This window comes from Mytilus galloprovincialis, chromosome 5 (assembly GCF_965363235.1).
Source record: "Mytilus galloprovincialis chromosome 5, xbMytGall1.hap1.1, whole genome shotgun sequence".
Lineage (NCBI taxonomy): Eukaryota > Metazoa > Mollusca > Bivalvia > Mytilida > Mytilidae > Mytilus > Mytilus galloprovincialis.
Window position 1 is genome coordinate 2,081,144 of NC_134842.1, and position 144,179 is coordinate 2,225,322.

Genomic DNA, 144,179 nt, shown 5'->3' on the forward strand with positions numbered 1-144,179 from the left:
TCGGTTTAACCCAAAGCTCATCCATTTGGAAAGGTTTCTCTTAATATTTCGAATTATTCTATTTATCTTTTTCTTCCCCATGTTTAGGGGCTGACACTTTGTTAGTCCAACCCTTAGCAGTTTAAAGATTCCTCTTATGTACCCCTCTGAGCCTCAGTGCTGTGAGTAAAACCTCTGTTTTCTCTACTGTTTTTGCTTGTTCTTGTTTATTTTTACAGTCTTTGATGTAATGCCCTTCTTCATTGCAATTAAAACATCTTGTGGTTCCCTTTCTCTCTGTTTTCTTCGTTATACTGTTGATTTTTCTTTACCTATAATCTTGGTTAACATTAGGTTTGTTAATTAAGTTATCTCCCCTAATGACTTAGATGTGGAGTCTTTCATCCCTCTTTCAAATTGTGTAAGTCTCTCCTCAGTTACATATCTTTTCTCACCAAATTTCCTTATTTCAATATCATCTTCACCTTCATCTAAACCAACAGTCTCTTGCATACTAAGCTGATGCATGTTTCTTCTCTATTCCCTCTTTTATATGTTTCATATAAAGTCACCTGGTGAATAGCTTCAGTCATACTGGTAATCCTCTTTGTCAGTAATTCTATGGCAATGCTCTGGTCAGTTAATCTTCTTAATATGTACTCTACCCTCAAGGTACTGTGAGTGACTGCGTCAATAGTAGAAAATGACCGTCTGACTATTATTTCTACTCTGGATGCATACTCTTCAATATTCTCTTTGCCTTGTTTTCGTAATGTGTGCAACTTCTGTCTTTACGTTTCTGGTTATCCATGGTCCCCAAATCTATTCGACATATCTGCGTATAGTCCAAAGAAAGATCTTTTGGTCTCCGGAGAGAGGTTGGAAGCATAAACCATTGCCTCATCTTTAAGTGCTGTTTCTTATTCAATGTCTTTAGTATCAGTAACCATATATAGATCTCTACAATTAGCTCGAACTGCATAAAATAGGGATTCCAAGGATCTCTGCCGTTGTAAAATGGCATTATGTTTCTTCTCCAATTATCTAGTTTGGAGTTTTCAGAATTATGATGCTGTTGATGTGGTCTGCTATTATGTTGCATAGGTATCTAGTTTGGTACTGATGAATGGTTTGAATACTGCAAGTTGTCTGGACGTTGCTGGATTTCAGGCCTGGTTGTACTTGTATAAGAATAGTTTAGACGCTGCTGGATCTCAGTTATTGCTGTATTTGCGTAGGCGTATGATTATTGTTGCTGGGTCTCTGACAATGATGTATCAGTGAAGCAATATGTTGAACGTGGCTGGGTGTCTGCCAAAATTGTATTATTATAGTAGTAGGTTTGAAGTTGCTGGTTCTCTGGCAATGTTATCCTACTACAGGAGTTTGTTGAACGTTGCTGGGTCTCTGCATATATAACAAAAGAAGATGTGGTATGATTGCCAATGAGACAACTATCCACAAAAGACCAAAATGACACACATTAACATCTATAGATCACCGTACGGCCTTCAACAATGAGCAAAGCCCATACAGCAAAGTCAGCTATAAAAGGACCCGATAAGGCAATGTAAAACAATTCAAACGAGAAAACTTACGGCCTTTTTTACGTAAAAAAATTAACGAAAAACAAATATGTAACACATAAACAAACGACAACCACTGAATTTACAGACTCCTTACTATTTTGGCTACTGCTAACGGGGTCAGATTTAGTCTGAGTGAAATGTTTAGCATTGTTCATGTTGTTGTTAATCTGAAGGTTTTCATTTCTTAATACCATTAGTTCTTGTCTCATCTTTATCATTTCTTCTTCACTCTCACATGATTTGTCTCCTGTTATAGTTGCTACAGCACTATAACTCTTACTTTGAGTTGGGTAAAAGAATGGTTGTGTGCTAACTTCATTTTGAATATTATTCACAGTACTATTAAATGGCCTGGGGCTTGAATTTATCTCCCCCTGGTTTAAACTTATAGCCTGGATTGAGGCTAAATAATTATGAAAAGTGAAATCCCAAAATGAGCAAGTATCAATCTTTGTAGATGCAACATACCAAGTGGGAATGATGGGACTAGCTAATGTGGTAATTCCTCTACTAAGAGAATTGAAACCCTGTGGTAAACGTGATCTGTCTCTTAAATCATGCATTGTATTTTTTTTTTGCGAAAGGAAATCAAGAATTTCAATCTACTAATCAACTTGGATTAAACTTTATCTTCTATTTTTTCAGAATTATTCAACTTAGATTACTTTTTATTCTTGTTGAACCTTGAAAAAGAATTTCATTTGTCTTACTTTAATTTAAAAACACCTTTTAAATTATGAATCTATCCTTACTTTGTAAAATAGACTATATAGATAACAAATATACATGTATCTACAACTAAGATTTATATGTATCCTTGTTGAAAAAAGAAGCTTTTTATTGTAGACTATTTAATTTACAACTGGACTCTTTTACAAAATTTAGATTTATCCTTGTTAAACATAGACTTCTTGATTTCAACTCAACTTGGATTAAAATGTATCCTGGTTAAATACGGAATTCACCTCTTATATTGATTAGAATATATCTTTGTTGAATTTCCCTCAACTATTTTATTTCATTTTTTGATATATTCAATTTTAAATTATAGCCTTTTAAACATGGATTATAAAATTGAGAAAGGAATGTGTCAAAGCGACAATAATCCGACCATAGAGCAGACAACAGCCGAAGGCCACCAATGGGTCTTCAATGTAGCGAGAATTCCCGCACCCGTCGGTGTCCTTCAGCTGGCCACTAAACAATATATATACTAGTACAGTGATAATGGACGTCATACTAAACTCCGAATTATACACAAGAAACTAAAATTAAAAAGCATACAAGACTAATAAAAGCCAGAGGCTTCTGCGTTGGGACAGGCGCAAAATTGCGGAGGGGTTAACTAAACATGTTTATATCTCAAACCTCCCCGATATATCTAGCCAATGTAGAAAAGTAAACGCATAACAATACGCATATTAAAATTCAGTTCAAGAGAAGTCCGAGTCTGATGTCAAAAGATGTAACAAAAGAAAATAAATAAAATGACAATAATACATAAATAACAACATAATACTAGCAGTTAACTGACATGCCAGCTCCAGACCTCAATTAAACTGATTGAAAGATAATGTCTTCATCATATGAATATCAGGCACAATCCCTCCCGTTAGGGTTTTAGTATCATACTATCATAAAATAAATGAGAAGAACATAACCCGTGTCATGCCAACAACTGTTTTTTTTTTTAAATAAATGTGTTTAGTTCAGATGCAAAGACCCTACAAGTGATTCAATATTAAAGCCAAAATATACAATCGTTAATGTAATGACCTGACAACAGTATCGTAACTATATCCCTTCTTGATTAGTCTGTTTAAAGGTTTTCTAAGCTTTTGGGGTGAATACTGACTTTTTGTGCTTTGTAAAGAATATTACCATAATGAATTGGATGTGAAATACCTGAGCGTATCAGATGTCTGCATGTTCAGTTATATTTACGAATTATTTCCTTATACCGGTGATACAATTTAGTAACTGTTTGACCAGTTTATCCTTGTTGTTATAGATTTTTGATTACTATATTATTCCTTCTCAACTTGGATTAGAATTTATCCTTGTTGATATAGATTTTGACTAACTATCTCATCTCTCTTTAACTTGGATTAAAAGTTATCCTTGTTGATATATTTTAAACTCAACAAATATTTTCCATCAACTTTGATCAGAATTCATCCTGGCTGAATTTAAAAATTACTTAAATATATACTATAGGTTGCACTTTGTCAATACAACTGTTTCTCAAACCACGCCTCTTTTCGAGAGACTTACAATATTCATAGAAAATTTATTTTGTTTACATACTGGTTCCCAGTTATCATCTCTGTGTTCCATCTCATAGAGAAATAACATATTACCAGTAAATAAACATGTGTATTTGTTTACATTGAAATCTGTGGTAACCTTTTATTCGAGGTAGGGGTAGTTAAGAAAATTAGTATTATTTTAAAATTTGAGAAGTTCAGGGTATTCAAACTTTGAAAATATGCCGCACAGCCCTATATTTTGACCGTCGAAAAAAATGTAGTGCATATGAACTTTCAATTCGAGGATAAGATTTTATTCAAAACTTCATAGTAAAAGTGGTACAGTTTTAACCGTAAAAGGAGTTCCTATGGAAAATTGCATTGTCAATATTAACAGGAATGCAACATATAAGCTAATTTATATGGGGATGAAGTCTCCTTTTACAGAAGAAAATTCAATAATATAAAAAAAATATGGAGAAAATTTCCAGAATTTTTCATTGTACTTATGAACTCAAAATCGTTCAAAATCTTTTTTGTCGTGTTTTTGAATTTCAGCATCTTCGCAGAAATCTACAGCCGTTTCCGGTATTGTTTGCATGAGACCTTGAATAGAATGTATTAATATCAGTCTAAGAAAGGAACTTAATAATAATTCATCTTAAAAATTGTTTGTTATAAAAAAAAATCTTACCTGATGACAGCGTTTCTTTGTTTACATTGAATATGACGTCATAACTTAGATATTGTCACAACTAAAATACCTAATAACAGAACCAAAATCGGCAACGTTACGGTATTTCCGTTTCTCTTTTACACATGTTTGATTTTTTTAAAAATCATACATTAGTCCCCATTCACAGGTAACGCCTGCCTCATATTAGTCACCAACTGTACTACTCTATTTCTATCAGCTTTTGTTGAAGTGTCTTTTTTTATATTTATATGTCCATTTGTTTTGTATGTGTAACCAAATATCATATAATATGAACAGTAACAATTTAATTACTTATCAATTGCGAGCCTAATAAATTATTCACGTAGATTCTTTAAATGTTCTTAAAAACAAAAACTAAATTCGCTGCCACCCGTGTAAAGAGTTTTGTCAATCTTTAATTTCAAATAATATCGTTGGTTTCTAGATAATACATAATTAAACAGCTATTTTTAAAAAGTATCAAAAATTATTATTATCAATAATAATAAATACAAGTAAATAAAATACAATATTTTGAAACGTTTGAATGTAATTTCGTGTATGAGATATTACCTTTTCGATTCTTTTAAGATCAGTTCAAATTCGTTTTGCTATAAGAATAATCCGGTTGTAATAGGTATCAGCTCGCCTTATCCTTGCGTGTAAGAATATAGTTCGTTACCGGTCAAGGTTTATCATGTCGCCGATTTAAAGCATGTAAATACGAGTAACTAAAGAAATATCAGGATCATAAAAAGTTAGAAAACAAAGATGTTCGCCACATTCAAACGCCATATGTTAGCGGAATTTCGTAACGATAATTCGGCAACTGTCAATATTTTGCCGGGAACGACGTAACAACGTTTACAAAAAGGTGCTGCCGCGATATTTAACGTTCACAACAGATTTTTGATAAAATTAATTTTCTTGGTAATTTGATATAGGAAGATCTTGTATGAGTGTCAATGAGGCTACTCTCCATCCAAGTCACAATTAGTAAAAGTAAACCATTATAGGTCAATGTACGGTCCTCAACACGGAGCCTATGGGCCCTATAAATTACTAGTGTAAAACCATTCAAACGGGAAAACCAACGGTCTTATATATATGAAACACGACTGTCCCTCTGATATCTTTTGTCCCTCTTCTATATGAAACACGAGAAACGAGAAACACTTATGAACCACAAACGACAACCACTGAACATCAGATTCCTTTGTATGCTTTGATTCTTCAGATCGTTGTTATGCTGTATTGTTAAATCAAGGTGTCAGGTTCAAAGAGCATCATTTTAATTCCCGCTACCTGTTGTATGTGTCTAAAGCAAGTTACGTGCTAGTACATCAGTGAGTGTAGTTGTGTTTTGTCGCTGTCTATCATGTTTGTATTTTGTTTTGTTTATTGATTTAACCAGTTACCTTTCCGTTGCATTTCTAGTTTGCATTGTTTTACATATTTTCAGACTGTGCCTTCTTGTATAACTTACAACAAAATTATTTTCATTTACCTGACTATAACATTATTGTAAATGGCGGATTTTTATTCAAGATTAATGGGTTTTTTTTATTGTTGACATTTCACAGCGGCAGAATACTGTTAATTTAATTATTCATCCTTTTTGTTATCAATTTTGTATGAAAAATACAATTTATTCGATCACAATATGTTCATTTGTGTTAAATTCATTTTTTGTTGAGTTTCGATATTTCAATTGATTTTTTATAAAGTGTCTTTCTATGTTGATATGATACACTATTGTTTCAGATAGGGGTGCATGATTAATACCATTGATACGTTTAAACTTTCTGCAATTGTTTGCACCTGTCAAGAGATAGGAATATGGTGTTCAATAGTTACCGTTTGATGATGCGGTTCATACGTTTTTCTCGGGTTTTTTTTTATATAAGTAAGACCCTTGGTTTTCCCGTTTGAATGATTTTACACTAAAACCCGTATTGAAGACCGTACTTTTGACCTGAAATTGTCTACTTTTGTAAATTGTGACTTGTTTATGATACACATCTTTTGATTGTGCTTAATAAAGGCAACAGTAGTATACCGCTGTTCAAAACTCATAAATCCATGGACAAAAAACAAAATCGGGGTAACAAACTAAAACCGAGGGAAACGCATTAAATATAAGAGAAGAACAACGACACAACACCGAAATGCAACACACACAGAAACGGACCAAGCAACAGACAAAACACCAAGAGAATAACAAATATAACAGCAAAACCAAATACGTGAATTTGGGATAGACAAGTACCGTGCCACGTCTTAATTATCTCAATATCTCAAAAATAAGAGAAAACACAAGCGACTCAACGTTAAAATGCAACACACACAGAAACGAACAATATTATAACAATGGCCATCTTCCTGACTTGGTACAGAACACTTTTAAATGTCATATATAGGTATAGGAAGATGTGGTATGAGTGATAATCAGACAAATCTCCACCAAAGTAACAATTTATAAAAGTAAACCAGTCGGAATTTGATGTTGGGAATCCAGTTTTGATTGTTTTGTGCATTTTATTGACATATGTTGTTTTTTTCCATATTTGTTTCTGTTCGTATGATTTACGATTTGGAGTGGCTTTCCCGCAACAAATGATCAGGCAATGAATTCAGTATATATGATTAGTTGTAAACTATGCGGTATGGGCTTTGCTAATTGTTGATGCCGTATGGTGACCTATAGTTGTAAATTTCTGTGTTAAATTAGGGTCTTGTGGATAGTTGTCTCATTGGCATGCACACCACATCTTCTTTTTTTTTATATAAAAGAAATAATGTAGAATCATCACCAGGTTAGCTATAGCCAATCAAGCTCTTGGTAGCCTCTAGTATGTTTCTTCTTATAAAATAGTGTTTGAACAAAACAAATATCCAATAATGACTTAAGGGTGTATTCTTCTGACGATTCAGTCTCGTTGAAATCTCGTTCTGGAATTATTTGCAAAATATGTTATACAAGTGGAAAATGTCAATAAATTAAATAAATATTATAATCAATTAAACTCTGTGAAAAAATATGTCTTTAAAATCAGTAGTGTTTGAGTAATTAATTTTTCCATTTTTTTTACAAATAAATGCAGTCTATTTGGCCAAAAAAAATTGTGAACATAGATGAGGGGTACAAACAATGATTTTACCAGAATCATGAACATCTCATTTCTCTTCTGTCTTTCGAATTACATAGTTATGTATTTTTTCAATCATTTATAGTAAGAAACTTGAGATCATATGCATTTTGTTCTTAAACGGAGAAAAATTACAAATTTACAAAATTGACAGCATGGTAAATTTGCAACAAAAAAGCATCAAAATATGACAAAACTTTCTCATATATTTTTTTTTTTTTTAACAACATAATCAAATATTTATTTCAAATATTGGCTTGTTATAATATCCTTCAGGAGTCCAAGCTCCTCCTGATGTTCCCTGTTACAATCCACTAATCACTCAGGGTAGTGAATAGTTGTAAAATACATATTACATTTGTATATCAAATATATATTAAATAATATCACTTAGTATGACTATTCATATGTTTTCTAATAGTTGCTAAAAATTACTTTTAATTTTCAAACTACTCTTATATTGAACTCATTGAGACAAATTGAGAAAACATTGACATTTTTCTTTTTTTGATCAGATATGTAATAGGCTTTGAAAATTGAAAAACCAACAATTGTTAAAAAATAGTTAAAGGCAAAATATTCTTCGTCAGAAGTTTTATATCCAAATACCAAGTGTCTTAGTTTTATCTTAAACATTATTTTACTGTTCTTTAAAACTTCATCTATTTTATTCCAAAAAAGTTTTAAATACGGACACAATATAAAGAAGTGATCATAATCCTCTTCTTGTGTACAAAAATTACAAGAGCTATTGGTTACAATTTTCCACCTGCATAACAGTTTCTTTGTAGGTAGAATATGTTGTAGTAATTTCCATCTAAAAATTTTAAGTTTATTTTCTTTTAAATATCTGAATAAAAAATTGTTTAAATTGTTTTGATATAACACATCATCTATATTAAATATACGCCGCCATTTTTTGGGTCCAATAGCTGGTTCAATTTTTTTATTTATAAGAGACTTGTATAAAAGTTTATGCGATAGTGATTCTTATTTTATAGGTTTTTATAGGTTAACCTTCCAATATTAATTGGTTTCTTTTTATATTAACAATACTTTTTACAGAGTTTTCCGATTTTAAAATTACTGCCCAATCTTTTGGTATTGATCTCTTTACTAAATTAATTTCAGCTATCCAGTTTGATTTTTTTTTTTTTTGGTTTATTTAAAATGATGTCTTGAGAAATACAGCCTTTTTCATCTATGATATCATTTACATAAATAAGATCGTTTTTTGTTTTTTTTTTTTTTTAAATATAGCTTTATTTTCAAATTTAATAAATTTATTGTTCCATAATGTTTGTTTTCTTATATCTGTAAATGTAACTGGTTTTTTTGTAAGACCTCCACCAGTTAATTTCCAAGATTTTATGATATCCTTATAAAAATCTAGAATGTGTTCAATGCTTTCGTCTGGCTTATCCCCACTGTTTGTCTGAAACACCAACCAATTTGACCCAAAATTATAAAAATAGTGCTGAGGTATAAGTTTCCAACCTCCTTCACAATCATATACTAACCTTTTTACCCAACTAGCTTTTAAAGCAGTGAAATAACTCCTTATATCTATCATATCCAATCCCCCCTTTTCATATGGACCAATAATTGAATATCTTTTTACTTTATCTGGTTTATTATCCCAAACAAATTTAAAACAACTTTTTTCTATTTCTTTTAAGTATTTCTCTGGAACTATGCAGGCAGATCCCACAAAAGTAAAAATGGGCACAATTAGTGTTTTGATTATCAAATTTTTTCCCAAAATAGTAAGATATCTTTTTTGCCAAGAACAAAATAATTTATTCATCTTTTCTATTTTATTTTCCCAATTTAATTTTTCACATTCCTCTCTACAATGCCCAAAGTATATGACCAGAGTTTTAACTGGTCCATTACTCCAGTTGATTCCCTCAATTTTGTCTTTACAAGATTTAAGCTTTCCTACCCATAACCCTTCTGTTTTATTTCTATTTAATTTCAATCCTGAATAAGAACCAAATATTTCAATTTCGTTCATAGCTACTTATACGTCATATTTAGAACAACAAAATAAAGTAGTATCATCTGCTAGTTGCGAATTTTTTATACTATGACTTTTGCAATCTAATTTGATTTTTATACCTTTCAAATCAGTATTGCTTCTTAGTCTTGAAGCCATAATTTCCACAGATAAAACAAATAATAAAGCAGATAAAGGACATCCTTGGCAAATACCCCTCGTGTTTTTAAAGACATCAGATATCCAACCATTATTCATAACACATGTTTGAATATCGCTATATAAAGTCTTAACCCATCTTATAAAAGAATCATTAAATCCAAAATGTTTTAAAACTGAAAACATAAAATTCCATTCTAGAGAGTCAAACGCTTTAGAAAAATCAACAAAGACTATAGCCCCCTCAATTTTGTATAAATCAGTAAAATCAATGATATCTTGTATCTGTCTTAGATTAAAACAATAAATCTATTCTTTACATATCCAGTCTGGTCTTCTTTAACAAGTTTTGGTAAGATTTTTTTCAATCGTTGTGCTAGAGCATACGAAAGAAGTTTCATGTCTATATTTAAAAGAGAAATAGGACGGTTATTATTTAGTGACAATGGATCACCTTTTTTAAATAATAGTGTTAATACACTTGTACGCTGTGAGTATGTAAGTGTTTGATCTTTATATCCACTATTTAGAATATTTACTACTATGAACTTTAATTTATCCCAAAATTTTCTATAAAATTCAACAGTTAAACCGTCTAATCCAGGAGATTTATTAAGCTTCATTTTATAAATAGCTTCTGAGCATTCTTCTATTGTAACATCCCCATCGCAGAGTGATTTATCATTTTCATCCATTTCTTTCTCTAGTTTTGTCTCAAATATATAATTATCACTTGATGTTTTATCTGGGCTGTGCGTCGAGTATAACTGTGTATAGTACTCTTTAATATTACATAATATATCACTTTGATCCGTTAAAATCTCATCATTTTCCCCTTTTAATTTATTAATTGATTTGTTTACCTGTCTCTGTTTTTCTAAACCTAAAAAGTAAGAGTTATTTTTTCCCCCAAATTCAACCCATTTTTCTCGTGATCTTATTTGAGCCCCTTTAGCCTTTTGTTCATAAATTTTAATAATATTATTTTCAAGTTCTTTAATATCTTTATCTAAAAAGTTATTCTCAATTTCCTGCTCATCTCTAATTTTCAATTTTATTTCTAATTTTTTTTCAAGAGGACGTAAGTTTTCTCTTGTAAATTTGGCTTTAGATTTACAATAAGTTATAGTTGCCTCCCTTACCTTTACTTTAAATATATCCCATGCTAAACCAAGATTTTTTAAATTACGATTACCCTTAAAGCATCTTTCCAGTTCTTTATCAATTAATTTTATGTAGTCATTATCTTCTAATATAGAATTATTTATTTTCCAGTACCCCCTTCCCTTTTCTGATGCACCAGTTCTAAATCTCATAAAAACACTTTTTTTAATTTTGCAACATTCTACTAGTGGTATGAAGTCTGAACCTATTAGAATCATATCAATCCTACTTGCCTGAGATTTGTCTTTTCTCCGCCAAGTATATTGTTGTTTATTCTTATTTGAATATCTCCAAATGTCTGTTAAGTTATTTATTTTAATTAAATATTTTAAACTATTTACTGATTGGATATTTTTAACTTCTGAACTAGTACTTTTTCTGTCTATCGCTTTCATCGTATCATTGAAATCCCCCCCCCCCCCCCCCCCCCCCAATTATTGTAATTCCTATCCCTTGTTCTTTTAATATATTATTTACTTTTTTGAAAAATATATTTCTATTACTTTTACAATTGGGTGCATATATACACATTAGTGTAAACACGCTTTCATCAATTTCTACATTTAAAAGAACTAATCGTCCATCTACATCGTTATGTTTAATTATCATCTTATAATTCAGTGACTTTTTAATGAGAATAGCCACACCCTTACTAGATGTCGTTCCGTGACTGCAAAATATATCATATTCTGAGTTATTTCTAATTTCTGTTTCTATGTTTTCATCAAAGTGATAATAATAATAATAAATTCTTTATTTAACGAAGGTAACTCATTTAACATACAATTGTTAATCTTACACAAGGCCTTCACACATTTAAATGAATAATTCATATAACAATCAATGCATATAGAACAAAAACAAATAAATATGTACACAATTACAAATATATATATATATATATATATATACACAAGCATGAAAACAGACTGTAGAACTAGCATGGCAAGAATGTCCTAAAAAAAGTTTGTCTACTCATTTTGTTTTATGATAAAGAGATTAGCACATTTCATCTTAAAGCTTTCTATATGTCTTAAATCCTTTATATCATTTGGCAAATTATTCCAAATGATTAGACCAGAATATTGAAAAGTCTTTTTGAAGTATTCAGACTTTGGCCTTGGTACATGAAGATGTCCAGATGTTGTTGACCTAAGAGAATAACTATATAGATCACTGCACGCAGTAAATTTACTTGTAAGATAATCTGGCGCAAGTCCATTCATACATTTAAACATTAAAATGGCTTGAAAATATTTTATCCGTGTAAAAATTGTCAATCAATTAAGTTCCTTGAACATTGATATTGATGGATAATCAAAAGGCTTATTCAAAATTAATCTTCCTGTGCGCTTTTTTAGTTTATGAATCCGCTCAATGTTACAATTTGCGGTAAAACCCCATATGGTGCAACAATAATCTATTATTGGTAATATATAACTATTATCATAAAGGATAAGACCTTTGCAAGGTAAATATCGTTTTAATCTTTTTAGCAGGTATAATCTGCTTGAAAATATATCACATACTTTATCTGTATGAATTGACCATGATAGATTTTTATAGTGAGTTTCTTGTAAAAAATAAATAGAACTATTTTGACATTTAATCCATTCAATTACTCTGTCTCTTTTAGATTTATTTTTAGTACCATTTACATTTAAACTACTTATTAATAAGTTTATTAAAAATTTAGAAGCCATTTCTAAGTATAATTTCATTTTTTTGTATTATTTCCTCACATAACTGTACATGCCTACAAACAGTTCTTTTAAAACACATGCGTATAACAATCATACAGAAATCAACAATGTTTATACGACTTTGCCCCCCGCAGAGCTATAGAAAAACTGTACATTAATGGGTGTTACACGGACTCTTTTTATATGATACACGGACTCTTTTTAGTTGTTACACGGACACTTTTTATGAATAGAATCGCTCGTGCATGATCAGTGAGTTCATGGGCACTTTAACTTTCAATTAGATTTGAACTTTTTGTTTCACCGACTTATTTCCGGTCTTTTTATTGAACAAAATAATAACGTTAGCATCCATATCTTTTTTCAAACATTTCCAGTAAAATACTATTCATATCATATACACTAAGGGACATTTAACTTCAAAAAAGGGGGGTATGGTATTCTCCTAAAAAAGATATTTTGATCCCAAATTTTATGAGAAATAATTTATTATGGTCAAGCAGATGACAAATTAATGTTTTGCATGATAACTGATTTTCCGAATACCGTAAAAAGTGCTAATTTAAACCAAAAAAAATTGAGTGATGGCGTTGAAAAGTAAATAGTTAATACACTCAACTAAGAAAAAATGTTTCTTCAAGATATAGATATGAATAGTATTTTGGACAATTCTGAAAGTAAAGAAATGATGGTACTGACGTGTATATTTCAATAAAAATAAGACAGGAAATAAGTAAATTCAAATCTTACCAAAAGATAAAATCCCTATCAACTCACCAATGCACGATTGATCCTATAAACAAAAAGTGTGCATGTAATTCACGTCCAAATAAGCAGCAAATCTAGAAGAAACTCATTCAACTTTTGTCATCCATTTTGGGCGGTAAGCTGCGATTGGATCATAATGTAACACGTGTTAATTCCCGATCAACACTTGCAGATCTAGAGACGAGCATGAATTTAAAAAAATTAAAGTATGTGCCTAATGTGTAAATGTATTTATATTTAAACAAGTGAAATGGAGAATGTAGACAAATTTAAGATATAAAGAATGTGTGTAAACTTCGCCGTTTTTAAAGTCTATAGCTGTTTCGTTGACTATGTTTACTAAAGAAGTAATCTGTTTGAAAGAAATAGATATTTTACATGTATCTAATAGGAAGTATAAAGGAATATTTGATAGTGTATTTCGTGGATTTATTACATGTACAATATTCAAATATGTTTCGAAAATATATTTTGTTAAGGTTCATGTGGACCCTATGGCTAAAATGGCCGTATTTTCACCTCAAAATTTACTCTGAGTACAGACAAACCTGCGCTCACTTTAATTTTTACCTGTGGGGAAGTTCTCAATCCTGTTTCCCAACTTAGTTTATTTTGGCACCTTCTGGAGGAATGAAAAAAAGTGCACAGCAAAATCCTGGTAAGTTTTTATTTTTCTAAAACATTAAACATACTTAAAATTCATTTATCTAGGGCATGCTATGCCTGAATTTTTTTACAGATGCGCAGGTTTGTCTGTACTCAAGAGTAAATTTTGAAGGGAAAATACGGCCGTTTTAGCCATAGGGTCCACATGAACCTTAATAAGGCCTTTAAGGTCCGTGTAGATCTGCGTCCATTTGTTTTCCGTTTTGAAATATCAAAAACAAAAAACAAAAAACGAAAGTGTTTTTATTTTTAGTTTTTGATTTCACGAAACAAAAAACGAAAAACAAAAGTATTTTCTTTTTTCATTTTTGATTTCACAAAAACAAAAAACGAAAAACGAAAGTGTATTTATTTTATCTTTCCAACACTGTTTAATTGTAATTCAAAAAATGACAATGTTGTCATTTGTCATTCATTTAAAGGTCGTTAAAGTATACATGCACAGCGGTTGTCAGATCAATACTACTTAAATCGAAGATAATGTCGACGGATGCAAAAGTCTTTAGCAATCGGAACAATATGGGTGCGTGAACTTTATTACTTTTAAGTTTAGAAAGGTCGATCTAAGATTATTAGAATTGAAGACCAAGATCCATCAGCCAGTATTTTTATACGAACTACGAGGACGATAATGTATTTTGCTTGATCAAATTTTCAAATTTCCGCAATTTCACAATTCAAACTGGGATATTAAAGCCTTCAATTGGTTTGCTATAAGAAGCCTATAAGGTATTACTTTTGCTTATTTGTAAAGACTATAAGGTGACATTAACTAGAGGCCGTTGATGGGGGGTTATGGAATTGAGAATAGTGGACAAAAAATATAAATAATAGAGACAATGGACCAAGAAATAAATAAAATAGCTAGAATAATGGTGTTAAAATGTAATGATAAGAGAATAATTGTCAAAAAGTATAAAAATAGAGAAATATGGCCTAAAATATCAAAGAATACAGAAATTAAGAACCCCGAATCCAGACCATCATACTAGTTGCCTTTATGAACGTGGGTTTTTCTCAGGGAGATTGTTATTGGTTACATGTATCATACGGTTTCTCTTTATTTCTATGTCTATTAATTAAGAAGCGTGCTTTCATTATTTGCCAACATTTTACATATCACATTATAAAAAAAGACTTAGTCTTATTTTGCAAACTACCATAAATTTCCGGTAATTGTTCTGCATAGACCACACCACATTGGAGTCCCTGTAAAAAAAATTCGTGGGCCTCAGTTACCCACCCAACCCCATCATTACATAAAAGTTAATAAACAAATGTCTACGGAAATTTACTTGCCCACCATACTTTGAATACATAAAATAAACCTTTTGTCCAGTCACATTTAAGCGAAATCCACTTAGAATGTTTTGTAAAAACTGTTTTGTGTGGCAAAAAAAAAAGTTAAAGCACGAGTGCAACTTTTTTTTCTTTTAATGCAGAATTATTATTACTTTTCATGAACTATTTGACAGGATGCCGATAATAAGGAAAGCAATTTCACCCAATAGTGCAATTTTGCCATCATTAACAAAAATCATAATTATTTACGATTCTATAAACACTCAGTGTTGACTATTTAAAACGTAACACAGCAACTATTTGATTTTCTGGGGGGGGGGGGGGCTATGTTTTTTTTTGGAAAAAAAAGTTTGTTTCCAGTTTTTGGAAAAAAAATAATTTGTTTAAAATTGTTTGTATCACCCTCAGCTGCTACTATATGTAATGCTAAAATTGAAAGAAAAAATTTGTTTTCGACTCGTCGCGAAAAAAATAGATTGTTTTGTCCAGAAAAAAAACCATAGCCCCAGTAATTATAAATATTGAATGCTTCTTTTTGTAACTTCATAGGGTTGTAAAAGCGTTGACCATGCGCACATTTTTAGAATGAAGCGCTTCCGAGTTTCATACAAAATGTCTTTCGGTCAACGCTTTACACCTCAATGAAGTAACAAAAAAAGCATTCAATTCTTAAATGAACCAGAAATGAAATTTCAAAATTCATTGAATAATGTCTGTGACTGCTTAATTATATTTTAAAAAACTGATGATATAGTGGTTATATATTAATAAAAACATTTGAAGTACGTTTGAGTCTTATGCAATATTTGTGTTTATATATTTGAAAACTGACTGCTACCGACTGGCTGCTTGAGCTTGGTCTCACAAACTCCGCATTTTCATTACAGCCGATTAAATTGAGTTTGTAGACAAAGGTAATATCTTTGGATCGCTTGTTTGTTGGCTGAACTATGAAGTAACTAGGTAAGGTATACCACCCTCCTGTAGAAGGAGCCTAGTCCTACAGACAGATTGATTTGTTATCTTTCGAACTAGTCTACTCTTAAAGGAGGGTAGTATACCTAACCTAATAATACACGCAAGCTCACCAAGGATATACTACTTTTGTCTACACACTCAATGCAATCGGCTGTAACTTCTTTACATTACAGGTTGCAATACCTTGCCAAATCATTGGGTTCCAATAAACGTTTGGAAAATTAAGTCAATGTCCTTTCCCATAGGGTTATATGCAGAACAATTACCGGAAATCTATTATGGAAACTTGCAAAAACAATATCAAAATCGAAATCTAAGTGAACAATGAAGTTACTCACATTAAAAAAGGTTGAGACATTGAAGGCCAGATATATTTTTTTTCATTCTTGCGTGTCTTATTATAATCATACGGTAATTTTAGAGTTTACAAAGAAATTTAATATAATAAAACAAAAATTAATGTCGAGTTTAATTGGTGAAATTAACACTACAATACAAATAAAGGATTCTCAAATGATCATGACTTTTGCTTGTAGTAAAATGATCAATCAATCAATCAATCAATCAATCAATCGATCAATCAATAAAATTGAGAATGAAAATAAAAAGTGTGTCAAAGAAACAACAGTCAGCCTAAACAAAGCGCACAGCCGAAGGCCACCAATGAGTCTTTAACAAAACGAGAAAATCCCGCAACCAGAGTATATACTAGTAATGTGAAAATGGACGTCACACTTAACTTAGATAAAAAAAAAAACATAAAAAAACTAACAAAGATCAGAGTCTACTGTCTTGGGACTGGCGCAAAAATACGGCGGGGCTGAACATGCTTTGTTAGATCTCAACCCTCCCGCTATACAACTATATCTGTCTCATGTAGAATAAACAAACACACAACAATATGCAGAGAGAAACTCAGTTTAAAAGAAATCCGAGTCCGATGACAAAATAGTAAACAAAAGAAACTACACAAAATGAATATGATTCATAAATTAACAAAGAACTACTAGCAGTAAATGACATGCCAGCTCCAGACCCCAATCAAACATATCGAAAGAATATATAGATATAAGAAGATGCGGTATGAGTGCCAATTAGACAACTTTCCATCCAAGTCACAGTGTGTAGAAGGAAACTATTATATGTTAAAGTACCCTCTTCAAAACGAATCCTTGGCTCACACCGAATAGCAAGTTATAAGGATCCCCCAAAATGACTAGTGTAAAACCATTCAAACGGGAAAACCAAAGGTCTAAACTCTATATATAACTAGCGTCGCTCACCTTGGTCTATGTGTTTTGGTGATGGTGATGTGTTCGTAGATCTTACTTTACTAAACATTTTTGATGCTTACAATTATCTCTATCTATAATGAACTTAGTCTAGTAGTTTCATTGGAAAATATTTTGTAAAAATGTACAAATTTATAAAAATTGTTAAAAATTTACTATAAAGGGCAATAACTCCTTAAGGGGTCAATTGACCATTTTGGTCATGTTGACTTATTGGTAGGTCTTACTTTGCTGTACATTATTGTTGTTTTCAGTTTATCTCTATCTATAATAATATTCAAGAAAATAATCAATAGCTGCAAAATTTTCTTAAAATTACCAATTCAGGGGCAGCAACATAACAACAAGTTGTCTGATTCATCTGAAAATTTCAGGACAGATAGATAATGACCTAATAAACAATTTAACCCCATGTCAGATTTGCTCTTTATGCTTTGGTTTCTGAGATATAAGCTAAAATCTTCATTTTACTCCTATGTTCTATTTTTATCCATGGCGACCATCTTGGTTATTTGGCCAGGTCACCGGACTCATTTGTTATACTAGATACCCCAATGATGATGGTGGCTAAGTTTGGTTGTATTTTGCTCAGTAGTTTCAGAGGAGAATATTTTTGTAAAAGTTACGACGACGGACGACGGACGCCAAGATATGAGAAAAGCTCACTTGACACTTCGGGCCAGGTGAGCGAAAAACGAGAAGCGAGAACGACATCAACAAACGACAACTACTGTTTTTTGTGTGATTTTTTTATAACTTGACCAAATATTTCATGATTTTTTATTATCCAGGACTGTATTTTTGATTAATAATTGATTACCAAGTTTAATAAAAGCATATGTGTGTATAGCAAACATATTAACTTTGGCTTGAAAGACGTCTATTTAATTGTTTTCGACTCGCTTTGCTCGGAAAAATTGACAAGAATAAAATCCTAAGACTGAACGCGTTCGTTCAACAATCTTATTTAAATTAATATATATATATATTAATTTTCTCATACACATAAGTATAACGAAATCAGAGATTTACCTTTTAATTAGATTAGTTCGTCTAATTTAAAAATGTAGTATTATCTTTAGTAAAGAGGTAGGGACAATTTGTCGGCAATTTGTTTCATTCGATAAGATAGGTAAATCATGTTTTAAATAATCCGATAGATGCTATTTATAGTACATAAAAATACGTCACATCTTTTATTTTCATACCTTGAACAGGTATTCCTACAAAAACAAGGCCATGACTATTGATTTTTTAATATTGATTTTATTTTATTATTAACATCCTTTATGCAAGGTGTCATACCATGTAACTTCTCAAGGAGCCAAATAATATCGAACTAATTCAAATCGTGATTTTCTCATTCTGAATATGTATATCTGTTACACAGTATTTGTCCTGGTCTTTTAAGGTTTTATCGTCTATAAGATTAGACAAGAAAATACATGTACATGTATATATTTTAACCGGAGAACATCTTACATCAGTTGGTCATAGATCACCCTGTACATGTGTTACTACTTCATGTTGTATTGCCTTTTCTGTAACTTTAACAAATCGGCCCTTCGTTGTGATACAGATGCAACAGCTTCTTGATGTTTTACCTACAATCACGATTTGTAGTGTAATTGATTTGTTCTGTTATGTTGTTTTATTTTTCTGATGAGTTATGTACCCGTGTATAGACGGTGGTAAAAATTTCAGTACTAGTATCTTTACAGTTTGTGATTTGGCGACAAAATTATTGTTGACTGCATTTGTTACATATAATACCATGTTCAAAAAAGGTTTCGACGAAATGTGTTTTGTTGTTATGAAAATTGTATACAATGGCCTTATTTTAAGTTATGTGTATATTAAACCCGCAACATGTAGGCTTAATTACTAGTAAATATAGTCTGATGTTAGTAATTTTTGTCCCCAGACTAATTTACCTAGGAATTAAAGTCCATGTCATTAATATTGCTAGGTAAAAATGTCCATGTCCTTTTTTTTTTTTTTAAATCTGAAACATATAATTCATTTACATAATTAACATTTTTTTAAGAGCTGTGTTTTTATATTTTTGATAAAATGTAAGTAACCAGACTAACTTTCCTAGGAAATCATGTCCGTGGTATTAATATTAATAGGGCAAAACATCCATGTTTTTTATAATTTAAATTAAAGGTTATTTTTAACCAAACTAACTTTTTCAAGTACCTTTTTTGTATTTTGATTTTGTTAAAGAGTTATGTAATAATATATGAAAAAAATATGTTCCCAGATTAATTTTCCTAGGATATCATGTCCATGCGATAATTATTACTAGATAAAACATCCATTTCATTTAATTTCAAAGGTTTATTTACATAAATGGTTTTAATATTGTTTTAGAGTTATGTATTAATATTTTTTAAAGTTATGTCCCCAGACAAATTTTCCTAGGAAATCATGTTTGTCATTATTATTCCTAGATAAAGACACCCATATCAATTAGTTGTAAAGGTTGATTAACATGGCTTGTGTTGTTTTAATATTGTTTTAGAATTGTGTATTGATATTATGAAGACAAAAAATTATTTCCCCAGACTAATATTTCTAGGAAATCATGTCCATATTCTTATTAATCCTAGGTAGAAACGTCCAGGTTTGTTATTTTTTAGTGTTGTCTTAATATTGTTATAGATTTATGTATTTAGATTTAAAATAAAATATTTCCTAAGACTAATTTTCCTAGGAAATTTGGTCCACTTTCTTGATGTTAATTGGAATTTATTATCAAAACTTTCAATTCTTAACTAAGATGGGGTTGTATATTCAATAGTTTTCATCATAATATAAAAAAGATGTGGTAAAATTGTTTCTAATAGAGATTTTTGTTTTTTTAAGTTGTATTTATTCATAGTCAATCTATTGCATTGTATTTATCCATTTATCCGGTAAAAAGTGTTCATTTCCTTTTGCTTCCAGAATCTAACTTGGTAACGGACATTTTTTTCTAGGTAAACAAGTCCATGATCATAATTTTATTAGAAAAACATGTATTAGGACAAATTTTCCTAGGAAAATAAATGCCAGACTTATTTTACTAGCTATGGACTTATTTTCCTAGGAGAATTTGTCCTAGGACTTTTATTCCTAGTAAAATTATGGCCATGGACTTAAATACCTAGGAAAAAATGTCTGGCGGACAAATTTTCCTACCGGACCAAATTTACTGTTACACAGGCACCTACTTCAGTTTGACGGCAGTTGTCCCTTGGATATATGTAAAAACGTAAACACATGAATAGAAAGTAATTCAACAGTATGGACAGTCATAGGATTGCACACAAAAGGCGATACATTGTTTTTTCTTTGATACACGTAAAATTATTTACTAGTACACTAACTGAATAGTCAAAATGAACCAAAATGACTCTATGAATCAGGCAAACAACCGCAAAAATATGATAGAAACTTTAAAATTTAATATAACAACACAAAAAAATGCAAAAGTTCTGAGCGAGGTTCGAACCTTTCTTCAAAACCGTCATGTATTAGTAGTTCTGTGCTGTACTGGTGTAGCTACGGCGATTCTTATCATTATGACTCTTATTTAGAAGCTATATTGGTACAATTTATCGATGTTACAATTTTTTCTTTAAAAAGTTGTTTTTTATGTAATAAGGACACACTAAACCAATTTCATTTTTGAAGTAAAAAGTAGTATGAATAACAACAGTCATAAAAAGCATAACTTTTCTTGGGTTTGAAATGTCCTTCTTGGGGGATTCCCTGTTTTTTCCACATAAAAACACCCGAAAATCCGGATATTGGACTTAATTCATCCTTTTTTAGGGTTAAATTAACTATTGATCACACATTTCATACTATATGTTAATCGAGATATTGATCAAAAAGCATTTTTATTTTTGGTTTTTATAGGAAATTTTACTCTGTTGGCACTTTTTGAAATTGGTCCTTCTGTGAAAAAAATCCTCGGCATATTGGTCCTACCTCTTTACTGACTTCTTTAATAAAGGATTTGAATAAGAATGTGTCCATACCACATAAATGCCCTACTCGCACTATCATTTTCCATGTCTAGTGGGTCAGAACTCTATATTTGGCATTAAAATTAAAAAGATCATATGATATAGAATATGTGTACCGAGTTTCAAAAAAATATATATCTGTACATTAACTTCACTTTCAAGTATAGAGATGTGATTTTTTTTCTGAGACAAGTGCTTGTGACAATCCAAAAGAACTTGCAGTCATTCGATGTTCAGTACTTCAGTACTTTGATTGTTTGAAAACGAGGTAAAAATACCCTGCCACATTCGGTATGTGATTTTGTTAGACCTTTTTTCTTCTGTTTTGTATCGATCTCATACGTTAAGCCCTTTTCCACTGATTTGTATAGTTTGTTCTTATGCTGTGCTGTAACTGTCACGGCTGTTTACAAGCATGTTAAACGCCACAATATATTGCATGTGCCTGCTCCAACTCAGGAGCATGTTGTTCAGTGGTTTTCGTTTTTTGATGTCTTTTATATGTGTTAAAATAGGCCGTTATTTTTCTCAATTGAAATGTTTCATATTTTTCAATTCATGGACTATTGTAGCCGACAATACCGTATGTTTTTTCTCATTGTTGAAGATTATATGGTGGCCTATATATAATTGCTTGCATCCACTACATTTGAACTTTGTGGGATAGTTGACTCATTTGCATTTATACCAAATCTCCTTATTGAAAGTTGTGGGGTGTGTGTATTTCTTTGGAAAATTTCAATGTTTTTCTCCTAGGTCACCCAGTTTGAATAGAATATTTTGACAATTTGCTGTGCTTCTTGGATTTGAGTTAAGAGCTCACGGCCTGTTGGTGGGTAGTTGATGACTATATGGTAAGCTCTGAATGTCTTTTTGAGCATTGCATACGGTGATTTGGTGATGTCTTCATGCCATGCATTGTCCCATTACTTTATATAGACAGCTTATCAGTCAACCTGATCTATCAAAGTAGCTCTCCTCGCCTTTTGTATAGTCAGATCGACGAAAAACAAGATATAAACTGACTTAGCTTGGTATATACCTTTATATTTAATGTACTCATAACGATATAAAAAAGAAGATGTGGTATGATTTTCAATGAAACATCTCTCCACAAGAGACCAAAATAACACAGAAATTATCAACTATAGGTCATCGTACGGCCTTCAACAATGAGAAAAGCCACTACCGCATAGTCCGATATAAAAGGCCCCGAAATGACAATGTAAAACAATTCAAACAAGAAAACTAACGGCCTAATTTATGCACAAAAATTGAACGAAAAACAAAAATGTAACACATAAACAAACGAAAACCACTGAATTACAGGCTCCTGACTTGGGACAGGCACATACATTATGAATGTGGCGGGGTTAAACATGTTAGCGGGATCCCAAATTCAAGTCAAATTGATATTTTAAAACAACATAAAAGTAAAAAAGTGTAAAAAAAATAAATATTTTAATAAATGATGAAAATATTATTGTGTTTGTGAGTGGAAATTTACTTAAAATTGTAGAAATATTCAAAAGTACCTCTCGCGTTTTAGTTCTGTGGCTACGTTAACGGAACACCAATTAAGTAATCGATCTTCATGACTATGGCTTTAATATTTAATGGTATAAACTATCATGTTATGCTTGTCGTAGACTCAAAAAGACTTCAAGTTGGAATAGATCTACGAAGACTAAAGAACGTTCATTTGTGGTTTAGCAATTGTACATGCCCACGACACCTATGTCCAGATATTGTTCGGAAGATGTTTTGAGAAGTTACGATGCGACATGTTAAAATTAAACTATTACAGTATATTACAGAACACAAAACTGGCTATCTTTGCTGTAAATACAAGTTAAAAACCGGGCATGGTTTACATAAAAGCTAAAAATCCCAATCCCACGGCATCAAATAATTAAAAAAAAAACATATGACCTTTAACATTAGAGGGCTAAACTAGCATTGAGCCGTGTCCAGGTCCGAAATAGAAAATAAAGAGATGTGGAGTAAATGAACACGGGACAAAATCGCACACAATATATAGAAAAAATACAAATTATTAATGAACAGTGCATTTATTCCTGTTCTTCATCTTGAAAGGAGCTGGAGGGTCTTCAACGAGGAACTAGACCATTGATCCTCATTATACAAAAGTAACATAGGTTAGTGCATCGAACTATACAAAAACATATTAAGTTCCTGGTTCGATCCACGTTCCGGGGAGAAAATTTCCAATCCACTATTAATAAATATGTTTAAACTAACAATAGCCACACACTTGACTTCGTGGATTACATTATTTTTTTCATCATCCTACATATGTCTTTTGATATTGTTCATACATGTAAATACTAAAATTCTTACACTGTATCTATATATTTTTGCTTCGAGACCAGAACATAATAAAATAGATAAATTAAAACTTGCGCTTTAGATTAAGAAAGGGTCTGAAAGATTTTGTATCATTTTTTCCAGTTCTTCAGTGGTCCTTGAGCCCTTCACTCGCCAACAAATATATAGTTTGCTTTATTTGTAAAAGAGGCTAGTTACGCTTCATTATTATCATCTTAGATTAACCTTTCCAAACTTAAAAGTAAACATCATGCATCCTTATTGTCTAGATTGCTATAGACTTTTGCATCCGTCGACATTATCTTCGATTAAAGTAGTATTGATCATGTATACTTTAACGACCTTTAAATGAATGACAAATGACAACATTGTCATTTTTTGAATGACAATTAAACAGTGTTGGAAAGATAAAGTAAATACACTTATGTTTTTTTTTTGTTTTTTGTTTTTGTGAAATCAAAAATAAAAAATGAAAACACTTTCATTTTTTGATTTTAGTTTTTGAGAAATCAAAATTGAAAAATGAAAACACTTTTGTTTTTCGTTTTTTGTTTTGTGAAATCAAAATCGAAAAACGAAAACACTTTTGTTTTTCATTTTGGTTTTTAAGAAATCAAAAACGAAAAATGAAAACACTTTCGTTTTTTGTTTTTTTGTTTTTGATATTTCCAAACGAAAAACGATTGGACGCAGATATACACGGACCTTTAAAAAGAAGGTTTTGAGTTTGCATTTACATGAGTTGCATTTATGACAAATGGTCAATCAACAACATCAACACATTGGAGTAAACTCTTTTAAAGAGCTGAAAGTTTTTTAACATTTTCATTTTATTTATTATTTTTTTTTTATATATATATATATATATATATATATATATATATAAAAGATCATTGTACTGAAAAATATTTACATTAAAATATTTTACATTGTCTATATGACTACAGTTATTAAGCTTTGGCCTTCTTGTGCCATTATTACCAGTAGTCCTGTCATGTAATTTCTCTGGCGGTGTAGGTGGGGTATGGTGCTGAGACAGGTTCCTTCGTTGACTTTGTGGTGTGTTCATAAATTTCTCTATATATGATTGTGTTATGTCAGAATTGCTGGAATTTGTCTCATTCCCACTAGACTTTTCATTTCCTTGTTTTGTAGGATTTGGCTTATTTATCTTGTTTGGATTAGCATCTGTTGTTTTTGAATTTCTGCCTTTTGGTTTATTTGTCATATTTGTCTTTGATTTCAGCTTCTCAGCCTGTTCAGTTGACTGAGGATCATTTATAGATTCATCAGTGGTCACTTTTTGTTCTTCAATATTGCTCACTACTTGGAATGCATTTGGACAATCCATCATCTTGTGACCTGGTAATTATTACATTTTCTGCACACCCAATCGTTTGGACAATCATACACAAAATGACCAACCTGTAAGCATTTATAGCATGGTTTTGTATTACCATTACTGTTAGATTCAGGCTGCCCACTATGCATGACTATGGCCATGTATTTAGATATAGGAAGATGTGGTGTGAGTGCCAATGAGACAACTCTCCATCCAGGTAACAATTTAAAAAGTAAACCACTATAGGTTAAAGTACGGCCTTCAACACGGAGCCTTGGCTCACACCGAACAACAAGCTATAAAGGGCCCCACAATTACTAGTGTAAAACCATTCAAACGGGAAAACCAACGGTCTAATCTATATAAACAAAACGAGAAACGAGAAACACGTATCTATTACATTAACAAACGACAACTACTGTACATCAGATTATTTGCCTATTTGCAAACTTCTGGCTATGGGTTTGTCGAACAGCTTTCTTCTTATTATTCTATCTCCAGTTTGGCAGTTAGTGACTTTGCCTTTAACCCGTAATCTTTTTATATGTAGACCCTGTATGTCACATCCTTGTAGTGTAAGGGCTCTGTGTATTTGCCCATCATCAGCGGAAATCGGCACATTTTTTACTATAATTCTGATGGTATCTGGTTGAAAATTGCCTGGATTTCGGGTATTTTGAGAGTGCAGGGGAACTTGCCTGCCACGCAAGTTCATTCCTGTCACTAACAGAGACAGTTTGTCTTCCTCGTTATCCATGTAAATGCGCCACATATCACGGATTCTCTGAATACCTTTTATCCGTTCAGCTGGAATTTTTGTATCAATGGCGTTGTATATTGTCAGCCATACGGGTCTTGGTGGTTTAATAGAACCAAAAACATCTGTATCTGTCAGAAATATAGGTTTAATATAATCACTGGGATCACTTGATTCACCTGTAACATTATCAGCTCCAACTGCTTTGTTTTGGTTTGTGTTTGTGTTTGTATTTGATAGTACCTCGGAATAGGACGCCATATTTGTTTTGTTTTGATTTGAAATGTCCACCTCGGGGTCAAATAACTCTCCTTGCATACCTTGCATATCTTCTAGAAGACGTTTAAAACGAGCTTTTGACATTTGTTTACATATTTCAATTTCAGGTTCCATCGTAAAGTTTAACCTTACAAAAATTATATTTTTTCTGGAGCGGTATCTCACTAAGCCTTAGCAATAAAGGGACATCACTCTATCTTATATTTCTCATATTAACACCTACCTATAGTTTTTTTTAAGTTAAATTTCTTCAAATTGGTTAACTTCATCTTTATTTAAAGTATAAAAAATGTTAAATAGTGGAACTGTCATTTTTTTCACAATAATAACCCAAAAATGCTAAAAAAACTGATGAAAAACGGGAAAATCATCAAAACTGAGTACTTTCAAAGGGCTGTAGCGAAAAAGAAAGTGCACCACCATATGATTTTTTCGTCATCAATTATCTTTTAACAGTCATATAAACTCAAACAATCAGGTTAAGAACAAAATTTTAATTCTAGAAATTTTTGGCTCCTCAGAGGTGTACATCCTTAACGATCATATGCCACCTTTATTTAGTAAGTAATTATTTTTCTTCTATATTTTTGTAGAATACATTGACTTCTGGCTTGACTGTATTCACTGTGTTCGTGATGGTATTCCTGAAAGTAGTGTCAAAGAACTACGACCATATGTTATAGTGGTTGTCACTGGTATTGATCATGTTACAGATGAAGAGGTATGCTTTGATTGTTTATCTTTCGGAAACATTTGTATATTGTGAGGGGATTATTACTATTTGCTTTTTTCGTAAATGGTTGCCCATTTTATAACCAGTACTAAATTTCCTGCCAGGAACGTCGTAAACGTTATCATACAATAACTTTACATTGTAGATGGCATATTTCTTATCATTGCAAAGTATCTAACTATAAACCAGCATTGCAGGACCTTGATTTAGAAAAATACCTAAAAAAAATCTAAAAGGACTGTCCCCCCTCACCTTATAATTACAGCCCCTCTGGCTATGCTATTACTTCGGATTTAAACATTATTCAACAAGACAATCTCCGACATGTGATTTCTTATGGTTCTTAGTTTAGAGACCAAAAAACATCAATTGGAACCATAAATTCAAAATATCGATTCCCTAGGGGACCGTGCTATAGCTTGGGGGAAACGGAAAGAAGTCGAGTTGAAACATTTGTCAGAATGGGTCAAAGCAATCAGGAGTTTGAAAAAAACGTCCCATTCAAAATTTGAAAATCTGATCGACCAGAGTCTGTTTTCATTGAAATAGAGTCTGTGAAATATTTATCATCTCTTCATGATGATTAGGTCATTTTTTAAATAATATTGTCTTTGTATGCAAATTGCATTACTACATTTGACGAATCATGAGTCCTTCATGGTTTCATTGGACATTACGTTGAGCAACAAATCAGAGTACTCACCTTGTTTGTATAAGATATCTAAGCTTTGCAAAATTCCATGGCGTATTGTCGGCTCATCTGCATGTTTAACTAAAGAATTGTTCATTAGATTGACTAATATTCAATCGCAGGGAAAGAGGCTCCTCAGAAATACTGTGCAAATGTTTACTTGCGTAGTGGTATTAACCATATGTGAATTCTTGAAAACAAATCTAGAGAACTTCTGAATAAATTTAAATCTTGGTCTTTTTCTGAAATAAATTCTATCAAAACTTTTGATATCTCTACCCTGTATACCACCATTCCCTATGTGAAATTGAAAAATCGTCGAAAAATAGTCCACAATGCTTTTTAACAATTATGCCATTCGCTTTGAATTTCTTACTTTGAGATACCACAATGCATATTTTGTCAATCGTGAACAAAAGGGAAAATATGTTTAACACGCCGCATTTTTGCGCCTGTCCCAAGTCAGGAGCCTCTGGCCTTTGTTAGTCTTTATTTCAATTTTATTTCAATTTTAGTTTCTTGTGTACAAATTGGAAATTAGTATGGCGTTCATTATCACTGAACAAGTATATATTTGTTTAGGGGCCAGTTGAAGGACCCCCCCCCCCCCCCGTGCGGGTATTTATGGCTATATTGAAGACCTGTTGATGACCTTCTGCTATTGTTTTTTCTATGGTTGGGTTGTTGTCTCTTTGACACATTCCCCATTTCCATTCTCAATTTTATAAAAGGTAAACATGATGTGAATTCTCCTTTATATGACGTGAATTCTTCTTTACATGATGTGAATTCTTCTTTACATGATGTGAAAACTTCATTACATGATGTGGTTTTATCCTTACATGATGTGAAAACTTCATTACATGATGTGGATTCCTCTTTACATAATGTGAAAACTTCATTACCTGATGTGGTTGTTTAATGACCTAATCTGAAAGTTTTATTACATGATGCGAAAATTTCTTTACGTTATGTTAAAAAATCTTTTATTTCGTATTTCTATTACATTATGTCAAAATATATATATCGTAATGCACATGGGTATTGCGAGGTACGAAACACATATGACGTTATGTGAACACTTCATTACATCAAAACATCTTTATAAGAACACGGGACCTCTCGGACGTTATTACGCAGGCGTAAAAGGGTATACGATAAATGGGATGAGCTAAAAATATAGGACATAATTTTGCTAGATTTTATATAGAAATCAAATGACCCTCCTATTTTTTTTATGAAATTCTATATCAGAATTCATTGTGGCTTGATAACTGAATATTGATTTAGGGTAATGGTATGTTCTACATATTTTATTAAATGTGCTATTGGAAATCATATATTAACATGATTAATGGCTTATTGTGGTATTTAAAGAAGTACTTGGGTGAGGTTTTGGAAATATGTGTCATTGGATCCTTGAATTTTTTCCAAAGCTATAGGGTAAAATATTTTGCCCCATAACACCGATTTTTATTTTCATAAAAAATCTTCAATAGCTAATTTTGAGATCCAATTAATACCAATGCAAATGTAAGGTAAAAGTCCAAGTCAGCCTTTTCCCGCCATTTTTTAAAACTGAAATATCTTTAAAAGGAGCTCCATGACCTATCAATATTTTTTTAGTTATTTTGTTCCTTAGATGATGCTCTTTCAACTTATAGTATCAATTTTAATTTCTGGATTGTTTAAAATTTCAACTAAGTACATCTTTAAATGCATTTAAAGAGAGCTGAATATAAAATTTCTGTAAATTATGAGTGATGCTATACATTAAGAACTTATATAAGCATGGCCGTGTCATATTTAAATTTTTCTTTTTAAGTGTTAGTAATTGTTTTTATATATTTATAGAAGTTTAGGAACCTAATTCAAATGATTTTTTTTTTATGAAAATAGTACTTTTTAGAGGCAATGTTGGCAAACCCCTTTCAAAAAAAAACGAAAATTCTTCTCCTATATCATGTATATCCAGAAGTTATACGGTACATGTACAATTGTCTCATATACGTTACTTTGTTACATGTCTTAATTTATCTAAACTTAAAAAAATAAATCCATAAAAAATGGCTAAGAACTGACACACAAACGTAAAAAGTGTGGACAAAGACCAGCATGTGTAGTATCCAGCATTCTGAGAGTATGGCATGGTAATACATAGTACCCTGCCAGTTAAAATTTCTTTTTTCTCAAACAGAAAATTTGAAATTGATGTGTAAATTGTAATGTTAAAAGTAGATACCAAATATCAAATCAATATAACGTTATTTAGACAAGCATGACTAAAACATGTGCAGAACATTGATTAATTGTGTAATTTTTCTAGGTCTAAGGATCCTATGAATTTGCAAAATATCATCAAATCAAAACTAAATTTAAACTTGATCTTTAACCCGTAATTGTAAAACTATAAACCAAATTTCAAATCTAAACCTGTAAGTTAATGACAAAAAAAAATTGGGAAAATTTATTTCTTGTATGATTTTTCTAAGTTCGAGAACCATAACTTTGCAGAATAATCATCAGACCGGAACACAATTCGCACTTGATCTGTAACTTGTCATGGTTTTACTAATAATTTTTATGCCAAATTTTAAGTCAATATCTTTAAAAAAAAATAAAAAAATGTGGAAACCAATTATCTGAGTGATTTTTTCTATGTCCAAGGGCCATAACTCTGCAAAAAATACTGAATCCGGAACAAAATAAGAACATGATCTGTAACTTGTCATTGTTATATTACATACTAAATACATTGTATCAAATCAATATCTTCAAGCATGGCGAACAACAGTGCCATATCTCTTGCGCGTAAAAGACATCCTTGTAGATTTCGAAAACGAGTAGGCTAATGCCCCTACAAGGCAGCACTCGCATTCGCAAAGTGGAAAGGGATTCATAAAAATTGCAAAACGTGTTTCCCAATCCACTATAAATAAATATTTTTAAAACTAAAAAATGCGGAAAGCTAATTTTCCGGACGGACGTTCTGACAGACGAACAAAGTGCAAACCTAAAGTTCCTTTTAACTTCCTTGCAATTGGTAAGGGACTCACACAAGTTTAGTATATAATACTGAGGTTTCCTAAAATATAAACTTTATAATAGTGTAATAAATGTGCCTAGTTAATTCCTCTTACTTTTGGATAAATTAATTATTTGTTGATTAAATGTTTATTTTAAGTTTAAGTTATAGTTATTGACCAAGCAAGTCGGTATATGCCATTTAATCTACACAGCACGAGATGACCCAATAACCCAAATGACGTAGGACCGATTTGATTGGCCAATAACTGTTTTAACACAGGACGCACTCAATTTACGTGAACGTTTTAGAAATGTGGACGTTATTCCGCAATCCACTGATCCTAGGAAAGTTTCTTATAGGGAAGATACGACTTTGGTAAGTTTAAAATCAATATTTTTTTTATATTTAGACTCATTCTAAAATTGCGATTTAATAGTTTATTTATGTTTATCGTTTCCGTTAAATTTATTCCCAATTTTTATTTAATTGGTGACGATTAAGACTTTGACAAATTGTGTACTTTCAAATTGGTGTATGAAAAGAAAAATAACTGCAAGGGTTATTAAGTTTAAATTAGATTAATTGCTTTTGAATTGCTTTCCCTCAATGATATGCTTAGAGATTGATTGAATGATTGTTGGTTGCTTAAAGTCCAGTGGCAAATATTTAATGCATATTCAGGACGAGAAAAAGTTCACAATAAATACAATAGGTAGGTTGATACAATAGAGGCCATCTGGGATGGTCGGTGAAATTTGGACTGTCACTGGAAAATGAGGGTATATTAGATAGGGACAGAAATTTTGCCTTTCAACAGGCCACCTACGGACCCCTCAAAGAGTTGTTGCAAGGGTTCTTAGCGTGCAAAGAGCGTGGCACTCTCCTTACACGAGGCATCGGATTTAACGTCCCCTTCTGACCGGACGTGACTGCGAACTTGATACATCCCGCACAGCCATACGGACGCCCCACTTCGGCAAGCGTTTTACTGTCGGTCGGGAGAAGACCAAGTGACATTATTTCTATCCCCAGTCACCCTTGGGAAAATAAGAACCGAGGAAGATGTTATATTATCTAAATTTTAAATGTTAAATAAACAGAAAATACATTTCTCTTTTAAAACCTTTTACCCCCCCCCCCCCCCCCAGATTTCCTTTTGCATTTACTGTATTACTTTTTAAGACACGTCCATATAACTGAAGTCTTATTGATCTCCAGCTAACCAGCTAATCCCCGTTTTGAAACTTACTTAAATATGATCCTCATTAAATTCGATCCAAAATAGTCCTTTTATAGGAATAGCTATCCAAAAAGTCGTTATAATTCCATTGAGTCTGAAACTAATCCAAATCAGATTTCTTTTATTCGGATATTCTTAGATACATTTCTTTTTTGGCAGAAATCACCAAATTGTTTTAACTATCTTTTTTACTTTAAAACACTGATTTAGATTTACGTTGTACACAAAATATAATAAAATAGTTTCTGTCATAGACAAAAAAAAAAGGAATGAGAAACCTTTCGTTTTCCTATTTTGAAACTACGATGTTTGTACGAAGTTCAACTTTGTCGTAATTTCAAGGCAGATGGCGGATTCGGGGGTGGGGGCGAACAGGTCTTTAACCCTTGGATTGGACAAAGTATCGTGTTTTAGCTTAAAATCGTCAATTTTGTCTTTAGTCTCCTTACACTCGGTGATATTTTTTTAATTTGATAGAATAACGCCCCTTTTAATATCTAGGAACCGCCCCTTAAGATAAAAATAGATTTGAACTGTGCAGTATATCTGAGGTAGTTAATGCACACCTTTGCTGTGCATTATCCAGATTATAACACAGTAAGAACAAAGAATAAACGTAAGGATTGTTAATTGAACTGTTTTAGTATTTACTTTTGATGTTTCTGTAATGTTTTATGAATATTAATTAGGGCCCCGCCTAAGGCGGGTCGTCCTATAGTGACCAGTCTGTCCGTCCGTCTGTCCGTCCGTCTGTCCGTCCGTAACACTTTAGTGTCCGCTCTATATCTTGAGAACCGTTATGATTTCAAAGTTTATACTTGACATCCGTTTTAACCAAAACCAGAGGGTGTGTCATGATGTATGTACAACTTCCTAGTTCAAAGGTCAAGATCAAAAACTTTAGTTTCAGTTGACAACCCTGTGTCCTTTGGTGAAGACCGTGTCCGCTCTATATCTTGAGAACCCTTATGATTTCAAAGTTTATACTTGACATCCATTTTAACCAACACCAGAGGATGTGTCATGATGTATGTACAACTTCCTTAGTCAAAGGTCAAGGTCAAAAACTTTGGTTTCAGTTGACAACCCTGTGTCCTTTGGTGAAGATCGTGTCCGCTCCATATCTAGATAACCGTTATGATTATATACTTAATACTTAACATGATTATTAACCAACACCAGAGGGTGTGTCATGATGTATGTACAACTTCCTAGGTCAAAGGTCAAGGTCAAAAACTTTGGTTTCAGTTGACAACCCCGTGTCCTGTCCATATCTAGATAACCGTTATGATTTTATACTTAATACTTAACATGATTATTAACCAACACCAACGGGTGTGTCATGATGTATGTACAACTTCCTAGGTCAAAGGTCAAGGTCAAAAACTTTGGTTTCAGTTAACAACCCCGTGTCCTGTGGTGAAGACCATGTCCGCTCCATATCTAGATAACCGTTATGATTTCAAAGTTTATACTTGACATCCATTTTAACCACCACCAGAGGGCGTGTCATGATGTATGTACAACTTCCTAGGTCAAAGGTCAACGTCAAAAAAACTTTGGTTTCAGTTGACAACCCTGTGTCTTTTGGTGAAGATCGTGTCCGCTCCATATCTAGATAACCGTTATGATTTTATACTTAATACTTAACATGATTATTAGAGGGTGTGTCATGATGTATGTACAATTTCCTAGGTCAAAGGTCAAGGTAAAAAAATCCATATATCCAGAAGTCACCTTAGAGTAGTCAACAATGAGTTCACATCATGCAGTCATATCACTATTATACTATGAAAGTAAGTTGAGAATATTTATCAGTTTTAACTTAAAATCTTAGATTAAAATCACACGTGAAACTATGTAATAACTTCAAATAATGCTTCATATCAGATTATCCATACAACTTATTTACCCCACGTTATTGACAGCGGGGCCCACAGAGATTGCTCCCATCTCAATGATATCTAGTTTATTCAATGTGTCTTCAGTACCTTTTCTGTTAAAGTTATCCGGTTTAATGACAATATAAGGATTTTAATTGTTTTTCAGTCGGAGTTGGCCTTGTACAGGCCTCCATATACTCTCCGGACTGTATCAGTCCACTTGAGTTTAGAGTTAGTCACCACTTCGGTGCAGTTCGCTGGAGTTAGTCACCTCTTCTTGGTGCAAGTTCACTACTTAAAACACAACGCGAAGCCAATTTACTTTACTACTAAAGACTTACTCTGGGAACACTTTATTTTTCATTTTACATTTGAAGTTACTCTATTTTTGAACTTCATTTAAGAAAGTTTTTTTTTACTCTCGTTTATCCGCAATTATTGTACATTTGTGACTAAGCATAGTTTCATTTGATTAATTGTCTGTTGTTCAGCCATAATCTGATATCAGGTGTCCCGATGGTCGAATAAGGACACAATACTGGCAACTGCACTTCCCTAGAGTTATCGTCACCGACCCCCCCCCCCCCCCCCCATTACAATAGCACTACCATAAAAATACACCACGTAGAACGATTCTATAAAGTTTTAAACCCTTGCATGGCCTAATTACAATTAAATCCTATATATTTTGAACAAGCCTATGGACTGTCCAAAAACACGTTTATAGTGAATAAAGAGTCACAGATTTGAGTTATGGAGCACCAGAATACCGAAAACGGCCAAACCTAATAATACAAAAAACACAAAGCTTTTGAACCCTTAAATGGTCTCATTTAACATTTTACATGACGTATACTTATAAGGTGACGTTCACATCAGGTAATGCAGTTCTAGTATCACGTACTGCAATATTCAATTCATACACTAAAGCATTCGCATCATATACAAGGGTTTTTATTTTAACAGCACATAAGGAAAGTTTCGCATCATGTAATGAGACAGCCACATCACGTAAAGACGTTTTCACATCATGTAAACAAGTTTTCACATAATGTAATAAAGTTTTCACATAATGTAATGAAGTTTGCACATCATGTAATGTAATGAAGTGTTCACATCATGTAATGTAATGAAGTGTTCACATCATGTAATGAAGAATTCACATCATGCAATGAAGAGTTCACATCATGTAAAGAAGAATTCACATCATGTAATGAAGAAGTCACATCCTGTAATGAAGAATTCACATTATGTAATGAATAATTCACATCATATAAAGAAGAATTCACATCATGTAAGCAAGATTTGCATCATGTCATAGTAGTTTCTTCTTATAAGGCAGTGATGGCGTTCCATACATATCTCAGAGGGTGATAGCTCCGATTGATATCCCTCGAAAAAGCAGTGACAAACGTGGAATGTGTTATTTATATAATGATACATACTAGAACAATAACATTAAAGGGGCACTATCTACGAGATATATAAAAAATCTATTGTTTGATTTCTTTTCTGTTCAATCAACAATGAAAGTGAAATAGTGAAATTACAATTCGCTTTTTGCAGCCAAAAAGGTTCAATTTTGTCAAATTACGCGAAGAAACATTGATAATTAGTTATTCACTTACAACTGATTGAGTCGACCTCTTTAAATCCGTATTCATGTGAACTTCAATTTAACCCCTAGCTAGAAATTGATAACGTATGCATTGTACGTGTACTGGTTATTTAAAAAGAATGTCAACAATTAAAGTGAAACTACGGTAAATCATTTGATTACTAATTCGGTGCACATAAAATCATTCTTATACGGTTAAAAACAATGAGAAACATCTATTTTTAATCCAATCAAACAGACCTATCAAAATCCAATTGCACGGGATATGAGTTATGTCCCCCTGGACTGTATGGACATGTCTGTTTGGCATCTCTTAAAAAATGATATTTAAGATGTCTTCAGGAGTGGTTGGTTGCTCTATTATGAACAGTGTATGGTAAACTTATTTAACAGACCTAATGGAACATAAAAGAAGGGTAACAAAGCCGCAACAAAAAAGAAAACGTGTTCAAAGTAAAACTGATTGTGGTGCGTTTGATTCCTCCGCTAAGACTGTATTGATAGCATTAGAAACATATGTGCTTTATCTCTGGAAATTCGAGAACCAATCGAAATAGCATCTGCCTTTAAGATGGGAAAGAAATTCGTGAGCAAGTCGACTCGGAATGTCCGTAAGCCGCGCCCCATAATTGTCAAATTTATAAAACGTCAACAAAGGGACACTGTACGTCAAAACTCTCGCAAATTAAAAGAGTCAACCATTTCAATTTTTGAACAATTTCCGAAAGCTATACATGAAAAACGCAAACTATTATTTCCTGTGTATAAAAAAGCAAAGGAGGCAGGTAAACGAGTTTCGTTTAATAAAGATAAACTTTTTATTGATGGTGAGCAGACTGTTGTTAAATCAAACGAGCTAGTCAAAATTACACGTCGTGATCAGTCAGGTGATAGAATGTCGGATACAGCGTCGGGTCCAGGGTTTTCAGTGGCCGAAAAAACACCGAGCGGTTCAAGTATAAAACCTAGTAAATCTTCAGTGAGTAATGGCTCGTCTAGTGGATCTCGCTTTGAAGTGTTAGCAGATATGCACACAGGTACAGACTAGGACACATCGAGACGCATCTCCTTTATTAACTTTTTGTATTGGAACATTAATGGTGGTTTACATGATAAACTTAATGAGCCAAATTTTTTATCTTACATTAAAACATATGATATTGTTATTTTGTCTGAGAGTTGGATTGATAAGTCATTTGATGATATTGTAGATGGTTATATTTGTAAGCCAGTCCCATTACTAAAAAGTAAATATAAACAAGGTGGTGGACTATATTTGTTTATAAAAAAATGTTTTGCAAAGTATGTTGAAGTAGTTGATATTCAGAACGATACAATTATATGGCTCAAGGTTTCAAAGGATATATCAACTTGTGGGTTTGAATATTTTATTGGATGTGTGTATTTGCCTCCTGCCTATTCAAATTATTATAAGATGTATAATTGTGATTTATTCTATGATTTGTTAAATTCTGTTGAAAAATATTCATCAGAAACGTCAAGAGTATTTTTACTAGGTGATATGAATGCAAGAACTGCTATAGTTAATGATTTTATAATAAATGACAATGTATAGGACCCAATTTTTGATAGTTTCAACCATATTTTGGGGTATTTAAGTGACACAAATCTACCAGTAAGAAGAAATCCAGATCAAAGTACTAATGAGTTTGGATTAAAATTGTTAAATCTGTGTAGAAGCACTGGTCTACGTATTTTGAACGGTCGGCATAAGGATGGCTTAGCTAATGACTATACATTTTGTGGTTCCCGGGGAATGAGTGTTGTAGACTACTTCTTGGCTCAATATGACTTTTTACACATTATAGACCAGTTTATTGTTTGTAACTTCACTTCTTTTAGTGACCTTTACATGTTCGCTTGCGGTGCATATTGAACGATTCACAAGAGCCTAAGCGTAACAGTGGTACGTCAAACAACTCATATGATAGTTACCGATGGAAGGAAGAGATAAAAGATCAGTGTTATGAGTCTTTAACTTTAAACAGTGGTTCACTTAGCCAGATAGTATTTTCTGATATTGAAAAATCTCAAGATGGTATTGACAATTATGTTGAATCGTTTACTTCCAATTTGATGAACATTATTTCACCATTCTTTTGTAATTCACATAGTTCAAATAATATTTGTGACCGTACCCGTAGTAAGACGACCCGATATAAAGATGACAAACCATGGTTTAACTACGAGTGCAAAAGACTTCGATCTATCTATACTAGTTCTTTGTATACATTTAATAGAGACAAAAATGTTGAAAATCATCAAATATTAATTATGTCTAAAAGACAATACAAGCGTTTAGAAAATAAACTAAAACGAAAATATAAGCGTCAAGAGGGTGATATGATAGCTACATTGCGTAAAAGCGACCCAAAGAAATATTATAAACTTTTTCAAAAGAAGAGAGCCAAAAATTCTGATGTGTCACTTTCTGAATTCTTTGAACATTTTAGAAATTTGGTCACAAATGATGGTATTAATGTGACAGTCGAAACTCTAGAGACCGTTTCCGACACAACATATGATGAACTTGATCAAATTATTACACAAGATGAAATTTTGAAGTGTATTTCTAACCTAAAACGTAGTAAAAGTCATGGTATTGATGGTACATTTAACGAGTTATTCATTGAATTTAAGGATATTCTGCTACCGTTCCTAGAGGAAATATTCAACAAGATATTAGCATCAGGACATTCTCGAAATCTTGGGCACTCGCAGTGTTAATTCCTGTTTTTAAAAAAGGCGACTCGTCCGATCCATCGAACTATCGTGGAATCAGTTTAGTCAGTAATTTAGCGAAACTATTTACATCTATTATAAATTCAAGACTAATTAAATGGTCTGAGAATAATGATATTATTACAGATGCGCAATTTGGATTTCGCCCGGGTAGCAGCACTGTTGATGCAATTTATTCTTTGTTGACACTCGTTCAGAAAGCACTTTTCAAGAAAAAACGTTTATATTGCTGTTTCGTTGACTACAAACAGGCATTTGACTCCGTAACCAGACTTAACTTATGGTTGAAGCTATCAAGAGTTGGTATAACAGGCAAATTACTTTCTGTTTTAAAATCAATGTATTCTACAGTAAAAGTATGTGTGAAAGTTGATGGTTTTTATTCTGAGCAGTTTACAAGTTCAGTTGGTCTTATGCAAGGGGAAGTTCTTTCTCCTATACTTTTTTCGTTATATGTAAATGACTTTGAATTGGAATTTCTACGTAATAGTAATATACCATATGAAGTGCAAGACTTGTCATTATTTTTACTTATGTATGCTGATGATATGATTTTATTTTCTGATTCAGTTATTGGCTTGCAAGATATGTTAGACACATTATTATTATATACTTGTAAATGGGGTTTGACTGTAAACATTGCCAAAACAAAAATTATGGTATTTAGAAACGGAGGTTTTGTAAAAGACGAAGAAATTTGGTATTATGATGGCAATGCTATTGACATAGTGGATGAATTTTGTTACCTTGGTGTACTGTTAAATTTTAACGGTAAATTTGTTAAAGCTCAAAAACATTTAGCTGAGCAAAGTAGAAAAGCTGTTTTTGTTTTAAAGTCGAAGGTTTCGTCATTGTATTTGAATGTTTTTACATATTTGAATTTATTTGATACTTACATTAGCAGTATTTTATGTTATGGTTGTGAAATATGGGGCTTCCATAAAGCTCCAAATATTGAAAAAATACAACTTGATTTTTGCAAAAACATATTAGGTGTCAAACAATGTACAACACATGTTATGGGTTTTTTTTGAATTGGGTAGATATCCTTTGATATATTTTAGAATGTACAACATAGTGAAGTACTGGTTCAAATTATTATCCACAAGCAATTGTATTCTTAAAAACTGCTACAGGCAACAACTGTATAATTTCTGTAATATTAGAAGCAGTTGGATTTATCAACTACAACAATTATTATTTAACATGGGTTTAAATGAGATCTGGTATAACCAAGACAATTTGATTATTGATACAAATTTATTATTATTTGTAAAAACAAGGATATATGATCAAGCAAAACAGACTTTGAATGATCAACTGAACGTTTCATCTAAGTGTAATGTTATAAATATATTGTCAATAATGTATGTTTACAGAATTATCTAACTAAACATATGAATTTTAGAGTGTATTTAACTCGCCTTAGATTGTCATCTCATAATTTGTTTGTTGAAGTAGGCCGTTATCATGGAGTAAATAGGTTAGATAGAAAATGTACTCTTTGTAATTTGAATATCACTGAAGATGAATTCCATTTTGTTTTACAATGTGAAAGCTATAGAGACTTAAGGAGACAGTTTATTAAACCTTATTATTAAAGACATCCATCGTCGTTCAAATTAGTGCAACTTCTCAGCACTGAAAATGTAAAAGATTTGCGTAATTTGTGTAAATTCTTGTTTAATGCACATAATCATAGGACCAAACTGTTATTGGTCAATACTTGATATTTATTTGCTTCTCTGATGTATTATGTTATGTTGTGTTATAGAAATGTATTTGTATTTATTGCACTGATAAGCATAATGTGCTTAAAGTAATAAAGAATTGAATTGAATTGTGTTGGTTTAATCTATTCAGATTATTATTTATGTTGACATCGCTTATATGGTAATCTGAGGTAAAATCGATAGTTAATTAGATGGCATCTGGACTAAAATACACACGAAACTAACCTATATTTTATCTACCCCATGCTCTGTAAACTGTTTATTTTAGACTTTTGATAGTTTGGATAAATGTTTTACATTGTTATAAATCAAATATGAGAATTTGAGTCAAATCGGTGACCATGAATTTGACAACTAGTGCCCCTTTAAATTCAGATTTTTGAATTCCAAAATTAGAATCTTTTTCATTTTATAAACGAGTGGGTTTAACTCTACATATAACTCATTTACAACTGACCAAATGTCTGTCTAGAACAAGAACTTCGTGTTATATATATTGGATGTTTTAAATCTTTCAGTAATCATTGACCAGATCTTATGATCACAGCAATAATACCTCTTCCACCAAAAAGCCATTTAAACAGCTTGTTACACAACTTCTAATTGAATAATTAAGGTCCTTCAGAATACACAAAAAGAAATATTCATTTCTGTTTTGATTTTGTAACTATACTTTACTACGTGACTTTTAGGTTGAAAATAATAGATGTTGTCTTCTCAGTGCATTAAATATTTCATCCGTTTTTCTAGGTTTTTTTTATAAAAACTATTCTTGCCAAACTTCAACGAATAAACATGTGATGAATTATCTGTGGAATCAAGTAAGGTAATGCTGAGTATATCGATTAACACGTGTAAAGATGAAATATTTTGGCAAGGCTGATCATAATTCTTAAATTAAAATAGTATGTATTTCATTACAACAAACACTTTTATTTATGTCATTCGTCATTCCTTTACACCTTTAAATGAATCCTAAAACCCTCGAAAACACTTTCATATTTCTTAGTTTTATAATTGCCAGTCAAAATTATATATAATAAATAGTAATAAAACAGTAGATAAGAACCACGGTTAGAGTTTTTTTGAAAAATAAGAGATATTAATTCTCAGTCATGCAGTTAATTCACGATTGATATAGTGTCCCGCACGGATTTCGGTTTTCGAGAAAATCGGTTCATTTTTTTTTTCGAGTAATAAAACATGCGATAATGTCAATTAACTTCAATTTAGTAATTATTATAGATTAAGAATACCCGTCTTAATTTAAATACTTTATATGTTTCGAGCAGCAAAGAAGCAAATTTGCCTTTGTATTTAACAAAACTAATCTGTGTTAAATAATGTCCGTTTTTTTTCTCTCGATATCAGCGGTTTATTGAGGAAATAATGATTAAAAATAAAAAATAACCTCTTTCTAGTGTGTAACTGTAATTTAGTGTAGGACAATATTATATGTTCCCAATAAATCACCAAAACATATTACTACAGTAATCAAAATCATCCTTTTTAATACAATGAAAACACTTGTTCGAAAAACGTTCTACTACAATTTTTCAGTGTTAGGGTAGAAATTACTGGATCCTTAATAAAAACGATCTTTCGAGCATAGTGTAGGGGACTCATTATCTTTACAAATGCATTTCATATGCTACCTATGATTTAACAGTTAGTTATATTTTTTAAGGTAGACCAATGTTGTTGTTTTTTAAACTAGATGCTCTGAAGAACCTGTGTTGTTCACCTTGGTCCATGTGCATATCTGACAAGGGACACTCTCATGGTATACGATAATAGACTTCATGTAAAACATTTACATTTTGTTTTTCTGATACTACTGATCTTTAAATCTGTTTAGTTTTGCTCAAAAACACAAAATAGGGGAAAGAAGTCCTTAGTTATGGGCAATCAAAGAAAATTTAAAATGTATTGTGTTTCAATTCATATAAGGTATAACGACAATTCGTAGATCTCATCATTCTGAATAGTTGTGCTCCTTTCGGATTTTCTCTATTTATACTGGTTCACAAAATAATAGACAAAACTTGCATGTCTGCTATTTAAGTTGGTAAGCCGGGTCGGGTCGTTGGACTTAATTTTTCAAACTAGATTCCCTAATGATAATTTAGGCAAATTTATATACTTTTCGCAGTAGTTTCAAAGAAGAAGATATATGTAAAAGAGGGGCAGGGGGACAGTCAAACTCATAGATCGAAAAAAAAAACTGACAACCCCATCGTTAAAAAAGACAATTAATAGTACTATTGTGGTTTAAAATTGTGCTTTAAATTGTTATTGTTCAATTTATAAATATATGATATAGATTATTGATGCTCTAAATTATGTAAGTAGATTTGATATAACTTTTGGACAAACTATGTTGTAAACTATCCATCTAACTATTCCTAATACATTTATAGATTATTGGTATCAATATCATGTTATTAAGAATGGAAACTGAGTTCCTCAATTCCACAAAGACTGTTATATAATTTATTAGTCAGTACAAGTTAAAGATAAACAAATTTATAACAATTTCTATCACAATGAAAATCTAATAATGTATTCTTGGACAAATAGCAGATGCGACATAAGGTTAATTAGTTTCTTGATAATCAAGTATTGTACACACATAAGATTAATACTAATTAAACAATTATCGTAAACATCTCGTTGTTTTGGCAATACTTCAAAGTTCTATTAGTAGTGGTCAAGACATCAAAGATAATTTGATAATCAGTAATTACAATAAAGTCTATAAAAGCCTAGGTTTACAATTTGTGTTCAATTCGAACACTTATTGTATTCTAGATTTTCCGGTTGTCGATTCCGGCCTGTCTCTACAGCGACAGCAATGCCATAAACCATATTAGGCATTGTCCACGGCTAGTTTTCCCCAACATGTAAAGACTAAACATCAGCTCTCACAGATGTAGTTCGTCTGTCGAGAGTCCGAAGATCAAACATTAATAAGCAGACCATGCTATATTACAATAATACCAATAACATTATAACCACCATTACAATAAATGGTGGCGGACCTTAAAAGCTGACACCGGACATCTTTTGGAGATGAGAAAAAGAATACACGAAACCACGCAACATGCTCAAAAGTGAGATACGTTGTTTTGGAATATATACAGTTGGACACCACTATTTAACCTTTGGACAATATCTTTTTGATTCTAATCAGTGAAGACTTTATTGTGACATTAATAGAGATACATGATAATGATAGTAACAATTTATATGATACCAAAGAACATCATTAGCGCTATGGAACGTAATAATGTATTATTGTCAAAGGCACCAAGCACAGTTATCATCATTTGTGACACTTTGACGATTAAGTTGTATAGTTGTGTATTTCTGTTATAACATTTATTGTCATCAACTGTGAGTAAAACAAGAATGGACACATTTAATTTATATAAAATATAAATTTTTGTTCAGAATTTTTGGCTATGAAACAAACTTCATTTTCATATTCATTAATCGTATATTGTTTCATAATTTTAAATTTGAAAGCAATAATTAAAACTAAAATTTTAAATAAATAAAAAATCTAAATTATTTTGATAAAATGTTGTAAAGTTTAATCATAAAAACCATTTAACATTGAATAACTTTGCAGAATGATAATAATTCAAGCACGCATTCGTTTGCTGTTCAAACGGTTGTCAATTATTAATTTGCCTAACATCATTTCTAAGTTAGTACAAAAGACACAACCTATAAAACTTAAGACTAAGCAACAAGAACCCCACCAAATATTGGGGATGATCTCAGTTACTCCGGAAGGGTAAACAGATCCTGCTCCACATATTTAACCTGTCGTTTTGTTCATGTTATTATAAACGCGGTAAATAGTCTAATGAGATAGAGCACATTCATGAAAAGGGGAGGGGATTGTAGTTATGACATTAGGAACATATCCGATATCATCTACATGTATGATACAGTTATTCCAAAAACGGTCAGCCCACTCGCAATGGCGTCCGTAAATTTTGCGTAGGGATGATTTCAGCTGCTGGAATATTGCTACATAGAAATGGAAAGTTCACAAGTTATTCCAAGTGAATTAAATATAAACCAAATATTTTGGGAATCAGCGCGTAGCAAGCTATCATATGACGCTGTTAATGATATTTGCTTAACTGGAAGTTATTTCCCTTATTGCAAACTTAAGTATATGAACACAATTTTTTTTTGAATCAGTATGAAGATACCTGTGTTTAAACGACAACAGTAATTTGAGTAACTCCAAATTTTTTTATTGCGAGTAATTTTTGTTTCGCATACTATTAGTTAAAGTATGTGTTATCGTACAGATTATACGTTAAATGTTTAACTTTCAAACAAACTGATTTCTTTGTTATCTCCCCAAACACTGGTTTTTTGTGTGTGTGCATCTGTTTTAAAAAAGTGCAAGAAATCGACAAATTGATTTTTCTAAATGACTTGTTTAATCCTCAGAATGGTTTGTTCAATTTAAACCGAAGCGATATGGAGTCTTCATGTGAGAATTTTGTCCCCTTTTGTTGTTGACATAAGTGATTTATGAATATAACTCATGAACCGTTAGTAATAGACTCACAGGGTATCTTCAATTGAGATCCTTGGTCCTAATCAACAAATATTAGGTCAAGTTTATATTCTGAATTTTGATTTTTGCTTATTCTCACTTCTTTTCATTAATCGCACAAGATACCCAAAACATGTTACTATTAAATTGTGATAGGCGATAATATATTATCGAGCTACTCAAAAGAATATTGGGTTTTTCCACCTGTCCGTGGAAAGACCTACTGATTTTGTTCTGATTATTATAATTTTTTTTTCTTCCCTCAATTTTTGTCTTGCGGAGTAATGCTGTTTTATAAGATGTCGCTTACATATTTGGAATATGGTAACATACAGTGTATACGCTTTTGAAACTGACAACCGCTCAACCGAACACTTAATTTTGTAAGAGTTATCTCCACAAACACTGTTTGTTTCATGTGTCCACTTCCTTCACAACCATTAAAGATTACGACAAATTTGTTTAACCAAATTGCTCGTTATATCTTCAGAATGAGGATGATCATTCGAACCGAAGCAATACGGAGATTTTATATGAGACTTATTTCCCATTATGCATTTAATATAAGTGACTTGCATTTGAAAATGAAAAACCAAAAGTTATGGAGACCTAAGGTCTTTGGATTTGAGGACCTTTGTCCACAACAAAATCGGTCAAGGTCTAATTCTCAATTTTGACTTTGGCTTATTTTCACTTCTTTTTATAAACCGTACAATGAATCAACAACATTTGTTATTAAATTGTCATTTGCGACATGTAGTAACTCGGGAAATTAGTTGAAAGTAGTTAAGACAATATAAGAACAACTATGCATATAGTGATACAACTAATTTCCTTTACATATTAAAGACCTAGGTCTTTTTAATTTAAAATCTATAGTTTATAACTTTGAAATTGAGGTCAAGGTTATAGGAAGATTTGACATTCTAGATTTTGACTTTTGTTTAAATTTATATTTATACATCATTAAACCATAGGACTTTGAGCAATAGGTAACACGCCCAATGGTTATAAAAAAAACGAAAGAGACCTTCTGTAATCCGGAAGTGGCCCAATTTAACATTTTCAAATTTTAGCGGAGAATATTACAATGGCAATAATTGTTTGATTCAGTTGAATCCACAAATTATCATAACAACACACTTACTGACATTAAAAAAAAATCATATTTAAAGTTCATATTGCAAGCAGGTGCCGAACATGTAGTTTCAGACATCACAACCCAAATTACTCCGACAGTAAGTCATTGTTGTATTTAATGTTGCCTACAGGTATTTTTATAAAATGCATAAGCAAATTTTCCAATATACAACTTGCAATCCAATGTTTGCAATCGCTGAACACTGGCTATGAAATTGCAAGAAAGAAATATAAAATTAGAAAGCAACGTCATCCAAGGGAACTTGTGTGCTAATCAGTGTTTCTGAAAACATCAAAACAACATCATGGTAAATGGAATGATGAATTACCATCTTATTTCTAGACAGTATACCATTATACTAGTAACACAATCGGTAGAAAATCGAAATTTGATACTATTAGTATCACATCCTACCATTATATCATCGTATTATTAAGATATTAAAATGCCAAAGCGTGAACTCTGTGCTTAGTTCAAGTGCATAAGTAGTGAGTTTGGTACCAAATAAAATTGAGAATGGAAGACTTGAAACTTGATATCTACTTTTCCTCTTCTTAGCTTAGGACAAGATTGGACAATTGAGAGAAAGAATATTTGAAAGCAAATACATGCTGGTTGTTGCCAATGATACACCAAAAAAAATATTTCACTATTTAATTCACTGGAAATCAAATCTATGGTAGATACTCATTACATACATATGCATACACATTACTAAAGTAATAGATCATAAATACTATAATTAAGACAAATGTGCATTTATTTTCAGGAAGTGACAAAAGAATACACCAAACAATTTCGTAATACTTTTGGAAATCTAGATAAGGTACGTCACAAAAAAGGCCAAATCCACTTTATTTCTAATACAAAATCTCCTGAAGATGTTTTTAAAGATTTGCGAAACCACATTTCAAATATCGCACAGGAGATGCAGTATTTTGCTGAGATCCTTCCTTCTAGGTGGGTCAAATTAGAAAATGCACTAGCGGTTTTAAAACAATTAAAGAAAGAGGGAAATCTGGGATATTGTGAAAAATTGGCAAATATTGAAAAAATAAGTCAGAAGATTAACATGGAGAAAGACGACCTTATTCTTTTTCTCAATCATCAGCACAAAATTGGGAACATAATATTTTTTGAGGATAAACGGGATTATATAATTTTAGAGCCATCTTGGTTAGTTGATTGTTTTAGATGCTTAGTGTGTGATGATTACAAAAAAGCTTGTAGTGTTGATGAATTGTATAAGCTCAAACGTAGCGGTGAATTATCAGACCTGTTGATTGATGACCTTTTTAGAAAGGTTCCCGAGTTAATGTTTAAAGAACATAAACAACATATACTTGAGGTGATGGAAAAATTTGACATTATAGTAAAACCTAAATCAATAAACTTGTACTATATGCCATGCATGATTGAAAATTCTTCTTCTCTAAAAGACATTCAGAAAGCATTTAATGTTCAAGACTCAAACTGTACACCATGGTTAGTACTGGAATTCAAATTTCTTCCAATAGCATATGCTAATAGCATTATGTTCAATTACATAAGAGAAAAAATAGTCTGCACAGAAATTAGGGATGGACGTCCAGGCATATTTGCAGGAAAGGCAGTTGTATATTTGGATGATTCCGAAAGCAGTAAGTTAGCTATTTGTATTTCGCGGAATGCTATATCCTTACAGATATGGAAATATGACAATAAAGATGTAGACAATGATACAAAAATAGAAATAATTGACAAACTTTGCAATACAATTGAAGAGTCAGAGACCAAACTTAACCATCAATTACAGTACAACATTAAATCAAAATGCAGTACCGGAGATTACTGCCGCAGCAATGGTAGAATTAGCTATGAAGAATTAAAAAAACAAAGCAAACAATACTTCTGTAAAGAGCATCAGAAACCTCACAACAAGACAGACATGGAGAAAACCTGGCTAAAACATGCTGCAGCTGTGAGTATTGAGTCACTGTTTTTGTTAAGTCTGTTTTTAAGGAATATTTGAAATATCTTTAATAACAGATGTCAGATAGAATCTCTGAAATGATGAAGCAGTAAGAAAGTTTTTGGCTATCATATTGTATACTGACAGAATATATGCTGTCTGTAGCTCTTATCGTCAGTGCAACAATCTCATCTTTCAAAAAGGAGAAAATGTTATAGAGTTAATATAATCAAGAAGATGTAGTATGATTGCCAATCAAACAACTCTCCCTAAGAGACCAACATGACATAGAAATTTACAACTGTAGGTCACCGTACGACCTTCAACAATAATCAAAGCCCATACCACATAGTCAGCTATAAAAGGCCCCGATATGACAATGTTACATAATTCAAATGAGAAAAACAACGTATGTACAAAAAGTGAACGAAAAACAAATATGTTCCATACAAAAAATCGACAACCACTGAATTATAGACTCCTGACTTCGGACAGGCACATACATACAGAATGTGGCAGAAATTAACCTGTTTGCGGCATCCCAACCCTCCGCCTAACATGGGACGGTGGTATTACAGTACCACATATGAACGAACTATAACAATCAGTTATAAAAGGCTTAACTCATCAGATGTACAAACATACAAGTGGCTGTGGCCTTGTACTTGTATATTATAACAGGTACAGATCTGAGAGTACTCACAGTTAACTGACAGCTAGTTCAAGGCCAGTAACAACTAATACAAACGGTCTGTTGTTTGGTGAGAGTTAATTATTTGTGTTGAAGGCCGAACTTTGACCTAAATTTGTTAACATTTTACACATTGTGACTTGCATTGAGAGTTGTTTCATTGGCACTCATAACATATCTTCTTATTTATAATAACGACGTTCATTTCTAATCTTCTTTAATTGTTTCCCCACTCCAACAATTAATTGCTTAATCAAGAAATCATTTTGTTTTACCATCGTATAGAATTGAGAATGAAATCAGGAAATATGTCAAAGAGACAACAGCCCAACCAAACAACAGGAACAGCCATGGCAACAAATTGAGTCTTCGACATCGGGAGAATATATCGCACCTGGAGGCGGGCAGCTGTCCCCTCAACAAAAATGTATACTAGTTCATTGAAATAAACGCCACACTGAACTTCGAACCAAATTAAAAAAACAAAACACACACACGAGACAACAAAGGCAAGAGGTTCCTCAGTTGGTACTGGCGCATAAATGCGGCGGTGTTAAACATGTTAACTTTGAATTTTTGGAAAACTAAGGATGTTATCCCAGGAATATATTACCTTAGCTTTTTTGAATTTCGGTTTCTCAATGCTCTTTAACTTTGTACTTGTTTGGTTTTGCGACTATTTTGATCTAGCGTATTAGTTATAACCCGGGTACTTTTGATAACTACTACGTCTATACATATAGCCCATGTGGAATATACAAGCGTACAGCAATACGCACAGTATATTTCAGTTCAAACGAAATATTAGTCCGATGTTAAAATATGTAATAGAAGAAACTTAGCAACATAAAAATGATAAAAAAAAATGACTACATGCAGGCACTGACATAACTACTCCAGACCTAAATTAAACTGATCGAATGAGTTTGTCTCAATCTTATAAATGTAAGAAGTAAAATCACAAAAATACTTACCTCCATGAAAATTTAGAACGGACAGTCCATAATCAATTGACAAAATTAAAAGCTCAAACACACCAAACAAATATCGACAACAACTTTCATATTCCTGACTTTGTACAGGCATTTTCCAATGTAGAAAATTGTGGATTAAACCTGGTTTTATAGCTAGCTTAACCTCTCACAATTCCATTTTATTGACAGGGATGTGTGTACAAAAACAAACAGACATATGTCAAACATAGGGTACAACAGTCAACATTCTGTAATTATCGTAATCGCTATGCAAACAAACAACTATGTACTTAAGTAAACAAAACTGTATAATAGCACAATAAGATAATGACGGGATGAACAAGTGCAGAGCCACGTCGTATGTGACAAAGAAACACAGAAAGGCATATAGACAAAACGTATTATTAAAAATGAAATAAAGGACAAAATATCCTTTAAAATTTATGTTTTCCTATAATATCATATTGTTGCTGTTATTGCTAAATATGAGTGAAGTGGCGTTTTCTGTTCACAAAACCTTGAATTTTTCGAAAAACTAAGGATTTTCTTACCCCAGGAGTAGATAACCTTAGCCGTATTTGGCACAACTTTTTGGAAATTTGGGTCCTCAATGCTCTTCAACTTTCTATTTATTTGGCTTTTTAACTATTTTGATCTGAGCGTCACTGATGAGTCTTATGTAGACGAAACGCGCGTCTGGCGTATACAATTAAAATCCTGGTACTTTTGATATCTATTTACACCACTGGGTCGATGCCACTGCTGGTGGACGTTTCGTCCCCGAGGGAATCACCAGCCCAGTAGTCAGCTCTTCGGTGTTGACATGAATATCAATTATATGGTCATTTTAATTATATTTTTGTTCACAAAACCTTGAATAGTTCGAAAAACTAAGGATTTTCTTACCCCAGGAGTAGATAACCTTAACCGTATTTGGCACAACTTTTTGGAATTTTGGGTCCTCAATGCTCTTCAACTTTGTATTTATTTGGCTTTTTTACTATTTTGATCTGAGCGTCACTGATGAGTCTTATGTAGACGAAACGCGCGTCTGGCGTATAAAATTAAAATCCTGGTACTTTTGATAATTATTTACAACACCGGGTCGATGCAACTGCTGCTGGACGTTTCTTCCCCGAGGGTATCACCAGCCCAGTAGTCAGCACTTCGGTGTTGACATGATTATCAATTATATGGTCATTTTTATGAATTTTCTGTTCACAAAACCTTGAATTTTTCAAAAAACTAAAGATTTTCTTACCCCAGGAGTAGATAACCTTAGCCGTTTTTGGCACAACTTTTTGGAATTTTGGGTCCTCAATGCTCTTCAACATTGTATTTATTGGGCTTTTTAGCTATTTTGATCTGAGCGTCACTGATGAGTCTTATGTAGACGAAACGCGCGTCTGACGTATAACATTAAAATCCTGGAACTTTTGATAACTATTTACACCACTGGGTCGATGCCACTGCTGGTGAACGTTTCGTCCCCGAGGGTATCACTAGCTCAGTAGTCAGCACTTCGGTGTGGACATGAATATCAATTATATGGTCATTTTTATAAATTTTCTGTTCACAAAACCTTGAATTGTTCGAAAAACTAAGGATTTTCTTACCCCAGGAGTAGATAACCTTAGCCGTATTTGGCACAACTTTTTGGAATTTTGGGTCCTCAATGCTCTTCAACTTTGTATTTATTTGGCTTTTTAACTATTTTGATCTGAGCGTCACTGATGAGTCTTATGTAGACGAAACGCGGGTCTGGCGTAGAAAATTAAAATTCTGGTACTTTTGATAACTATTTACACCACTGGGTCGATGCCACTGCTGGTGAACGTTTCGTCCCCAAGGGTATCACCAGCACAGTAGTCAGTACTTCGGTGTTGACATGAATATCAATTATATGATCATTTTTATAAATTTTCTGTTCACAAAACCTTGAATTTTTCGAAAAACTAAGGATTTTCTTACCCCAGGAGTAGATAACCTTAGCCGTATTTGGCACAACTTTTTGGAAATTTGGGTCCTCAATGCTCTTCAACTTTGTATTTATTTGGCTTTTTAACTATTTTGATCTGAGCGTCACTGATGAGTCTTATGTAGACGAAACGCGCGTCTGGCGTATAAAATTAAAATCCTGGTACTTTTGATAATTATTTACAACACTGGGTCGATGCCACTGCTGGTGAACGTGTCGTCCCCGAGGGTAACACCAGCCCAGTAGTCAGCACTTCGGTGTTGACATGATTATCAATTATATGGTCATTTTTATAAATTTTCTGTTCACAAAACCTTTAATTTTTCGAAAAAACTGAGGATTTTTCTTACCCCAGGAGTAGATAACCTTAGCCGTATTTGGCACAACTTTTTGGAATTTTGGGTCCTCAATGCTCTTCAACTTTGTATTTATTTGGCTTTTTAACTATTTTGGTCTGAGCGTCACTGATGAGTCTTATGTAGACGAAACGCGCGTCTGGCGTATAAAATTAAATTCCTGGTACTTTAGATAAGTATTTACATCACTGGGTCGATGCCACTGCTGGTGGACGTTTCGTTTCGTCCCCGAGGGTATCACCAGCCCAGTAGTCAGCACTTCGGTGTTGACATGAATATCAGTTATATGGTCATTTTTATAAATTTTCTGTTCACAAAACCTTGAATTTTTCGAAAAACTAAGGATTTTTTTACCCACGGAGTAGATAACCTTAGCCGTTTTTGGCACAAATTTTTGGAATTTTGGGTCCTCAATGCTCTTCAACTTTGTATTTATTTGGCCTGTTAACTATTTTGATCTGAGCGTCACTGATTAGTCTTATGTAGACGAAACGCGCGTCTGGCGTATAACATTAAAATCCTGGTACTTTTGATAACTATTTACACCACTGGGTCGATGCCACTGCTGGTGGACGTTTCGTCCCCGCGGGAATCACCAGTCCAGTAATGAGTACTTCGGTGTTGACATGAATATCAATTATATGGTCATTTTTATAAATTTTCTGTTCACAAAACTTTGAATTTTTCGAAAAACTAAGGATTTTCTTACCCCAGGAGTAGATGACCTTAGCCGTATTTGGCACAACTTTTTGGAAATTTGGCTCCTCAATGCTCTTCAACTTTGTATTTATTTGGCTTTTTAACTATTTTGATCTGAGCGTCACTGATGAGTCTTATGTAGACGAAACGCGCGTCTGGCGTATAAAATTAAAATCCTGGTACTTTTGATAATTATTTACACCACTGGGTCGATGCAACTGCTGGTGGACGTTTCGTCCCCGAGGGTATCACCAGCCCAGTAGTCAGCACTTCGGTGTTGACATGAATATCAATTATATGGTCATTTTTATAAATTTTCTGTTCACAAAACCTTAAATTTTTCGAAAAACTAAGGATTTTTTTACCCAAGGAGTAGATAACCTTAGCCGTTTTTGGCACAAATTTTTGGAATTTTGGGTCCTCAATGCTCTTCAACTTTGTATTTATTTGGCCTGTTAACTATTTTGATCTGAGCGTCACTGATTAGTCTTATGTAGACGAAACGCGCGTCTGGCGTATAACATTAAAATCCTGGTACTTTTGATAACTATTTACACCACTGGGTCGATGCCACTGCTGGTGGACGTTTCGTCCCCGCGGGAATCACCAGTCCAGTAATGAGCACTTCGGTGTTGACATGAATATCAATTATATGGTCATTTTTATAAATTTTCTGTTCACAAAACTTTGAATTTTTCGAAAAACTAAGGATTTTCTTACCCCAGGAGTAGATGACCTTAGCCGTATTTGGCACAACTTTTTGGAAATTTGGCTCCTCAATGCTCTTCAACTTTGTATTTATTTGGCTTTTTAACTATTTTGATCTGAGCGTCACTGATGAGTCTTATGTAGACGAAACGCGCGTCTGGCGTATAAAATTAAAATCCTGGTACTTTTGATAATTATTTACACCACTGGGTCGATGCAACTGCTGGTGGACGTTTCGTCCCCGAGGGTATCACCAGCCCAGTAGTCAGCACTTCGGTGTTGACATGAATATCAATTATATGGTCATTTTTATAAATTTTCTGTTCACAAAACCTTAAATTTTTCGAAAAACTAAGGATTTTTTTACCCAAGGAGTAGATAACCTTAGCCGTTTTTGGCACAAATTTTTGGAATTTTGGGTCCTCAATGCTCTTCAACTTTGTATTTATTTGGCTTTTTAACTATTTTGATCTGAGCGTCACTGATTAGTCTTATGTAGACGAAACGCGCGTCTGGCGTATAACATTAAAATCCTGGTACTTTTGATAACTATTTACACCACTGGGTCGATGCCACTGCTGGTGGACGTTTCGTCCCCGCGGGAATCACCAGTCCAGTAATTAGCACTTCGGTGTTGACATGAATATCAATTATATGGTCATTTTTATAAATTTTCTGTTCACAAAACTTTGAATTTTTCGAAAAACTAAGGATTTTCTTACCCCAGGAGTAGATAACCTTAGCCGTATTTGGCACAACTTTTTGGAAATTTGGCTCCTCAATGCTCTTCAACTTTGTATTTATTTGGCTTTTTAACTATTTTGATCTGAGCGTCACTGATGAGTCTTATGTAGACGAAACGCGCGTCTGGCGTATAAAATTAAAATCCTGGTACTTTTGATAATTATTTACAACACTGGGTCGATGCCACTGCTGGTGGACGTTTCGTCCCCGAGGGTATCACCAGCCCAGTAGTCAGCACTTCGGTGTTGACATGATTATCAATTATATGGTCATTTTTATAAATTTTCTGTTCACAAAACCTTAATTTTTCGAAAAACTAAGGATTTTTTTACCCCAGGAGTAGATAACCTAAGCCGTATTTGGCACAACTTTTTGGAATTTTGGGTCCTCAATGCTCTTCAACTTTGTATTTATTTGGCTTTTTAATTATTTTGATCTGAGCGTCACTGATGAGTCTTATGTAGACGAAACGCGCGTCTGGCGTAGAAAATTAAAATCCTGGTACATTTGATAATTATTTACACCACTGGGTCGATGCCACTGCTGGTGAACGGTTCGTCCCCGAGGGTATCACCAGCCCAGTAGTCAGCACTTCGGTGTTGACATGAATATCAATTATATGGTCATTTTTATAAATTTTCTGTTCACAAAACCTTGAATATTTCGAAAAACTAAGGATTTTCTTACCCAGGAGTAGATAACCTTAGCCGTATTTGGCACAACTTTTTGGAATTTTGGGTCATCAATGCTCTTAAACTTTGTATTTATTTGGCTTTTTAACTATTTTGATCTGAGCGTCACTGATGAGTCTCATGTAGACGAAACGTGCGTCTGGCGTAGAAAATTAAAATCCTGGTACTTTTGATAACTATTTACACCACTGGGTCGATGCCACTGCTGGTGAACGTTTCGTCCCGAGGGTATCACCAGCACATTAGTCAGCACTTCGGTGTTGACATGAATATCAATTATATGGTCATTTTTATAAATTTTCTGTTCACAAAACCTTAAATTTTTCGAAAAACTAAGGATTTTCTTATCCCAGGAGTAGATAACCTTAGCCGTATTTGGCACAACATTTTTGAAAATTTGGGTCCTCAATGCTCTTCAACTTTGTATTTATTTGGCTTTTTTACTATCTTGATCTGAGCGTCACTGATGAGTCTTATGTAGACGAAACGCGCGTCTGGCGTATAAAATTAAAATCCTGGTACTATTGATAATTATTTACAACACTGGGTCGATGCCACTGCTGGTGGACGTTTCGTCCCCGAGGGTATCACCAGCCCAGTAGTCAGCACTTCGGTGTTGACATGATTATCAATTATATGGTCATTTTTATAAATTTTCTGTTCCCAAAACCTTGAATTTTTCGAAAAACTAAGGATTTTCTTACCCCAGGAGTAGATAACCTTAGCCGTATTTGGCACAACTTTTTGGAATTTTGGATCGTAAACGCTCTTCAACTTTGTATTTATTTGGCTTTTTAACTATTTTGACCTGAGCGTCGCTGATGAGTCTTATGTAGACGAAACGCGCGTCTGGCGTATAAAATTAAAATCCTTGTACTTTTGATAACTATTTACACCACTGGGTCGATGCCACTGTTGGTGGACGTTTCATCCCCGAGGATATCACCAGCCCAGTAGTCAGCACTTCGGTGTTGACATGATTATCAATTATATGGTCATTTTTATAAATTTTCTGTTCACAAAACCTTAATTTTTTCGAAAAAATAAGGATTTCTTACCCCAGGAGTAGATAACCTTAGCCGTATTTGGCACAACGTTTTGGAATTTTGGTCCTCAATGCTCTTCCACTTTGTATTTATTTGGCTTTTTAACTATTTTGATCTGAGCGTCACTGCTGAGTCTTTTGTAGACGAAACGCGCGTCTGGCGTATAAAATTAAAATCCTGGTACTTTTGATAACTATTTACACCACTGGGTCGATGCCATTGGTGATGGACGTTTCGTTTCGTCCCCGAGGGTATCACTAGCCCAGTAGTCAGCACTTCGGGGTTGACATGAATATTAATTATATGGTCATTTTTATAAATTTTCTGTTCACAAAACCTTATATTTTCCGAAAAACTATGGATTTTCTTACCCCAGGAGTAGATAACCTTAGCAGTATTTGGCACAACTTTTTGGGATTTTGGGTCCTCAATGCTCTTCAACTTTGTATTTATTTGGCTTTTTAACTATTTTAATCTGAGCGTCACTGATGAGTCTTATGTAGACGAAACGCGCGTCTGGCGTATATAATTAAAGTCCTGGTACTTTTGATAACTTTTTACATCACTGGGTCGATGCCACTGCTGGTGGACGTTTCGTCCCCGAGGGTATCACCAGCCCAGTAGTCAGCACATCGGTGTTGACATGAATATCAATTATATGGTCATTTTTATTAATTTTCTGTTAACAAAACCTTGAATTTTTCGAAAAACTAAGGATTTTCTTACCCCAGGAGTAGATAACCTTAGCCGTATTTGGCACAACTTTTTGGAATTTTGGGTCCTCAATGCTCTTCAACTTTGTATTTATGTGGCTTTTTAACTATTTTGACCTGAGCGTCGCTGATGAGTCTTATGTAAATGAAACGCGCGTCTGGCGTATAAAATTAAAATCCTGGTACTTTTGATAACTAAATTCATTTTTTAAAATTAAGGAACTTTTTTGACAACCATGTTTTTCATGTTGCAATAGTAGTGCTCATATAGATTATAAATAGCAATATTCATTTTATACAACTTTGATAAAAATGAAAATCGTTCATTGATTCAATCTATAAATATCTTATATATGATAAAATATCATTGTTTTATAAAACAGTATTTCTGAATAGCTTCATGCTTAAAATGACAGAAACTTGAGAGCATATGTTTTCTAGGAACATGCATATATAGGAATACATTCTACGTGTTTTAAATTAATTGTCTCCTCTGTAAAAAACTCACAAAATATAAAATCAGTACATTGACAATATATTTACTTTTCAGTAAATGCCGTTTATGGTCTTTAGGTTTTTTTTAATACGCAGAAATATCCTATGGTGACAAAAACATGATGTACTTATATGTGTACATTCATAAAGTGGACTGAAAAATGAGATTGTGTCAAAGTCTTTGAAAATATCATTTTTTTTTTCTAATTGATATATGACGAATATTAAGTGAGTGATGTCCCTTGTTGCTATGGTCGTTGAGATAGCACTCCGCCTAAAAAGTTGTTAAAATAGTAAATCTAAGGTACATTGAATTCAGAAATCGAATCTTTGTGTAAACGTATGACAGCTGATCGTATAAAATGTCTGTTAAATGTCCTACACAGTGAAGAAAGTGAAAATATGAATGATGAAGTGGTCGAACAAAATCAAAACAAAGAAAAAATGGCGTCTTTTTCTGAGGTGGTAACTAATCATCAAGAAAATTTAAATATAACATCTCAAAACACTGACAATGACCCAGGGAACTTTGTAAAGCCCATTTTCCTTAAGGACGAAGATGTCCATGGCTCAGGGAAACCTCCGAAATCTCTATAGCTGACGAACGTCGAGATATATAATGCAATAGATGTCAAGGTACCTGCAGAACAAATCAAAAGTATACAACGGATAAGAGAAATGTGTCGCCTGTATATGGACAGCGAGGAGGACAGACTGTCTTTTTTAGTGACAGGGTTGCACCTGCGTGGCAGGCGGGTACCTCTGTACTCGCAAAATCCTCGAAATCTGGGTAGGCTACAAGAAAATATCATTCGCATTAAAGTAAAAAATGTCCCTCTATTCGTGGATGATGGGCAAATCCACAGAGCTTTAACACTGCAGGGTTGTGACATCCAAAGTCTGTTCAGAGAATGCTTGAGAATCAATGGTAAGGGAACTGCTTGTCAGACTGGAGACAGAGTTGTTATTAGTAAAGTCCTAGATAAAGTAGTGCCAAGAAATTTGCAGATTGGTAAATATATGGCTAGAGTATTCCATGCTGGACAACCAGAATTTAACAGAAGTATCAACTATGATACTAGTAGCAATGTAAAGGCATGTCATAAATGCTTAAAACCAGGTCACCTAATATATGAATGCCCTAATGATTGGGTTTGTAGAACATGCAACAAAAGTGGTCATAAAATGTTAGATTGCCAATCTGACTTACAAACTGAAAATGATAATTCAGAAAACTTAGATGTAAATGTCCAAGAAAGTGAAAGTGAAGTTGTACAGTCCAATGCCAATCAGACAATATAACATATGTCTGAAACAGCTGACAAACAAACACCAAATACAGCTATACTAAAACCATCACATACTAGTAGTACATCCAACAAAGCTAGTAGCACAAAGACAGGCCCAGCTAGGAATGTACAAATGTCAAATGTGAACAACACAGGTCAGGACAAATCGCAACCATCCATTGACAAATTCGTAAATACACCTAAAATATCAAGAAAATCAGCTGCAAGAAATCATACTCCACCTACACCTGAAAACATTGGACCAAAGAAATCAAAAGCATAAAACTTATCTAGTCAAATAACAGTTGTATCATTGTTTTAAACCATATAATTTATTAACTAATTGTATTTTTCTATATTTTTATGTTATTTAAAAATAAAATAAAAAAAAGAATAAACATGAAAAAAAGATCAAGCTCAAATACAGAGTTTAATTTAAATGATGATGAAAACAGTAGACATTTTTTCAAAAAATGGCTATATGCAATAGTTTATATAATGTTGAAAATGACATACATGTGAATGTGCAATACTTTACAAAAGTTAGATGTTATAAAATGTCAATTAATGATATTAGATACAAAACTATGGTGTAACATATATGATTTAAAAAAAAAAAAGAGCTTATATGTATATCTCAAAAAATGTTCAATCAGACTATATGTAAATTTTTGTTCAAAAATTGTTTTGATATACGAAAAACAACTGATAGACTTTTCCCAAAAAAGTGGTTTTTCCTTTTTCTATTTATAGAAACATCATATCGTATTGAAAATTTGTCACGTAAATTTTACGGTTATTCATTCAAAGTAAACCATTACACATTCAAAATAAATCACATGAAATTACATAATATGCATTATTACTGTTTAATTAACTTCAATCAACTATACAGAGACAAGAACGTATGCTTTGTAGTTAGAACTGCACTAAATTTATTATGGACATGTGTATACAGTACTATCTACCTGTTATTTGTACTAAGTCAATTAATTAAATTTAGAATGTTCTTACATGTATCAAAAATGCAAACAATGTATAACACCTATAGTTTCTTTAAACTTAGGTCAACGTGTCTAGTTATTAGCTTAATACTGTATGATTATATTATTAGGTCTTTCCACCTTTCTTGTGGAAAGACCTATTGAATTTGTTCTGATTATTAGGTCTTTCCACTTTTCCGTGGAAAGACCTATTGGATTTCTTCTGATTATTATTTTTTTTTTTTTCTTCCGCCTAATTTTTTTCCTTCGCTGTTTTTTTGTTTTGCAAGATGTCGCTTAATTTTTTTGGAATATGATATCGAACAGTTTATACGCTTTTAAAACCAACTCTGCTTAACCCAATACTTTCCCATATAGGAGTTATCTCCCCAAACACTGTTTTTCTTGTTATCTCTAAGGCTTCGCAACCGTATTAGAAACCGACAAATTTATTTTCTCCAAATTGCTCGTTATATCCTCAGGATAATCTGTTTTAGTTTGACCGAAGCCATATAGAGATTCCATATGAGAGTTATTTCCCCTTCTGTATTTGAAATTTTGAAATGTATTTAAAACTGGAAAACCATAAGTATTAGAGGCCTAGGGTCTTTTTATTTAAGGTCCTTGGTCCAAAAAAATGAAAATAAGGTCAAGGTCAAAGGTGAAGGTCATGTTCAAAAATATGATTTTGGCTTGTTATCTCTTCTTTTCAGAAATCATATAAGATATCGACAAAATATTTTCACAAGATGTGTGTTGCGACATGGCGTAACACATAAATTTTAGTTAAAAGGGTACGTAAACATTTGACGTGACTTTTCCCCCTTTTATATCTTAAATTAGTTGTATGGTAATATAACTCATTAACAATATAAAGTAGAGACCTGGGGTCTATTGATTTTAGGTCCTTGGTTGTTGACCTTGAAATTGAGTTCAAGGTCATACACAAAATTCACGTTCTAGATTTTGACCTTTGCCTTTATCTCATATGTATACATGATAAAGACATAGGACTTTTGGCAATAGGTTGCAAGCAATGTGAACTTGTACAAGCCAACCGGAAGTGACCTTTTGTTAACCGGAAGTAGCTATTTTTTGTTCTATATTAATGTTAAAGTATGTAGAACCATATATTTTTGGAATCAGTGTCAATTTAACTATCAAACTATACCGGAAATAACATCATTTGAACCGGAAGTAAACAATTATCTTCTTTATCTATATTTTTTCCATAGAAACCATATATTTTTGGAATAAGCGTTCAGCAAGCTGTCATTTGACGCTACAACTGACATTTGAAACCAAATTTTAATATTTTCATATAAAATAATCCTTACTGGTGGAAAGACCATCAATGGTTCTTTGAACAATTGGTTTTTAATTATGATTGGAATGCTAAAGTCATTTTATACTTACTTGCTATGTTGGGTTTTTCTAAGTCTATTTTTAGACAGACTTGACGTTATTCAAAATTGTAAAACTATTTTTACACATACACAAGAATCACTTGTTTTAAATCATAACAAAGTAAATTATAAACACAAAGGTATAATTGATGTTTTAAAGAAAACCAAAAGTACCTACCTTATTGAAAATGGACTCTCCTTCAGGACACAGTCGCTCCAAAAACGTAAAAATAAAACAAACAGGCAATCCTGTCTCAATTCTATATTATTAATTAGATCCTTTCTAGATACAGATATTATTATTTCCCACTTATATTAGTACATCTGGCAATTGCGATATACAAGATTCACTTTTTCAGAAAAGTCCAATTCAAACATTAACTGTGTTCCACATATTTTAATATTTTCCCGCGTTTCGATCAGTATAGCGGGAAAATGTTGTATTCTCGATATGGATATCGTCAATTTTCGGTAGGCCGAAGAAATTTTAGCCAATCAGAGGACTGAGTTGTGGTCATATATAAGGTGTTTTCTGTGGTAGCTTCACTTCTAGCCGTCGTATTGACCGTGTAAACTAATGGACGCCGAATTACAGCAAGTTATCCAGACAGAAGTACAGAATATCGTTCAATCCACACAGGACCAGATGTAGAACAGTATGACGACGTTACTAGATTCACGTTTAGAAGGGTTCCAAAGAAGGATACAGGACAACCAGAAAGTGCTGTCGGACACGCAAATAGCTAGGATGGACGAATCACTGACCGACAGTTATAAATTCCGAAAGAGGGGGAACGAAGAACAACACAAACACAACCAGAAAGTGTACGCCAAAATCAGAGAAGTGCATGCAGAATTTGAGACCGACAACTTGACGCAGTCCAATATCAACAGTGCAAAAAGAAAAATTTCAGAAGGTATGGACTTGATAAAAAATCGACAAAAGCTCATCAAACTTGCAGATTCTTCAGACGCGGGTTGGCGCGTGGTAGAAGAATACGTTACCAATCCACTCGCTGAAGATTCCGAGGACGAGAAGAAGATGTATAAAGCGCAGAGTAGAGCAGAAAGCAAGCTGAAAAAAGAAAAGTTAAAAAGACGCCCAGACCGCAAGAGCGTGCCATACACACAACAGGCTTCAGCGAAAACAACAAATTCGATCCCTGTGAACGTTAGTGGTGGATCCAGGTCTGATGTACGACCCGGTAGATGTTTCTATTGTAATGAGTACGGGCACTGGATTAGGAATTGTCCAAAGTCTGCTGCTGAGCAAAAACATAAGATAAGTATTGATACTTCTATATGTAAAATTGATAATAAAGTAGAAATGTATACTCACCCAAAAACAGAAGTAGCATCGGGTGAACTCTATTCAATGAGAAATGTTAATTCAATAACACAGACATCACGTGATGTCCAGTCAATGAGCAATACACATACTACTACTATAGTAAAATGTAACGGTACAGGTGTAGGTCATTTAAAAGAGAGCTTGAGCGAATGGAAGAGAATAGGTGCCACGGATTTTGTATTAGATATTATAGCAAACGGGTATAAAATTCCTTTCAGCACAATTCCATGCATGGTTGAATTACAAAATAACAAATCAGCAAGAGACAATCCTGAATTTGTTCAGAGCGAGATTGAAAAATTGCTAGAAAAAGGATGTATTACTAAAGTGTCTCGTAAGCCATATGTAGTTAATCCTTTAACTGTAGCTCATAATAGAGGTTCAAAACTCAGATTAGTACTAGATGCAAGACATATCAATCCATATGTAGTTAAATTTAAACACAAATATGAAGATGCAAAAACTGCTAGACAGTTATATGATCAAGGAGATTTTGTATTTTCTTACGATTTAAAAAGCGCATATCATCATATAAGCATTTTTGAAACAGATACTACATATTTAGGTTTTAAATGGGAGCATGAATATTATGTGTATAATGTTTTGCCTTTTTGGTTGTCAACCAGTGGGTATATTTTCACAAAGGTAGTCAGGGACGTTATAAAATATTGGAGAAGTACGGGTCTAAAAATTGTCATGTATCTAGACGATGGCCTCGGCGGGGGCAAAAACATGAAAGAGGCTATGTTAGCGAGTGAAAAAATCCATTCCGATTTGGAACAATTTGGGTTTGTTCTTGCATCAGAGAAGTGCAATTGGGTTCCTATTCAAGGTCTTGACTGGTTGGGTTTTCATTGGGATATGATAGAAGGGGTTATAAGAATTACCGAAAAAAGAATAGAGAAGCTTTTAAGAATTTTGGAAGTTTTCAGGTTACAATTTCACTACGGAATTAGGCTTTTCCGGGTGAAATTTATTGCAAGTATTGTAGGACAGATCATATCAATGCAGCCTGTATTAGGAGATCAGGCACGTTTAAGAACAAGGTATTTGTACCAATGTATATTGCAAAGGGCAAGTTGGAACGCCAAAGTACTAGTTAGTACGGACGCATTCGAGGAGTGCATTTTTTGGGAACATAAAGTTGAAAATTTTAACGAGATAGGATCTCGGTTAAGTCAGTTGACTTATAATGTACCACAAGATTATTATGTGTTCAGTGATGCATCTGGTACAGGTTTCGGTGGTTTTGTTACCACTGGTTCAGAGGACGAACCTTTGGAAATGTTTGGTAGTTGGTCAATGGCGGAACAGGCCGAAAGTTCGACCTGGAGAGAGCTCGAGGCTGTAAAAAGATTATTGATAAATTTTGTCAATATCCTCTCTGGTAAGATTATCAGAGTTTTCACAGATAATCTGAATATATTGGTAGTAGGAAAATGGTTTTGCATAAGAACGCTTTGTTCGTTGATGAATTTTGCAGAGAGAATGCAATTAAGTTGAGTTTGGTTTGGTTACCAAGATAATCAAACCAGTATGCAGACACTCTAAGTAGGGTAACAGATTGTGATGACTGGGAAATACGAGATGATATTTTTCTGTATCTTGATCACGTTTGGGGTCCACATGCCATAGATAGGTTCGCACATGATTACAATGCCAAGTGCAAACTTTTTAACTCAAAGTTTTAATGTCCCGGGACTGCTGGGATAGACTCGTTTACAGTAGTATGGGGTGGACAAAATAATTGGATAGTTCCACCACCAAGTTTGATTCCAAAGGTTATTAATAAGATTAGAATAGAAAAATGCAATGGCACTTTAGTCATCCCGGAATGGACATCGGCACCATTTTGGCCTATGTTGGTGGATCGATTTGGAAATTTTAAGGATTTCATAGTTGACAGAAAGTTTTTTCAAGGGGAAAATCTGACTAAAAGAGACAGAGGGCAGTGCGAAGTATTTGGGCAACAGTGTTTCAAATTTAGATTGATAGCATTAAGAATAGAATTTTAGTTTTCAATATACTTATGACGTTATTTATTTCAACAGGGATTGCATTAGACAACACAGTGAAGGAGGCCGTCCATGACAGTGGTATAGAAGTTGGCAGTTATATGTACGAGCTTTATCCGAAGATGTGTGAACTGTTGATAAACTCTAAAAGTGACAATACTGTTAAATCATATTTTAATTCTTACAAACGATGGGAACGTTTCATTACTTTACAAGGACACAAATCTTTGCCAGCTCAGCCAGTTCATGTTGCACTGTATTTAACACATTTATTGAACAATAATTCTACTTGTCACCCTATTTCGAACGCAGTGTATGGTATAAAATGGGCACATGAGATAATTGGTCTAAGCGATCCTACATCAAACACTTTTGTAACATCAATTCTTGAAGCATCTAAAAGAGTAGCACCAAAAAAGACAGAGAAGATAGATCCAATTACTCCGGAAACTTTAATCGAACTTTGTGATATGTTTAAAAATTCTTTAGATTTACTTGTTGTAAGGGATTTGGCAATGATGATTTTGAGTTTTTCAGGATTTCTTAGATATGATGAGGTCAGTTCGTTACGCTTTTGTGATGTAAAAGTACATGAATCTCATTTAATTTTGTGTATCGAAAAAAGCAAAACAGACCAATATAGGCAAAGTTCTGAAGTCTTGATTTCCAAGGGTAATTCATCTGCTTGTCCTTGCACAATGTTTCTAAGGTACACTAGGTTAGCAGGTTTCAGTGATTCTTGCCAGCAAAATTTTTATTTGTTTCGGCCTATTTATAGATCTCGTAATACATGCAAGCTTATTACTAAGGATAAAAAGCTAAGTTACACGGCGGCTAGAGAGTCTATTCTTAAGAGAATTCGAACAATTTGTCCAGATGGAAACATAGGTCTCCATTCGTTCAGATCCGGTGGGGCAACAATGGCGGCAAACGCCGATGTTAGTGACAGATGCTTAAAGAAGCACGGTAGATGGAAGTCTGACTCTAGTAAAGACGGTTACATAGTAGATTCCACTGAAAAACGTTTGAAGATATCTAAGTATTAGGCCTATAGATTACCCCTTTCTTTGGTTTTCTATCACGTACGACGGGCTGTCGGCAAATTTGTATTTGTGTTTGAGTTTTATTTCTTTTACTGCCATGTGAACGAAGAAGGTATTGTTGGTGTGCTGTCAATGGCAGAAAAGGGTGTCATTTGTGTGTCTGTCGTCTGTAGTATAGAGAATACTAATATTTTCCCGCGTTTCGATCAGTATAGCGGGAAAATGTTGTATTCTCGATATGGGAATCGTCAATTTTCGGTAGGCCGAAGAAATTTTAGCCAATCAGAGGACTGAGTTGTGGTCATATATAAGGTGTTTTCTGTGGTAGCTTCACTTCTAGCCGTCGTATTGACCGTGTAAACTGCAATTTTTCTAAATGATGATATTTATCTGTTTGTACATTATAAAAAAAAAATCTTGATTTTCGAAAACTGTTTTTTAAAATGACGGGGTCCGACGTTCATTATCCTGAGATAGACTCGAGCATTGATTCGGGCACAGGTTTCCGTAATACGGTTTTTCCTGGTCGGCCTTGGCTATCAATGAGGGGTAATTTTATTACAGTATACAATATTTTGCTGTGGTTGTACATACTGAAATGATTGGTAAATGAAAATGCAATTTGATTACTGATTTATATGTCACGATTATAGATTTATTATACAATTATATCTGGCGTCCATCACGTACGACGGGCTGTCGGCAAATTTGTATTTGTGTTTGAGTTTTATTTCTTTTACTGCCATGTGTACGAAGAAGGTATTGTTGGTGTGCTGTCAATGGCAGAAAAGGGTGTCATTTGTGTGTCTGTCGTCTGTAGTATAGAGAATACTCTATAGTATACGCTATGTTACAAATAATTTGTTCCTGGGTACGTCCGTACTTCACGAGTTGATAATTGACACGAGCTTAACCAAGGTCACACATTGTTACCTTTTGCCGATTGACAAATTGTATCTTAAAGTAGTCGATCATGTAGATAAATCACAGAAATTAAATACTTTTTTAAACTATCGATACCATTATGAAAACTATTAATTTTTGTACACTTAATGTTAATGGTATAAAAAATAAAGAAAAAGGATTTAGGGTTATAGAGTGGATTAAACGCAATAAATGCTCCATTGCCGTATTACAAGAAACGCACTTTAACGAAGACACAAAAACAAATCTTGAAAAAGAATCTGATTTTATTTTCTACTGCAGTAATGGCACTACAGCTAGTAGGGGGGTAGCAATCGCTATAAATAAATACGCAGATATCGAGGTAATTGATAAATTTTGTGATAACGACGGGATACTTATCCTATTAAATGTAAAAATGAATAATTTTATTTTTTCATTAGTTTGTCTGTATGCACCAAATTACAGGACTGATAGGAATTCTTTCTATAAAAAGGTCAACAATTTCATAAAGGAAAACTCGATTGGCATAATTTTGGTTGGAGGCGATTTAAATGAAGCGTTAAGAAATATTGATGGAAAAGTTTAGATAAAAATGCACGATTTACCGAACCTGTTAATAGTTTAAAAACTTTTATTAAAAATCATAGCCTTATAGATATTTGGCGCTTTCTACACGAAAGCACACAAAAATGTACATGGAGAAGAAAAGATCAGACTCAAGCAAGTAGGATAGATTATATTTTAATTGGAAAAGATTTTCAGGCTCTTGTTGAGAATTGTAAAATAAAACCAGCACTTATTAAAGTGACTGACCACCAAGGGGTAGTAATTAACATTCTGGTTTTAGATTCTGAAAGACGGAATGGGTACTGGAAATTAAATAATTCTATTTTAAGATATCGAATATCAAGATAAAATCAATAATGTGATAAATAGGTTTAAAGGTCGTATAATCAATAGTGACAGCAGTGATATCCGTTTACTATGGGACAATTTGAAAGTCGAAATTAGGGACGAATCTATACTTTACTGTAAAAGAAAATCAAAGTTATCAAGGGAGACAACAAGAAAGTTGGAAAACGAATTAGAGCAACTTACGAAATTAAGAGATGAACAATTAAAGGAAGATGAAAAGTTAACAAATGATATAAAACAATTAGAGGTGCATTTAGAAGAAATTTATGAATATAAAGCCAAGGGGGCTCAAATTAGATCAAGGGAAAAATGGGTGGAATTAGGGGAGAAAAATAACGCTTATTTTTTAGGATTATAAAAATCAGCGACAGGTTAAAAAATCTATTAATAAGCTAAGAAACGAAAGAAACGAAGTAATAACAAACCAGGAAGAATTTTGGAAATGATAAAGAATTATTATAAACTATTATACACTACAACATGCCCCGAAAAAATGTGTTACATTCATACGTTTCTGATACTATTATAGAAAAAGATATAAATATTGATGACTTTAAAGTATGTGATGGGGAAGTAACTATAGATGAATTCACTAGTGCAATAAACACGATGAAGCTAAATAAATCACCAGGTCTTGACGGCTTGACTTTGGAATATTATAAGACTTTCTGGGAAAAATTAAAACTTATGTTAGTCAAAGTTCTTAATAAAGGACACGAGGAAAAACTTTTATCGTATACCCAACGAACAGGTGTACTTTCTTTATTATTTAAAAAGAATGACCCATTATCTTTGGACACTTATCGTCCTATATCATTATTAAACGTAGATTTGAAAATACTATCCCATGTTTTGGCACAGAGACTTAAAAAACTGCTTCCTAAACTAATTAATGAAGATCAAACTCGGTATGTAAAAAATCGTTTTATTGGATTCAATTTAAGGCAAATTCAAGACATTATGGACTATGCAGAATCATACGGAATAGATGGGGCTATCGTATTTGTTGATTTTACTAAGGCTTTTGATTCTTTGGAATGGGAATTCATGTTAAGCGTTCTAAAACATTTCGTTTTTAATGAATCATTTATATCATGGGTGGAAACTTTATATAAGGGAATACAAACATGTGTTATAAATAATGGATGGGTATCTGAGATTTTTGAAAACTCCAGAGGAATCCGTCAAGGATGCCCTTTATCTGCTTTACTTTTTGTTTTGTCAGTAGAAATTATGGTTTTGAGATTACGACAAAACCCCGACATCAAAGGTATTCGAATTACTATTGATAAAAAATACATAACATAAAAATATCTCATTTGGCGGATGATACAACTCTTTTCTGTAGTTCAAAAACCGACATATCAAATGCTATGAATATATTAGAAACGTTTGGTTCTTTCTCAGGTCTGAGATTAACTCGTAGTAAAAAAGAAGGAGTATGGATAGGGGCGCTTAAACATAGTAAAGATAAAATTGAGGGAATACGCTGGGCGGACAAACCAGTTAAAGCCTTAGGGATTTATTTTGGTCACAACACAAACGAATGTGAAAAGTTAAATTGGGAACCTAAAATTAATAAAATGAAATCCTTACTGAAGGCATGGAAAAAAAAGAAAATTAACAGCAATTGGAAAAATATTAATTATAAAATCTTTGATCTTACATAAATTTACATTTTAGGCTACTTCGTGTATTGTTCCAAACAAATACATAAAAGAGATTGAAAGCTTTTGTTTTAAATATATTTGGGAAGGTAAAAATGACAAAGTAAAAAGAAATACACTTATTGGCGATTATCAAAAAGGGGGGGGTTAAAAATGGTTGATTTTGATAGCTATTTTACATCACTGAAAGCATCATGGGTTTCCAAATTTAATTCAACCACTATGCCGAACTGGAAGATTATTCCTACCAAATATTTCAACAATCTAGGAAAAAATTATCTTGTCTTTAACATGAATTTAGATAATATTAAATCACTAAAAGAATTTGAAAATATACCAGACTTTTATTTGCAAGTAATTTCAAGCTGGGTGAAAACAGGGGGAGGTTTTACAAAATTTGAAGATCATTTTTCTAATATAAGAAAACAGATTATTTGGGGAAATAGATACGTTAAACATTGTAACAACAGTTTGTTCTTTCAAAACTGGGTAGCAAGTGGTTTGATTTATATCAACGACATACTTGATCGTGAGGGAAAGTTATCAGAGGTTTTTATTGTAGAAAAAATAAGCAATAAGTCTAATTGGATTGCAGAGTTTACAATATCAAAATCTTCCATCCCAAAGAAATGGCAGCAAGTTCTAATTTAACAAAACTCTTTAAAGAGTAAAATAAGTATTACTAAGGATAATTTGTGATGGGGAAATAAACAAATACAAACACAAGATATCTATAATAAAATGTTATATAATAGTTTAGTAGATCAAAAATATACACAGCCGATTGGTATTAATATTTGGACAAGAAGTTTAAAGCTAGAAAGCAAGCCAAATATGTCATTCGTAAACGATTTTATATTTACATTTTTAAGAGAGAATAAGATGCAAATGTTTAGGTGGAAACTGCTAAATTATATTATTCCAACAAAGCAATTACTATTTAAATGGAAAATTTCTACTAATAGTAAATGTAATTTTTGTAAAACAGAAGAGGAAGATTACTTTCATTTCTTTATAACATGTTCTTTTTTAAAAATTTTGAATTAAAGCAAAATAATTTCTCAAAATGTATTTTTCATAAATTTGAAGAAATTGATTTAATAGAATAAGTTGAATATATTGTAATAGTTTATGTAATATTGTTTATTATATTCTGAGTATGTTCCTGGCAACTCAGAAGTTTTTTTCACAGGAATACTCCACTGGCGCTTGGACAATGGAGTATAATTAAAACAAGATATCTTTAGAAATAAAGAATATATTTGTTGTTAAAAAAAAAGATATATGACCCAGTTTACAAAATAATTGATGCCTACTCTTGTTTTTAAATGAAGATAGAAGATCGTGACGTGTATAATCTGTACGATGTTTAATTCGTTTGTTCCGATTGATACGTTTTCCATTAGACCTATTATCACATGTTTTTTAACCAACAATATACATAGTATCGATAGAAAAAGTTGTATATATGATTGTATATAGTTATCAAATGTACCAGGATTATAAGCTTTGTTCGATTATATTGTCAGTTAGATAAATTGGATATCGTTTAATCCAAGTCAGTTTGAACATTTTATATCAATCTTTAAATCGTTGATGTCCTTGTCCTCTTGGTCTTTGTGTCGTTCAGATAAACTCATCATAGATACCAGGACTAAAACTTTACACTTAAGCCAGACGATTGTTTCGTCTAGAAAAGACTTATCAGGGATGCTCGAATCAAAAAATGTTTAAGCATTGAGAACCAAAAAATCCTTCAAGTTTTGCCAAATGCAGAGTGGTTGGGATCTTATCATTTTGCAATTGCGGCTGTGCTTTCCTTAATGTTGTTAAATTAATCTTTTGAATTTCTTGGGTTTCCTGAAACGTTATAGATGTTCCTGTAATTGTCTAACAAAATCCAGTCCTATTTGTCATACATATTGTATTCTATAATTTGGCTTTGTTGAAGTTATAAGATAAATAAGGCTTAACGTTTTTTTATGTAATATCATTGGAAATTAAAAGGAAAGTAAACAAGCTTTCCCGTTTACTTTTGACCGAACAGTATTTTATAAAAATAATTTACAATAGGTTGGTCTTTTTCTGTCGGAAATATTTGTGGATAACCACATGAATAGTGATTAAATTTCTGCAGCCACATTGCCACTTTTGACTCAACTGTGAAAGTGCTAAGTTTAAAAAGATAATTTCGGTTGACGGCTTTTGATTTTGTACAAAAAATTCGGGTTTATAAACACGTGTATGTCATTGAAACTATGGTGTATATAGTTTATATAGTTGTTTGCCATTACGCATTGTGATTATTTAAGGTTAAATAGAAAATTGAATATCCGATGTATCTATGGCCCCTCTTCTATGAACAATTCATAAAGCAGTCGAGGAATTCGTATAAAACCTATAATGAACAGCCTCCAAATTAGAAATATGAGCGAAATTTTTAAGAAACAGTAATTCTGGTTGCTACCCTATAGCGGGTTATTTTCTCAGGTGTTTATTGTCACTTATTTTTACGGATGAGAAAAAAATCGCACAAATGATTGCATACTTTCGTTTTAATACAAATAGCTAAAGATAGCAGAGGGAAAGTCAAACTCATAGATTGAAAATAAACTAGCAATGACATGGCTAAAAATTAAAAAGGCTAAGCATACTGCGGCTTCCGACGTATAACTTATGTTATTTCAAATCCGGTAAATAGTCTAATTCGGTAGGTCACATTCATAAAATGGGACGGGTATTGTAGTTACGACATAAAGAACATATCCGATATCATGTGCGAAACGGTTATTCCATTACGGTTAACTAACTCGTGCGTCGGTCGGTAGGTCAACAACAGTATAGTTTGTTTTAACAACATAACCAAAAAGGAAATAAGGTATACATGTATTCTTTAAAATGACTCTTACGTGTGTATAATCTTATCAATAAGGGTCAAATATATTATAAGAGTAGGGTACTCTATCAGGTAATTACCCTTATTAGATAGTGTCAAATTACATAAAAATTGTAAATCATTCTTGAAAATTGTATAAGCTGATGAGAAAGTACAATAAAGTTCCGGTCGAGATCAATATATATCAGACGTCATTTAGGTAAACGAATCAATAAATTTGATACTCAATTTTCAATATTTTATATGCAATAATTTTAGTAGCCGCCAAAATCCGTAATTGGGATTTAACAATCCTCCAAAATAAAAACCGCTAAAATATTTTGTATACTTTGTTGCCCCTAATTGTTGTGAATGTTATTGAACACATATGCTGGACACGTTTGTGACTTTTTCCTAAGCGATCGTTAACGTTTAAACGTACATTTGATGATAAGACTCTAGTAAACCTTTATTGATCTGTATGACTATATTCTGTTTGAATGTCATCAGTGGACTGAACAACATTTATATAATTTCAATTTAGCAATTTATCAACATAAATCTGATTAGGACTTTTTACCATACGACTGCGACAGATGTCACTCGTGTTTTGCTAAGTTGTTTTATATGTTACTTTTATCGTAGTTGCGAGGAAAGTTGAACAGTGAGTGCCATATGTTTTACAATCCGGTACGGTTAAAACTTTTTTTTTCAAGTTTTATATACCAGAGGTTTGAAGACCTGGATGCTTCGTAACTTGTGCAGATACCTTATATCACGAATATTCTGTCTGTCATATGTCGATTGTACGTGAAGTCATTTTAATAGTCAGTGACCGATTTAAAAAAAATACAGTTTTTTATGTTAAAAGAAGTATTCACTTATTATGAGTTATGCGTATCATATTTAGTTTATGGGTTGCCTTTTACGTCGTTATGGCCATCAAGTAAGCTTCATCTGACCTGTACCTCATTCCATTATTCAGTTTTATAAGTAAAAGTTATGGACTTATCGAATTGACTTCCGAAGTTCAGTATTTGTATGATTTTAATTTTTATTTTCTATATGGTCAAGTCTGTGTCTCGATTACTATAACCAACTATGTATGGTGTATAGAATGATATATGTCAAACTAGTGATATCTGAGCTTATGGTCGATGTCTAAACTAACTAAAGACATTTTTATCACGTCTATAATTTGGTTAAATATCTATGTCTTCTGTCTGGTAAGTTCCGAATGTGACCTATTCCTGGATATAACTGTTTTGCCGAGTGTAAATTTCCATTACTTTGGATTTTTTAACCCTGTATGCTAACATTGTCTATGTAAATTTTAAAATTGTTTGTATGCACATTGAACGACAAATTTATGTGACGTATAAAATTTTCTGACGTCAGACACTCAAATTAATGAATGTGTTCGTAGATAGTAGCTGTTTTGTGTTCTGTTAAATTGTTCCTTTAAAAATTGTTATACGATGATGACTGATGTACCCATATTTTGACTATTTTATTTAGTGTGTCTGTTTATTTAACGCATCAATGTAAATACAACGGAATTTGATTAGACTGCCATTAAAGTGAGAGGGTTAGCGCTATAGAACAAGGTTTAACCCAACATTCTCTACATTTGAAAAATGACAGTTCTTGTCCATTCTTTTTTGATGCGTTTTGTTATTTTATTTTGCCATGTTAATATGGACTTTCCGAATTGATTTTCCTCTAAGTTCAGTTTTTTTGGTGATTTTACTTTTTGCTATACGATGTGTCTCGGTATTAATGCATCAAACATTCATGTATTTAGTTAAGATTTTTTTTGTGGGTTCGGTTGTATATGGTGTTATGTCTTATCGTTTGTGGTTTGAATTCTGTCTTCCCGGAATATTTCACACATGTCTTATCAGTATTGTCGAGTTAATTTTCATTTTTTATGGATAAAGTATTGTCTTAGTCCAAATAATGATGACATCGGCAAACATTAATTAAAAACAGCCTTTCAACATGTTCAATACCGTCATACTCATGGTAATATTTTGGACTAGTATTGTGAAAATAATTGAATTAATAGATCATATATTCGTCACTAAAATACGTTACTGTTTGTTCTCTACTGTGCTATCGTTAATGGAAGATGTTCGTTGTTTTTCTGTTGTTAACATGTTGTAACGACTGTTTAACTATTTATTTGTGCGTTTCTCTGTGCTGAGTGTGTTTACGTTTGCGTGTGATGTATCCCTGTCACATATTGTTGTCCAGTCATATAGTTGGAGACAGACCAAGCATAACATAGAGTAATCATAAGTTAACGCCGCGTGCACATATTTCATTCGTCAACTGCAATTTTCGCATTTACTATAATTGAGTTAACGCAGTCAAATAAGAAATTATAATGTCTACTCGAGAAAAAGCGCGTTTACTCAGTGTCCATTTAGTCGGTAGTACACGGGTGTTAACCAGCTTCTACATTTTTACCTGTGTACGTACTCTTAGAAAACAAGCGTTTACTATTGCTATAAACAATTTGTGAAAATAATAAATATCTTTTTGTCTGATTTATTGATAAATTGCAAATGATAAAAAAATAAAGTAGCACTTAACAAATATTTTCGGAAATTTTTTGGATTTATAAATACTGCAACAAATAGAGAAAAAAAATATGTAGATGCCAACAACAATTAATATTAATTACGGTACATTTATCTGGGCAATGTTTCAAGACTTTAAATAAAACAGACGACATCAAACATGTCAAATGATCCATTTAATATGTTTGCAAACAATACACTTATATCAAAATATTTGCCGTAGTTCATGGTTTACCGAATTTTAAAATCGACATTTATATATAGGACTAGAACACACCCGTGATATCGCAGGTCCGTGTTAGAATTAAAGATATAACTATGCGCAAGACTTATTTTTGTATTAGTATTGTCATCTGATACAGTCATGCCGATTATAAGATAGTTATCACAGTTTTCTCTGATTTCAAATCTTTCTGTTTGAACCCGTTTAACTGGAACTTATCAATTATTGGTAATATTAATTATTTGGAAAACAAAAAGGTCCTGGGATGGAGTATTTTTCTAATCAACAGCATTGTCCTACATAATTTATGAATAAAGTTGAATTCTTTGATTCGCTGTTTTACGTTTTACTAACAAATTAAAAACTGTACCTATACGCCTTATTTTTAGTATTCGTATTGTTATCTTATAAAGTCTTACTGATTAAAATACTACAATAGGTAACAATTTGACAATTAAGTAGTGTCAACCCTGTGATTATGATCCGTGTATATATAGCATATCCCGAATACACTGTTTGGTGGTGCGCCTGTCAAATGCGGAACGTACAGATAAGGTAATAGGTAACAGATGAATATACTATTGGTATCGGTATCGGACTCGACCCGGAACTTCTTAATTATTGGCAATATTAATTACGTGGAAAACAAAAGGGCCTGGAGTGGTGTAATTTTTAATCTACACCTTTGTACTATATTAGTTATATATAAAGTTGAATTCTTTGATTCGTCATTTTTACGTGATGACGGCTGACAAATTGGACCTCTTAATTTTAGTATTATAGATGTTAAGGTTTTGTTTTTAATCTGTTAATTCCTACAGACAAAAAGGATTGTTTTCTTATAGAAATAATCGTCGAAATAGTTCCCTCTCTTTTATATCAAGCATTCCATCCTAAGGTATAAAAAGATCATTCATCCCGCCTGTACAATGGTGCAAACTCTAATTATATTAAAAGAACTATTTGCAATTTTTGTTTTTATCGTTAAACATATAATTACCGTAGACTTAAAGAAAAGCTATCATCCTTAGTGACAAACAGAAAGGAATCGTAAAGCCAGTGTATAATATTCTAACAAAATGAAAAATATTGGCACCTTTTTTGCATGCGACAACATATTTTGCAATTTTAAAATTAAATTTCTTCACTTTTATGTCAAATAACCCATCCTGAGGTATGACAAGTACTCAATTATCTGGCAAGTACAAGACAATTAATAACAAAATAGAATGATTGTCAGTTTTTATTGGTATTAGTAATCGTAGACTGATAGAGCTTTCTATTTGTCTTTTTGTGCTCAAAAGAATTTTATTATGTCACTTGAGTATAGAAATGATAAAAAATGTAAAAAAATCTATTTCCCTAGCTTCAATATGCATTTTTAATGTAAATATGTCCTACGGACTCACTTGATCCTAAACTATTTTCAGTTTTACTTGGCCTAAGACACAATTAAACTAATATGATATGTTATTTGTAATTTTGCTTTCCATTGTACATTACATACATATGTAAGGATTATTTGTAACCAAAAAGCTTCACAAATTTAGGTACAGGCTTAAATAAATTTGACTTTTCGATAACTATTCTAAGTCTGGTAAATCAAATTAGTACTATATTGCTTTCAATACATGTTATGTTATATATAAAGGTGTTTAAAAAGTATTGTTTGGCAAAATTTGAATTTTTAAAAGCCCCAAATGTTAACACGTGCAGTGCACGCCAGTTGACGCCGCGTCAATTTTTCCCGCACATCTACATTTTATGCTAGGTCTGTACCAACTGCATAAGCAGGAGTTTTGGCAAGCCATAAAACCAGGTTCAACCTACCATTTTTTCTTCAAATGTTTTGTTCCATGTCAGAAGTATGGCAGTTGTTATCAAATAGTTCGTTTCTATGTATTTTTTTTGTTTTTCTTGCACTTTAGTAACGTTGTTTTCTTCTTGTATTTGATGAGTTTCCCTCGGCTTACGTTTGTAGCCTGGTTTTGTTTTCTCAAAATCAATTGATAACTTTTGAACGGCGGTATACTACTGTTGCCATTATTCATTGTTCATTATACATGTTTAGTTTTCGTCTTTTGGTCTATTTCTCAATTATTTTAACGAACAATTGTAATTATACGTGTCTGTTTGGCAGGGTTCATAAGACGTTGACCTGCTTTTATTAGTTAATTGAACAGTATTAAAGTGCCTAACAAGATTTTGTGAGGTAGCAGAAATTGACATTCAGACGATCGTATTGACTTTTAGGGTCCAAAAATAGGCAGATCGGACATATTTTGACTTCATTTAATGACTACTTTAGTTTGGGATTAATTGTCATATTGTTAACTTATTGCTATAAGACTAAAAAGATGTTGTTTTTGTCGAGCCTGCATCTTTTGTTGCAGAAAGCTCGACATAGGGATAGTGATTTAGTTGAGTTTTTGTGTTTTGGTCTTTTTTTCTTATACTGTATGCAATAGGTCAACTATATTTGGTGTATGGAATAATTGTAAGGTGTACATGTCTAGCTGGCAGGTGTCATCTGACCTTGACCTCATATCATAGTTCACTGGTCAAAGTTAAGTTTTTTAGTTTTGGTCTTTTTTTTAATACTATATGCAATAGGTCGACTATATTTGGTATATGGGAATATTTTATGATCTTCATGTCAGTTGCACAGGTTTTATTTGACCTTGACCCCATTCTCATGGTTCATTGTGCTCTGGTAAGTTTTTGTGTTTTGGTCTGTTTTTCTTAAACTATAAGCAATAGGTCAACTTTATTTCTTGTTTGGAAGAATTTTTAGCTGTACATGTCTGCCTGCCTACCTGCCTACCTGCCTGCCATGGTTCATCCGACCTTGACCTCATTTTCATGGTTCAAAGGTCAATGTTAACTTTTCTAGGATTATGTTCAGTTTATGTGACAGTTGTAATAAAGCTTTATATTTAGGACTATCAACATAATATCAATGATAAGGAAAGAAGGCGAGATATTTCATTGTATGCACTCTTGTTTTGTTTTGTCACGATAATCAATATTTTTTTTACCTGGCGTAGTCGTACGTAAAATGAATTTCGCCATTTTTCTCCAAAAAAATACTTGTTTAATGCGCGTATGGCGTACTAAAATATAATCCTGGTACTTTTGTTAACTATTTAAACCACTGGGTCGATGCCACTGCTGGTGGACGTTTCGTCCCTGATGGTATCACTAGCCCAGTAGTCAACATTTCGGTGTTGACATGAATATCAATCATGTGGTCATTTTATAAATTTCCTATTTGCAAAATTTTGAATAATTCAAAAACTAAGGATTTTCCTATTCAAGGCATAGATAACCTAAGCCGTATTTGGCACAACTTTTTGGATCCTCAATGCTCTTCAAATTTGTACTTGTTTAGCTTTATAAATATTTCGAATTAAAGGTCAGTGCTGAGTCTTATGTAGACGAAACGCGCGTCTGGCGTACTAAATTATAATCCTGGTACTTTTGATAACTAATTAATGTAAACTTTCTGTTTTTTTCTCGGCAATAGGCTATAAAAAGATAATTTACCTACTGTGTATTCCAAAAACAAATTGAAACAGACGAAGTTGGAATTTCTACCTTTCATACCTTTACTTTCATTGATAAAACATAATATGGACTTTTCCAGCGTCAAATTATTTGATAACTGTTTACACTCATGCACGTTCTGATTTTATCAATAGTCATGTATGAAAATAATAAACATTTTAACTACTACTAACTTTGTTCATTCGAAATTGCATACGACTCAATAACAATGACGTTCCACATTACAAAAATGATTAGGGGTAAACTTGGAAAATATAAAATGTCAGATATTTTAAATTATATTTTCTCCAATAACGAATAAATCGTTGAATATTTTATTTGCGTATTTAAGGCAATAGAAAGTTTCTGCTAAAAAAAAGTCTACCTTATAATTGATTTTTTACAGAAAATTCGCCCTTTTAAAATGTTAAATGTTCACAAATAATACGCGACTACAAAATAAAAACAGTTTTTAAAATGCGGCAAAAAAATGTCATTCTTATTGTTATAGTGGTATTGAAATAAAATGCGTTCAAATAAACAGTGGTATAGCAAACATAAAATGTTCTCACAAAAAGGTTATCAAATCAAAACTATATTTGATGTATGGAATGATTGTAAGGTGTACATGTCTGTCTTGCAGGGCTTACATACCTATTGTTTATGGTTCATTGGTAAATGTTAAGATCGTTGTGTTTGGTTTATTTCACAAGTACTTTTGTCATAAAGGACCAATACTTTTATGTATATGTAAGTCAGACAGTATTCATCTGATTGTGACATCATTTTCATAGAACTTTGATAACATATTGCAATCTGTCAATACGAACGCAATGATAAGTTAAATAGGCGAATCATTTCAGTGAAAACACTCTTGTTTAAATATATCTATAATACTAAAATTACGAGGTCCAATTTGTCAGCCGTCATCACGTAAAAACGACGAATCACAGAATTCAACTTTATATATAACTAATATAGTACAAAGGTGTAGATTAAAAATTACACCACTCCAGGCCCTTTTGTTTTCCACGTAATTAATATTGCCAAAAATTAAGAAGTTCCGGGTCGAGTCCGCTACCGATACCAATAGTATATTCACCTGTTACCTATCACCTTATCTGTACGTTCCGCATCTGACAGGCGCACCACCAAACGTTGTATTCAGGACTAATATGCTATATACACGGGTCATAACCACAGGGTTGACACTACTAAATTGTAAAATTGATACCTATTGTAGTATTTTAATCAGTAAACTTTCTAAGATAACAATACGAATACTAAAAATCTGGACTAAAAATAAGGCGTATAGGTACAGTTTTCAATTTGTTAGTGGGCAAGACGTAAAACAGCAAAGCAAAGAATTCAACTTTATTTATAACTTATATAGGACAATGCTGTTGATTAAAAAATACTCCATTCCAGGACCTTTTGTTTTCCAAATAATTAATATTACCAATAACTGATAAGTTCCAGTTCAACGGGTTCAAACAGAAAGATATGAAAGCAGAGAAAAACTGTGTATCTTATAATCGACATGACTTTATCAGATGACAATACTAATACTAAAATAAGGCTTGCGCATAGTTATATACTTTAATTCAGTCACGGACCCGTGATATCACGGGTGTGTTCTAGTATTATATATATATGTAAAACGTCTGTTTATATATATATTAAATATATATAAAACGTCTGAATAGTAGTCAACGATTTTCGCATGAGAGCGCTTGATCGTTACGAGTAACGATACACGTATACAATTTTTTTTTTATATAAACGCCTAAAAAGTGTACACAACAACACCAAATAGCAAAAAGAAAAGGAAACTATCAAATGTAATTATTCATAAATATTTCGGATAACAGATATCCTTCATCAGTGTGATTGTGATGTTAAATGAATGATATATCAGTCTACTTAGATTTATACAATAAAAAAGTCAAACCGAACATCAGTTAAGACGCTTGCACCATTCAAAAAACATGTTAAACATTATATAGGTTATATGAGTGCAAATATATCCTGTAAACAAAAAACATAATGTGCGATATCAACTAGCAGACTTCTAAAACTTTAACATTGCCGACAATTATGGTTTTACAAGAACGATTGCGTCAATAACAATTCCAAATTAACTGCCCTGAACGATGTAAATTTGTAAATATTTCAAATTTGACGACGATAGAGTAGTTACAACAGAGTCTGAGTATGTAAACATCGCGAACAAACGGCTGTAAAAATGTAATACTAAGTTTTGACAAAGTATAAATAGAAGAACGTGGCTTGGTACTTCTACATCCCTTAAAAAATTAAGCAATTTTAAATGATATCTTTAAGAAATTTATTTAATAGATGAAAAAGGTTAAGAAATAGACAGTGACTGGAATAATAAGTAATATAACCCAAATGTGAAGCACATTTTACACCGTGGTCATACTGATGACATATCCGAAATATCTATAGTTACATTTGTTCATTTTATTATTATTATTTTCGTGATAGTTTACCCTTTTAGACTAGTTATATGTTATATTTTGTAGTATACTATATCATATTTATATGATCCATCGCCCCGTATGATTTATCGTTGGCTATTTTTGTCAGTCATTTTATATATATATATATATATCAGCTGATCTGTAACAATACCATCTTCTGTCCTTATATATCGTGTTTTGTATCACGATGCTAGATTAAAACTGAAAAAGAAAGATTACACCCGGCCACCGAAAGCTTTATTTTTGTGACGTTAAGGTGGTCGGGTGGTCTAGCGAACCGGATATATACATACTAGTATCTGAACGTACATTGAATTTCTATATGATTATAACAGACTATATGTAACTCTCTGTTTGTGACACCAGGTACTGTCTGGTGAATGTTTCATTGTACATATTTTAAAATTTATCAAGAGAAAAAAGGGCACCGGATACAGTTCAGGCGATTTAGTGTCACGATATTTCAGTGTCATGAGTTCGAATCCCGGCGAGGGAACAACAGAGCTTTTTCTAACATTGTTCGGTTGATGTTAAGACGAATTGTATATACAGAATGTGCACAGTCATGTATCACCATCACTGCTGGTGATCCGATGGATAAATCTGTTGTAGAGTTGTCACTGGTTCAGACTTACTTAAAAATATCATTATTTCTTTATCTTGCATTAATTTGTAGTATCTTTTGCATTGTTGATGCTTAGACGAGTTGTATAAATGTGGTCGTGTGGTCTAGCGGGACGGCTGCAGTGCTGGCGATTTGGTGTCACGATATCTCAGTAGCATGGGTTCGAATCCCGCGAGGGAAGAAAACAAAATTTGCGAAAGCAAATTAACAGATCTAACATTGTTGGGTTGATGTTTAGACGAGCTGTATGTATATATAGATATATCATATTTTTCTGAGCAAATATAATATAATATGACTTTTTTATACGCCCGTTTACGGGACATATTATTGTAAAGCTGTGTCCGTCTTTCCGTCGTCTGTCTGTCAGCGTGCCTGTCCGTCGTCAACATGTCGGACAATAACTCAAAAATGCTTGAACCAATTTTCATGAAACTTTGATGAATTGTTTTATCTATTGGAGTGTGCTCCGTTTCGTTTTGCATAAACCTTGAAATTAAGTTTCCGAGTTTAGGCTTTTTTTTTTTAACTAAAAAGAATTATTTTTACAGTATTCGGACAATTACTCAGGTATAGGGGGAGGGTTGAGATCTCACAAACATGTTTAACCCCGCCGCATTTTTGCGCCTGTCCCAAGTCAGGAGCCTCTGGTCTTTGTAAGTCTTGTATTATTTTGATTTTAGTTTCTTGTGTACAATTTGGAAATTAGTATGGCGTTCATTATCACTGAACAAGTATATATTTGTTTAGGGGCCAGCTGAAGGACGCCTCCGGGTGCGGGAATTTCTCGTTACATTGAAGACATGTTGGTGACCTTCTGCTGGTGTTTTTTCTATGGTCGAGTTGTTGTCTTTTTGATACATTCCCCATTTCCATTCTCAATTTTATTTTAATTACTCAGAAACACTTTCACAAATTTGCAATAAACTTCGGTTTATATTTATTGACATGAGCTCCCTTTCGACTTTTCTAAAATGTAAATTTATCTCTTCCGAGTTATAGGGTTTTATTCATTTAAAAAGGGAAATTTTCTATTTTCGGATTATACCTCAAAACTGCTTTCAGCAGTTTTCATGAAACTTTGGTGAATTGTTTATATTTATTGACGTAAGCTCCCTTCCAATTTTTATCAATTTTAGATTTCACGTTTCGTAGTCACCTGGTTTTATCCATAACAAGGGGGGTTTGAATTGTTATTTAAATGTTCAGAATGTTCTGTTAATCTATGTCAACAATCGCTAACAATTACATTAGATGTATGTTTCATTATAAAACGTTATTCTGATTGGCCAAACTGCAATCTCGTGATATTCCTTAACCAAATTCATTACACAATCCAATGTATCATTCATAATAACACGAGGTCCCACTATGAAGTGCACTGGTAAATAAAAACAAAACTTGATAAACATCGTGTTTTCATAATCTTAGCTAAAGAAATGTAATTATAAGAATTGAATGCTTCTTTTTGTAACGTCATAGGGTTGTAAATTGTAATCAAAGGTACCAGGATTTATAATTTAATACGCCAGACGCGCTTTTCGTCTATGAGTTTTGAGTGACGCTCAGATAAAAATAAAGCCAAAGTAGTAAAAAGTTGAAGATCATTGAGTTTTTCTTAAAATTCAAAGTTTTGTAACAGGAAATTTATAAAAATGACAAATAATTAATATTCATGTCAACACCAAAGTGCTAATTACTGGGCTGGTGAAACCCTCGTGTGCACATTTTGAGAATGAAGCGCTTTCGTGCTTCATACAAAATGTACTTCGGTCAACGCTTTTACACCCCAATGGAGTTACAAAAAGAACCTTTCAATTCTTAAATAAATTATGGTACCGTAACAAATCTCTTATTTAGAGTTGACCTCATATTCTGTTTTTTTAAATCTTTTAAGGTTCTTTATATCAAACATGTCACTCTACGTAATATGTTAACATAATTGGCCTTCCAACGTTTTCTTTCCATGAGTGTTTTTGTATAGGATAATTCAAACTTCGTTTAACTACAGTGAAATTGAGAATGGAAATGGGGAATGGATGTTTATCCAGTTTTACGTTTTGTCAATTTTGGATGATTCAAGCACTTTACTGTTGTTCTTTTCAATTTTATTTACAACTTATGCAGACCGCTGATTACGAGAGAAAGTTTTGTATAGTTCGTGAGCTCACGTACTTGGTGCTTATACTTTAAAACATGTGCTACTTTTCAATGATTCATATGATTTCTAACCTAAGTGCAGCCTCAACCTTTAGATTTTGTTTTCCTCAAGGCTTTTTTTAATAAACGTGAATCATACAGTGGTTTCCTATTAAGCACATCAACGATATATTAATTGTTCATTTTCTGATATGCTAAAACTGACGATGATGTATTTGGTATATGGGAGTATATATCTCCAAATTGATTTTATATTTCAAAACTTGCGTTTCCTATTATACATTTCCTTGACAGAATGTTGTAACTGACAACAAAGCTAGAGTTGAAGTCATTTGCTCGTCAGAATTATGGATGACATATTGACTGTGTTGACATTTTTACAAATATGTGTGACAAACATCACTGTTGATAAGTTCTAATGATTGTAGTAGAAATCCCTTACTCGTATTTTAAATTGTCTTGATCACTACGATTGATGATAATAGTGGAGTAGTATCTGCTAACCTTTCCTTGGTATCTGATATAAGCCCTGGTATTTGATGTGGTTGGTGGGGCTCAATAAGTACTTTTTTTCAAGTGTTTTATAGAAAAAAAATCCTTGTCTCTTTTTTAGCTCACCTGGCCCAAAGGACCAAGTGAGCTTTTCCCATCACTTTGCGTCCGTCGTCCGTCGTCGTCCGGCGTCGTTAACTTTTACAAAAATATTCTTCTCTGAAACTACTGGGCCAAATTAAACGAAACTTGGCCACAATCATCATTGGGGTATCTAGTTTAAACAATGACCCGGCCAACCAACCAAGATGGCCGCCATGTCTGAAAATAGAACAAAGGGGTAAAATGCAGTTTTTGGCTTATAACTCAAAAACCAAAGCATTTAAAGCAAATCTGGCATGGCAGTAGTTTGTTAATCAGGTCAAGATCTATCTGCCCTGAAATATTCAGCTGAATCGGACAACCCGTTGTTGGGTTGCTGCCCCTGCATTGGTAATTTTAAGGACATTTTGCTGTTTTTGGTTATTATCTTGAGGTAAACAGCAATCTATAATGTTCGGCAAAGTAAGATTTACAAATATGTCAACAGAAGTTATTGCCCTTTATAATCAATTTTAAACAATTTTCATAAAATTTGGAAATTTTTACTAACATTTTCCACTGAAACTACTGGGCCAAGTTCTTTCTAGATAGAGATAATTGTAAGCAGCAAGAATGTTCAGTAAAATAAGATGTTGAAACACATCACCATCACCAAAACACAATTTTGTCATGAATCCATCTGCTTCCTTTGTTTAATATTCACATAGACCAAGGTGAGCGACACAGGCTCTGTAGAGCCTCTGGTTTGATTGAATGAGTCGGTATTTCTTCAAAATAATATTTTTAATTGAACCTTTTAATGGCATCTTATGTCTTCTTTTCAGTTTTTTTAAGTTAACCTTGGCCAAAGAGCCAAGTAAGCTTATAACATCACTTGACGTCCGTCGTTTGTCGTACGTCGTCGGTTGTCGTCGTCCGTTAACTTTTACAAAAATCTTCTTTCCTGAAACTACTCGACCAAATTTTACCAAACTCGGCCACAATCATTACTAGGGTATCTTGTTTGAACGATATGTTCGAATAACTGCCTCGCTAACCAAGATGGTCACTTTGGCTTAAAATAGAATTGTGGGTAAAATGCAGTTTTTGGCTTATAATTTTGAAACAAAAGCATTTAGAGTACATTTGATTAAATAAAATTGATCAGCAGTTTAAAATCTGTTCGCCCTGAGATTTTCAGACGACTCAGAAAACCTGTTCTTAGGTTGCTACCCCTAAATTGGTAATATTAAGAATATTTTGCAGTTTTGTTTTTATTAACTTGTATATGAATATAGATAGCGATAAACTGTACACATCAATAATGTTCAGCAAAGTTAGATCTACAAATATGTCAACATGACCAAAATTGTCAGTTGACCCTTTAATGAGTTATTAATTGCCCTTTTAAGTAAATTTGTAACAGTTTTTCGTAATTCTTTGTAATCTTCCTCTATTACAAAAGTCTTCTCCTCTGAAACTACTGAAAAAAGGCCACGGTCATCATTAGAGTATCAAGTTGAAAAATGTGTCTGATGACACCGCCTGCCAACCAAGACTGGATGGCTAAAAATAGAATAACATAAACGGTACCATTTTTTCTGCACCAGATGAGAGCATAGAGGTAAAATCAAGTTTTTGGCTTGTATTTCCAAAACTAAAGCAAAAGAATGATGGTTGCATATTTCATGCATCTTGGAACCTAAGTTTATGAAAGTTTTTGCGCTTAAAAAATGAAAATTACATGAATAAATCATTTTTTACACTTAATTTTCAAATTAATCCCTAAATGGTCATCCAGGATTTTAAAACATAGCAATTTAAAAGGTTTATAAACATGTAGCTGCATAAGAAATTTTAATTTCGTTCAATTAGTTATTGTTGAAGTTTTTGTCAATGAATATTGCTTATCAAATTAAAATTAAATTCTGCAATCAAATGTTTGCACTTGGAATTATTTACACTATTTCCAATTTCATGGTAGCATTTCTATGTATGTTCATAAAAATTCACCATGTCCAATACATTGAATAGATTTGGAAAGCTTAAACCTTGTAACTGATTAAATAATATTAATTGTCAGTTGAAAATAATTCAAAATTAATTTGTTTCACATACAACTGGCATGCTTAGAACTCTTGATGAAAGATAAATGCGATTAATGTGTTCAACACTGTATTACAAAAAAAGAGTTAAACACCAAAAAACCTAACTCCATGGAAATATCAAAATCGAAAGTCCTTCAATTAGTAGAAAAAGTCTACTTTCAAATTCAACAAATATGCTGTAACTAAGATTCTCCAGCATTATTTAACTGTTATAAAATATGCCGTAGGGTATCCCAAAGTAATGAATGTATAGCGTATGCTACCATTTTTATATTGAAAAGCAGTGTAAATTATTGTTTTATGTGATTTTTCAATTTCACATAAATGGTGTGCTCACATGAATTGTCATTGATATGGTTATATTTATAAATTTACTGTTTACAAATTTTTGATTTTTTGAAATACTAAGGCTTTTTCTACCTCAGGCATAGATTACCTTAGCTGTATTTGGCAAAACTTTTAGGAATTGTGGTCCTCAATGCTCTTCAACTTCGTACTTTATTTGGCCTTTTTAACATTTTTGGATTCGAGCGTCACTGATGAGTCTTTTGTAGACGAAACGCACGTCTGGCGTATATACTAAATTTAGTCCTGGTATCTATGATGAGTTTATTTACAACCACTTGGTCGATGCCACTGCTGGTGGCGATTTATTTCCCCGAGGGTATCACAAGCCCAGTAGTCAGCCCTTTTTGTGCTGACATGAATTGTCATTGATATGGTTATATTTATAAATTTACTGTTTACAAATTTTGAATATTTTGAAATACTAAGGCTTTTCTACCTCAGACATAGATTACCTTAGCTATATTTGGCACAACATTTAGGAATGTTGGTCCTCAATGCTCTTCAACTTCGTACTTTATTTGGCCTTTTTAACTTTTTTGAATTCGAGCGTCACTGATGAGTCTTTTATAGACGAAACGCGCGTCTGGCGTATATACTAAATTTAGTCCTGGTATCAATGATGAGTTTATTTACAACCACTGGGTCGATGCCACTGCTGGTGGAGAATTATTTCCCCGAGGGTATCACAAGCCCAGTAGATAAACATAGAATTGAAAGCATCTTGAGTAGTCCTATGATTGTCCCTTGATTGTCCTTTAACAAGAAACATTAAAACTTAACAGTAGAGCTCATTATATCTATAAAATAACTTGAAATATCCAATCAGATACCACTACGTACGAATTAATTTAGCAGACGATATTTGCAAGTACATAGAAGTTAATAACATACCCTGTAGTTCTTTACAACCATCTAAGTATTTACAATAAATTTGTGTCCAGCAGGGTATAACCATATATACTATATGTGGTATACAATATTAGATCAATTGTTCAGTGGACGAATTGGTATTTATAGAGATAGATATCAACTTTTCATTCACCACAAAAAGGCAGACGGTAAAATCGCAAGTCAGTGAAAAGAAGTATTTATGTTTTTATCAGTTGTTTATACAGCACAAAATTCATGAAAAGTAGATATTTGGTTTCAAGAAATACTTCTTAATACGAGAATTAACTATTGATTCACACAGAAAATGTAAACTATGTGAAATTATACACATTCCCTGCAGTGACACCTGTACAACAAATGTAAAGAAATGAAAAACTCATTTCACTTTCAGTGTTTAACACATTAAAAAATAGGATTTATTGGATAATTATCATTATCTCGAATTCGAACCTATGTACAAACATGACATAAAAATGTATATAATAGCTGATGAAATGCCTTCCTCCTTATGTTTTGTAAAAACTTGAATTGTGACTTGTGACAGTAATACGAATAGTGAATTACTGCCACAATTGTAAAAATCAGTATAAAACATTTGTCAAACTTCCAACGAATTAAGTATTGACTTATACATAAACTCATCATAATATATCAGGATTAAATTTTGTATTTACACCAGATGCGCGTTCCGTGACGCTCGAATCCAAAAAAGTTAAAAAGGCCTTATAAAGTAGGAAGTTGAAGTGCATTGAGGACCAAAATTTCAAAATACAGCTAAGGTAATCTATTCCTAAGATAGAAAAAGCCTTAGTATTTAAACAATTCATACGTTTTGTAAACAGTTAATTTATAAATATGACCATACCAATGATAATTGATGTCGGCACAGAAGTAATTAAACAGCACAATTTAATACATATGTGTTTCAATTTAACATTCACTAGTACCTTACAATAATTTAGATACAATGATGTGTAACTGTAGGATACAATAGGGACAGACTGGTTTTAAAAATAAAGTTCAATATTAGATGTTATCTCTTTGTCATAAAAAAACATTGCTGATGTTGATTGCATCAATTCCTTTATTTGAAAACTGAACTGGAAGCAATTTCCTCTTATCATCATGTAAAGGTTCTGATCCACATGTTTCTAGTTTTAAAAGACAGACAAAAGCTACACCACAAAATGTTTCTGACTAGTCTGTATATTGGAGTAAATGTATATAGTTATCCCTTGTCATGTGCAAAATCTCTCAAACATATTAGAAAATGGGGAGGCAATTTCACAAATGATATCGGATATATGTTACTTACGTCGTAACTACAATCCCCTTCGCTTTCATGAATGTGACCTACCGAATTAGAATATTTACCGGATTTGTTATCTCATAAGCAACACGACGGGTGACACATGTGGAGCAGGATCTGCTTACCCTTCCGGAGCACCTGAGATCACCCCTAGTTTTTGGTGGGGTTCGTGTTGTTTATTATTTAGTTTTCTATGGTGTGTCATGTGTACTATTGTTTGTCTGTCCTTTTCATTTTTAGCCTTGGCGTTGTCAGTTTATTTTCGATTTATGAGTTTGACTGTCCCTCTGGTATCTTTCGTCCCTCTTTTAGAGGCAAATATTATTTAAAGAAAATATGATATTTGCCTCTAAAAGAGGGACGAAAGATACCAGCTGAGGGACAGTCAAACTCATAAATCGAAAATAAACTTGAAAGGGACGGGGATTGTAGTTACGACGTAAGGAATATATCATAACGGTCAACCAACTCGTGATGGCATCCGTAATTTACGAAGGGATGATATCAACTTCACCATGTGGAATTCTTGGTCTAATAGCTTCCTTGTGAGCAGCAACCCTATCAAGAAAATCATGATAGAGAATGCAAACACGGGAATATCGTATCACTTAAGAGATATATACCCCGTATGCAGGTGCTGCTGGAATGTTGCTACTTAGAAATGTATACAGACCAAATGCTTGCATAATCTTACCTAAAAGGTGATTTAATTTATAACAAATATTCACATTGTTTTATTGTTTTAATCCGTGCTGGTTTATAAGAATATAAAACTTCCGGTTGAGATTAAACAAAGAAACCATATCGCGATATTGACAAGTACATCAAAGACCTTCAGGACAGAATTTGGTGTATCATCGTAATCTGGTTTTTTTTTCATTTGATATACCATGGGGAATGCAATACTGGATTGCATTTGTAACTCGTTTTGTTGACAATTGTTGAAATATTGTGTAAATTTAGCATTTTTTCCCTCATTTCATTGATTTTGCATTCACCAGAAACTACCTATATTTTTCTGTTCAAATAGTTTGAGAAGAAAAAGCAAAAAAAGGAGGAACAGATCAAAAGAGAAGAAGAGAGAAAAAAACATGATAAAAAGGAAGAAGAGAAAAAACGAAAGGCTAAAGAGGAAAAAGAAGAGAAAAATCAAGCTAAATTTGAAGAAGAGAAGAAAAAACAAGACAGAAAGAAACATAATAAAAGAAAAAAAGGTGAGAAATCATTGGACGATGATTCCCTGATTGATGTTAACACTATTTTGTACTTTTTTCCAGTTTTCGATTGTGTTTGTGTGTTCATCTAAAATCTGTTTACATGTATGGTGAATACTATTAGCTTATACATATAAGAAACTGTGGTATGAGTGTCAATGAAACAACTCTCAATCCAAGTCACAATTTAAAAAAAACAAAAAAACAAAAACAACATGTAAACATACAATGAAAGAATAAATGTGATCTATGACACAATGCAAATACTATATTATTAAAAATAAAAAGATGTAAAACATTATCAGAAAGACAACTATAACCTTGGACAAAATGACGTTTAATATAGTAACGTACACAGGTAAATAGATAATTTTGATGTTAGGGGTACACGGAGTGTGGAAATAATGTTTACCAAAAAAAGTGTTGTTTGTAGTACGAGAACATATGTGAAAATTTATCAGCATACTAAATACTTATCAAATGTGGTATATATTTAATATAGTGACACGAGATTTAACACAAAATAAGTAAACATTGAATGATAAAAATGCATTAAAAACTGCATTAACAGGTCAAATTAACATGAAAGTACGGTTTAAGACTACTCGCACTCACTGAAAGCTAGTTTAAAGTCAAAAGAGATATAAGTTAGACATGAGTTCAATGCATTCCTAGATTAATTGTTAAATTTAAAGTTCAGTTTAACAACTTGAGAAATCATCCAAATCGAAATAAAATTCTGAATTGCTTTTGAATTAACTTTAGAAGGCATAGATAGTTGACATTTGACACCGAGTTGAATAAAATTCAGGAAAAATACATTAACAGATACATTAACAGATACAAATCAGGCCTCACCTTACTTTTAGTACTTAGTTTTCGTTACTTACCCTGATTTGCTTTCGCTAAGTCAAATTATGACTATTGGACAGCGATATACTACAGTGCTGCCTTTGTTCAAAGTTTTTGCCAAAAATTTTAATAAAATTGAGAATGGAAATAGGACATGTATCAAAGAGACCGAAGAGCAGACCACAGCCCGATGCCACAACAAATGAACAATATAGGTTTATTTGCACTGCTATATTCTTTAAGTTTATGTGAACTTTCAATACTAAAGAACAAGGTACTCAGAGAAACAAAACGAATTTGACATTGAACAAGTTTCCATGGCAACGAATCATAATTTATTTTGCATATTTTGTAAAATTTCGTGATTTTCTTTGTTTTTTATCAAATTTTGTGTTTTTTTAGATTGAAAAAGTATGTGCGCACCCAAAAACAACTTTATATTTGGTGGAATCATATCAATAGTAATGATTTAGCTTCTGGTAAATTATTTTGTTGTTTCTTGCCTGCGCACGATGTTTCCGTAACAGAAATAAAGATGGAAACTGCATAAAATCTGTATTTTTCATCGTTTTTTTTTTTTAAATAGTACATATTATGACGTAATTGCGACGTCATCAGGTAAAAATCTTTATGCTTTTCTTTTATCTTTCTTGAACCTATGCATTTATAAACAGTATGTGCCAATTTGAAATAGATATCAAACATTTAATTTATTTTGGGCCAAATCAAGGCCTTAATACCCCAAAATTATTTGCGCATCTAATTTTTTAGAGAGGCATCAGGTTTTTTCTGCAGGTGATATGATATTATGATTATTTGTTGTTTGCGAAATATGTCACTTGATATTGATGTCCGTTGATATGAAATATGTATGAAATCAAGCTCAATACACTTAAGTTATAACATGTAGCCCGTGAAAGTAACATGTTATTCTGTTGCTCAGTCTATATTCCTTATAAATACATGACTGTTCCTATTGAAGCTGAGCCATATATATATGTCTGGTTGAGTTGTCGGATTGGCAAGTGATATTCATTTTCCCGAATAGTGCCATATCCAATGATATAGTGAAATGTCATTCTCCCCATGAAATGAGCTAAAAATCTTAATTATAAAATATCAATATGAAGTTTTGTCCGTAGTTTGTCTTAATGTTGCACTTTGTAAATACAGCTGTTTATAAAACCACGCCTCTTTTAGGAAGATTTGGAATATTCATAGAAAATTAATTTTGTTTACATACTGGTTCCGAGTTCTGATCTGTAGTTTGCATCCCATAGAGACATAACTTGGGAAAGTTAATACGAGTGAATTTTGTTTATATTGAAATCTATGGTAACCCTACAGTCGAGGTAGGGATAGTTAAGAAATTAAGTGATAGTTTAAACTCTAAGAAATTCGGGGCATACATGTATAAACGTCGAAAATATGCCACACAGCCCTATATTTTTATCTTAGAAAAAAATAGAAGTGCATATGTACTAGGATATGATTTTTTTCAAAACTTCATAGTATAAGTGGTAAAGTTTTAGCCGTAAAGGGAGTTCATTTGTGAAAATGCATTGTCAATATTTACAGAAATGCAACCTTAAGTTCGCTTCCAGGGATAATAGTTTTTCTAAACTGCCTGATATATAACCATTCTTAGCTAAATCAGATGTCCATCTTCCATGAACTTTTAAAAGTCTATCCGGTATATCATATGTAGCTGCCATGCATACGAAAACTTTGTGTCGTAAATTCACTTTTTCTTAAAATATTTTGATTGATTAAAAATGTTAAATTATTGTACTTATGTCACTAATAAATAATTAATGTTATTATGTGTATCTGTGAAGACCCAAAATGACATTTCACCCAAAATGACATTTCACCCATTTCACCCAAAAAGGTACTATCCTGTGTTTCAATACTAAAAAAAACGCAGATAATTTCTTATTTTCATAGCTAGCAAATCTTTCTACTATGACCTCATAAATAAGTCAAGAATTTAAAAAAAAAATCATCTGAAATACGCTAGTCGTCAATGTCGACAATTCTACTTCACATATCAGCGGGAAGGATTGTGCCTGATGTTCATATGATGAAATCATAATCTTTCAGTCAGTTTAATTGAAGTCTGGAGCTGGCATGTCAGTTAACTGCTAGTAGTCTGTTGTTATTTATGTATTATTGTCATTTTGTTTATTTTCTTTGGTTACATCTTCTGACATCAGACTCGGACTTCTCTTGACCTGAATTTTAATGTGCGTATTGTTATGCTTTTACTTTTCTACACTGGTTAGAGGTATAGGGGGAGGGTTGAGATCTCACAATCATGTTTAACCCCGTCGCATTTTTTCGCCTGTCCCAAGTCAGGAGCCTCTGGTCTTTGTTAGTCTTGTATTATTTAAATTTTAGTTTCTTGTGTACAATTTGGAAATTAGTATGGCGTTCATTATCACTGAACTAGTATATATTTGTTTAGGGGCCAGCTGAAGGACGCCTCCGGGTGCGGGAATTTCTCGCTACATTGAAGACCTGTTGGTGACCTTCTGCTGTTGTGTTTTTTTATTTTGGTCGGGTTGTTGTCTCTTTGACACATTCCCCATTTCCATTCTCAATTTTATTGTTCATACGTTCCCATGGAATCCATTTGACAAACATAGTAATATCATTTTTGCGACAACAATTGTATATATAGACTGTTTTTTTTTATGCTGCCCTTGTGAACTGTTGTTACAGCGTTTTGATTATATGTATAAAACGAGACAGTGCAACATATTAGCAAACATGCAAAGCTTATCATAGACAACTATGTTGCTTTGACTTCCCTCCAGGAGGAACTCTTCAATTTATCCTCATCAGACCAGGAAATTTGCATTATCTGTTCACGACTATCAATATAATCATTGTTCGCTGTATTGTTTGCATTATGTAAAATTCCGAATCCAGGCCTAACAAAGACTCTGGTTCTTACTTTTCTCTTGTTATCTCTCAAAATTTCAAATCTCTGATACAAGTATTACAATAATTTAATGAAATAAATATTTTGAATAATAGAATGGGATGCTGCGACCCTTGGCCCCTAATTAAAAATATACCTTATACCTCATTCGAAAGCTTATTATGAGAGGAACAAAATGTATATAGTCAAATTGTTCCGCAGCGAATATTAGAGGAGTAACGAAGGATTGGAATATCGAAATACGCTGAGAAATAGCTTATTTTAAATAATGGAATGTACTGCTGCAACCCTTCATTTCCTTATCAAGGCAAAGTTTATACACCAAATTAAAGCTTATGGATAGAGGAATAAACTGAGTATAAACGATATGTGCCGCAAAATTGGCTATTTCACGCGTATTTTGGCATATAGGTCCTCCCTAACGCCTCTTATGGTCATTGCGGCACATATCGTTTATACTCAGTTTATTCTTCTACCCATAAGCTTCAATTTGGTGTATAAATTTGCCTTGATAAGGGTTACACCTCTAAAATATGTTGCGGAACATATTGACAATATACATTTTATTCCTCTCGTAATAAGATTTCGAATGAGGCATTAGGTATATATATAATTAGGGGCTAAAGGGTCGCAGCAGTCCATTCCATTATTGAAAATATCCATTTCATTATTCAAAATTGGCAATTACTTAATTTTCACGTGTATTTTGGCACATAGGTCCTCCGTTACCCCTCTAATGGTCATTGCAGCACATATCTTTTCAACTCAGTTTATATCTCTATTAATAAAATACACTTTAATTTGGTGTATAAATTTTTGCAATGATAATTAGGGACTTAAGGGTTGCAGCAGTCCATTCCTTTATTCAAAATAAGCTATTTCTCAATGTTCGAGCATATTTCGATATTTAAATCCTTCGTTACTTCTCCTATATTTGTTGCGGGACATAAATTTTGTTCCTCTCGTAATAAACTTTCGAATAAGATATAAGGTATATCTATAATTAGGGGCTAAAGGTTCGCAGCAGTCCATTCCATTATTCAAAATATCCATTCCATTATTCAAAATTGGTTATTTCATAATTTTCACGCGTATTTTGGCATTTAGGTCCACTGTAACCCCTTTAATGGTCATTGCGACACATATCGTTTATACTCAGTTTATTCCTTTATTCATAAGCTTTAATTTGGTGTATAAATTTTGCCTTGCTTAGAGACTGAAGGGTTGCAGCAGTCCATTCCATTATTCAAAATAAGCCATGTCTTAATGTTCAAGCGTATTTCGATATTTAGGTCCTTCGTTACTCCTCTAATATGCGTTGCGGAACATGTTGATTATATACCTTTTGTTCCTCCCGTAATAAGCTTTCAAATGAGGTATAAGGTTTATCTATAATTAGGGGCTAAAGGGTCGCAGCATTCCATTCCATTATTCAAAATATCTATTTTATTTTTCAAAATTGTCTATTTTTTAATTTTCACGCGTATTTTGGCCTTCTAAAAGAGGGACGGAAGATACCAAAGGGATAGTCAAACTCATAAATCTAAAACAAACTGACAACGCCATGGCTAAAAATGAAAAAAAACAAACAGAAAAACAATAGTACACATGACACAACATAGAAAACTAAAGAATAAACAACACGAACCCCTCGAAAAACTAGGGGTGATCTCAGGTGCTCCGGAAGGGTAAGCAAATCCTGCTCCACATGTGGCACCCGTCGTGTTGCTTATGTGATTACAAATCCGGTAAACAGTCCAATTTGGTAGGTCACATTCATGAAAAGGAAGGGGATTGTAGTTACGACGTAAGGAACATATCCGATATCATGTGTGAAATGGTTATTCCATAACGGTCAACAAACTCGTGATGGCGTCCGTAAAATTTACGAAGGGATGATTTCAACTTCACCATTAGGAACACTTGGTTTAATAGCTTCCTTGTAAGCAGCAACCCTCTATCAAGAAAATCATGATAGGAAATGCAAGCACGGGAATATCGTATCAATTGGGAGATATATACCCCGTATGCAGGTGCTGCTGGAATGTTGCTACTTAGAAATGGAAAGTTCACAATTGGAAAACTGAAATCATCTCTTTTGTCGTAAAGTTTTGTTTTCAACCGACCCTCATTGTCAATTTCTAGATGTAAGTCAAGATATGAAGCCGACTTAACTGTATCTGTAGTATCCTTTATCTCTAGTTCGATGGGATAGATTCGTTCCACATAGTCACCAAATTTTGAATTGTTTAGTGAAAGAACATCATCTATATAGCGGAAAGTAGAGTTAAAGGATATTGCTAACTTCTTATCTTTCTTCCTAAGAAGTTCCTGCATGAAGTCAGCCTCATTATAATAAAGAAACAAGTCGGCAAGTAGAGGGGCACAGTTTGTTCCCATTGGAATGCCGACAGTCTGTTGAAAAACACGTCCTCCGAACGTAACAAATATGTTGTCAATCAAGAAATCAAGCATCTTGATAATATCAGTTTCAGAGAATTTTTTGTTTGAATCAGAGTGATTCTTTACAAAGTAGGATTTATCCCTCCCTAAGACAAGATACTTGTATCTACGTTGGCCATTCTTTTTTATGAAGCAAAGTAATACCAACTCTTTCAACTTGTCTTTTAGTTTGGAATGTGGAATACTTGTGTAAAGAGTGGAAAAGTCAAATGTTTGAATACTGTTACATTGTCATTGCGGCACATATCGTGTATACTCAGTTAATTACTCTATCAATAAGCTTTAATTTGGTGTATAAATTTTGCCTTGATAAGGGACTGAAGGGTTGCTTGCAGCAGTCCATTTCATTATTCAAAATAAGCTATTTCTCAATGTTCACGCGTATTTCGATATTCAAATCCTTCGTTTTTCCTCTAATATTCTTTGCGGAACATGTTGATTATATAATTTGTGTTCCTTTCGTAATAAGCTTTCGAATGAGATATAAGGTTTATCTATAATTAGGGGCTAAAGGGTCGCAGCAGTCCATTCCATTATTCAAAATATCCATTTCATTATTCAAAATTTGCTATTTCTTAATTTTCACGTGTATTTTGGTATTAAGGTCCTCCGTAACCCCTCTAATGGTCTTTGCGGCACATATCGTTTATACTTAGTTTATTCTTCTATCCATAAGCTTTAATTTGGTGTATAAATTTTGCCTTGATTAGGGACTGAAGGGTAGCAGCAGTCCATTCCATTATTCAAAATAAGCCATGTCTTAATGTTCAAGCGTATTTCGATATTTAGGTCCTTCGTTACTCCTCTAATATGCGTTACGGAACATGTTGATTATATACCTTTTGTTCCTCTCGTAATAAGCTTTCAAATGAGATATAAGGTTTATCTATAATTAGGGGCTAAAGTGTCGCCGCAGTCCATTTTATTATTCAAAATATCCATTTCATTATTCAAAATTGGCTATTTCTTAATTTTCACGAGTATTTTGGTATTTAGGTCCTCCGTAACCCCTCTAATGGTCATTGCGGCACTTATCGTTTATACTCAGTTTATCCTTCTATCCATAAGCTTTAATTTGGTGTATAAATTTTGCCTTGATTAGGGACTGAAGGGTAGCAGCAGTCCATTCCATTATTCAAAATAAGCCATGTCTTAATGTTCAAGCGTTTTTTTTATATTTAAATTCTTCGTTACTCCTTTAATATTTGTTGCAGAACATGTTGACTATATACATTTTGTTTCTCTCATAATAAGCTTTCGAATGAGGTATAAGGTTTATCTATAATTAGGGGCTAAAGGGTTGCTGCAGTCCATTTCATTATTCAAGATATCCATTTCATTATTTAAAATTGGCTATTTTCTAAATTTCACGTGTATTTTAGCATTTAGGTCCTCCGTTACTCCTCTAATGGTCATTGCGGCACATGTCGTTTATACTCAGTTTATTCCTCCATTTATAAGCTTAAGTTTCGTGTATAAATTTTGCCTTGATAATTAGGGACTGACGGGTTGCAGCAGTCCATTCCATTATTCAAAATAAGCTATTTCTCACTGTTCACGCGTATTTCGATATTTAGATACTTCGTTACTCCTCTAATATTTGTTGCAGAACATGTTGAATATATAATTTGTGTTCCTATTGTAATAAGCTTTTGAATGCTATATAAGGTTTATCTATAATTAGGGGCTAAAGTGTCGCAGCAGTCCATTCCATTATTCGAAATATCCATTTCATTAATCAAAATTGGCTATTTCTTAATTTTCACGCGTATTTTGGCATTTTGGTCCTCCGTAACCCCCCTAATGGTCAATGCGGCACATATCGTTTATACTCAGTTTACTCCTCTATCCATAAGCTTTAATTTGGTGTAAAAAGTTTGCCTTGATTAGGGACTGAGGGATTGCAGCAGTCCATTCCATTATTCAAAATAAGCTATTTCTCAATGTTCACGCGTATTTCGATATTTAAATCCTTTTTTACTCCTCTAATATTCGTTGCGGAACATATTGACTTTATACATTTTGTTCCTTTGTAATAAGCTTTCGAATGAGGTATAAGGTATATCTATAATTAGGGTCTAAAGAGTCGCAGCAGTCCATTCAATTATTCAAAATATCCATTTTATTATTCAAAATTGGCTATTTCTTAATTATCACGAGTAGTTTTGCATATAGGTCCTCCGCAACCCCTCTAATGGTCATTGCGGCACAATCGACTTGTTATGTCTATAATTAAAGGATGAAGACTAGAAAGAGTTCAGTACAATTTAAAAAAATACCACGTTGAGTATTTCAATTTTGATTATGTTTTGGTATTCAGGTCGTCCATACATTGAACCAAGGAATTTGAAACATCCTCCGAAACTAAATAAATAAATTAAATTATAAATCTGAAGAGTTTTTTTATTCCTTTTTCTTATATTTATTTGAATATTTGTTAGTTAACACCAAACTGACGAATTTAGAAATACGGGATATAGCTATTGTGTCACAGTCATTTTTTTTATTCAATTTGAATAATGAAACATAAACTATTTCATTATTCATTATTCATTTTGTAATATCTTTGATAGGTAATAATACAATCCAGTTTCTATAACTAATTTATTAACAAGTACATCGTTTGATGGTCAGACTACAGAATGACAACATGTGTATAAGAACTTCAATTGATCTATTTAATTGCATGTTTATTTAAGAACGGGCAGACATGTGAGAGTTGCTGATGTGTCAATTATAATTACTGTAACAGATGATACGGTAATAAAGTGAGGTGAACTTTATAACACTTCTCCGGCCTTAGATAAAAACAAATTAAAAACAAATTAACTCAATTACAGAAAATTAATGTCTTTTCACGGCTACTGATTGATAAGTCCTTATCAGTTTGAAACAAATAAAAATGTCAGATCACAACGATTCATTCGTTAAAGTTTGTCTGCACTGAAACTATAATGTCCTACTATGAAAATAAAAATAAAAATGTTCGCACTGGTCTTGTTGTTATTTCTTACACTAATTGATATGTACACACATGCACTGCGAAGTACTTAAGGCACTTCAAACGGTTGTGAGGATTATTATGCCTCTTTATAAATCAACCATTTATTTTAACACAAAATCCTTTAAATGCGATGGTTCTTTTCTTATTCTCTGCGGATAGCGTGGTTCCATTTGTTCAGTCATGTTTGACGGTTTCTCGATTTGCGGTTGTTCGGTCTCAGGAGTACTTATCGGTATAGTTATTTCTGGCTCAAACAAATCACTGTCATTGTCATCTTTTTCTTCATTTTCGTTGTTTGTCCAATCGACGTTTCGTACTCTGATGTGGTCAATATGTCTCCGAATGACACATCCATCTTGCAATTTAATATGAAATGAAAGTGGTCCTGATTGTTTTATAACTTCTCCCGGAATCCATTTAATCTTCGAACCAATTGCGAAATTCCGGGCAAATACTCCCTGTCCTACAATAATTTGTCTGTTCACAGATTTTTTATCGTGATAATGTTTTTGTTTTTGTTGTCTCTCCTGAACTCGCTTCTCGATATTTGGAAAAACTAAATCTAGACGCGACTTGAGTTTCCTTTTCATAAGCAATTCTGATGGTGCCAATCCTGTCGTTGTTTGTGGCGTTATACGGTAGTTGAAAAGAAAACGGTTCAACTTTTCCTGGACAGTTCCTTCTTTGATTTTCTTCATACCTTCTTTGAAACTCTGAACTGCTCGTTCAGCACAACCATTACTAGCTGGATGCCACGGCGCGGAAGTACGATGTTCAATTCCATTTGATTTCACATAATCGGCGAATTTCTAGTAAATGCGGCTCCATTATCACTAATAATGAGATCACATAATCCATGTGTTGCAAACGTTTGTTCAAGTTTTGCAATCGTAGCTTCGGATGTTGTAGAATGCATTACGTGTATGTCTATCCATTTTGAATACGCATCAACCATAATTAGAAATGATTTGTTCATGAATGGTCCTGCAAAGTCTATGTGTATTCTTGACCACGGATGGCTCGGATATTCCCACGGATGTAACGGTGCTTCTACTGGTAACTTGCGGTTTTCCTGACAACTATAACAATTAACTACAGTTAATTCCAAGTCATTGTCCATTCCCGGCCACCATATGTAGCTTCTTGCTAGACTTTTCATTCTAGTAATCCCTGGATGTCCTTGGTGTAATTCATTTAACATGGCTTCACGTCCTGGTTGTTGTATAATTACTCTTCCTCCCCACAATATGCATCCGTCCTGACTACTGAGTTAATTTTTCCTACTATGATACGGTCTTATTTCTTCATTTGGACATTTTGACGGCCATCCATTCAAAATGTATCTAAGCACCATAGATAGTATTGTGTCCTTGCGTGTCCACTTTTGAATTTGTTTAGCATCAACTGGCGTAGTGGCTAAATGTTCTATTAATAATATAGTATCACCTGGCGTTGGTGTCTTTTCCATGTTTGTTTTCAGCGGTAGTCTACTTAGTCCATCTGCATTACCATTCAAACTCCCTTCTTTGTATACAATCGTGTACTCATATGCAGCTAACGTCAGTGTCCACCTTTGAATTCGAGATGCGGCCATTGTAGGTATAGGTTTATCTTCTCGAAATAAACCTATGAGCGGCTTGTGATCGGTTATGATTGTAACGGGGTGTCCATACAAATATTGATGAAATTTCTTGATACCAAATATTATGGCCAGACTCTCCTTCTCAAGAACGGAATAATTCTTCTCTGCTGAAGTAAGTGTTCGAGATGTATAAGCTATTGGTTTGTCACTGCCGTCGTCCATTTTATGCGAAAGTACGGCGCCTAATCCATACGGAGATGCATCACATGCTAAGATTAATTTCCTTTTCGGATCGAAATGTACAAGTACTGATGCGGATTTCAACAGCTGTTTTGACTCTACGAATGCTTTTTCCTGTTCTTTTCCCCAATTCCATTTTGTGTCTTTCTGTAGAAGTACATGTAGCGGCTTTAACAAGTGAGACAAATTCGCTAAGAATCTATTGTAATAGTTCAGCATACCAAGATAAGCTTTCAATTCTGTCACGTTTGTCGGACTTGGTGCTTTATCGATCGCCTCAACTTTACTCTCCACTGGGTAGATTCCGTGTTTGTTTATTTTAAATCCCAAATAAAAAACTTCTTCGGCCATGAACACACACTTTTGTTTCTTTAACCGAATTCCGATTCTCTTAAATCTAGACAAAACCTCAGAAAGAGTATTTAGATGTTCCTCTCTTGTTTTACCCGTTATCAGTATATCATCTACTCGAACCAAAACATTGGCTATACCTTGAACTACATTTTCAAGTGTTCTTTGAAAAATACCTGGGCTGGACGCTACACCATAAGGAAGTCTATTGTATCTGAATAAACCCTTGTGAGTGTTTATAGTCACATACCTTTTACTGTCCTCATCAAGTTCAATTTGTTGATATGCTTGGTTTAAATCCAATTTTGTATATTCTTGTCCTCCTCCAAGCGTTGCGTATAAATCCTCTGTTTTAGGAATCGGATAATTGTCTAACTTTGAAACGGCATTAACGGTTACCTTGTAGTCACCACAAATTCTAATAGATCCGTTCTCTTTAACTACGGGTACTATCGGAGCGGCCCAGTCGGAAAATTCCACTTGCTGAATCTGACCCTCCTTCTCAAGACGTTCAAGTTCCCTCTCCACTTTATCCTTCAACGCATACGGCAAAGGTCGAGCCTTGAAATATTTTGGTACGGCACTCTCATCGACATAAATTTTTGCTTTCATGCCTTTTACAGTTCCAAGTTCATCTTTGAAAACCTCCTTATTTGCTTCCAAGTTCACATTTAAATCCCTCGATTGATTGTCACTTCCAACGACGGAGAAAATATCCTTCCAATCCAGTTGGAGTTTGTTCAACCAGTCTCGGCCTAGTAAATTCGGACCTTTACGCTTCACTATCAGTAATGGTAATCTTGCACTTTCCTTCTTGTAGTTGACATTGACGATTGCACGTCCTATTACAGGAATCTGCTCTCCCATGTATGTTCGGAGTTTAGCACTTGACGGTTCGATTCTGAATTTCGACTTGTATTCCTTGTAAGTATCCTCGCTCATGATAGAAACGGACGCTCCGGTATCTATTTCCATGGCTATTTCACATTCATTCACATTGATTTGCACTTTATATGCCTCATTAGATTTATTTCCAAAATGAAAAACTGAGTAAACTTCATTTTCACTTTCACTTTCGGTAGTTTCATCCTGCTCCATGAAATGAGCACGTGGTTTAAAACGTGATTTAAACTCTCTGTGATTTTCACTTATATTCCCATTGTCAGATTTGCTACGGCATTTCTTTGCGATATGTCCTTTCTTTTTACAGCTGTGGCATTTTGCATCTTTAAACCTGCATTCAGCGGCTAAGTGATTTCCTCCACACCGGTAACAATCTCCTTGTTTCGAATTTCCAGAGTTGTTTCTTGTATATGATTTTGAAACTTTATTGATTTGTTTCTGAAATGTTCCATTTGTCCCACTCGCTTGGATGTCCTGTGCATTCTTCTCTGCAGTCTCCATAGCGGTAGCAATTTCCAATGCTTTATCAAATGTTAAATTCGGCTCTGCTAACAGCCTTCTTTGTATGCGGTCACTCTTTATCCCGACGACTAACCTGTAACGTAACATCGCGTTTAACGTGTCACCATAATTACAGTGTTCTGTCAGACTTCTTAATGCTGCAATAAATGTCCTCACTGGACAGGCAAATTGAACACATTTTAAGTTGGTGGTGACTTAAAAAATAATAATAGTCAATTGGTGATCGCTAATATCAGAAGTCCAGTATAATGGAATCCTCTTAATAAATGCATGTAGCTATTAACATATCATTAATAACTCCTTTGTTGTACTCCTATCCCGCAATTGTAATTCATGATCTCCGAGATAGACAAATAGAATAAATCTACTAAGTTTGAATTGTAAATCCCGGTAAAATAATTATGCTATTGCCGGCAAAATTATCAAATCAAAATTATCAAGCAAAATAATTGTATCAAATTATGAATCATAATTTACTTTGCGTCTTTCTACATATATCTCATAAGTTGAAGATTCCTATAACATTATATCTTGGTGTGTGTGTGTGTGTGTGTGTGTGTGTGTGTGTGTGTGTGTGTGTGTGTGTGTGTGTGTGTGTGTGTGTGTGTGTGTGTGTGTGTGTGTGTGTGTGTGTGTGTGTGTGTGTGTGTGTTGGGGGTTCAGCTGAAGCACACTTCTTATCCTTCTGAAATCCCCCTCCACTCCTTTAAGATAGTAAAAATGTAAAAAGGTATCATTTTTTTTTAGGTTGAATCTTTAAAAAAATTGTTTTGCTATTCTCAATGTTTTTAAAAAACAATTGTCAAATCGGTTGTCAGGTTGAATTTTCGAAAATTCATAAATATTTAAAAAAAATTCTAATTAAATATTTCGTGGAAGGGCAGACTAGATTTGTTTAGTGGTTGAAGACTATAAACCCTAGTTATCACACACAAAAAATTATATTTTTTCGAAGATACATGTATGCATTTTTATCATCCAACTTGAAAGACTGTCGTCAAATACTTTCAGTAAAAAAATAGCTATTAGAACACACCTACTCTGTTTTTGTGATTCATTAGATAGGTATTTCACTTGACCCATATCTTTCATCTTTTAGTACTGTGATTTTTTATGTTATGAAAGTCAACCTGTAGCTTTGATATATAAAAATGATAGAATTTGAAACGAGACGGTGTGTGAAATATTCTTGCTTTGTACGATATCAAGGCAAAATATTCAACTCAAACACGCCCTTACATAAAAAGGTGATTTTGACTTTATCTTTTCGATACAATTGTTACCCATTTTTTGAATTTTTTCTTGAGTCACATAATGGAAGGGCAGACACGAAAATTACTGAACTAATAGATTGATAAATTTTCCGTCCGTGATCATGTTTTCAAAAAAAGGTTATGCATTTTCCACATCCAACTTAAAAGATACCCATGTCGTCGACTTGATATCTAATTGTCTTGCTTAACTATGTACTTGATAGATTAAAACTTATGCAAATGGTGTTTGAAAAATAATAAAACACTTAGTAATTAAGAAGAACATTGTAATTTTGTTTGTTTCTATTAACTTTTAAAAATGTTGTCACTGTAGTAAACATCACAGTAAGCATTTATTGCCTTCTCTAACAAAACAGCTTCGATTCTTTTGTTCTATTTCAACCGGGTGTCCGACTAAATATTCATCCGGTAAATGTTCCTTTTGTATCTGATTTGGTAATTTTCCTCCATTACGTTACATGCGAATGCAAAATAATTAGTTTTGTCTATTCAGTCCAATTAAATGTGTGTTCATTTTTTAAAATAAAAACTATGCATGCAAACTTCAATGAATAAACACGTATTAAGGATGTACTGAGGAGTTGATCTAAGGTAAAATTAAATAAATCAAGAAATCAAAATTGATACTATAAGCTGGAAGAGCATAAGTTAAGAATCAAAATAAGCTAAAATATTGATAGGTCATGGAGCTCCTTTTCCATGATATTTGATTAATAAAATATGGCGGGAAAATACTGACTCGGACCTTTACCTTCTTTTTTTGCATTGGTTTTAGTTGGGTCTCAAATCAAAAGAAAGAAAATCAAGAAGCTGCTTAAATTTTGTCAAATGACCTTTTATGAGCTATTAAGTATTATGTTAAAGAATGAAGAAGTGTTATAGGGCAAAATATTTTACCTTGCATCGTATGGAAAAACATCAAGGAGTCCTAATTCCAAACCCTCACCTAAGTACATCCTCAAACTAGGTTTCACTTGCCCGATCAAAATAGTGAGGTGAGATATATTAGCAAGTGCAATGCATTATATGAAAACAAACTCTTTAATTTAGACGTCCGTTATTCCCATTTCATGTCTAAATGAAGCAAAAACACATGAAACAACTTTTATCTTTCTTAGTTTTATCCTTGCCTGACAAACAAAAATCAAATGTTATAAATCGTATTAAAACAGTAGATAAAAACCATAGTAAAAAAATATTTAAAACTTTTTTAATGAGCAGTCAGTTATGTGATAAACTGAAGAGACCCCCCCAAAAAAAAAAATTAAAATTAAATGGAAATTGTAAATTATAGCATTTTACAAGATCTTGTCTTTGTGTGCTAAGTACTAGTACAGAATTTTAAAGACAATAGGTAGGTCGGACAATAGGATGTCGACAGTGAGTTTGGACGTTAAACTTTAAAATACCACTGGAAAATGAGGGTATATTGAATAAGGACAGAAATTTAGACTTGAAACAGCTGGCAATATTCGGACCACTCAAATATTAGGTGCAAGAGTTTTTAATTTGCCGAGAGCGATGATCCATAAAATCTACCCTGAAGTCGAGCATCCATGTTTACGTGTAGTTTACAATATCATTATTTTTAGGTTAGATACTTTTAGCTCGCTTTAGTAACAGTGAGAATTCTGTGAAACTATATTGTGCATTGTACTTTGACTTTTGGTGTGATATTATGTACTACCGATCACTACCGCTCTCCTGGTTGGTCTCGTGTGGAGGTGTTCGCCTCGAGAGCGGGAGGTCATTTGTTCGAATCCCGAACGGGTCAAACAAAGACGTTAATTAAATCGGTATTATATTTCAACGCTAAACACGTGGCATCATAAAGTAAGAGCACAGACTGGCCGGCTCAGAGTCGATAATGTGTCCGGGTCGGTTGACTTTTCCTCCTACGAACTAATATCTTGTGAACTTACAAGATAAAAAAAAACGACTCAGATTGTCAGTCTAGTAAAAAACGGGGTTAATAATCTTATTATATTTACTTGCTATCGTCCTGAATATTAATTTTATTTGCCGCTGGATGTCATCCATTATCATTATTTATTTTACCGTTATATTATACAGTGAAGTGTTTTTCTTTTACTGGTTTATATTACAACTTAAATTTTCACCGATCAAAATTAAAATAGGGCAAAAGAATTTTTTCAACCAAACACTTGTGATTGTTGAAAAGTGCTTATGATGCATTTTATGTTATTATGAACATATCAAGATGTTAGCAGAATGCATTTTTTTTAATGCAATTTCCTTGTGTAGTAAATCATAATTTAAACATTCTGTTCTGATTACAGAAAAAGAAGTGGATCCAGTACATATAGAGATATTGGGTGAATTAATTCCAAAGTATATTAGAGGTATATTATAAGTTTATGGATGTTGACATTTTATAATTTGACAACAACAATAGCCTGCACCCTTGCGATCCCTGGACATGCTTGTGCTTTTATGTTTGATATTTAGCCAGATCAAAGGCTTTCACTTCTAAAATAGGACTGACCCTTCTCTAACAGTAACTTTACTATATCAGTATGTCTTTTATAACTTGCTGTATTAACACCTCTTAAATAATTTGTCAAATGTGGAATCAAAAACCATTTACATCTAAATTTGAATGATTTTACAATTTTTTCTGGTTAAGCAAGACAATTTATTATTGTTTTGCTAGTTAGTGTATATTTTGAAGGGATATTTTCAATTTAGATTTCATGAAAACAAGCAGATGAGTTATGATGGCCAATGAGACACCTATCCTCATAAGAACAAGTATATAAACATGCACAGGCAACCATCCAGTCTTCAACAATGAGGGAAACTTGTACGGTATACTAAGGTATAAAAGGTCCTGAGAGTCAAATGTGAAACAACTTTCAACATAGACTCAATTCACTATATTATGTCTTTGAAATAATCATATAAATAGTAATTTTCTGTAATAAGCTACTCTTATATATTTTTTAGAGCTAATAAAATATCAGTTAGAAGACTGGGAAAAGAAAGATAAGATGTTCGTGTCTACAAGAGCCAGTGATTACGTCATGGAATGTTTACTGGACAACAGTTGTTTGACATTAACTGCCCCATCAGGAGTTGGAAAATCATTTATTGCCAGACACACGGCCCTAGTTCTACAGAAGGAAGGACACCAAATAATACCAGTGTACTCACCAACAGATATTAGAGATTTTTATCTACCTGGTAAACTGACAGTCTTTATAATAGATGATGTGTGTGGAAATTTCACGGCGAATCAACAACAGATTGAGAATTGGAAACAACTGTTACCTGTGATTAACACAATTATTGCAGACAAATGTTGTAAGATTATTTTATCTTGTAGGTTACAAGTCTATAAAGATAGAAAGTTTAATATATTATTACCTTTTACATCATGTGAATGTAATTTAATATCAGATAAGTTATGTCTTACATCTGTAGAGAAAACACTTATAGCAAAAACCTATATTGGTACAAGCATGACAGATATTGATGATCTATCTTCTAAATGTGATTTTTTCCCACTCTTATGTTCCTTATATCATGAAAAAGAAGATGTAGATGTCAAAGAATATTTCAAAAATCCTTTTGATGTTTATAAAAGTGAGCTAGACAGGTTAAGTGAGCATGGTGATGAAGGGAACTATAAAATATGTAGTCTTGCTTTATGTGTTCTCTTTAATAATCAGCTGAAAGAGAAATGGTTCCAGGGTAAAGTTACAAATGAACAACGAAATATTATAGAAGACACATGTGAGGCTTGTAAATTGAACCGAGGTACATCGAAAGCAAAACTTAAAGAGGCTATTGACACTCTAGATGGGACATTTATATGTATACATAATGATATTTATAGAACTCTACATGATAAGCTGTTCGACTTTCTTGCTCATTACTTTGGTCAGAAAATGATAGAATGTTTGATAGATCATGGTGATAGTGAATTAGTACATGAACGTTTTATCTGGCAGAAGTCACCAGATGACAAGAAAAGTAATATAGACTTCATTATAGAAATACCAGATGATTATTTAGAATCGTATTTACAAAGGTTTATCAAGGACTGGCTAGCAGGAAAGGTTGCAGTTGTGTTCAGTAACACTAATATGGAAGTGTCATCATTCAGAAAACAGTTAATACAGTACTTACAACAACTAGATCAATTACAGCAAGTAAAATTAGCCAATACGAAGGATACAGTGAGATTAAAGGAGAGCTGTAATGCAGGTACTACTCCACTGGTATGTAATTGTCATGATGGTTATACTGATATGGTACAATGGATGTTACGTATTGATGTTGATGTGGATCAATGTAGAGATGATGGGGTAACTGGACTGATCAAGGCATGCCAGAACGGCCATACTGACATAGTAAAGTTACTGTTAAAGAGGAATCCTGATGTAAATCTATGTGACAATGATGGCTATAGTCCTCTGTTACAGGCAAGTCAGTATGGACATACTGATATAGTAAAGTTACTGTTAGAGAGGAATCCTGATGTAAATCTATGTGACAATGATGGCTATAGTCCTCTGTTACAGGCAAGTCAGTATGGACATACTGATATAGTAAAGTTACTGTTAGAGAGGAATCCTGATGTAAATTTATGTGACAATGATGGCTATAGTCCTCTGTTACAGGCAAGTCAGTATGGACATACTGATACAGTAAAGTTACTGTTAGAGAGGAATCCTGATGTAAATATATGTGACATTGATGGCTTTAGTCCTCTGATAAGTGCAAGTCTCAATGGACATACTGATATAGTTAGATTACTAATAGAGAGGAATCCTGATCCATGTGACAATACACCACTGAGTACGTCATATGTCAATAACAACATCAGTATCAATAACAGTCCGAGTCTTGTCCAGTCATTACTTAAACACAAACCAGACATTAATGCCCAGACATATGATGGAGGTAATGCTTTATATTTCAGTGCACGAGATGGAAACATTGAGATAACACAGTTACTGTTAGAGAATAATGCTGACTCTAATATCTGTATCTTTAGTAAACAGTATATAGCAGAAATGATAAAAAATCATCCAACTGGAACTTTAGGAAAATTAACACAAAACATATTCGATAGCCTTGTAAAGAGTACATCATCACGTGTAACAGAATACGTCAGTCAGAAGTCAGTAAATTATGTCTTTGATGTAGTAGCTGGTTCCTCTCCATTACATATCGCATGTTTTATAGGTAGAAAAGATGTAGTCAATTGCCTTCTGGACCACCATGCTCACATCAACATGACAAAAGAAGATGGAACAACACCATTATTTTATGCATGTGAAGTAGGACATGAGGATATTGTACTGTTATTGTTAGATAAAGGAGCAGACTCACATATATCTAGACTAGATGGAAAATCCCCTTTAGACATTACAAAATATTATGGACATACATCTATAGCACTCATTTTAACAGAACACAAGAAGATGGCGGATCAACTTGTTGTTTAATTAGTCTTCTTGGTCAGTGGAAAAGTTGTTTTTTCAATGATAGTGTTGTTTGGTGTTTTGTTAGTTATTTACCGGTATTCGTTCACATACTTATGTTTCTATTTTACATCTGCTGATATACATCCTAACAGTTCTGCCCCTGTTTGAAATCTTCTGTTATTCATCATGTAAATTATGTATCTGTTTAATAGCTACCACTATTAATTTAATTGTGGTGGTTATTGTTGAATATATATTGATATTAATCACAGCATTCCTGTCCATGTAATTGATATCTACTGCTATTCATCCCATTACTTCTGTATGTGTTTGATATTTACTGATATTCATCCAATTATTTCTGATTTTGTTAGATATTTACTGCTATTCATCACATTTCTTCTGTCTCTGTTTGATATCTACTGATATTCATCCCATTATTTCTGTTTTTGTTAGATATCTACTGCAATTCATCCCATTACTTCTGTCTTTAGTTGATATCTACTGATATTTATCCCATTACGTCTGTCTCTGTTTAATATCTACTGCGATTCGTCCCATTAGTTCTGTCTCTGTTTGATATCTACTGCTTGTCATCCCATTACTTCTGTCTATTTTTGATGTCTACTGCTATTCATCCCTTTACTTCTGTTTTTGTTTGATATCTACTGTTATTCATTCCATTGATTCTGTCTCTGTATGATATCTACTGCTATTCACACTATTACTTCTGTCTGTGTTTTTAATATATACTGTTATTCATTCAATTTATCCTGTCGCTGTTTGAAATCTACTGCTATTCACCCCATAACTTCTGTCTTTATTTTATATACACTGCATTACGTATCATTACTCCAGTCTCTGTTTGATATCAACTGCTATTCATCACATTACGTCTGTCTGTGTTTGATAAATGTTGTTATTCATCCCATTACTTCGCACTCTGTTTGATATCTACTGCTATTCATCACATCACTTCTGTCTCTGTTTGATATTTTCTGCTAATCATCACATTACTTCTGTCTCTGTTTGATTTCTTCTGCTGTTCACCCAATTACTTCTGTCTTTGTTTGAGATCTACTGTTATTTATCCATTACTTCTTTGTTTGTTTGATATATAATTTTATTTATCAAAAAACGTTAGTGCTATTTGTGTTTGATATATGCGAGTATGCATTACTTCTGTTTCTAATGCTTTCATGTGTTAAAGCCACATGCCCCACCTAACATTACTTTTTTTTGTGTTTTCGTCATAAAGAGAAGAGATATAGTTGAGGCGTAATAAAACCAGTACATCTCTAAGTATTATTTGCTGGAAACTTATGTTTTTTGTTTTGTGAACATTTGTTAAATATAAATATTCTATGAAATGTTTTGTGAACGACTAAAACTTATTATCATAATAACTGTACACCATTTGGTAAACATTTTATAGTCTGATCAGTGTTTGTCTTTATTCTGTATTGTCCTTATTTTACCTTTTTTTCTTTCTGATTAAAATGCTGTATTTTTCATAGTTTACATTTTTTTGACTTATTATGTTTTTCATGCTGTTTTTTCCATAGTTTACAGTTTTTATTTTACTCCATAGTTTACCATTGTTTTAATCTGATATTGATAATACATCTTCCATGTTAATCATTTTTATCTTATTATAATTTTCATGTAGAATTTTCCGTATTGTTAGAATTTTGTTGTTGTTTGTTCATTTTTGTATTCTTGATTTTTTATGTTTGCTTATGTGCTTTGTCTATAAATTTGCCTTTTGATTTTCTTTGTTGACATGTGTGTTTTTTTTAAAGTGATTTATATCTAGAGAGGAATCCTGATCTATGTGACAATACACCACTGAGTACGTCATATGTCAATAACAACATCAATAACAGTAACAACCCGAGTCTTTTCCAGCCATTACTGAAACATAAATTAGACATGAATGCCCAGACATATGATGGAGGTAATGCTTTATATTTCAGTGCACGAGATGGAAACATTGAGATAACACAGTTACTGTTAGAAAACAATGCTGACAGCAATATCTGTATCAATAGTAAACAGTATATAACAGATACATTGCATAACCATCCAAGTAGAACATTGGAAGAAGTAAAACAGGGATTATTTAATAGCCTTGTGGAGAATACATCATCAAGTGTTACACAATACGTCAGTGTAAGAAGTCAACAGATTATGCCTTTGATGTAGTAGCTGGTTCTTCTCCATTACACATCGCCTGTTTCATGGGTAGGTTAAATATAGTCCGTTGTTTAATAGACTACAATGCTAACAATAAAATGACAAAAGAAGATGGCACCACAACATTATTTTATGCATGTGAAGTAGGACATCAGGATATTGTACGTTTATTGTTAGATAAAGGTGCAAATACACAGATTTGTAGACTAAATGGAGAAACCCCTTTAAGTGTTGCAACAGACAATGAACATGCATCTATAGTAATAATGTTAACAAATCACACAAAGAAGGAGGAACGACGTTCTTCTTAACGATTGTTCTTACGTCAGTGGTTTGTGATGAAATGTAAAAAAACTAAGTCAGTTATATAAAATCCTTTTTCTAAATTATTTTGTTTATATGTGTTGGTTTATTTTGTTGGATATCTACTGAAATTCTTTTCATTACTTTTCTCCATACCTGCAAATGCTGTTTTTTAAATTACATATATATCTTAATTTCATAACCAGGCTTAGTTTGATTTCCCGTCTGATTGGTTTTACAAGGTAATTATTGGAGATCTTTGTATTTTGCTATTCTGTGTAACCTTGACTCCGTGTCGAACACCGTACATTGACCTAGAATAGTTTTCCTTTAAAAACTGTGACTTTGATTGAGAGTTGTCTCATTGGCACTCACACCATATCTACATATATATTTTGTCTTAGAATATAGAAGTAGTAAAACATTAGTTTGGTGACAAAGAATAAAACTGTACTCTACTTAGTAAAAATTGTAATTCTACCATTTCTCAGTTGTTTTCAGTTACTTACTTCACTGTTTTCTAAATTCACATTTCTTTTACATGGTGAGATCAGATCAGTGTTTGTTTACCTGTGAATTCTGAAATTATTGCGATGTTTTAATTAATGCGAAAAATGTAAAAGGGTTATAATCGTTATAGTCGAAACTCGCATTTTGAAATATTTCATATGAATTAAACAGGATTTTTTTCTCAATATTGCAAAAATTAAAATCGTATGATTAAGTTTAGATTACGATTTGAGAGTACTCAATCTCGAGGGTCATTGTTTTGATCAGTGTTGAAACATATTCTATACAGTGGTGTTGATTTATCAGTATTTAATGTAACGCTATTGTCTCACCTGATAATAATGTGACATTATAGAAGATGTTGTCATCTGCGAGAATGAAAAAAATAGTACAACCGTTTAATTTCATTTTTAGAAGGTATTCAGATTTAGAATTTTTAAAATTGTTTAAAAAACTAAAAATGTTAAATTCTTTATATTTACTCATACTTTGTCAATGCTATAATTACTTGTTGTGTATTTGAGTTTTTAAACACATATATTACTAATTATTGTGCTTGCTTTTATTTGTTTTTCGCTGTATTATAAATCATATATTTGTTTATGTCATTTGTGTCTTACATTTACAGAAATAAAGGAATATTTTAATGAACAGATTAATTTTACCTGTTGATACTATTAGTCATGCTTGTTTGTTATTTTATATTAATATGGATCTTGTCTATATACCAGCTTTAATTATTTTTAATATCTACTAATTTTCACTTCTTCGGACTAGGAACATCAAAATTGTTCTCCTTAAATATGTACAGGACGTTTTGTCTAGCTCTAATTGTATAGATTATTGTCGATATTCGCCCCATATGAATCAAACTTTAAATTATGTTTATTTATATTACAGAAATTGTTTGGTATTCCTTATTGGAAGATTTTATATACACAGAGTTATAATAACTACGTATACTGATTTTATGAGTGCCCCGTGTGTAAGGGTTAGGGTGCAAATAAGGGTGTAAAGTTGAAGTACGCAATAGAAGTGAAGCTCCTGCTAGAGGAGGAAGATAAAGACTAGGTAACAAGGTAACAAGTTGTATACCTAAAACGACAAAGTTATTTTTCATTTACCTGTATATATTATGAAATCGATTTTCAAATATGATGACTTTCAAAGAGTTGTTTAATATTTCGCAATGGTGTCTTGCAATGGCTTTGTTTGGACTTGTTTGTTTGCTTTTGGTCTTGTATGTTTGTCTCTATAACAATTTTATTAACTATATATTTTCATTCAGGTATCGCAGATCAAATTTATTCGTTCATAGTGTGTTTATTTACGATTTTTGATGAGTTAAACTTTCCAATTGTGATTTATCGTCTGTTTTTCTATGATGTGATGTTAAACTTTTTTTTCAGAAAAAAGGGAGAAGGTTTGGTACCATTAAAACGTTTAATACAACTGCAAATGTTTGCACCTGTCCTAAGTCAGGAATCTAATGTTCAGTAGTTGCCGTTTGTTTATGTAATTTATACGTGTTTCTCGTTTCTCGTTTTTTTTTTTATATAAATCAGACCGTTGGTTTTCCCCTTTGAATTGTTTTACACTTGTAATTGTGAGTAGCTATCAAAGGTACCAGGATTATACGCCCTATATAGCTTGTTTTTCGGTGTAAGCTAAGGCACCATGTTGAAGGCCGTACATTTACCTATAATTGTTTACTTTTATAAATTGTTATTTGGATGGAGAATTGTCTCATTGGCACTAATACCACATCTTCTTATATCTGATTATATAAATATGCTATAACTTCTATACGAACTTATGATAAATGTATATTGTTATACAGACTTAAATAGAATGTATTTGTCTGTGCATATTTAGGTCTATAAAAAAAACGGTCCAATCTATGTGTATTTATTTACGGATTTAATCAAGTATGAACTACTTTATTTGTAGGTGCGCTATTCCTTTTGGGATTATGTTATTATAAAAAAAAGATAATATAGAGAAGTTTCATTTTGTTGTTTGCAGTTAAAACATTCATTCATTTTGGCAGTTTTTTTGTGTTGATATTTTGACCTTGTTACTATTAAGTATAACTCGTAACAAATTTGAGTAAGTCTTAAAAAGAATATCATTATTGTCTTTTATAAATTTGCTTTGCTGTTATCTTGTATTCGGCTTGCATATGACGTATTAGAATTAAAAAAAACAATTAAGAGGTATCATGTGAGCAATGCAGACTCTGAATCTTTGTAGTTGCATTCCTTGTATAGCACAGTGTAATCACTCTGCGATTTTGTAATGAATTATTAAATGTACAAGAATAAGGATCATATATTGTATTATGAGTATATTTCTTTGTAAATCAGAAACCTAAAATTGATCGTAATAAAATTATTAATCAGAATTATTTGTCTCTTTTATTAATTCATTCACGATTTGAAAATAAAATGATGAGGTATGATTAACAAAGAGACAATTATCCACCAGAGACCAAATGATGTAATTGTAAGCAAACATATGTAACTTTACAAGTTTTCAGCTTTGTGCAAAACTCATACTGTAAAGTAAGGTGCTGATATTCCATAATGTCAACCAACTTGTGATGGCGTCCGTACACTTACGAAGGGTTGATTTCAACTTAACCACTTGAAACTCTTGGTTTGTTGTCTTCCTTGTGAGCAACCTTCTATCGAGGAAATCATAATATGAAATACTCACCCTGAAATATTGTATCAACTAGGATATATGTAATCTGTATGCAGGCGCTGCTGGAATGTTGCTATATAGAAATGGAAAGTTCGCAATTGGGAAACTGAAATCATCCCTTTTGTCGTTAAGTTTTGTGAATATTTTCCTAGATCTCAATCAACACCAATTCTTTGTAAAACAGTCAACTATTCTTGTGGTCTTAAATGTTGTGTCTTAATTAATAGCTACTATTGCTAAAACAGGTAAAAGGAACAATAAGGACCTTCAAAGAACATAACCTCAGTCAAAAGGAATGTGTACTCTAATATGGCGGAACATATGACGGCAGTGTTCCCGCCTGCCCTAAATAGAAGGGCGCCCCGCCCTTGGTGCCCTTACCCCCGCCCTTCTGCCCTCCAAAGCCAAAGAATGGCCCCCTCTGTCTTTTCAAAAGATACATTTTACAAATTTCATGCCTTCTGGCGTTTCCGGTAAAATTGTTACTTGATTGTGTAACACTAATTAACTGACAATGGGATTAAGTTAAATACCTAATGCCTTTGGCAGTTTTATCACCTCTGCTAATGATTGTTCACTGCTAATTAGTGGATTTAAGATAATTGAACAAATACTAGATATTTAATACAGAATGAAAATGCCCACATGGTAGCCATTTGTTATGTTTACGTATCATAGCATATGTACACATAAAAAATATATTTTTAAATAAAATTTATAACAATTTAAAAGGCATACTAAGTTTTGACTCACGGACACACAAAAAAATATATAAAATAGCCAAATGATGAAAAGAAAATATGAAATGACAAATGTACCCACACTAGAGACAGATTATTCGGTCTAGGGTTTATGTCGATCATATTTTTGTCCAAACTATTCATAACTTAATGAAAAAGGAAATACTTCAATAAGGCAAAATGAAAAGAATGTATGTGTATTCCCTATGTCTGTCTTGGTAGTCCAAATAAATATGACGTCTTGAAAGGCTATTATAATTTTTTTCTTTGACGCCTTACATCGACGGCATAACGCCAAACCCATATATTCAGTTGGACTTTGAGAAGGAATTTACTGCTTTATTAAAACGTTTAGCTGATTTCTCCTAAAGATACTTCATTTTAGGTGTATGAAATATATTTTTTAACCAAACTCGGTACATTTTCACTGACCTGAATTTCCGGATAAAGTAACAAAATGGTTCTGGAAATTCGGGTTTTACCGAGTTTGGTGTCAAAATTATTTTATAATCTTCTTAAAGGAAATCAGACAAACGTTTTAAAAAATGCAGTCGACATGTTCCCACCTCGGATGGAATTTTTCCTTATATTATTATTTCTGTAGGGATTAATTGGAAATATTTTGCACAAACAAACACATAAAAGGTAAGAATTTTTGTTGATGCATTTTGTTTTAGCCTTCAATGAAAATTTGATGGCTAAATTGGGTCTCAAAATTGAAAAAAAAAAAACGAAAATGGCGGCTTCAGCATAATGACGTCGATGTAAGGCGTCAAAGAAAAAAATTATAATAGCCTTTCAAGACGTCATAATTATTTGGACTACTGTCTTGGAGGCTCATCGCTACCATAGGCGGATCCAGCCCTCCTCCTTTTTCGTGTGAAAAAAAATGGTTTATTATACAAGTTAACATTAAAAGAAGACTTTAGCGGGGCCCTCTGTTATGGCAGTCAGTGACCCCCAAAATCCCATTTATAGAAAGTTGTGCGATCACCATTTGCTACCACAAACGGATCGAATTGCATCCCTTCCCACCGACATGAGAGAATCTGGCGACTGACATTAATCATTGTTGCCTAACCATTTGTGCCTGTAATTTTCCCTCTGGAAGTAATCAGAATTATGTTATCCGGCTGGCGTATCAAGTCACTGAAATGCGCCCGAGATTACTCGGACTTCAAACAGCTGTTTTGCATCACAAGCTAGACCCATGACCGTAGGACGTCAGAGTAATCTCGGACTGGCACAGGTCAAATCGTCTCCTATAGAAAAATTCGACAACTGATAATGTCGATAATATATACATATGAAACCATTACAGACATACATGATACAGTTGTCGAGTTGAGTAGAACATTCCTTATGTCATGAATGAGGGGGTGTCATGAATGGCTAAATCTGAGAAATCTCGGACTACGAAGTGCATGTAAAATATAAGCAAATCTACTTACCTGTACGAATAGCGTTCTATTGCGAATATGTTATTGTTATATCAAAATGATGATAAATTGCGGCATACTGGCCAAAGAAGTGTTTTTCGTCCTTCCCCTTGCAACCATGTCCACTTCGCCGATTTTAAACATTCTTTTTACATGACGTCATGCGGGTGGGATCTACCGCAATTAACGTAAAAAAATAGTGCAAGCGCTTTCAGTATTAAATATAAGAAAAACTAATATATAAGAGAATATTAAAAGGGTTATCTGTTTTAATTACTTTTCAAAATATATTTATATCGGTATAAGTGATTCTTGAGAATTGATTTCTTTTCATGTTTACTGTGTCTGCACGACTCTCTACGCATGATGGTAAACTACCTCTTCTGTCATAATATCCCTTACGTCATTAGATAAAGTGTTGGGAAGAAACAACAAACGGATTTTTGTTGTTGTTTTATTTTTTGCATTACACAAAATTATGCATTGGAGTACATCTATAGAAATTCGGCCAACGGTATATCAAACAGAACTTGAAGGATTACTGCATTTGGATATTTTGCGATGTCTGTACTCCTACAGTTTTGGATGCCAGCATCCAGCTTTTTCGGGATGCCAGCATCCAAATAAAAACGGGATGCCAGCATCTCAGTCAATAAAACGGGATGCCAGCATCTCAATAAAACGGGATGCCAGCATCTCAATAAAACAGGATGCCAGCATCTCAATAAAACGGGATGCCAGCATCCAAAAAAAACGGGATGCCAGCTTCCCAATATAACGGGATGCCAGCATCTCAATGAAACGGGATGCCAGCATCGCAATGAAACGGGATGCCAGAATCCCCAAAAAAAACGGGATGCCAGCATCCCAATATAACGGGATGCCAGCATCTCAATAAAACGGGATGTCAGCATCCCAATATGACTTGATGCCAGCATTTCAATATATAGGAAATCCAGCATCCCCAAAATATAAAAAAATAGTTTACAAAATATATGCAAAACAAGCATCCCAGTAATAGTAAGATGCGCCAGTACATTATTATTTTAACAACAGCATCTACATCAAATTGTAATGCCAGAAGCATATAAAATTAAACACACAGCATACGTACTATAAAAAAGATGCTACCTTATGCAAAATATGAAAGCAATTAAAAAATTGAGAAATATTTTGAAATATTATTCAAAATTAGCATCTTTTGAAATATGCTATTTCCTAGTTATTTCACGGAATGTATGAAAAAAACTGTACATGAGAATTTGAAATTTTAGTTGAGAACTCATTCAGACAAACAAATGACACTTTTTTCTGCCATTGACAGAACAACTAAATCGTTCAGATTCTAGAAAAATAATTAATCCTTACATATTATGAAATATACATATATACAATAATATACCATTCATCAATCATACGTCAAACGCACTAACATATAAATAACCAATCATTGGTAGTAAAGGCAGACCAGGAAAAACTGCATTATGGTAACTAGTATCTGAAGTCAATGCTGGAACCTCCATCAGGACCTCGATAGTTCAAAAAGTGAACGGAAAGCAAAAATATTTGTCAAACAACAGATATGTTAAACATTTCAAATAACATTTTCCCGCTATACTGATCGACAACTCGAGAAACTATACTATAAACGATAAACACCATTTGTTTGTCATTGACAGCACACAAATAAAACTTGCATCGTACACATAACCAAAAAATAAATAACACAAACGCAAATTCAAATTTTCCGACCGACCATAGTACGCGATTAAAAGAGAAGGGTTATCTATAGGTGTAATGCCTTTGAAATCGATTGCGAGAGTACAAATCTAGGTTGCAGGAACTTTTTAGGAAGACAGATAAGAAGTTAGCAATATCCTTTAACTCTAATTTCCGCTATATAGATGATGTTCTTTCACTAAATAATTCAAATGTGGTGACTATGTGGATCACATTTATCCTATTGAACTAGAGATAAAGGATACTACAGATACAGTTAAGTCGGCTTCATACCTTGACTTACATCTAGAAATTGACAATGAGGGTCGGTTAAAAACAAAACTTTACGATAAAAGAGATGATTTCAGCTTTCCAATTGTGAACTTTCCATTTCTTAGTAGCAACATTCTAGCAGCACCTGCATACGGGGTATATATCTCCCAATTGATACGATATTCCCGTCCTTGTATTTCCTATCATGATTTTCTTGATAGAGGGTTGCTGCTCACAATGAAGCTAATAAACCATGAGTTTCAAATGGTGAAGTTGATATCATCCTAGACTGGTTCCCGATCGCAACATTAAGTATGTTACACATATACCAATATAACGTGAGACCTGAGATCACCCCTAGTTTTTGGTGGGGTTCGGGTTGTTTATTCTTTGGTTTTCTATGTTGTGTCATATGTACTATTGTTTATCTGTTTGTCTTTTTCATTTTTAGCCATGGCGTTGTCAGTTTGTTTTAGATTTATGAGTTTGACTGTTCCTTTGGTATCTTTCTTCCCTCTTTTACAAACTAAAACCGCGGAAAACAAATCAACTATAATAGGATAAACAACGTAACATTAGAAACAATAAAGTGCAAGAAAAAACAACCGAAAATGTAACTTGAACACACACAGAACCAGAACATAAGATAACAACAGCTATTTTCGTATCTTGGTACATGACCTTCGGTAAAAAACAAAACTTTTCGAAAAAGGAATGCTTTCATCTTCTCAATTGTGAACTTTCCATTTCTATGGTGCTAAATTCCAGCAAAGCCTGTCTACGGATTATATATCTCCCAATTGATACGATATTCCCGGGCTTGTATTTACTCTTATTATTTTCTTGATAGAAGATTGCTGCTCACATGGAAACTAGTAAACGAAGAGTTTCAAATGGTGAAGTTGAAATCATCCCTTCGAAAATTTTACGGACGCCATCACGAATTTGCTGACCGTCAAGAAATAACAGTATGATATCGGATATGTTCCTTGTGTTTACGAATGTGACCTTCTCAATAAGACTATTCATCGGATTAGTAATACCATAAGTATGTACCATTTCTATGTTGTGTCTTCTGTACTATTATTTGTCTGTTTGTCTTTTTTGTTTTTAGCCATGGCGTTGTCAGTTTATTTTCAATCTATGACTGTCCTTCTGTTATCTTTCGTCCCTCTTTTAAGACACAGTGTTGGGTTGAACCTGGTTTTGTGACCAGCCAAACCTATTGCTTTAATGGCAGTGTTAAACATAGCACTTATGAAACTGAAATTATATCTTCAGCGCATGCATACGGAGTACATATCTCCCAATTAATACGATAGTCTCGGGGCTTGTTTTTCCTGCTATGAATTCCAAGAAAGCTTTTAAACCAAGAGTTACAAATTGTGAAATTGAAATCATCCCTTCGACAATTTTACGTACGCCATCACAAGTTGGTGAACTTTTATGGAATAACTGTTTCATAGATGATAGCAGATATGCTTCTAATGTCGTAACTACTATCCCGTTCCCTTTTCACGAATGTTACCTACCGATTTTTGACCGGGTTCGTAAAAGCTTGAGATATCAATACACTGTTAAAAATTAAGTTTCATATTTTGGCCATGGTTAATTCATTGCTTAAGTTTTTGGTCAAGGTAGTTTGGGATTAAGTTGAAGTCCTGTCAACTTGAAACTTAGTACATATGTTTATATTATGATATAATCTACCACATTTTAATGCCAAATTTAGAATGTTGCTCCCAATTTCACGGTTCACTAAACATAAAAATGATAGTGCGATTGGGCCATCTGTGTACTATGGATACATTCTTGTTTAACAAAGATATGACTCTCGGTCTTTTCAATTCAATTTAATGGAACAACGAGCAGAACTACGTATGATTTTTTTCAACCTGATAAATAAATGTCTATTGCTTCACAAAAGTAATCCCTCTAACTTCTCCTTTGGCCCAAATGTTTGAGACTTTTATGACTTTTTCTTCCCACTTTTTGCAAAATATTGTATAAAAAGAGGGACGAAAGATACAAGACGGAGAGTCAAACTCGTTAATGCAGATTTTTGCCATGGTAACACCACAGCAAGATTATATTTTACAATTATAATTATCCGAAATAAAATTTATGGAAGATGTTCTTATGAATATACACATGCATAACACAGATATTAAGCCTTATTTGTTAAAAAAAAGAAGAGAAAGAAGGTGGTTCAAAATTATACCAACTTCGTATTGCTTCCTGAGCAACATGGCGGGTTCCACAGACATGAAGCAGTGTCTGCTTTCCCCTTCCTGAGCACATAATATCATGACCAGTTTGTAGTAGGGGTCCAGTTGCTTAGTCTTTAGTTTTTTATGTTGTGTCTTTGTTCTATTATTTGTGTGTCTTTTTCTTTTTTTGAAGAGAACTACTCTTACAATGAAGCTATTAAATCAACAATTCTTACTAAAGTTGAAGTAGTAATCACTCGGTCAAATTTCATTTACTTCATCATTACATGGTGGACCGTTATAAAATATATTTTTTACGGGATACGACGGATATTTTTCAATTGTCGTTAGTACGATCCCGTCCGTTTTATTTTGAATTTGATAAATCGAATGACACTAATTATTTGGTTTGTATTTTAGTGAAAAAACACGACGGGTACTGAAGTGGATCAGTTTCTACTAAGACGATAGCAATCTTAACCAAAGAGTAAACAAAGACTCAAAAAACCAAAGCACATTTACATCAACAGTTATAAATAAGAAATAAGAAATAACACGAACTCCAATAAAAACCAGGAGTGAAATCAGGTGCTCCGGAAGGGTAAGCATTTCCTGCACCCGTCGTGTTATTTCGTTGTTCAGTTCGGTAATGATGGAAGGTTATTATGACTAAGTATAATAAATATGATTTCTGACACACTTTTGTCGTAATGGCCAATCAAATCATGATGGGGAACGTAACTTTCTTGAATGATGACCTTAATTTGATTTATTCATAGCCCTGTCTTAGCAACTTTAACAAGAGTATTCCTCGTTCATCAAAATCAACGTACTTTGAGCTAGCTCTAGAGTAACGTATCAATTAAGACACATATACTTCATATGCTGGTGACGCTGGGATGTTGCTACACAGAAATGGAAAGTTTACTATAAGAAAATTAAAATCATCGCGTTTGTCATACATTTTGGTATTCAAGCTACCATCAGTAGTCATTTCGAGAAAAAGGTCTAAATAAGAAGCAGATTTATCTGTGTCGGTAGTATCTTTGATTTCAAGTTCACTTGGATATATTGAATGTTGGGTTTTTTCATTAAAACTAAGTTTTATTAACATATTTACATTTGTTAATATATGTTATCAAATACCGGTACCTTATGCCGGCCTCGTTAACATAAGTATAGAACATCTATTATGGTTAATTATGTTAGTACACAAATTTTCATTAATCCAGATATAATTCATGTCTTCGCCTGAATTATTTTCTATATCTTTGTATCTTTAGTATCTTTAGTATCTTTGTTTACAAAGAAGGTAGATAGTGTAGTGCTTATATGGAATATAGATTAATCAGTGCTTTATTCAAGGAAATGTTTCCAAAATATTCGTTTTGAAAGGATTATTGATACGCCGTTATCTTTTTCCATTGTGAATTTTCGATTGAAATGCAAATGCATTTTACAAAATATAACTACAGTAAAATCGGATGTTACTTTATCAATTGACGGTAATTTTCATTTTCTGAGTGTTCTAATGTCAGATTATAGGTTGTCATGTCTTGTATACAGTTAAACTAGTACAAAGAATATGAGTGGACAACAAAAAGAGAAAAATAATATATAGTACAAGTAATAACCATGAAAACGTAACAAATACATATAAAAACAACTGTTGACTGTTGTATGAAAATACAGTCAAATCTCAACTCACAATTGATAAACACTATAATTTGCATGCATACATAAACTGGGAGTTATACCTGTGCAGTGTTTGAAGAAAAAATACAGTATAATCACTATATTTCAAATATTTACATGTATATCTATATATGCATAAGGGATATAATTACGATACTGTTGTCAAGTCATTAAAGATTGCATATTTTGGCGTTAATATTGAGTCACTGATAAGGTCTTTGCGTCGGAACTAAACACATTTATTCTAAAAACAGTTGTTGGCATGACACGGGTTATGTTCTTCTCATATATGTTATGATGGTATGATACTAAACCCCTAACGGGAAGGATTGTGTCTGATGTTCATATGATGAAATCATAATCTTTCAGATAGTTTAATTGAAGTCTGGAGCTGGCATGTCAGTTAACTGCTAGTAGTCTGTTGTTATTTATGTATTATTGTCATTTTGTTTATTTTCTTTGGTTACATCTTCTGACATCAGACTCGGACTTCTCTTGAACTGAATTTTAATGTGCGTTTTGTTATGCGTTTATTTTTCTACATTGGTTAGAGGTATAGGGGGAGGGTTGAGATCTCACAACAATGTTTAACCCCGCCGCATGTTTGCGCCTGTCCCAAGTCAGAAGCCTCTGGCCTTTGTTAGTCTTGTATTATTTTAATTTTAGTTTCGTGTGTACAATTTGGAAATTAGTATGGCGTTCATTTTCACTGAACTAGTATATATTTGTTTAGGGGCCAGCTGAAGGACGCCTCCGGGTGCGGGAATTTGTCGCTATATTGAAGACCTGTTGGTGACCTTCTGCTGCTGTTTTTTTCATTTGGTCGGGTTGTTGTCTCTTTGACACATTCCCCATTTCCATTCTCAATTTTATAAACAGGTAATTATACCTGTACAATGTTTGAAGAAAATTACAGTACAATTTCTGTATTTGCGTGGATTAGTCAGACATTAAGTTCATTAAATTGCTTTAATAGTCTGTCAATTTTATATCCTAAAAAGTTTCTTATTTCAATAAAAGTTCTGATCTCTTGTCTTAATATTTTGAGTGGTTGAATAACTTTAATTTTTTTGTCAGACATATAGTATACTTTATATATTGTGTCACTGATAATAGTTAAAAGTAAAATGAGTTCATAGTACTCTTTGTCATGTATTTTATATCCCAAAGCTATGCTTTTTAGATTGATCACATGTCTAAAATACATCATCAATATACCGAAAGTTGAAAGTAAAAGACTGGGATAATTTCTTTTCTCCTTTATGTACCAGCCCTCGGATAAATTCTGCTTCATAGGAATACAAAAAACAATCTGCAGGTAGAGAGGCGCAATTGATACCCATTGGGATTGAAAGAGTCTGTTGGAAGACCAAACCTCCAAATTCAACAAATATGTTGTCAATTAAAAAGTCCAGCATAATTACACCTTATGTAAGAATTTTGGGTTTTAATTGGTTGATAGCCAGTGTATTTTTCACAAATTCACTGTTATCAAATGAATATGGTTCAATTTTTAACGCCGCCGCGGTATTTGCCAAAAGGATATGCCTTTTTTTACCCTCTCTGCCGTATAGGCGAGTGACTTCAACCATTTGAAAGAAATTTTAATGCACCCACCTAACATACGGCTAAATTATATATCACATCTGTACTATCTGATATGCCCGGTCGTAAAAAATTCGTACGGTGCAATTTCCGTCAAATCAAGATCAAAGGTCAAAAACGAAAAAGTGCAAATTTTGTAAGATTTCAGCTTTATTGCATAATATGACTTTTATATATAATTACACCTTATATAAGAATGCCAGCTTTTGATTTGCTGATAGCCAGTGTATTTTTTGCATATTCTTCTAGTATTTTATCATTTCAAACGAATCTGACTGTTTTTCACCACTGCCGGTGAATATGCCTCAAATACCATGGTATTTGCCATTTTGGATATTCCTTTTTTTATCCTCGCGAGCATCTTCCCGCCATTTTTTTTTTTTGATATGACGTTACAAAGACAGCGCGAACGCGTATACGCGGTATATTTTATGATAGTACTTGTCCTCAAAAAAATATATCCTTTTTCTAGTACAGAGAGTTGAAACTAAAATGTATTCGGTGTAATTAAACAGATATAGCATGTTTTGTATGAGTATTTGCCAAAAATACAAGTCTTGGGACAAAATTTCTCTTACCTAGCAGCTCGGGAAATTTAAGTCCCTCGACTTGTATTTTTCGCAAATACCCCTCCATAACATGGTATATCTGTTCAATAAATTCACATATGCAAACAAAATAAAATTTAGGCGGAGACAGCACATGTTTTCTGAAATTCGCGTTAAAGTTAACAAATTGTGTGAAAACCCAAAAATGTTCTTTCTGATGCAACTCTTAAACACTTAAAATTAAGTAAAACCCTGTAAAACCTATCAAAGAAGTTTTTGACACCATAAATTTCCTAAAATTATGCTTACTTCTAATCAAAAGTAAATCATAACAACTCATACAGTTGCCCAAAATACCGCCATCTGCGAAAAGCAATTGTTAAGCATTTATACCTATTTAAACACTGTATGTTGTCAATATAAGAATTAATAAACAAACTCTTGAGAATCTGAAAAACTTAAAGTAAAAAAATATGTGCGCGATCATACTATTGCTTGAAAAAAAGAGGTGCGAAACTAATAGATTGCAATCTGCATTGTAAGAAACAGACTGAAATAAACATCTTGTGAATTTTCTAATTGTTGGATTTGTAACTTCATTATGAATATTGATGTAGTGAAAAGACCGTTTATTCATTTAATGTGAACCATAACATTGAAAATTTAGACAAAAATAACTACAAAAATAAATTGATGTAAATTGAAATTTCAAACAATTAAAAAAAACTAGTAAATACATAATTAAACTTGACTTTTTGTTTGCTTAAATTGTGTTTTTATCCATTAATACGAAACGATTCCAGTTGCAACTACTCTCCCTGAATAGCTTCAATGACGAGTTCATTGTTCATACGAGGATGACTCCATGCAAGAGCTTCTGATGACGACTAAATAGAAGCTACCATTATCTTGAAACTCTACTTTCCACTATATAGATGATGTCATCTCACTTAATAGTGCCAATTTTGTGACAATGTTGCATTGGAATGATACTTTTCATTGAAATTATAAAAAAAGACTCAACAGATATAGTTTTCTCTATCACGTATCTTTAAATCGACGATGAGGGTTGGTTGACAGCAAGTGTTACGACAAAAGGGATGAGCATAGTTCAACCCATGAAAACACTCTGTACTACCCAATTATAAAATGTTCATTTCTATGTAGCAACTCCTGCATATCTATACCACTAAATTATAAGACCGATTTCATTGAGCCCCAACTCCTCTGAATCAATAACAAGTCGGAAATATTTATGATATGAGGTATAAATGTAGGGTTTTGCATCTCCTTAGTTTGTCTTTGCACGCTCAGTCGACGTCCTAACCGCAATATATGGGTTTTTTTATTTAAAAACTTGCCCAATCGCGGCATCGTGTTGTATGTGTATTTCCAAGTTAATACAATGTTCCAGCGCTTACATTTACACTCACTATTGTCGTGATAGTTAGTAACTACTCAAAACGAAGATATTAAATGAAGGCAACTATAGTATACCGCTATTCAATCAATATTCATCAATCGATTGACTTGCTACTGAAAAAAATCCGGGTCACTAACAGAACCGAGGGAAACGCATCAACTGTAACAGAAACACTGAACTGCTATAACAACAAACGCAAACATACAAAGAAACAGAGTATTCAATACTAACTGCCATATACCATATTTGGTAGAGGACATTTAAAGAATAATGATGGTTTTAAACCAGAGTTTAATGTAAAGCTGAAATCATCCTTTCGAAAATTTTATGGACGCCACTACGAGTTGTTTGATAATTATGAAATTATGTGTTTTGCCAGATGACAATTGAGAAGTTCCTATCGACCTAACCAAAACACCATCATATCTGCCTTGAATGTTATCTACCGAATAAGGCTTCGCACCGAGGTAGGAATAATATGAGCCACACGACGGGTGTTTTTGTGTGGGGTTTGTGTTACTCAATCTGTAGTTATATATGTTGTGTTTTCTGTACCATTGCTTATCTTGTTCGTTTTTTGCCCGACTTTGTCAGTTCGCTTTCAATTATGCTTTGATGTCCCTTTGATACATTTTGTAACTCTGCAAGTAGTAAAGTTAATTCTTCGTCAATTCATCCCTTTCTGCACCCATTGTATAAAAAAAATTAATCAACGTGTGGTTCGTTTTATCTCAGTTCTTCATTGGCTAAAATCCTATTATGACGTCGAAATTTCTTGCTTTCCTCTGAATGTCCTTTTGTTGTCGGCATGAAAAAAGGCGACCATGCCTGATGATGTCACATAGAAATAACACATCTTTTTGCAGATCATTCAAAAAGAAGGAATACGTGTGTCTGCATATTGATTGAAAATCATTAGAGAAACAGATTCTACCACCAAATCTCGTGTAATACGATATGTATCCACTCTCGACAGTTGAATTTTAAATATTTAAAATGCTCGGCGAGCCTCGCGTTTTAAATATTAAAATTTAACTGCCTCGAGTGGATAAATATCGTATTACACTCGATGCAATGGTAGAATCTATATGTAAATCACCGTGAGCAAATTAAGTAATTTTCGCGGATATTTGTCTTATTATGTTTGTCTTCTTTACTAAACTTTAAGGCGATTTTTTGGCCGATTTTAAATTCTGCAAGTTTATGTCATGAGAGTTCAATTATGCCAGAGGGACAATCAACATCTCAAACCATAAATCAAATAAACTTAATTTAGACCATGAACAAAAAATAAAGTCCAAGAGACGCACAACAGACTACAAAACACTGCACAGCATACAAAGATCATTGCTTAAAACAGCTAATGAGGTCAGGAAGGGTATTCAACTTTTTCATTTTTTTATTTCACAACTACTTATAGTGTTTTGCATACACAATGACCTGCATTTGTATTTGAAAAGCATATGTTAGAAATACTCAAAGCATCTTTCATTCAAACAATTAGAGATATTAAACTTCTAAACACATGGTATATGTCTTACTCGATTTCAAACTTAAAAGAAGCAGCAGCATTATATTTAGTTCGTTAGCATCCCGTTTTAGACAACCAAGTGTTTCTAAACAAGGTTATGTATTTCAATGTTGCTTACGAATTAGTAGCAAAGTTATGTTGGCATTTAAATATGATTACAAAAAGTAAATACGTTTGACTTCGTAAAAAACACATTTTTACCTCAATTAGCTCGTATATATTTTTTTCGAATTTGAATACCCCTTCTTTCATAGTGGAAAATCATTCTACTCCCTGATATTGACAATTACCGATGTGCTATCTTAACACAGAATAACAAAATGATCGCTATTTGCAGATGGCAGATTTTTGGGCAACTGCAAACAGTTCAATAGAAGGCTGTTCTATGAACAATAATTAATAATTGCATCTCAAAATTACAAAACAAATATTCCTTGACCTTAAACATATACATTTATCTATTTTTTTAGAATACAAACATCGATCCCCCAATATATTTTTTGCTTTTAGAACATTTTTTCATTTTTTTAGGATTTGTGATGAATTTCAATTTTTCGGGATATATTGCGCATCTAACCTCTTATTTTTGTTTGATTTGGAAGTAATGTATCATGTTATATAAATTTCCTCTGATCTTTTGGAAAATTTTATAGTAGAAGAGTTAGGAAATTGCTTTTGTTTAGTGATCGCAAAAAAAAATTTAAAAAATTCATGACCTTTGACCTTGATTTAACAGAAAATTCACCATACGACTTGTATACGACCGGGAAAAACAGAAAGTACAGATTAATAACTTTCGAATGATATTTAAACAGCCGTGTGTTAGGTGGGTGCATTGAAGTCGTTAACTAAGTGTCATTTTGAAATAAGTCACTCGCCTAGTGGTATTTGCCAAAAAGTACTCTATCCGACTGGACGCTTGTAACGTCACGATCATCAATACGTTTTTGAACATTATCATTCGGTGTAATTAAACAAATATATCATGTGCTTGAGGGGTATTTGCGAAAAATACTAGTCTTGAGAAAGAGTTTCCCTCGCCTTACGGCTCGTGAAATTTAATATTCTCTCGACTGGTATTTTTCGCAAATACCCCCTCCTCAACATGATACATCTGTTTAAAGTAAGCTTAATTTCTGCCCAAAACTATATATTGAAATGTCAAACGCACTTTTTGTTAAAAAAAAACATAAAGAGACCTAACCCTTCCAAACTTGGGATCTCCACGGTTTATGGTTATGTTTGTTTTGCTCTGTCTCTAGTTTTGTATTTTGTGTTTTGTATACTGTTGTTTGTCTATTGGTATTTTTTGTTTCTTCTTTGGGATTGTCATCTTATATAAATGTTCATAACGAGTCTGTGTTACGATGCATCTATAGATCGTTTGTGTCTGAACAATTTGCTTTGGTGCATCTTTCTACATTCATATTAATAATAAGATTATGTTCTGTCTTTTTCGCGGTACATATTTAGTTCCTATGATGATATCAAAATAAAGGTGTGGATTAATATGTAATCTAATTTTCTGCTATTCTTAACATCTAACATATGTTAATATTAACTTAAGACATTGACCTTATAATAAGTTTTAAATGAAAACATCATTACGTGACAAACAATAATTGTACTTGTAAATCTCGAGACAAAGTATTTAACTTGTATATGGTGCAAAGTGGAGAACGATCTTAACATTCATGGTACACCCATACTCTAGCACGTTTTTATTGCAACAATACCACTATCAGTCGGCATTTGAAAAGTAGAATCACAACAATACCGAACTCCGAGAAATATTAAACGAAGAGTCCCTAATCAAATTGCAAACTCAAAAGCTGAAACACATGAAACGAATGGATTATAACTGTCATATTTCTGACTTGAAATACCACCATATAATACAAGTTTTCGTATTACCACATTGTCTCTATTATGGTATTTATAACAACTGTGGATATACAGATTTATAAAGCCATACCAACAACGTTTTGACAAATCTTTATGAAGAACAGAATACTTATAATCAACAAAAACATTTTTTTTAGAAGAAATGTGAAAAATTAATGTTTGGTCATTTCTAGCATGATTTGTTTAAGACTATGAAAAAGCCAAGACGTTAACAATGTTACATATAAGTAATATTTTATCCATTTGTTTAATTACATGTGTACGGCTTACTCATTTATTTGATTTAGGCGAGTAAAGTAGTTTGTTTGTCAGATTACACAATTTATAAATATTGTTTCATGATTAGAAATAATTGGAATAATAAAAAAGAAAGGCAAACTAGTGTGCTTTATCAACTGGTGACACAGAGATATGTCTCGCCTGCTCACATACAATTTCAGAAAAAGACTATCGAATGGACAGCAGTATTACTTATCTATTTGATCATGGCATAGAAATGCTATATATACTGAAATGTACTGATAGTAATTAAACTTTAAGCAAAATATTATCAATTTGTCACAAGTAGTTCTTCTCCAAACAACTAAAACAAGAAATTTAACATCTTACTGCTAATGTATCCAAAGGCACTGTACCTTGGCCATGGGACCAGGGCCTCCAAATAGTTGTCAAACAGATATGTACTGATATTAATGCAACTTCATACAAAATATCAATGATCTATCACAACTAGATGCTAACTTCTTTATTCAAAATTGCTGCACCATGATCTACTGATCAGGGCCTATAAATGTCTCGACATACTTAAATGTACTGATGATAATGCAACGTTATGCAAAATATAATCGATCTGTCACAAGTAGTTCTTCTCAAAACGACAATTAATCTTAAGTCACTGTACCATGACCTAGGAAGTTGTTCTTCTCAAAACGACTAAAGCAGGAAACTTAACATTGAATTGCTAATTAATTCAAAGTCACTGCACCATGACCAAGAGGGAAAGGCCTCAAAATAGACACGCACTGATATTAATGCAATTTCATACATGATATTATTGATACATCACAACTAGATGCTATCAAATTAACTTACGCAGAAAACTTTACATTGAAATTGTTAGCTAATTCAATGTTTTAGGACCATGACCCAGGGATCAGGTCCTTGAAATAGTTGTTAACATGATATGTACTTATGATAATGCATCATTTAATCAAATAAGAATACTCTATATTTCTTAAATAACTAATTTTAGCATAACACTTGACAAATGTTAACGCTATCGCTGTTGCTGGAAACACAATTCCTATGTCTCGCATAACATTGCAAAAAATAACCGAAGGTTCTGCTAGCCACAAAACCAGGTTCAACCCACCATTTTATCTTAAAAAGTCCTATACCAAGTCCGGAACATTGTTATATTATAGTTCTTTTTTTTGTGTGTTTCAATTTAGTGCTTCAATTTAGTGTTTCTGTTTTGTCGTTGTTCTCTTTTGATGGTTTTCCCTCAGTTTTAGTTTGTAACCCGCTTTTGGTTTTTTTTCTTAATCGATTGATGAATTTCGAACAGCGGTATATTACTGTTGTCTTATATCCGCGTATTTGACTATATATTTTTGTTAGCATACTATATTTTATTGTACTTGTTACTTGTGTCGTGTCCACTTTGCTTAAATATATATGGAAAGATGGTAATGTCTTTTCTGTCCATTAAAACGAAATAGCAACACAAATGTGGTGCACACTGAACAAGCCGAATTTTTTTAAAGTGTGCAGAATTATTTGTTTAACTATTTCGAATAAACAGAAAAAATGTATCATTTCTTCTTATCTGATTGTTAATTCTTAATTCCAATTTTTAAAAAGACAATGTGAAGAACGTCACGGTTGCATGTCATGAATATGTCTATGGGCTGAAAAACGTAAAATAACTTTCAGTCTATCAGAAGATATGGTTCAAAATTAAATCATTATAATTATTAAACTATTTTAAACAAACAAACTTCGGAGTGAAAACAATCGAAAGTACATTGATATATTGTTAAGTGCAATACAGATGTGTTTAAGCAATACAGGTTGTGTATTTTGACAGCTTCCCCATATATATACTGAACATCGGACCGGAGTTCATCCTAGATTGTAGAAAGGTCCGATACTATCATTGTAGACTGTTGCAGTAAAAAAAAATTTTTATCCTTTTTTCAATGCAATGAAGTTGGATTGCAATTGTGTTGTTTGCCGAATTTTGAAGAGAGCCGTGGTGTAGTGATTAGTGCACCGGAGCACTAGCACAAAGGCTCCTGGTTCGGGGTTCCGGGATGAAAATTTCAGAGACTGAATTTTCGGCTCTTTTTTGACACCATTTGCGAGTTTGGTCTTGAAGACACGATGATAGTCCGTCGTAAGGGGACTATAAATGGCTGTTCTTTGCTAAGCGAGAGAGTCATATATCTTGCACATACAAGATACCCCTGTAGATTTTAAAAAGAAACAGGCTAATGCCGTTACAAGGCAGCACTCGCATCTGCAAAGTGGAAAGGAATTAATATAAGTTGCATAATTTGTTTCCCAATCCACTATAAATAAATATGTTTAAACTAAACTAATGAATATATATCATACTTCACCCAGATAGTGGCAGTAATTTAATTATGTACAAGTTCCATTTGTTTAGTAGTAACGTGTTAGTCACACTGCGTTGTATTGTTGGTGTCCATATGGGCTTTTATCTAAACCGTTTTCGGATCAGTAATTCAGCTAAACTTTACAATGGTCGATATAGCATATTAAACTTTACTCATTTGCAGCTTGTAATAAGTAATTATCATGATTGCGGTTTCTAAACCGCGTTACACATTTCATCCTCATATTAAAGTTCAATGTGGACAGCAATACTGTTAATGATCCTACTCCTTTGTATTCGTCGCTGGTGTCAAAATGATAATGATATGTGTCTTAAAACATTATCATTTAGATTTATGACAACGAAATTATCACTTAATAATCTTGTAAACAGCTTGTAATTATATAAACGTATTACAAACTTGGATGCGTGACAATAAAGATACCTCGATATAACCTTACAACTGATTACTCACAACGGGTAATAGAAATACATAAGGTCTATTCAATCTTATATTTAAAATAGAAACTAAATCGTCATGGCTCATTTAAAATCAATAGATATGATCGGGTATCAAGAATATTAAATAGATTATGACAAAGGAAATTCGCAGGTTTAAATTTAGTTTATTATGACGGCGGTTATAAGTAGTTTGACCTTGTCAAGGTCATGTAATTTTTCAGATAAGTGTTCTATTCAATAACTTAATCATTTGGCTTTGTATATCAGTATACTATACGGAAGTCAATATGAGAGGATCATAACTGTCCTTTACTGAAGGAAAACAAAAAAATGGCTTCCAAAACAAAGCAAACTCTTTTCAGATCTTGTTATCTTTCTGAATCTGAAATAGCTATGACACAGTTTCCATCACATTGTCGTCTTGGGGAAGTATATAGGAATATTGCAGACACATATTTTATAGAACCTACAGAGGAAAGCTTATCTTACAGCAAATTTTCAGAATTTCTCTTCAATGGCAGTGAACGAAGCGCACTGAAGATTCTGTACATGCTCTATGTACTTACGGAATGCACGTGATCTCAATCCAAGTTGTAAGTATAGTATACTAGTAATATAAATGCATACAAACTCTCCAAGCAATGTACGCGTTGCAATGAGACTTCGTGTTTATGTCACAGGATTGCTTCTGTAAGTAAATGTGGTAGGTTTTAGTCAGACGTTAGCCATTGAGCTTAGAAAATACTGTTTTAGATAAGTCGGATATGAGTGTTGCCTGTATCATAGAGGGTCCGGGTTCGATTGTTCAAAAGTAAATATTTGAATCGAAAAACGAAAATGAGCGTTGCCTTGTATCACAGAGGTTCCGGGTTCGATTGTTCAAAAGTAAATATTTGAATCGAAAAACGAAAAACAATTTGAATAATTTATTCTTAAAAAATTCCTGACTAAAATATTAATCAGTTTACATCGATTACAATCATTAAAAATCTTAAACATCACTACATGCATGGACATATTAAGTTAATGACTTGGGGAAATAATCACACCATTACAAGGCAACATTATCTTCCAAAATAATTTACAGTAAGGAACGAATAATTTTGGGGCTTGTTTTGTAAAAATGTATGCCCTTTCAGGCACATGATATATGTCGATTATTATTTCATCATGGAGACCAGGATCAAAATTGTGTACACCATAGGCGTTTCGATTGCGTGTGTCTCCTTTACACATACATTGTAAAGATTGAAATTATATTGAAAGTCTTAGAAAAGAAAGGTTATACAAATAACATTATGACTGAGTCATGTACTTGTGATAAATTCAGATGAACCCTGTCAGACAAATATGTGCACCATGCTATCATTCCTGTAGACTGTAGTGGAGCCTCTGCTTATAGTGTCTGATAAACGAAGTGAACCAGAAAACCGCTACCTTATATACTGATCCATGAAATAAGTTCAAGGCCATATAACTCTGCCGGATACCCTACAACCGTTGCCTACATCAAACATAATTTACCCACCGCTTGGAGTATATCAATAACGGGATAGACCACGAAAACCTTACCTTGGTTATTCATTCATGTAGTAAAAATATTTAAGTCAATTGAAACCTGTCTACTAGATATCAACATACATATATACCTGGCAAGGACACCAACAAGAATTACACAACATGAACTATATATATAAATGATAATGTTAAACTGAACAGACATTGAATCACATGTTATCCCTCATCATAACTTCTTCCGTGATGCAAAAGTTGCTAACAATTTACTACTCAACTATATCATTATTTTTTTATCACTATTTTTAGAATTAGAAGCATTAGTTCTTAAACAAACTCAGAAACAACATCGAGGATGTACATTTAAATCCGTTCAATACTGATATGCTGGTACAAACTAACCCTGACAGTAAGGAAACAACGTTGAGGATGTACATTTAAATCTGTCCAATACTGATATACTTGTACAAACTAACACTGACAGAAAAGCTGCAACGCTGGACAGATGTTTCAACGATGTGTTCAAACTTTTACAAATCTACGTGAAATTGTATCATACATTTGATTATTTCAGTTGTTGGGGGAAATGGGTGAAAGTAGTTATAAAAGGTACCAGGATTATAATATAATACGCCAGTCGTGCGTTTCGTCTACATAAAACTCATCAGTGACGCTCAGATCAGTTATAAAGCCAATAGAGCATTGAGGACCAAAGCAGTTGAATATTTGATATATCATTTATTTGTTCTATTGTTTACATGAAAATACTACAGTGCGTGATCAAAATTATACATTGCCTTATGTTATTTGTTTAAACATTATATTCTATAAGTTGCGACAGACGAGTGGCCAATCATATGTATTTAATAAACACAATTTCTGCTGTTGTCTGTTCTATGGTCGAGTTGTAGTCTCTTTGACACATTCCCCATTTCAATTCTCAATTTTGTTTAAATCCAATGTCTTCCTTCTCCGAGCAAATTGCATTCTAAAATTTAGTATAATACGATAATCAGAGACTAAAAAGTTACAATATAACGACATTTGTGAATCCACTATTTGGAGTCTGTTTGTTTGTTATGATTCTTAGCGTCGTGTATGATAGTCAATACTGACAGTTCCAAGGATCGTATGATAAGTGCAATATCGATTTTAAGAGTGGTCAATACGTGTTTCTGAAAGAACCGTCTTCAGATATGCTGCACACAAGAAGTTTCGTTAACTAAATATATAGAACATTAAAAAGAAACAAATCGTAAAACAGATTTAAATCGTACTACCACAAGCATGTTAGGTAATATCTGATTCATAAGGTTAAAATACACCTTTTAAGTACAATTTTGCAATTTATATATGTTATAAACTAAAAATTTAAATGTATCTGTCCTGGTCGTTGTGAAAATAATATGTTTGTATAAAACGTACAGAAAAGTGTATCACATTTGACCAATCAAATTTAAATTGGATATTCTTTCTAATACATGTCTGTCAGCAATCTCTAGCTGTCCACACTATCGTTATCGTTTAAAAACAAGGATTTTGCACTCGACTCCAATCCTAATCAAGGACTATCAGTGTCCTTGCTGATGGTCAATGGTTCTCTCTGGAAGTCTGATTTCCCCCACCAATACAAAACAAAATAGACATTAGTGTTTGATGTATTGTTTAGAAAATAGTATACATAAATCTCCACCTTACAAAACATTCCTATTAAATAAACGAAATGATCTGTATTATATAAAAAAAAAAAAGTTGTGGTATGATTGCCAATTAGACAACTCTCCACGAGAGACCAAATGACACAGAAACTATCAACTATAGCTCACCGTACGACCTTCAACAATAAGCAAAGCCCATACCGCATAGTCAGCTATAAAATGCCTTGAAATAACAAATGTGAACAATTCAAACGAGAAAGCAAACGGCCTTATTGATGTACAAAAAATGAACGAATAACATATAGGTAACACATCAACAAGCGACAATTACTGAAATCAGGTTCCTGACTTGGATAAGGTACATACATACACTTACATACAGAATGCGGCAGGGTTAAACGTATTAGAGGAATCCCAACCCTCCCTCTATCCTTGGATAGTGGTGTAACAGTACAACATAAGAACGAACTATAAAATTAGTCGAAAAAGGCTTAACTCATCAGGTGAATACAAATAGACATGTTACGAAAAGGTATATTCTCGACGCTGAGGTTGACAAATAAGACTTTAAATTAAGGGACGGTGTCAAAACATTGATTATAATTCAAACAGGTAAACTTTAAATCTTGTGCGTCTTGGTAAATTCTAAACACATTTATCTAGAACATCATAATGTAACATCCTATGATGGTAATTGTGTTTGTGATATCATTTCTGGCTATCATAAGACATGAAAAGTGTATTCGTGCAGGAGTGGGTGGGCTAGAAAAGGGGGGGGGGGGGTGGGCTGTCTGAGAGGTAAACAAGTTCATTAGATTATAGATTGATATTATATACATATTAAGCTAAATAGATATTAGCTTTATTGTTGTATAACATTTCCTGAAACAGTTCATTCTGTCGCTCCACTAATCATACACAGAGCTCTATAGTCTGGCTGATTTTTCTCTCTCGGGTGCCGTCATAAGCTTCCAATGACTGAAAGTTTTTTAGTGCTTTATAGCGTGTTCGACACTCTGATATAGAACATTCCTTTTTTACACTTTCTTCTTTCTATTCGTGGTTAAGCTTCCAAGTTGGTGGCGTCTGTAGGGGTAAACATTTTCGAAGAACACATATAACACAGTAGCTAACGACCAACACTGAACTACAGGCCCCTGACTTAGGACAGGCCTATGAAAAGCTTTAACATTTTTGTTATATGTCCTGCCTGTTTATCGCCCTATTCTATCCGGACTTTTTATTAGCTTGTTCAGCCTTGTTTGACATGAATTGTCACCCTGCAATTTTTTGTGAAGTTGCTCATTCTGCCATTTTTTTAAATCTCGAAACTTCTTTTTTTCAAATTGAATCCTTGTCCCCTCCCCCTCCCTGAAAAAGGTACCTCTGTAGAGTAGTAGTAGATACACATCAAACAGATTTGATATAAAAGCGCCATATAAATATTTTTAGAGAACCCCTAGCATTGTTATCTTAAATAGAGAAAAGACCAATCGGTCATCGGTGTTGATTTTACTATCGTCATTTTTGTCGAATTTCCACAAAACGTTTCAGGAATTTATAAAATACAAAATATCTGCATAAAGTGGTGTTAGAGTGTAAATGCAAAGTCATTATGCTATCATGCAAAACATCATTGTAACGCTGCAGGGATGTTCAACCGGTGAGTAGTGGGGCCTGTATTACACAAACCTCTTACCGTTCTGAACATGCATGAAATATTTGCCACCGGATGTAAAACGACAATCAATAAATCACAAACCCCTTATAAAGAAAATACAAATTGAGCTGTAACTGTTCGAATTAAGACAAAGTTGTAAGGACATAAAGGGAAAAATACATGTATTCGACGCTATATCATATGATTGCAAGTAAATTTCCTAAAACTATAACATGTTTCAAGTTGAAATTGTAAAACAAAATCCTGTTTAAGGTGTTTTAAAATACACCCCGTTAAATAAAAAAATAGGTGGTAAACAAGTGGATCGGAATGCATACACCTCTTTTTTTATTTTCATAACTTTATTAAAATTACCGTAAGAAACTTATTCACGAGTAGTATAATACCAGATTTTTTGAAAGACCTGTTAAGGGCTCGCCGAAGAATTCACACACGTATGTACCCCGTACATCTACTGCATTTACATGAACGCCCCCCCCCCCCTCCCCCTCTCTCATTTTTGAATTGCTATCTATTTCTCATATTTCATATGGTAAAAATGTTATTGAATATTCGTTCCATATGGAATTTCCTCCAAAAGGATCAATTCAGGTTTTTAGAATTATATTCAATGTATACACAGGTAATCTCTTTTGTGTTTTGACACAACCCCACATTTAAAATGTAATTTGTCAACATCAGCGTCGTGAATATACCTTTTCGTAACATGTCTAATAGCAATACATATAACATCAACAGAAAGTGGACGTGGTCGTGTACTTGTTTATCCCTACAACAAAAAGACAATGAGTACTGACCTAAGAGTACTCGCAGTTACTGACAGCTAGTTTAAATACACTAACGAAGCATGTTTTTTATATGTATTAATAATGGGCTTACACACGAGTCATTATGTTATACCTTTAAAAAAATTGCATTAACACTAGTTACTATGAATTGAAAATAGCAATTAGTTTGCTATCAATAACGATAAAATACAAAAAAAATATGTAATTAATTCAACTCATTTTGGCATCTAATCAAATGAGTGTCTAATGTAGCGAAACGCGCGTCTGGCGTATTAAATTATAATCCTGGTACCTTTGATAAATGTTATAGTGAAGATAAAAACTCGAAGAACGAAATACAATAAAAAGAAATGTACAAATTGATACTTCATTCTTGATGAATATGATTTATGCATAAGTTGTTATAGACATGATTCAACTAGTATTAGTAACAGAGGTTGCTGATAAATTGGTGTCTTTTGTCTTTATGTTTATATATATACATCCGTTCGTGATAAGCTTATGAGTGACGCCATTTCAGGGCTTGAGGGGTAGGTCTTATGTTTCTAAGCCATTTCAGGGCATGAGGGTATAGTCTTATAATGTAATGTTACAGCGTGTCCAAGGTTAAACGGACGGGCTGCCAGTCTTAAGTCACAGGCCTGGTATGCAGTTTGAGTTTCTTATTTTGTGTCATATTTTATTTTTCGTTCACTGTTAATCATCAATCAGGCTAGAATGTTTGAATATCCCTTTTGTATCTTTCACAATTCTGATCAGTATGTACAAAGATTAAAGATATTTTATAAATGAAAAACGTCAGTAGTTAAATGTTCAAATTGGTTCCGTGTTACAGGTGTATTACACGTTACGGTTCGCTTTGGTGCATCTTTCTACATTCTTATTCATTTTAAGATTATGCACTCTCTTTGTTCGAGTACATTAATTTATCAGTTCATATGATGATATCAAATTAAAGGTTTGGATGAAAAAGGTTATTTAATTTTCTGCTCTTCGTGACAATTAATATTTGTTAATATTAACTTAAGACATTGCCCTTATAATAATTTTAAAATGACAACAGCAATAGGTTACAAACAATAAGTGTACTTGTTAATCTTGTGGCAAAGTATTTAACGTGTATATGGTGCAAAGTAGAAAACGATCTTGACAAACATGATAAACCCATACTCTAGTACGTTTTCTAGCAACAATAACACTATCACTCGGCATGTGAAATACAACCATATAATACCAGTTGTCATGTCACCCTATCATCTCCATTATTGTATCGTTATCCATATAAACTGTTCATGTACAGATTTGTAACCATACCTAAAGACGATTTGACAAAGCTTTCGTCAACTTTCTAGAACACCATATCTGTAATCTACAGAATGAACAACGCTTTAAACGTTGAAAAGAATGTGAAAATTTATCTGTTTAGACTTGTCTAGCATGATTTTTTTTATTATTCATCCATTTTTTTTAATTTACATATGAACGGCTTACTGATTTATTTCGTTTTTGAAAAATGCACTGTTTCACTAAATTTTGTACGATATTTTAGTTCATTGAAATAATTATTATATTATTTTTTGTTTGGTGTTTAGCCAGTAAATAAACTCATCATAGATACCAGGACTAAATTTGTATATACGCCAGACACGCGTTCCGTCTACAAAAGACTCATCAATGACGCTCGAATCCAAAAATGGTTAAAAATGCCAAATAAAGTACGAAGTTGAAGATCATTGAAGACCAAAATTCCTAAAAGTTTTGTCAAATACAGCTAAGGTAATCAATGCCTGAGGTAGAACAGCCTAAGTATTTCAAAAATTCAAAATTTTGTTAACAGTTAATTTATAAATATAACCATATCAATGATAATTCATGTCAGCACAAAATTGCTGACTACTGGGCTGGTGGTACAGCAGTAGTGCTTATTTGTTAAAAGTCGCTGGACCATGATCTAGTGAGCAGGGCCTAGAAATGTCTCGACATTCTAACATGTACTGATAGTAAGCAACTTTACGCAAAATATTATCGATCTGTCACAAGTAGTTCTTTGGCCATTCCCCATTTTTTTCTCAATTTTACTTCTTAAAACAACTAAAACAAGAAACCTTACATTGAATTGTTAATTAATTCAAAGTCACTGTACCATGGCCATGGGGGCAGGGCCTCATACCTGTCTTCAAACAGATATGTACTGATATTATGCAACTGATACATAATATAATCACAGGCAATCACAACGAGATGCTATCCAACTAACTTACGCAGAAACTTAACATTGAAAACTGTTAGTTAACTAAAAGTTGCTGGACCATCACCTATGGGTCAGGTCTTCGAAATAATATGTACTGATAGTAACTAAACTTTATATCAAATATCAATAATCTATCACTAGTATTCTCTATATAATTAACTTAAGTAGAAAACTTAACAATTGTTGACGCTATCGCTGTCGCCATCGCCGTAAAACACAATCTCGTTGTCTCGCTTTCCGCGTACATAACAATATATAGTTTGGAATATTGTATTTTCATTTGTGTCGAATCCACTTTGCTAAAATACTTATGGAATGAGGTGTACACTGCATAAGCCTTGTTATTTAACAGTGTGCACAACATTTTGTAGGCTATTTCGAATAGACAGAAAAACTATCATTCCTTCTTAACCAATTCTAAGTTCCAATTTTAAAAAGGAAAACGTGAAGAACATCACGGTCACATTAAATGAATATATCTATGGACAGAAAGACAAAAAACGTTCAGCCTATCAGAAGATGTGGTGCAAATTAAATCATTAGCAAATAAAATCTTTTTTTAATAAAGCAAACTTCGGTGAAAACAATGCATTTAAGTTACATTTCAATTGTGCTGTTTTCTAATAATACATTTCAACCCTCACCCGGCTTATTGCACTAATCTAATCAAGTTTCATTTGTTTAATAGTACCGTTTTAGTCACACTGCATTGTATTGTTGGTGTCCATGCTGGATTTGATGTAACTATTTTCGGATCTGTAATACAGCTTAATTTTAGAACGGTCAATATAGCATATTACATTTTAGTCATTTCCAATTATCATTTTGGTTTCCAAACCGCGTTACACATTTCATCCACATAATACCAATGATCCTACTTATTTGTATTCATCGCTGGTGTCAAAATAATATAAGTCTTCAAACATTATCATTCCGATTTGTAACAAAGAAATGATCACAACTTAATCTTGTAAACAGCTTGTCATTATATCAACGTATTTCAAACTTAGCTGCGTTACAATAAAGATACCCCGATATAATATTACAACTGATTACTCACATCGGGTAATAGAAATACATAAGGTCTATTAAATCTTATATTGGCAAGGTCATGTAACTTTTCAGATAAGTGTTCTATTAACGAACTTGGATATTTCTATATCAATATACTATATGGGAGTCAATCTGAGAGGATCATAGTTGTACTTTACTAAAGGAAAACAAACAAAATGGCTTCCAGAACAAAGCTAACCCTATTCAGATCTTGTTATATTTCTGAATCTGAAATAGCTGTGACACAGTTTTCATCGCATTGTCGTCTTGGGGAAGTGTATAGGAACATTGCAGACACATATTTTATAGACCCTACAGAGGAAAGCTTATCTCACAGAAAATCTACAGAACTGCTCTTCAATGGCAGTGAACGGATCGGACTGAATATTATGTACATGCTCTATGTACTCACGGAATGCACGTGATCTCAATCGCAGTTGTAAGTTTAATGTATATGTATAAAAAAAAATCCAAGCAATGAACGCGACGCAATGAGACTTGTGTATATATGACGGGATTGCTTTCTTTAGTAAATATGGTAGGTAAAAGAGGGGCAAAAGATACCAGAGGTTCAGTCAAACTCATAAATTGGAAATAAACTGAAATCGCCAATGCTACAAAAGAAATAAACAAACAGATAAATAATAGAACAGAAGACACAACATAGAAAACTAAAGACTAAACTACACGAACCCCACCAAAACTGGGAGTGATCTCAGGTGTAAGATCCTGCTTCACATGCCAAATAGTTACCACATTTGAGTTGAAAACAAATTTCCAGGTTAAAGCAATTAGACAAAGTATGTGGCAATGTTAATTTGTGGTGAAGAAATTAGTTCTTTAAAACACAAATTGATTCAACATTTTTGTATTGTTTCGACTTCGATCATCTCGTGGTGTTAGCTGTTTTGTTAGTCGAACTATAAGGTCATTATTTTGTTTATGTTTTTAAATTTATTTATTTTTTGTGTACTGATGTTTGTCTTTTGGTTTTGTTTTTCTTTCTGCCATGGAGTTACCAGTTTATATTCGACTTGTAAGTTTGAAGGCCCCGTTTATATCTTTCTTCTCTCTTTAGTGAATTGATGTTGTTGATCATTTTTTTTATTGTAGTAAAAGAATCAAATTGTTCAAAAGAAAATATTTAAATCGATGAACGATTCCAGAAAGCAAAAATGACAATTTTACATCGATTACAATCATTGGAAATATAAAACATCACTTCATACATGTCATACATGGACATCTATAGGTAATGACTTGGGACATAAATGCAACCTTGTTTACTGATCCATAAAGTGAGTTTAAGTCAGTATTAACTCAGTAGCTGTTGCCTACACCAAACACAGTTCCCCACTGCTTGTAGTATTTTATTAACGGGCTAGACCACGAAAACCTTTAATAGTTAATCATTCATGTAATAATATCTATGTCAACTGACACCTGTCTATCAGATGTGCAAAATATAAATATATACCTGGTAAAGACACCAACAAGAATGACACAACATCAATTATATATTAAATATTACACTGAACATACAATGAATCACATGTTATCTCACATCATAACCGTGATGCAAAAGTTGCAAACAGTTTACTACCCAACTATATTATTATTTTTATCATTATTTTCAGAATGAGCAGCATTAGTTCTTAAACAAACTTTTAGGATGGACATTGAAATCCGTTCAATATTGATATGCTGGAAAAACTAACCCTGACAGTAAAACATCAACAATGAGAAAGAGGTTTGAACGATGTGTTAAACAATTTACAAATCTAAGTGAAATTGTATCATACATTTTATTAATTCAGTTGTTGGAATAAATGTGTAAAAGTAGTTATGACAGGTACCAGGATCATGCTCTTCAACACGACGGATGCCAAATGTGGAGCAGGATCTGCTGACCCTTCCGGAGCACCTGAGATCACTCCTAGTTTTTGGTGGGGTTCGTGTTGTTTATTCTTTAGTTTTATATGTTGTGTCATGTGTACTATTGTTCGTCTTTTTCATTTTTAGTCATGGCGTTGTCAGTTTATTTTCGATTTATGAGTTTCATTGTCCCTTTTGTATCTTTCGTCCCTCTATTGTACTTGTTTGGCTTTATAAAAATTTTGATATGAGCGTCACTGATGAGTTTTTAAGGAGACGAAATGCGCGTCTGACGTACTAAATTATAATCCTGATACCTTTGATAACTATTAAAACGACGGACGCGCGTTTCGTCTACATAAGACTCATCAGAGACACTCCGATCAAAAATGTTATAAAGCCAAACAAGCAGAAAGTTGAAGAGCATTGATGAGTAGTTTG

The 144,179-nt window shown here is 33.0% G+C and overlaps 1 long non-coding RNA gene across 1 annotated transcript; it reads left to right on the top strand.

Annotated features, from left to right (window-relative positions):
* The first annotated feature begins 141,961 nt into the window (after positions 1 to 141,961).
* LOC143074250 (uncharacterized) lies at positions 141,962 to 143,705 on the top strand. The gene is made up of 2 exons (XR_012977753.1): positions 141,962 to 142,302; positions 143,501 to 143,705. It is a non-coding gene; the product is annotated as an uncharacterized LOC143074250 (long non-coding RNA).
* Positions 143,706 to 144,179: the final 474 nt, after the last annotated feature.